Here is a 144,179-nt window from a genome sequence, read left to right on the forward strand (position 1 = left end):
GACTGGTGTTCCCATGCATTTATTTGATTTACTTTTAATAACTTAGCACATAAATCATTCAGACCCAGCTACTCAGATTTAATAGTGAGCTACAGTAGCAACTCTAAAGATTTTTTTTTTTTTACTAAGCAAGTGTTACTGAACACATATTCTGAGTTTACATTCTTTCTTCACTCAGGGATTGCTCACTTCAGAAATACTTTGAATTATGAATAGAAATTAGAGTACCTAGTACTATTTATTCTGCATAGTCATTCTTTAAAATGTGATTGTATTCCAAAGGGCAACCTGGTATAAATAAGGAAGATCTATGTTTTTGAGATTGTGATTAATTTTGCTTTAGATTTTAGAAGTAAAAGGGTTAAATCAGTTTTTACCACCTCTCAAAAAGGTCCATCTCCTTTTCCACTTCTCCCTTCCTCTTTCTCTCTTTGCCCTTTCCCTTTTCCCTTTCCCTTCCTCCTCTTGCTTAACCGTGTGGTTTTGGTTGCTTGGTTTATGTGGTGGATTGACCCTGAGCTGGACAACAAGTGCTGACCAAATGCGCTCTGTCACTCCCCTCCTCAGCAGGTCAGGGGAGAGAAAATATAAGGAAAAGCTCAGACTGAGGTGAAAGAGGGAAAATTTCCTTATTTAAGTAGAAAAATTGCAAGTAGCTGATTAGGAGGAACCCAAAATCTGATGTATTCCACACATTTGGGAAGAGCAGCTCTATGCTTTAGATAGAAGGTCTTTTGTTTTTGCACTGTATCAAACAGTATCACAGTCAAACCTGGAATTTGGGGACGTTTCCTTGATTTCCTGACTTACCTGTCAAAGAGAGAGGCAGTATAGCGAAGTAATACTGGGACTTGGTCCTATCTGAATATATACAAATTAAACTTACAGCAGGTTTTCTAATATCCCATAAGGACGCAGGGCAAGACTGTTTCCTAAAAGCCTTTCTTGCTTCCTGAAAGCATTACCATGCCTTGGAAAAATCCATTCAGTTGCATTTCTATCATCAAGCACAAACCAAGGCAGAGCTTCTAGATCCAGAGTCATGGAGCAGTCCTTCCTTGAATCCAGATTGCATCAGGATTAAAATTCTCCATTCCACATTTGTCTTGAAGAGAGCTGGCTGAAAGACTCCAAAGTGAAGCCAGAGAGTAAACTAAAAGCTATGTGGACAACCAGAAGGTCCAATACTCAACTGAGACTTCTGGTCCTCTTTTCCTAAGCAGTAAAGGTAAAGATAATGATTTGTTAAGCAGCAAAGGTATGCCTTTGATTCCTGTCCCAAGCTGCCAAGGAAAATGTGGATCCCTCTAAATATATACCTGACACTCCCTACAAAGGGAGACTCAAGTCTGGCTTTCTCCACTTGTGTTATTTTTAGCTAAGTGAAATTAGTCCATCTGTTTGTTTTACTAGGAATTTTTTAAGAAAAGCCTTTCTAAAAAAAAAAAGAAAAAAAAAAAGTGGTCTTTTCTCTTTTATTGTGAGCATACATTCACCCAGCCCATTTTTTTTCTTATTTAAAGCTAAAACTAATTACATACCTTTTCCATATAAAAAAGAAACATATGCATTTTATTATATTTTCATATGGTTGAGGCAGTCTTTCTTCACAAAATACTATGGGATGCAAAAAGAGAGCAGTGGATGCTCCTTAGAGCTGCAGCCATCTTTATGAACCCCTACTTATTAATTTCCTTTCCTTCTTTTCTCCAGGGAGCCTTGAAGGTGGCCAGGGTTATCACAGCAGACTGAAAACTGATTTGAAGCCTCAGAGGAGGTAATAATACTTTCTCATTCCTCCCTTGTTTAATCTTGACAAACTAGCTGTAGCTCTCTGCAGATTAGTAACATGCAATATGGCTTGGTAGGACAGACCAGGTTTCAATGTGTCCTTAAACTTCATTAAGGATTTCCCTTCCCATCTGATTAGAAAGATTTTTGTTTGGATCTGAGCTGCAGTAAAATCTGGGTTACTGGGGTAATGGACAATAAGAAACAATTAATTTAAAAATCTGTCAAGTGATGATAAGGATGTGGAATGGAGTTTAAGTCTGTAAGGATTTGGAGTATGCTGTTTTCTCTTTTTGTCTCTCGCTAAGGTAGAACACACTTTGCTCGTTCCAGTTTTGGAGACATTTTTACTCCCTAAATAACTAGCCATGCTTTCACTTGCCCACATTTTGTATTTTTTTAGCTGACTGTGTAAATCCTTTGGCTGCTCAGTGAGTTTTTGTGAGCATGAGCAGCAAACCTCCCTCCAAAAGTGAGTGGCCGATTTTATGAGTGTTGAATGGGTAACCAAAACAATAATGTTTCTCTTCCCCTTCACAAGAGGGAACAGAGGGTTTGCATTCAAGCCATTTTAATCATACCACTATCATACTGTGCCCTTTATCTAGAACTAAATATCAGCCAAAGTTTACTTGAAAATGATCCTGGGTTTTGCTCAAATAAGCTAATGAACCTTTGTGAACTTCCAAGACTGGGCTGAATTTCAACTTTGGAACAATACTTGAAGCCAGGTGAGTTTTACTGTAAATATTTCCACTGTGGTTCCAGCAACAATCTGAACTTGTTTAACTAGTTTAACTAAATGCTTTTGTAACAGTGAGGACTGGATGACAGACTTTTTGTTATGAAAAAACCTGAAAAGTAAGAGCAGTGATAATATGCTACTGATGAAACTATGTGCTGTATTTCTAAAAGTGCAGATTGAAATGTTAAATATAAATGTTCTTTTTCTTCATCTATACATATTCATATCTAGGTACCAATAAAAAAAAATATCCTCAAGTTAAGTTGCATACCTACAAAAATACTAAATGTGGTCTCTGTAGGTATCTAGATTTATAAAATCTAAGACAAAATGAATATTATTAGTTGCACCATTTCTAGTCTCTATAAACCCCCTTTTAAGGGGTTTGAACTTAAATATAACTCCTTACAGAAAGGAAAGAGAATAAATTGGGGGATTCAGTGCAAGAAGTATCACCTCAGAAGCAACAGCAAATTTTGCATACTTCTGATAAATAGACAAGTGCATAGAAATCTGTGTCCATCAATAAATCCCGCTCTGTCTCTGCCCTCCTACCCCAAAACATTACTTGGTTTCATAAGCAGATGGAGCTAGCAGGAAGATGCCTTCATACAGCAAAGCAATTGCTTCAAGATGGACCACAGTGCTTGATAAAAATAAATAATGAATAAATAACAGTATATGCTGGGCTCTTGACTAGCCTGAGACGTAGGGATTTATAGAGTGATCACCCACCATTTTTCTGAAAAGTATTTTTAGTTTGTTCCAAACAGTCAAAAATGCAGTAAAAACACATAGCCAGTTGCCTAATTTAAGGTCTGTGGGTATGGAAGCAAAGGAATGGAGCAGTACTGGGATAAGTACCCTCACACTGGTGCAAAACTGGTGTGACTTGATGAAGAAACAGGTAATTATTAGAGTAACATCCACTTGGAGCTCTTACTAGGTGGTGGTGTTGTGGTATTCCAAGGGTTAATGTTTTGTAAGCTTCTTTTAATTGCCGAGTAAAGATTGTGTAAAAGTTTTCCTTCTATAGCATTAATCTGTAGATTAATGTTTCCTGTGTTTTAATGACATGTTCCCCAGCTGCAGATGAGTGGTATAAAAAATGTTTAATTAGAGTCAGTCATAGCTGGCAAGCAGTGACCTTACCTTCAACCCAACATGCTGGATAAAGAACTTGCAGTCCTTTCTGTTCTCTTCTTGTCAGTTTCAAGCCTAAAAGGCATAAAGTGTATTATTTTGCATATTCTGCTGAATGTTGACCATAATAAGAGAACAGTAATATGTGTGTTTTCCAAGCAATTTTTTGTTATTTCCTGGTTGGAATTTACTGAGAGAGTTGTGTGTTTGTGGAAAGGGAGACAGAGACACAGAGGGCTGAAAGTTCAGCAGATTTTTCTGAGTTTTGGACTGCAGCTTCTGTTTTGTTGCCTGTACCTAAAAGCAAAGCATTAGCTAGTCTAGCCTGATTTTAATGTAACCACTGCACTTAAGGCTTCCACTCACCACTAACTATTCCCTGAGGTGTTTATTAGTTCAGGCATGTGTTCCATAAATTACGCAGAGGGCATGATACTGTTTCAGTTTATCATCTAGATATGTCTGTGTTTTTAATCTCTCTTGGACGATGGAAACAGGGGCTTTACTTCTTTTACCATGCACTCTCCTGTTTCCTAGTAAAAAATAAGCTTTCCTAGGAAAGCTTCTCGTGCTGCAGCACAGAAAGGAAGAAAATCTGTCTGCCATTATATGCTGATACAATTAAATACATGAGCTGGCTTGCATTGACATGGCTTGGCTGCAAGTCAAGAAGGTACCCATAAAAAAACCCTAAAATCTGTGTGTGCATGCATTCATGTGTGCCTGTGTACAAAAATAAAACTGGGACATGCCAATTATTTTTCTCCGGGTTTTAAAATGGACTCCACACTCTCATCACTGCTAAAATAAAACAAAATAATGCAAGTGTTTCTTTCGATCCGTCTTGCAGCCTTTATCAGCTTGGTAAACATGCACTGGGAAACCAAAGAGACACTATTGGTGTTCTTTAGCAGAAAGAGCGAACCAAAACCAGACTTTCTGAGAGTTTATGAGAGCATGTAAAAAGATCATTTCCTGCCAAAGTCCCTAGCTATAACTGGAAGATCAAAATGTCCTGATTGGGAAATTGTGTTAGTCACAAAATATGATATACACGTTGCATTTTGGAGCTATCATCTACTTAACACTTACTGTTGCTGGACTGGGAAAAAACAGCACATATGTTGCTACCTTATTGAGTGTAACAGTAATAATGAAAAGGGCAGAGGAGGTGGAGGGGAGAAGAAAGTTACTGCTGGAAGTAGCCAGGAATTGTGCTGAGAGGACAATGCTGGAGTGTGAGTGAAATTCCCTCCAGTTACCTCTGGATCAACTCAGCCCCACTACCTATGAACTTCTGGCTCACGGACAGAAAAACAAGCCATGCACCATTCTGCTTATGCAGAGTAAAACCAGCTCAGCCTGCCAGCACACGCTGTCTTACTCTACTGCCCTGGTACCTCTGATGCTTTTATTTTCCAGTTGCTAAACTTGGAAACAGGGTCTGCTGCAGCTCCTGAGTTATTTGCCAGCCTGTCAGAGCTGTCCTGCAGATGCTGAAGGTGCAGTTATGTATTTCAGTGCATGCATGATTAACCCAGGTATAATATCAGCTCCTCAGCACACATGGAAACGCTAAGTGTGTAATAATGAGTAGGACAGGTTGAAAGTTATTTATCAAAGCTGTTTTTAAATGTAAAACTGGTTCATTTCATGTTTTACTTGGAAATTCAATTATCTATGGAAAGAAACCCAAAAGGTGCCCCAATGAAAAATCTGTCTGGGAGTGTGACTATGATGACTAGTGAAAACTACATTGGGTTTTTTATGCGCCCCTGTTCCCCTGTGGGCTAGGGTTCAGACAGCTCTCATGAAGCACCAGGTTCAACAAGAGAAGGGATTGTAAAGCATCAAAAAAAGAAGTTGCTTGATCAAGAGCCCTAATCAAGAGATGATAATACAGTGACAAAAGGCATTTTTACCATGATTGTGCTAATATTGTCTCAATCATTTTTTTTAAACAAATGTCATACTTTTAATGCAATTTTTAATTAAATCAAAAGTTTGTCTAAGAAACATGGATTAAACCATCTGACATTTATAAAAAAATCCTGACTTAATAATAATCAACAAAGCAGAGCTTAATTTGTGTTAGAATTTTAACTGGAAATACTGTTATTTCTGCTCTGATGCATTTAAATGTGATGGACTCTTACTGTGAGGAAGACAAACTAGAGGGAGTAAGGGAGCTGCTACAATAAATCATCCCCATCCTTGTCCTTGCAGCTGCTGGTGTTTGGTGGTAGTCCACAAAGAAATGTGTAATACTAAGGAAGCTACATTGAGTGTGATGCTGATAAAAGCCAAGCATTTTTAACATTACCTTCAAATCTATTTTTTTTTTTATGTTCGTGCATCCTGCAATAACTTTTTATTATCAGGTTTTGTCTCCACATCTTCCTGTGGCACTAAGTTCTACAGCTACATCTTGATGGTAGAAACAGATTTCAGTTTGTTTTTGCTTTTTTATTTTCTTATTTTAGTTCCTGTCTTGAGTTGATCACACTTGTATTGCTGCTGATCTCATCCATCAGTGATTTGTGTGACAAGGTCTCAGGGGTCCTGTCCACCTTAGATGCCATTTCCTATATCTTTCTATGCATGTATTTGCAAGTAGGGTGGTAAAATCCTCCCTTCTTTCTGAAGGGAAGAGAGGGACTTGGCATTTAAAGGGCAGCTTAAAAGATTGCCAGCCCTACAGCAAGATGTGGCTGGCTGGCAAAGGCTGTGACAGCCTTCCTCAGCCAGCCCACCTTGTTCTGCTTTCAGACTGGGTTCACTTCCCATTTTGCTCGGAAGAGAGAAATGTGCTAAACTACAGGAGTCTTGAAAATCATTTTGTCAGAGATTCGTGCATGCAGGCTGCTCTCTCTGCTTGTAATATTGAGAGGACAATAGAAGTGCTGACATTGTAGAACCAGAGACTCATTTAAGTTGGAAAAGACCTTTAAGACCATCAAGTGCAACTGTTGTTATCTGCTTTACTGTTTTAACTGTTTAACCACTTTATCCTTGTGTAATCTCAGTCTTATATTTAAGGAAGGCCGCAGCATGAAGGAGCAGAACACAGGCTACAAAAGATTTGTTTCAACATAAACAACATCTTGAGAAATGTTCTTTGTAATCGATTGGTCACTCACAGTCACTCCAAGTGCATTTCTAAGTAGAGTTTATCTTCTTTATTCGGTAATGTACGTTTTTATGTCTTGTTCCCATTAATCCAACTGAGATGCCCATTAATCTGGTGTTCTTATTATCACCATACTTTGAAACAGACCAGATTTCCACCAGAAATCATGACATATATGCAAGTCTTCTCTCACTTAGGAACAGAAAAAACCCCAAACACTTTGGTGTCTACAGGCTAATTGTGTGTTCAATAAAACCTTGTGTAGTTGAGACAAGCGAAAAATATTTTCATCAATCCATTTAAAAGATAGTGGCTTTTTTATTCAATGTCCTTTTGATTCAAACCTATGACTTAATGCCTTTCTTGACGTTTTAGCACTGAGGAAGACAGTATATTTCTGTGAGAACTAAGGAGTGGCTGCAGACTATTTCAGATCATTTGGTTTCATCACTGAAACATCCACTTCTGCTTTCAGCAGGGGAAGAGAGGAGAATAACCTACTTAGGACAGTGTTTTTCTCCTCCTATGGCATTTCTTCATCATAGAAGGTACAGATTATGAGTGCTGTTTTTGGAGCTCTGTGAAGACACTACACATAATGGTCTGTGCTTCCCAGTTATCCTCCAGGACCCATACTGCTCCCTCTCTGCCAGCCCCCGTGGGACCCCAAGGTCAAGGTGGCTGTGCTGATGGCATTGCCACAGAGCACCTGTGCATTTCCTCTTGAGAGTAATGCTGCTCCCCAGGTTCTGGTCTGGATTTGCTCAAATTGAGCAAATGGAGTCTTGGGTGCTGGGTTTGCTCAAATTGTCTGCCAGAGTTGCAGGCCATAGAATCATTTGGCTGGGAAGGGACCTTAAATATCATCTTGTCCAACCTCCCTGCCATGGCCAGGGATAATTTTCCACTAGGTCAGGTTGTTTAAATCCCCATCTAGTCTGGTCTGGAATTTTTCCAGGGATGGCGCATCCACAACTTCTTTTGACAACCTGTTCCAGCATCTCACCACTCTCACAGTAAAGAATTTCTTACTGATATCTAACCTAAGTCTACCCTCTTTCAGCTTGAAGCCATTCCCTGTTGTCCTGTCAATCCTGGCCCCTGTAAATAGGGTCTTTCCATCTCTCTTGTAGGCTCCCTGGTCCTGGAAGGCTCTGATTAGGTTACCCTGAAGCCTTCACTTTTCCAGACTGAACAACCCCAATTCTCCCAGCCTTTCCTCACAGGAGAGGTGCTCCATCCCCCTAATTATCTTGGTGGTCTCCTCTGGACTTGCTCCAGCAGGTCAGCAGAGATGGGGTGTAGGCACACGGTTTGTGGTAATTGGAAGTGGCTAATGGGCTGCAGCTGTGAGCAGCAGGTGAGCAGCATTGACAGCAATGAGCCATGGAGTGCCCAGGGGCACTGACCAACCACCAAAGGGAGCAGAGGGCACACAGGTGCAGGGCATCAACATGAGGGGATAAAAGGCTGGGCTGAAGGACAAGAAGGGCAGATGCTTGAAGCTATCCGGAATGTTGTGTTGCTACTCTGTGTGGGTTGAAACCTGGAATTCTATGGTGATGCTCTGTGTGTTGTGGCTGTCTCAACTGCGATGTGTGCTGCGGGGTTTGCTGTGAGTAATTTTGTAAGAACTTTGTAATGATTTAATTAGAGCAAGGATTTTTTTTAAAAGCTGCAAAACATGTGACTAAATGCAGTGCAGAGTCTTCACACCTCTGAGTGGGAAATGGTTTTCCATGTCACACAAAAATGCTGCTGGCTGACAAAAGAAGTCTAATTCTCCACACAACCTGACATAAATTTGCAAGATGGCTTTTTGGAAGAGGAAGAGTGGCCACATTTCAGCAGGATGTTGCTGATATCGCAATAACGTTGGGGTCTGACAGTTGTGGCATTTCTGGTAGAGTCTGTATTTAGAATCTAGGGCCTTCAATATTGAGGTATTGTAGAGAGAAAAATGTTGTGATTCTTTGAAAAATAGCCAGTATTTTCTGGAAATATTTTATTCCTTTATATTTTGAAATGTCGAAAGTAATTTTGAAAATATATTGTGGTAGTCAATATTTTGGTGAGGCTTTTTCCAAATGACTGTGCGTTTCATTATTTTAAAATTGAGGGAGTTTTCAATTCGAAACAATTCCTAAATTTATTGAAACTTGGTTTTTTTATTTGCTTACTTCTTTGTTCACTATGTAACATGCTGACAGTTAACACTTGGCACTGCCAGGTGTCTCCGCTGGTATGATTATAGCTTTGGTGCACTTACCATGTAGAGAGAGAGTTACAAAGACACATTCAGAGTGTTCCTATTCAAAATGTCTTCCAGGCAATATGTTTTTCAGGTGATAATTCCAAAAGAAAATATGCCATCATACTAGAAAGGCATGAAAATAGTGTTATTGTCTATCAACAAAGAATGTGTTCAATCCAGATGCTTTAACTAGAGGAAGGTCTTTTCAAAGAGAAAGTGTTTGAGATGGAGCTGTTTCTTTTTGAGGGAAACTTCTCATTTTCCATTAGGTGATTGGAAACTAATGGCTATTATCATTATTTCTTTTATTTTATTCCCCAGCCATGACTGGGAGTCAGGAACCACACCTGCAGCAATGTGAGTGCTGAAATGTGTGTGTGCAAGTGATGTTTATGGCCAAAGCTTCCTTCACTAGAGCCCTTCAGCCTAAGAACTAGCCAGTCTGGTTGGCTGACAGATTGGACATCATCAAAACTATTAAAGTTCCTCTTCAGCCAGCCAAGTGAATGTGTATTCCCACTTCATCCACACCCCAAATTTCCCTGTCTCTTTCCCGGACATCAGAAACTGGTCTGTCAGCAGCACAGACCAGCCACATCTGCACATAACAACGATTCAGATTAATAATAAAACACACCTCAGCTGAGGTTTTCTTCCCTAGTATAGGATTTTCTAGCACAGTGTTTCTCTTTAGCAGCTCATTTGACACTGGTCGCCTGACCCCTGCTACCATAATAGCTGTTAATGGAAACTTCACCTCATGCAATGATAAGATGGATTTTTGGCAGCTGTGAGAGATTATGAAGAGTAAGAACAATCTTAGCTGGAATCAGAAGAAAAGAAAGCATCTGTACCTTGAGGAACACTCAGCTGGTTTTCATTACACACCAAGCCTATATTTATTACAAAGACTAGCCAAGAGACAGAAAATGATCGGTCTCTGCACTCGGGGCAGGAGACAGTGTCAGCTTGATAAATTCTTCCTTTCTTCTCGCTTGTGTGACTACAAGTGACCAGAGCTGTTCAAAACTACTGGCTTTCTGTCTCACAGGCCATCTTCTGAGGCTGCTCTTCAGAGTGTTCTTTCGGTTTTACCCCCTCATCTCCAGCTGAGATGTTTTTTTTTTTTCCTTCTAAAATGGAAAGCAAAGGAGGTGAGGAAAAACAAGGAGGGAAAAGTTACTTCTTTCTTTATACAGGAATTTTACTACATCAGACATCAAATAAACTAATAATTCCTTTAAGGTCTTTGTCACTAGAAACCTCGTTTCCTAAGCATGAGTATATAGTGAGAAACATCTCAGGCCACAGAAATCAATTAAAATTCAGAATTTGAAAGCTCAGTCATTAAAAGTGAAAAGCAGAAAACCTCTGTTGTAGAGAGCATTTGGTAAAAAAAGAAGGAAAAATGTCAGTGAATATAAGAAAAAAAGATATTTATTTTTCTGTCTTCTATCCAAGCCTGGAAAACACCAGATTGAGCTGAGCTGTCACTAAAGATTAGGAGACAACAGCTACCAACCACAAAACATTTGGATGTGTCACTAAAGGCACTGTAAAAGGAGCCAAGTGAGTAGAGTAAACAGAATGCTGTGGCAGAAAACTTTCATTTAGTTATAACTGGGTAAACATGGGGCTTAATTCTGTAAACAAGTGTGGAGTTTTGCCACAGACCCTTTACATCTGAAGTGAGAAGTAAGTTATACAAGGCAGAGGGGAAGGCCTTTCAGAATCCTTTTTTTTTTTCCCTGCTGAAATTAATTTGTAAATTATAAGGGTGGGAGACAGGAGTTGCCTTTTTTGCTCTTCCAAGAAGGATGAGAGTTAGAGGCTTCCACTACTTGTTTGATCTGTTGCAGCTGCTCCTGGAGAAGCTTGTTCCCTTGAGATGGTAGGAGATGCAGTAGTATTTTCTACATTCTTCTGCCAAAACCTGGAAAGAAAGCGCAGCACACAACATGCCCACCACCATCACAACCTTCTCCCTTTTTTTTTTTTTTTCTTTTTTGTTTTACTGTCTGCTGAAGTTTTTGCACAAGGACTCTCTAATACAATGAAATCTAGGTTGTGTAGAAATCAATACTGCTATCGTTGCCAGAGGTGGAGAAATTCAATTCAGAACTTCAGGGATGATTTAAAACCAGCCTGTTCTTTAAGTGCCAGATGATGGTGTTTTAGATATGGGACTTCATCCACAGCTTATGTATAAGGTAGATGTAAACTGGTGGCAGACAGGGACAGAATTTTCCCTTGTACAGCTGCAATTGAGTTTCTCTCTAGGCATATTTATGTATAGGAAATATTAACTCCTGAGATGAATTAATTCTACATGTCTTCTACCTGCTAAATGTCATGACCAGCTACCAAAGTTGAGAAATTTAGCCTTCTGATCATATACAAGAATTTAAACCTGAAAACTTCAGTTGATTAATGGTTACATGCTAAAAACATTGCAAATCACCAAACCTGATTTTAATGTACTGTTTTAGTCATGCTTCACAAGACATATTTTTGTAACATGAGCATTGAATGAAGTAAAAGGTGACTTGAAATATAATCAAGGTTATAGAATTGGAAAGGACTTTAAAAGTCACCTAGTTCCAAAAGCCCCCTGCCCTGGGCAGGGATGCCACTCACTAGGTCAGGTTACTGATCCAACCTGGCTTTGAACACTTCCAGAGAGTCTCCATATTCTCTGGACAAATTGACACTTTTCAAACCAGTGACAATATCTTTCATGTTTTCACGAGAAGTGGTTGCTAGAAACAATAACAATTTAGACACATATCAGCAAAAACACTCAATTCCTTTTAGGATATCTTACTCAATCTTACCCACCTATGTGGATCTGGACCCTTGTTTGTTGAGGTTTTCTGCTGACAACCTAGAAGGATTTTCCAGGCAGAGATATAAGGAGGAAGTTACATCTACTGGAACTGGAGCTACTTCAGAGAAGTAGCTGTGCAAGAGATGACTGCTGGCACTGCGCTTGAAATTGCTAAAAAGAAGGAAATTCTTTACAGACTTCAAAGATTTGTGTTTATTTAAAATGGGACTCCATTTTGCTCTTTTGCGCCCTTCTAAATTGCGGTTGGAATTTGAAGGGAGTACTTTTTGTTGTTTGGTCTGCAAAAGCAGTCAGTGTATTTTTAGAATACAAGATAAAAAGTTTTACTGGGGTTTTTAAAGAAGTATCTCCCACTGGATCAGGTGAGGAGGAAAAGTGTTGCCCTGCAATTAGTCTGAAATAATTTAGGGAACAGTAATTACTCTGTTGATAAAATGTGTGTCAAAGAATCTCTCCATTATAAAAATTCTACTGGAAATATTCAACAGTTATTTGCATGTCACAGTGTAAAGAATGGTGTAGTGTGATGTTATAGCATAAGAAAAAAGTCACCCAGGAAATCCTGAAATGTTTGTGTGTAAATGAGTTTTAAGAACTATATTTGATTCATAAGGATGGATTTTATCCCACGCATAGAGACCCAAAGTACTGCTTTAATTGGCGGTGCATTTCCCATGTTTTTATCCACCTAAATAGCTGCTTTATATAAGGTATTTATCAAATCTTACTTTTTACTCAAAGGCAAGAGACAGGCACATTGGAGGGACTGCACGGTCTTCATTCAGAAACCACTTTTCAAAGGGATGAACAGCCATTGGAGGTTCCTCTTCCAGTCTTGCATTCCCCTCAGCCTTTCCCAGAAACATCTAGACCTAGAAGCACTCAAAGATAAGCCCATCCTCAAACACAGAGGCAGTGAGGCTCAATTCTAACCTTTCTTGTGTGCAAGAGAATGAATGGAGCAAAATGAAAGAAACCCCACCCATCCATTTGCATGATGAATTCTTTGTCTCTGGACAAATTGCTTAAGAAGCTTTTATACACACCCAAGAATCTCTTGTGGCCTATGGGTTTAATTTTTGGTCTGACTTGAATAGCCAGCGTGTGAGACCAGACATAACGAAAGCTTTGGAGTGGTCCAATATTTGTTATTTTTGGCTGCTAGTGATGAAAATTTCTCTGAGCAGGTGTGTGTCATGATATGGCAATCCATGTGTCAGTGTCTCGAACAGAATCTAGGAACAAGACCAAACTCCTCTGTACCACAATTATTCCAGCATATATTGGTTTTTATTTTTAGTTTCAAATGCAGCTGCAAGTTTTTGTCCCAGCTAAGATCTGGCGAAAGCAAGAGATATTAAATTTAAAAAAACAACAGGATACTTTCCAAGGAGCAGAAGCAGAATCTCATTTGGATTATACAAATGAGACAATCCACTAAATGAAAGCAGGAGAAGTTTAAAATCCAACTTTCCATTTCGGAAGAGCAGTGTAAAAGTAGCTTTGGAAATTACTATAAACAGCTTTTGGAAAGGGGTGGTGGTGAGGGGGAGAGGACTGTCATTTGGCATGGGCAATCCTATTAATAAGAGAATTTCTAAAGTCTTTCTAAATTTTCCTGTTCCTGTCTTCTTTCTTGTTTTATTATATTTCATACTTGGGCAATAGAACTTGCAAGAAAAGTATAATTTTTCTCGAGCTTGAAGCTTTTCTTTTGCTACAGCTGAAGCTTATCAGTGGAAGGGAAAGATGTAGAGAAAGGTGAGAAGCTGTGACAGTCGGGATAAATGGGGTCTCCATAATTCCTTCTGTGTTCCATGAACACGATGGGTAAGAAACCTCTGTGTTACAGCAGTGAAGAAGCAGGGACAGCAGCCCTGACATTACTTGTGGGGTTATGCTCAAGCCCTGTGCTACACAAACGCAGGAATTTGTACTAACGTGTCTAGATCATCCTCCTTAGATATCTAATCTATAGTAAATATTTGTAGCTGCAATTTAAAGTTTACATTCTTTGAATATACAGCATGCTGCGTACTGTAAATATTAGATGCTAAGAGAAGAGCTTTGTAAACCTTGTAATATCACTTTGTATTTGAAGCCTTCTCAACTAGAAACAAGCACAGATCACCTTATGTATAATTTCCAAGATTTCTTAAATGTGTTCTTTGTACTCAGGTTTTTAATGCAAGTGTTTGATGTAACATAGGCCCATTGTTTAATGCTAAATAACATAAACCACCATTCACTTTGTGAAAGAGTTACATTCTAAACCAGCTGTTCAGCAGTTATGTGAATTTTAGCTGAATTTATAAAGTGGTGAGGGTTTTTTATTTTTCTGATCTATGTGGTGAGTCAAAGGGGAACAAATTATTTGAAGAACTGGTTATCAACCAGCACTGACTTTGATAAGCATGGGATTGTAAGGATAAAACCCCTACAACCATATTTTTTTTTTCTAAGAATGCCTCTGTATTGCAACAGAAAGTATATACAGAATGCAAGTAAACCAAACCTAGATTAGATTACTAGTTTAGTAATCTTCCCTAATAAAAATACAGGATTGGAAGAAGACTTAAGACAGACTACAATGACAAGTGCTAGAAACATGAGGGCATGAATTAATGATGCAGAATCAGCTGCTCACAGATAATAAATATCTAGTTTAGGAAAGAGAAAGCCACACAGACTTCTGATAACTAATGCCTATTGTAATACCCACCAAAATGTCCATCTGGCAGGGCTGTCTAAAGGCAAAGTAAGAATTGAGCTAAATCTGGAGTAAAATTTAAATGTGCCAAGTAAAAGAACAAGATCTTTTTATGAGTCTTGAAATGCTTTCACAATTTAAGTGATGGAGAACGTGTTGGGGAGAGAGGAGCCACAGAGAAGGCAGAGTGTCAGATGTGTGTGTAGACATGGCTCCCTGATGCTTCAGCAGATCTGCTTTCATTCATACCAGCTGAAAATTTGACCCCTGGCACTTCCAGGCTTCCTTGTGGAGCATTATTTGATTAGAAAACAGAATTAATGACTGTGAAGTGTTTGAAGAGAATGAGGGAAAAATTGTATTGCTAATAAATCTTGTGCATAATGCAGGGTTAGAGCAGCCCTGTTGTGACAGTGCTGCACATCAAGGATGATTCCCCCAGCCTCAGTGGAACTGAGTTACCTCAGGGTAAAAGAAAAAAGAAATACTGATACATTATGGATTTGAATTTTATTCAGCTATGTAAACAACACTAGTCCACTGGGCCATGCTATATTCATCCTTTTGGTTTCTATTTCCTTTCTTCTTAAATAGAATAAGAAAATCATTCTCCAAGTTGAGTAATTAGTTGCTTTGTGGAAGGCAGAAATTCTTTACTGTTGTCTCCATCACATTGTTGTTGTCAAAAAGGTTTCTGAGGATTTAAAACTTGTAAGCAGCTTTCAAAAATAAGTACAAATAGTGATTGAGAAGAGTGACAACCAAGTGAAAATTTGAAATACTGTCTTTGACCTTACAATGATTATTAAGATACATGCAAGATGGAGAAAAAATATCTTCCATTTTAACAACCAAATAAACCTAACATACTGAGAAAGATAATCTGAGACTTTATTTGCACTTGGTCTTCCAAAAAAGGACTTGTACAGTATTATTTCCAGTATAAGTCTCTACTCCAATTTCTGTGCTTTGATGACCTGCTGGAGAGAGCACTTCAGAGAAGGTGCTACATGTGTGTGGCTCTGAATACAGTCTTTTCCTTTAAAAGGCTAGTATAGATTTAACTGGAAAATGAAGCTCTGTTTTGTCTACTTTGGGGACATAATAGCATAATTACCTGAGCCTTGCAGCTGGCAGACTTTTCCCATGCAAATCTGGAGAACTCTTAAAGGGTTTAATGAAGATTTTGTGCTCTGATCAATTATCTGCAGGAAATAGCCACGCTGTAATTGGCAGCCTAAAAGGGAGTCAATTAGCACGATCTTTGTGGGACAGCAACCCTCCTTGGTGGGCAAAGCTAAGGCAACAGCAAGTTTTCTTTGGAAAGCACCATTACAGATCTGATTTAGCCTTGCACTGCTTTTATCATGAGGAAAAAAAAAAAAAAATAGGTACACCAAAGAAAAAGAACAAATTACCCATAGCCTCATTCCTAGCCTGAAAAATGCCTAATGGTTCCATGGTGTGAGGAGCAGACAGACCTATCCCACGGCAGAGCACAGAGAGGGCTGGATGTGACAGTGATAGGGATTACAAAAACTAAGAGCAAAAAGTGAGAGATGCGGTAGATTTTAATTTCATTGTAGTTTATTGGCTGCTGGGGTATCTCCCATGCAATTCTTCACTGAATGTAGTGTTTTACAAGGAGGTTTGATTTGTCTCTGTAGTAAAAGCCACTGTTTAAAAGCTTCAGTAATCTTTGACCACTGCAGAGCTTTGGATGATTGCTTGTTGCGTATGTGATGAAATGAAACAGAAAAGAAAAATAGTGCCAAAATGTGGCCTGTGTTCAGCTCAAACAAGTTATATTGAGAAATAAATAGGATTTAGTGTTAAAAGGCTGTTGTGGGTTTAATTTTCAGATTTCATGAGGGGTAAGTATTTGTACAAGTCTTTTGTTTCTGTAGTGAAGTATCAAATTGGCAGTTTTCCAGGCTGCTCTCCATAGCACACAAAATTGATTGTGCTGCTAAAGCACTCTAATTTGTAGAAAAGAGGAGCAATAAAAAGTCCACCTAAAAGTTGAAATGGGGGTGGGTGGTGGGAAGATACTTGTAATATAAATAAAATAACAAGCACTTTTTTTTTATTTCCTCTTCATTTTAGATGATGAAAAGATGCCCATTTTCTAGAATCCATCAGGAAATGTTGAATTACTGTATTTGTATTTACTTTGGAGAAGTAAAGCCAAAAGAAAGGAGATTAAATAAAAACTATAACACTGATCTTCAAAAGTAAATAGATAAAGAATCATCTAAAGAGTCTGGATAGCTGCTGGTTGTTATGTTAAAATCATAATTAGGTTAAATTAATGCAACAACATCAAATAGAAAGAAGTTTAATCATTATACCATAAACAAATTTTAAAAAATATCACAAAGCCACATGTAAGGAGATATCCCAGGGGCTTTGTAAGAGAGCTGTCCTTGTGGGCAGCACTGTGTAAAAGCACATGTAGTACAGTAAATAAAAAACATTTTTGCCTATGATGTGAAATGCAGTTCTGACACATTCTGGGCAGCTCTGATGTGAGGTTTCTTTGAAAGAAATGTTTGCTGTTTTGAAAAGTAGCTTGGATCTTACTGGATGGCTGAGAATACCTTATTTATTTCTCTCCCAGATGAATAACAGAGTTAGCATCTGAAGAGAAAGCAAAGGTGGCTAAGTATTTATAAGCCCCACTGCAAATATTCTCCAGGCAAAGCAATTGGCTTTGCTAAATTTTGGAGAGAATTTTTTAAGGGGTTTCTTTAGAAAGTAGATTTAAGTGTTTTTTTCTTTTAATTGGTTTGTGAAATCTTTTTTTGGAGAAAAGTGAAAAAAAAAGTTTATTTAATAGGTATTTACTAGTATAAAAATGAATAATAAGAAATAGTAAGATTTCTCGTTGTTTTAAAAGAGATGATAAACTTAGAAAGTTTTGGGTTTTGGGTTGAAGCTTAGCTTATTTAGTTTGTTATTACTCTGTTTGGCTTTGGAAATGTGGCCCAGGCCTGGCTTGGTGGGTTACAGCCACAAGTTGTTGGTCTTCATTTGAGTGCTCAGTCTAGAGGAGGTTTAAATAGATTTAAAGAAAAAGGGAAAAATATAGTCTAGGGACATTTTTGCTTTAGTTAACTAAAAATGAATTAAAAGTAAAGAAGAGTTCTGTCTTCTTGTCTGTTTGTACAGAACATAGTTTATGAGTGGGAATGTGGAAGAGTGAGTGTAGACTTTGAAAACAAATGTTGTGCTTCTTCTTCTCCCCCTTCTCTTTCAGTACCAATCCTAAAGGTGTGAAACTTATTTCTGGGCTAAGCAGACAAATGGGGACATGAGCATCATAAAGTGCCCCAGTGCAGTAATTCCAAGCTTCCTGTGCCAAAGGAACCTAGCAGCCCTGTACAGAGGTGCTTGGTGTGCGGGGTCTCATGGCAGGGAGAGCTCTCAGTGCAGGGATCAGCAGAGTGAGCTCTAGGGACAGCACAGCCAGACCTGAGGGCTGTGTCACTCCATCACATTGGTGGGATGCTCCAGAATTAGGCACAGATCCCTGTGGTTTCTCCTTTGGATCATGTGAAAATATTTCTGTTCTCCTTACACAGACCCTGAACCTTCTCCTTCAGGCTCAGGCACCTAGAACTCTGTCAAAAGTTAGAATTCTGTCAAATGTGCTTTTAGGTATTGATTTAACTTTTAAAGAGTGGAATCCCTGCTGGTGCCCTTGTTTTTGTTTGAGCAGAGCAGGGAATGCATCTGTGTGTACGTGCATCCAATGGGGATCATAGCTCTGTATCTTGGTGGTTGTGGAATCCTGTTTGGGAAAGTTATGTCCCTGCTCTACTGAAGCCTGTTTCTGGGTTTATCTGGTTTTAGACAAGGTACAAAATAGTCTTTGAGCTGATATCCCCCATCCCAGCTGTATTCCTTCCTTTTCTTGGTGATTTGCTGCATTAGGATAAATCCTGAACAAGAGTACTCAGAGATAGATAGCCCTTGGCATCCTTCTCCTTCATCCTTTCGCTCTCTCCTTTCCATCCTGAGCTTCCAATTGCACTGAAGATGTGGAGCATCCACCTCCCCAGGCCCTGGCATTGTACCTCTGGTGTGGCAGCATCAACAAGAAATTTTACTTGTGGACACTTGAATCTTGTTACACCATGAAAAATATCTTTTGGGTGGATACAGATCAACCCAAAGAGCTTGAGCAAATGTCAAGCTTATTTTGGTGCTTTCTGGTCAAATGTGGCTGGGAGAGGAGAATTTAGACATTTTCAGTGCTAGATGGCAGCCAAAGCAGTTTTGGGTTGTTGTTGATCTCAGTGTTTACATGCAGGTGGCCCAATTTTGCTTTAATGACTTGATTATTTTGCTGAGCATAACTGTAAATAATTCTGTCCATCTTCCCATAAAAAGAGTGACAGAAGCAGGAAATTGTTATCTCTGGGCTATAATTAAAGACAATTGAACAGCAGATGAGCAATCCCTTTTGAAAATCCTTCTTTTAGAATTCTTTTAGAAGGTTATTTTAGATAGAAGCTCACTTCCAATTTGGATTGCAAGGATGAAAATATTGTTTTAAAAAAATCTATTGGAAAACAAAGATGTAGTTGCCCAAAATTCTTAAAAAATTTTGGACATTTGGGGGGAAAATTGAATATTTCCTTTTGTCATATGTTTTTCTACTTCTTTCTATGTTCTTACTGAAAAGCAAGATGTGGGAAAATGACTCCATTCCTCTTAAGCTCAGAAGATTCCCTTTCAAAATTTCTAAAATAACTTAAAACCAAAGGCCTATATGATTTTAATTTTCCTTAACAGATTTTTTTTTCTGTGAGGGGAAAAAAAAAACCCACGGAAAACCTGACTTGAAAGTTTTGTATAACTATCCTATGTAATGTGAGACGTGGTCTTGGCCCAAAACAGATAATTGAAAGTGACTGTTCCATCTATCACTGAATTATTCTGTTAAAAGATGCTACATCCTAAAGCAAGAGGTAAGCATTTGCATCCTACAGAAGTCTTGGAACTCTAGGAATTTTAAATGGGTGGGCTTTTTTTTTTTTTTTTTTTTTTGGTCAAAGCAAGGTGAAACCTCCTGTGCACTCCTCTGTCCTACAGTATTTTGTCTGGAAGTGCCAAAGGCTGAAAGAGGAAAATGCCATTTGCTTGGTAACCATTGCCACCAGAGAGGAGTCCATTGGCTAAGGGAATAAAAAAACAATTACAAGAGAGGCAATAATGTTTTGTGTTCTGTCAGCCCAAGGTTGGGTCTGTAGTAATTCATTAATAGTCTGTTAATTGATTAGCTGAAAAGAATTACTGACAACATATTGGGAGCTGGGACCCACACAGTGAGTGACTTCCATGTCAAAGTCTAAAAGTCTAACCAGATTTGTCTCCTCATGCAGTGCTAAGTCAATCTTCAGTAGCTGAAATGTTTACAAATCTCTTCCTAAATTTAGTTCACTGATTCAGTGGCCAAAGCCAGACTTATTTTTCTAATCTATTCCCACCCCTTACTTTTATAAAGCATAGTATACCTTGCAGAAAAATATACTGGAAAATATTCTAATGCACTTAGACTCATTTCATGAGTTCTAAAGCTTAATCATACATGGAGTCATATCCTACAGCTGTGGTATAACTGGTGCTGCATCAAATAAGGATGAGCTAAATCAAAATGTAGACCAAAGCATGTGCTAAAATGTGGGTTGTGTTTTTTTTTTTCCCCTCACTGCAAGGATGATATGAGTTCTAAGGATTAAAAGGAAAAAAAGAGAAAAGAGAGAGACAGTATTTTTGCATTGGGTATAAATTGAGGGCTCAGGGAAACAAAGTTTATGATATGATGTTTCTGGAATCTATGTCTTCATCTATGACTTGGTTGGCAATTTCAGGAACATTTTGAAGTGGAAAAAAAATTTCATTCACTTTTTAATTAATAAAGAGAACAATCAGCGTGTAGGGAAAGGGGGAAAAATTAGGGGGGAAACCTAAAAATGGTGTGAAAAAAATGAGCTGAGGCTGGGGTCAAGGGCTGAAGAGTATTACACACAAATGCACAGTAAATCAGGGCTCATTTTTGGATTTACCTTATTATGGAAATGTGAACTTTCATTTTACAAGAAATTCCAATATTTATAGACATTTGCTTTTATAAGTTATCTTGGTCACACATGCCTGTGCATTTAACATACTTCGGAATTACTCTGCTGCACAATACCAAGGAACTTTTTTAAATTCCAGAGTTTCTTTTCATAGGCCAACCTGACCCCAGCAAGGAGAGTTAGCTGTCAAGCCATAAAAGTAAAAGTTAGTGTGATTTTTCCTACACATCATGCATTGCCCTATAAGAAAAAGCCTTTTCCCTTTCCTTTGGGTCCCTGTTGATGTTTGGTGCTGCCTCCCCTCATGTTCTCCTGGACCCTCCTCCCTCTTCCCTTGCTCCTGGCTTCCTTGTGCCTCCAGCAGCCATCAGGACCCTGTGTGCTGAGCTGATTTATGGCCTGTAAGTGGTGGGAGTGAAGGGGGAAGGGAAGAGAGTGTGGGAGTGGGGTGGAGGGGTGGGGAAGAGGGTCCTGTGGAGAAGGCTGAGAGGGAGGGAATCTACCATAGCTCTTGCCTGCTGCCTGGAGCCAGATGCTCTCTGCACATTTTCTGGGGGTTATCTCCGTACCGTTCTTCCAGGGGATGCTGGTTTATCCAAGGGTGGGTGATTTATGGAAAACTAGGTAATTCATCTTTTATCAGTTACAAGCAGTCCAAATACTTACTGCAGAAGATCAGGCTGGAAGATAATCATACTTCAGGTCATTCCAGTGTTAAAATCTATTATGTGTTGGGTTCGGTGCCTTTTTAGCTGCGAGATGATAATTTATAACATTTAGAAAACTCTCTTATGTTTTGCCATTTGCTGTCTGTGACCTTCAGCATATGTCAAGCATATGGTGAGTTTCTGAATGCCTAAACCCTATCAGCAAGGTGCTGTATTCCTATGTAATTGTTTTCAACTGCCAGCTGTGGCATGAGAGCCCTGTAGATGACTTGCTCTCTACTCATTTAGCTTATTAAGAAAAATAAATGTTCCCTTGTAGTTTTGTTGATGTATTCACTTTGCTTCTGGAGCATCAGCAATAGACCTGGTGAAAATAGTTGAAAACAGGTAAAATTGCTTTCTACTCAAACAAAGGACAGCCCCGCCAGATTTCTAAGTAATCTAGGTAATCTGGTATAACAATGCTCATAAAATACTTAGTTTACATATAGTGGAATTTTGTCAAGGTGAAAGTTTCAGATTATTATTTTTCACGCAGTGTTCTGGACTTAGATTCTTATTTCCCCATGTTTCCTCTAACATTGGGTACCATGCCTTGGGTGAGTGCTTGAGGCGTATCATACCTGGCTGTGACACAGCATTTTGTTTGGAACTGTAAATATTCAGCTCTGAGAGCAGGCTCTGGAAGACCCAAGGCAAGCATTCAGCAATGAGATGTAGGAAAGAAAAAAAGTAAAATTAAAAGAAAAATAAATTGACTTAATAGTTTCATGAGGATCAAACAAACAGTGTCCCTTTTGTCTTTTTTTTTTTCACATATACTTTTCCATTGATTCACCTAACCTAACTAGTCCTCATTAACTTTCTCCTTATGTTATGTGGCTGCAAAGAGGTTGATGACCTGCTAATTTACTCCTTGTGTTCTTTATGAATTTCATACCTTGCCAAAAATTGCCCTCAAATGAGGGTAGTCAAACAAGAGAGTTTTCACATCTCTCTTAAGCACCCTGCATGTGTTCTGCTTTAAAGAAAAAAAAAAAAAAACCTTGTATTTTATGAGGGTTTTTTCTAAAGTCACAGAGCTGTGAAGCTTACCATAATTTGCAGAAAGCTTTATGACTGGGGGTGGGTGGGAGGAGAAAGAAGGGGAAAAAAACAAGCCAAGGGAAGGTGAGAAGGTCTTTGAATTAAATAAATAAAAGGAGACTATGCCAATTCTTCCCTGATAATGCTTGGAAAAGGAGACAGAGAAGTGCTAACAACATGTTTCCAAGGTTTCACCAAATTAAAATTAGAAACAATCTTGGCAACAGGTAACCAGCAAAATTGCCATGTCTGTTCCCTTAAATTTGAATATTCATCTCTATAAATGAAATTCACACCTTTCATTTAATTAAGACATGAAAGTGAAAAATAAGTTTTTTGTCACGCGTTTTTGATAAAATCTTGACTAGAAAAGAAAAAATTAAAGGGATGTTAACTGGACCAAGAAATGTGTCTGGTGCAGAGAAATATGTGAAGTTTTTCTCAAAATTCACATAAATAAAGAAGTGTGAATAAATTTTGGCCTTTATTTTGAGATTGCTATGTCAAGAGTTATATTGGTTGTGCTTGGTTTATGGCAGTAAGATACTAGACTAGGATATTGTTATAATTTTTATGCTAATATGACTGTGAGAGAATTTAACCTGGCAGCTATCCTCTCAAATAAATGCAGCAATTACTTTTAAAAGTAATGGAAAGCCTAATAATCAGGACTAACACAGATTTACAGAAAATACATTTTTCCTCTAGGGAAAATTTTAGGGACTTTTGAAAAAAAAAATTGATTTGAAGTAATTTTTGTTGCACTGCACTTATAAAGGTGAATTGCCCTCATGGCTATGGGACCCAATGAACTGTCTGAGAGGCAAGGAAAAAAAAGTCAGTTGCTTCCAGTAGATTTTCATTTGTAATTAAGTTTTGCATCAATATTGATCACCTTATGCCTACAAGCAAGAGCTAAAAACTTCAGAGACCTTGTACCTTGTAATCTGCCCACGAGGCATCTAAAAATGAAAATATCTGAGTAATGGAGCAAAATAGGGATCTACAGCAATTCCAAGAGCTAGTGCCCTGCTATAGTATGTGGAAGTCTAAGGTATGGGGCATGGGTTTGCATGTTGTGTCCAAATGTGCCCCTAAATCAGGAGAATTCCTACCACCCTTTCTGGTGGCTAACAGGTTTGGGAGTAATTGCAGCCTTTCCTTCTGGAGGCACTTCATACAGAGAGGGATTTTTAGTGACTCCAGTGGAATCATTCCAGAGGTAGTGGAAATGAGATCACGGACTGGGCCTCCATTTATAGCTCTGGTGAGATACAAGATTGCTAAACTTACACAAGAGACTGTGCCAGCTCAAAAATCTGCCTTTTGCTTGTTTGTTTGTTTTCTCTTTTTTGTTTTTTTTGTTGGGTTGGTTGGTTGCTTGGTTTTTGCGGGTTTTTTTTCAACAAGAAGTTGTCCCCTTAAGGTTTGCTCATGCCAGGCCATAGACCTTCACCACAACAGCATGCTCAGAGGTCAGGTGTGGTTCTTTTGGCTGTAGGCACAGCAGTGGAGCATCCGTGTGCTGGGGACACAAAGAATGAAAGGAAAAATCAAGGATTTCTTTGGAGGAACCAAGAGTAGCTTCATCGGCTCACTGCTGGTTCACCACCATTCTCTGAACAGCCACGGCTGTTTTCTTTCCCAACAGGACACAATTTCTGCACGTTGTCTGTGGAGGTCTATATGTGCTTTTTTATGATTGGTAGAATATACTTCAAATTAATTTTGCACATTTTTGGACTGAAATGACATTTTAAAAGTATGTAATAAAATTGATGTGGGCTGGAGCTTTAGTTTATGGGGAAAGGAATTGCACTCTGGATGAAAATGGGAAAAACCTATGGGTGTTAAGTTCTGAAGCCACAAGCAAGGAGATTATTATTCATTGGGGGTCATTTTTTTCAACCCAGAAAGCACTAGTTTTCTTTATGAACTGAAAACGAGGGTGCATGGAATTTTATTGTTTTCTTAAAAAGGGCTCTTTTAGAAAAGAGCAGCACCTCTACATATCCATTGTGAGAACTTTTCTGTTAGATCAAAAGGGCCCGATTCTGTCCATGGGAAGGGTAGGGAATGAAATCAGTGGAACTCCTCATGAGGTGATTTACTCATGGCAGAAAGACAGACCTGGTCTCTGAGGTATGTGGCTACCAATAGCAGCAGTCATGGGACAGTTCCAGAAATAATAGAGGGAGCCATTTAAATAAGTGGAAAATTGTCCTCCATTTTTACAATTTCTGTCCCTCAGATGTCTGCATTTAATAATCACGTTCTAGTATTCTCATTATTACTCATGAAAATAGTACAACTTTCTGGTCTACTGAGAATGCAAGTGGGGCAATTACTTAGGTAAGAGACATCTTGACATTTTTTGCTGGGACAAACTGCCTTTTGATGGAACAGAAAGTGCAGGAAATTCTCACTTCTGAAAAACCCAAGAACCGCCTCTCCCATATTATATATAATTTTTTTTCTTCAGCCCTGCTGTAATTGACACCAAATGTTCCTGGCAGTGACTGCCTTCCAATTGCTTTCTGCATTTTTACCATGCAAATTGAACACTACACCTCTCTCGAACTCTGTTTTAGTATGAGGCAAGTAGTTTTGCAAACTTATTTTCTTAAAGGCATATCTTGATGTATATCATGCTTACTTGCAGTCATTTTATGAAGGCAAGATTTAGCTACAAAACCAAATATATCTTAAAAGATGGCTGAGGGGAAAAAACCTCCTATTTTAATCAACTGAATGTTACTAGAGCTCTTAACAATTCTTATTACAAGGAAGAGTAACCTGCAATGGAAAACATTATAAATACATAATTCCACCTTAAAAATACAATTGCCCCTGGGAATTAAAATCTTGACCTCTGCAATGGAACCACAGGGAATGTGCCTCAGTGAAAATTTAAGGACCTTGACATTTGTCTGGTATATAACCACATAATCTCCCAGAAATACTGAGCAGGCATGCCAATGTCAGATCACATATATCATATTAGGGTACTTTAATATGGCTGGTCTAGGCCTTGAAAAGAATGAAATAAATTGGTTAAAGATGAAAAATTTCAGTTATGCCTTTTTTTTTCCTTTGTTTTTGTTCATTACAATTCTTTTTAAAGGTGGGGGCAATATATTTAAAAAGCAAAATATTTCTCAAAGCTTGAAAGCTAAGTGTGCTATTTTGTCTGCACTTATTGATCACTTACTGATGGCTGGCTTTGGATATTTTTGTTATTTTGTTTGCTTCTCTTCATGTGAGAAAAATCGATGCAATACTGTTAAACTGAAAAAGGAAAACTTTATCTTTTTTTATTGTTGATTACTGTATACTTAGCTGGAATTTAAGGATATGGTACCTGATATGCTCCTGAGATCCCTGTGTCAGTTTCTTGGATAAACCTACACCTGTCCATACCTTCATTTCTGTCATCTGAACACTGCTGGAAACCAAGAGTTGGTAGCTGTATGTCTGCTTTTCTATATCTTTTCAGTCTTTCTCTCATCTCTTTTTTCTTCTCATTTCCTTTCCTCAGAATTTTTGAGGAATGTAAAATCGAACAGGCTTAGAGTTTGTTGAGTTAAATGGGCTAAATTAAGCTTTCAGAAATGCTTTATGTTGATAGAATGTTACCAGAAAAGTCTCTTTTTTTTTTCTTTTTTTTTCTTTTTTTTTTTTTTTTTGTTTTGACCTTGAGGGATTATCTTGTTGATATTTCTCCCGTGTGTCAAACTCAGAGTACAAAACCAAAGAAACCCCTTTTAAAAGCCTCATTGAGTGAGTTTTTGGGGGCCTTGCAGTCCTTCTTAGCTGTATCTGAACTGTGGGACTGGGTACTTCTCACAGAATCCTAGAACAGTTTGGGTTGGAAGGGACCTTGAAGACCATCTTCATGAAGACCATGTTCCAAAGCTCCTACCATTGGCAGGGACACCTTCCACTACCCCAGGTTTCTCAGAGCTCCATCCAACCTGGCCTTGAACACTTCCAGGGCTGGGACTGCCACAGCTTCTCTGGGCAACCTGTGCCAGGGCCTCAGCACCCTCACAACAAATAATTTCTTCCTAATATCCAATCTAAACCTACCCATTTTCAGTTTAAAGCCATTGCCCCATGTGCTTTGGCACCCTCTTGTCCTCTTATGACCACAGAGGGGAACAAAGCAATGTTAGCTTTTTTCATACTTCTCCATGCAAAGCAGAACATTCCTCAAAGCAGAAGAGTAGGCCTGGAGTGTGTTGGAAATTTGTGAGATTGGGATCTTAATACCATTTGTGTGCAGATTAGACAGATTAGGCATAGTCTTGTTGTGTCATTTTTTTAGGAGGTAAGAATATAGATCCTTTCTGATGGTTTCTTGCTGTTCATCATCTGACAATATTTTGCATTAGCAGATGTCTTCAGCAACACAGTACTGTCGATTATACAGAAATACTGTGACTGACAGAAAACAGCTGGAAGACATTTGAAATAACAAGGAATTCTGTGATCTGGATTTTCTTAAATTTGCTTAGCCCACGTGCACAATTCCTTGCCAGTGAGAACTCCTCTACTCCTCTACAAGACTCCCTGTACCAGGTTGAGGAGCTATATTGGAGGATGCTCCCAGCAAATGGGCACGAGGCACACACAGCAAATCCACTCTTACCTGAAGGAATCACCAGACCCAAGTGTCCCCAGGGTCCTTCCCACCTACCTGCTGCATCAAGTGCTGATCAGTAGGTGAAAGCATCCAGTCTTTCATTTGAACAAGATTCTCTTTCCCTGTGAACATTCTGTGAGACATCTCTGGACTTTTTCTCACTACTGGTTTGATTGAAACAGATACCTAACATCCTGCAGGAATTTTAGAGCTATGGGATTAGTGGTTAGACCATGTGTTGGTTAATTTTCTGCTTGGCTGAGTCCATTATTGAGCTAGATGCATCCCAGATTTTATTTGTGTCCTGTGATACTATAGGAAGTTGTTTTCCACAAGGAACTCTATAGTCTCTGTAGTAATTGTGGATAATGTGACCTGGTTATTGGATATTAAGGCCACAGCTGAACGAGGCTGGCTTTTGTTGCTTGACTAATTCATAGTTAAACTAATTAGGAATAGTTTCTCCTGTTGCTATCTAGCTGGTGATGAGCAAAAAGATAGGAAAAATGCTAAAAGAAATCCTCAACAAAAACTTTGAAGGCACCATGTTTCCTGATCTTCATCTTTGCTCCCACTGGCAAAGCACTCAAGCCCAACTCAGTCTTCTACTGTGTCCCGGAAATCTCCTGGCAATGGATATGGCTGTTATGGCTACTTGTTGTATTGTGGCCTTGAATTCTAAAGTGACATTGCAACAAGAAGGCTGAAAGGATTGCTGGTATCAAATCAGATAGTCAAGTATCTATTTTGCCTTTTTTTTTTCTTGTTGTTGTTTTTTAAACCTTGAAGCTTCAATTAGTTTTTCAACCAAATGCATTACAAATGTATGCTATTTGCACATATTCCTTTAGCTTCCTTTGGAAAATGTTAATCCTCATTTTTCCCAGCACCTTTGGGCACAATACACAGCAGGTTTTTAAAACGGCCTTCTGAAACAACAACATTTTTTCCTTCAGTATATCTCAGTTATGTCGAGTAAAAGGCAAAACACCAAGCAGAAGCCTTGAGGTCCTCAGGCACTTGTTTAGATTTCAAAACCTGTATTTAAAAGCTTGAACTTCAGTTTTTTAGCTTCTGTAATGCAGCACCAAGGAAAATTTATGGCTACCTTTCCATTATAAATGTTAAGATAATCTTTCTACCCCACCCCAGTGAAGACACTAGCAGCAAACTGTTTAACAGGCACTAGCAATGACACCCTTAAAGAGTCAATACAAATATTGAGTTCACTTATGTAACTCTCCCATAGTTACTGATGTTTTTATTCATTCAAGAAGCAGCTCTAGATTCATAACTTTGAAAAAATTACACTGACCTTTCCCCACCCCCATGTATAAAATTGTCTTTATCAGGTTTCCTGAAAAAACAGAGGCGATGTGGAGATGTCCCATATTTCGTGTTTCCTGAACCTTTTTGTGTTTCATTCTTAACAGCTCTTTTAAATATTGTGAGCTTCTCCAACACTTAAAGCTTCTCAAAACCATCCCTTCAACATTTTCCCATTTCTTTTTCCACAATAGCTATAAAAAAGCAAGTAAGTAAATAGCAACGGTTTTATGGCTGCAATTACTACCTACCAGGCTGTTTATAATAATTTTGTTGCTTTTATTGCTCCTTTCTTGTGCTTATTGAAGCCACCTTTTCTCCTGCTGTAAGTTCACTTTCTGGCACATGACAGAAGCTTTTCTGGCACATATTCAGAAGCCCAGAACTTTCTGTTTGTTTCTCATTTCAATGAAAAAAATAAATATTTTTAGGGATTTCTGCGAGTACAGATTTGGAAATTATTTCTTAGAAATTTAGTTTTGTTGGGTTTTTTTTTGTTTGTTTGTTTTGGGTTTTTTTGGGGTTTTTTTCCTGTGGAGGAAAGGTGTTCTTGGGTTTTGGTAGGTTTTAGGATTTTTTCCTGGCAGGAAACAGATGCCCCATCCCTAAAAACATTCAAAGTCAGGTTGGACAGGACTCCATGCAACCTGATCTAGGTGAAGGTGTCCCTGCTAGTGGCAGGGGGTTAGACCAGATATCCTTGAAAGGCCCTTTCCAACCCAAACCATTCTTTATTCTCTGATTACTGTTTCTCACTAGTTCTGCTCTATGGTATTTCAGTTGGTGTCAAGGCATCAACTGGGGTGCTCAAAATTCAGTATATATTTAAGTGTTCTGTTGGATTAGAACCCTGAGTTAACCACTAGAAATAAGTTCTTTTAGCTTTGTTAGAAAAATTAGCAGAACACATAAACCCATGAATTTATTAGGATGAAAATAATGTAAGGAGGTTAACAAGCACATTTGGTTCATTTCTTTCTGTTGTAATACTGTCATGGGCACAAGTGAAGGAGATATGGTCAAGTTTGCAATCTGGACAATAATGTGTTTAAAATACAATAACTAAACCCTCCAAACTCCAGGCTGATTTTATTAAAGGACTGCAGCAGGATGTAAAAATCAACACATTAAACTATTCTAGTTTCTGGTGGAAAAAATTATATTTTGTGGATACACAGCCAGAGTATTATTCTGGTTTGCATTATCCTATTTTACTGAAAGCAAGAGCATATCATTACACCCAGGTAACACTTTCTTAGTTAATCCATAGGCAGAGCTCTCCCTTGTAAGCTCCCTAGCCATAAAAAATTCAGAGCAGCCTTTCAGTATTGTGTATTTTGTGGTAAGTACACACCATCATATTCTACCAGCTGCAAGGAGATTCTCCTGAACAGGCTACATTTAAAAGCCTCTTATGCTGTTCAGAGTTGCACAACTCAGAAAAAGAGACCAAAAGAGCTCAAGAATGCAGAGACATTCCAGCATATTTATTCCCATTGTATATTATTTTTGTTAGGGTTTTTTTGTTGTTGTTGTTTGTTTTGGGGTTTTTTTTGGGGTCCTTTTAACTGTTACGGTGATCAAAGTCAATTCACCTACTAAATGGTTCAAGTACAAATTAAGTGTTGGCATGTCTTGTCAGGGTTGGTATTTCCAAACATAAAACAGCAGTGGTCCTTCAAGGGCAACTTTCATTGCCAATTACTGCAAGCATACCAGTTCTCTAGTCAGAGCACAGTGTTAGACAGATATAACAAGTACAAAATTACAGCAAGTGGGACTAAGGAAGGAGGAATTCCAGCAAGAAGCAAACTCGAGGTTCACATCCTATGCGCTGAAAGAGTTGATTTCGCACAAACTGGATGGAAGAAACTGGAAGGAGAAGTCAGAAGAGTGAGTTAGTAAGCCAGGAGAGTAAATGTGTGGGTTGGAGTTTCCCACTGTCAGCCAAGTCCTTGCTAAGTGAGACTTGTTAGTCCTTGGAACTGGCAGGACAATTCTTCTCCATCCAACAGAAAGCCCAGGGATAATGCTGAACATCACTTACTGATTTTTTTTTTGTTTGTTTGTTTTTGTTGTAGAGGAAGCTGAGGTAAATTGATATAGCTGCCTACAAGAGAGGGTGATCTGAAAGCCTTCCTGATAAGAATCAGTTTGCTCTGAAACTGGTGCCATCCTTTTAAAAATAGCCATTACAGCTCCCCTTGTTCTTCATGTGTTTATGACAGTCTGTTTAAAAAGCAGCATCCATATACAAAGTGTGGTTTTGCAGGGTTGGGGTCCTTGAACATTTTTAAGGCAGGTTTTGGGAGCTGGAGGCAGAGGCAAGCAGGAGAGCTGTTTTTCCTGGTTGTTTGTTCTGCAAACTGGGCTCAAAATGAATGTGAACTTTCCTGTCTCATGGCTTGCACAGTAGTAAGAGTCGCAAGGATCCAGTAAAAGGAGCTCAGTTAATAATTGTACAGCCCTGACATTGGTTCTGACTGACAAATGACACTGCTAAGGTGAAATTAAAGGTAGGTAATTGAAATTCATCCATCTCTGCTTTTTTACTCCTTTTGCAGTAGCAAGGAGAAGGAATTCTTGTCAGTTTTACTTTGTAGAACTGTAAATTGAAAGCCTTTGTTTCAGAAAGGTCATTTTTCTTAAACAAAAATTTCATGTTGTTTCACTTTTCACTATAAAAATCTTATCTGACTTGTCCCATGCTTCCTTTGGAATAGACCTAATATGTAATTTTTAGAGAAAACTGAAAACTTACATCTCAAAGCGTTTAAAAATATTTTAGAGATGGATCCACACTTAGTGTGCTAAATCAGAATATTTTTTAGACAATGAGAATAACTTTGTTCAGAATCAGTTTATTCAGATGCAGTTTTCTTTAACTATGTTGGCTCTCAGGGAAAATAGGTGTAAAAGTACGAAGATCTGCTCATGACTAATGTTAAAAGTAAATTTTAATAGAAGCATATATGAATACACACTCAGCCTGTTCAGCTAATAATGTTACAGGAAACTTTAGGGAAAACCTCAAGCTGACTGTCTCTGACCTGCCTGTGAGATCATCCAAAGATGTTTCTTTGGGGAAATCATTTTTTGAGGCAAGTGACACTGAAATCCTGCAGAGTGTGTGGATTTGCCACAAGTGTTTCATGAGCAGAACAATCCAGGGATATTGTCTATTTACAGATGTTACATGAAGGGGGCTGAGAATTCAGAGACACGTTTTAAGGTTCCAGGCAGGAGGAATAGGAATGTTTTGTGCTGGAACGTTTGGCTAGGGCATGTAATTGGGAATTTGGCAACACCTTGTTACACCTATGTGAGCAAACCACAGTCTGGGTGCTGTAGTGAATCAGTTCTCACATGAAATAGGAACTCATTTTAGCTTCCAACAAAATGGGCCTTTTTTCTAACCTTTAAGGTATATAAAGCTGCTTTGTTGTGTTTTGTTTTTTTTTTTTAAGGGTCTGCTATTTCTGTTTCTAAAAAAACAGATCAGAAATCTAAATGCTACTGTAGCATCAGAAGGGAAAAATTTTGGACATACTTCTAAGGCATAGACACACAGATAAAGGACACAGTGGAAATCTTACAAGGAAGGCCACTCCTGAGATTGAGTCCAGTTCTTCATTCTCAGGGTGATTACGTACTTTGGACAAGTCTAACATAAACATCCACTCACTGGAGTTGTTATTCAAACTAAAACTCTGAACATTTGTGTTTTTTTCATCATCAGATCTGCTCTTCTAGAAGTTTCCAACCCCATTAATTACAGCCAGACACGTTTTTTGCGTAGCACTTGATATAATGAGATATAATCCCCATCTGGGTACTTGCAAAGAGTAATTGCACCATTTGCAAGATACTGCAAGATTTATAGTAGCATCTCCTAATATCTCGCAACACGAATAACTCTATCTTACTGTGAGAGGTAAATTGGCACAATCACACAGTACAGCAAAGTTTTGCAAAATATCATATGTTATCTCACATGAAAACTATGAAATTATTGCCTGTCACATTTGTGTGTTTATTACTGATTATTTTGCAAGGCTGTATTTCAAATCTATTGCTTATGAATATGAACAAATCCAGATTTAACAGAGTACGGTTAGGAATGAAATATTGTGTTTGCTGAGATATCAGCATAGAGACCTCAGCAATTTTTTAAATGGGGAAATTGAATTATAGGTGTCAAGGGCTTAGAAGCCAGAAGTAAATGTAGTAATATAACCTACATCTTAAGAGGAAAAATGGTCTTGCTGAAGATAATGATGCCTCAGAATCTGAAAACTATGCACCTTTCAGCAAATATGAGTTTTCCTGTCCATTCTCATTTATGTCTTTGCCAGATGCTGAGGCTTCATGTATCTTCCAGGAATCCAATATGTCCATTAAATGTCTTTCAGTTGGTTCTAGAAGACTGCTACCATCTGTGTCCAATGGGAGAACCATGTCCATTGACCCTTCAGCCCTGTGAGACACCTGGTGAGCCCAAAAAAAAACAGTGCAAGGGTGGCTGGCTACAGCAGGAACACCACTGGGGTCAGCCAGCAGCCCATAGCAAGGTTAAACTATTATATATACACTGCTCTGGTTCACAGGGACAAGGGAAGCTGTCTGGTTACCCATGATACTCCACAGCCAGGAAACTCACATCTAGCCCATGCAGAAGAGGGCTATATTACTTTATCTTCCATGAGCCTCCATGTCTGTTGTTTTTTACTCCATCTTTGTGTTCAGTGATTGGGCCCAGTCTCATATCTTTATTGAAGACTGCTTTTATCCTATTTTCTTCCCAAAATTTCGTGCAAGAAGGAAAGGTTGGTCTCATTGCACATCTCATCCCTTCCCATGTGTGGGCCACAGCTCTTCCAGCACCTCTTGCCTCCTGTCTGGCTGCGTGCATCAAGGAAGCAGCCTGCATGCTGCAGACAAGGATCTGCTGCCCCTTCCCCACCACTTTCCCCCAGAGATGCCACTCTGCTTGAGAAGGATTTTGAAGCTATCACAGCTTGCTTATTAGGGAAAATAAGTCATCTGGCAGAATGAGAAAATTCATGCCCTCAGTGATATGGCTGTAAATAACCACACTTAAAATGGAATCAAAGACTGTATCTTGGGACAAGTATGCCAGCTTCCAGGAGAAGATGGAATTTTTTTCATGGCAGACTTATCACTGGTTTCCTAAATGCACCAAGATAAACAGAATAAACCCTTTGATGTGGTTGCTGTGATTAAAGCAAGGTCCTCAAGCTGGCAGCCTATAATGTGAGTGGGTTCAAAGTGGAAATGGGAGCTGGCTTTTTTCTTTCTTTCAGAAGATCCCGCTGCTGTTTGTACATAGTCCATCTTGGTGACGGGCATAGGCTGGAATACATGCCTCTGTGGGCTTGGAAATCTCATGGCAGTAATCAGGAGAGCTCTGGTCCTTATGGCAGGCATCAAATGGGCTACTGCCAGCTCTTTGAACTACAAAAATAAATAGAGAATAGAACTGCATTGTTTTGGCGAGGCCCAGTCGTCTGTCTTGGAGCATGCTCTGGTGAGAGTGTTTAACTTGGATTTTGTCCATCACATGTGGTAGCTGCAAGAGTGGAAGAATAGAACAATGTCAGACCATACATTTAATGGTATGCTGGCTTAGAGGACCTCAGGAAACTGTTACTCCCATTTTCTCTCCTAGGTCTCGGAGCTCCTCCCTCTCTGCTGAGCTTCTGTGTAAGTGGATGAGTTGTGAAGCAACATGGCAACTTCTATGTATGGCTATCTCTTCAGTAAAAGTTTGGATTTTTTGCCTTTTTTTTTTGTTTGTTTGTTTTGGTGCAATAGTTATTTGATATATAGACATGAGAAAAGTACTTAAGAAAGGATGCATTCCCTGGTACAACCAATTTGTTTTCTGCCACTTTGGGAACATAAAGCAGCTGTGAACTCAGTTCCTGACTGTTCCAAGTTATCAGAATGGCACAAACCACTGGAAAGGCTGCTTTGCATTCTGAATCTTTGGAAATTAATTCAAAGTAACTGTGTTCAAATTTGAGGTATATTTCCCGCATTTTTTTAAAATGATCAGGCCATGTTCTGAAATAGAATGATTGGTTTGAAAATTGACTTCTCAAGCAAACCCTTGGCCATATTAAAGACATTTCATTTAGCTTTAAAGCAGTGAAATTTAATTTGTCATGAAAATACATTTGTCATGAATGTCCAAAGCAGGACACAGCAGCATGCACATTCTTTCAGGCTCTAATTACAAAACAAAAAGGAGGATACTGTAGGCTTTGTTGAAAAAAATTAGGGTGGAGATGGGTAGCTCATGATGTTGCTTGCTTGGCATAGTGTCTGACTTCCCTGTACAATAAGTGATCCATATTTTGGTTACAAAAACATTTAATTAACATAGCAAAATGCAGGTCAATGCCAGAGATTGTGCCATTTAGTTATTGTTTCAGAGAGCTTTAAGTAGAAGTTGTAACTTTGTCTTTACTCAGCTCCATGGCATTGGGAAGAGCTTCAGACAGAGCTGATGCTATTTCCCATTTGCAATAACAGTTCACCGGGCTGGGTTTTTGCATTTAGCATTAAAAAAAAAGCATGTTGATCACATCTGATTAAAGTTACATTTACATAAATACTCACTGAAATGGAAGAAGTAACTCACCCTTGTTTATGCTCCAGATGCTTATTGTACTGCTGTGCTCTGCTTCTCTGCTATGGTTTACTTCTAAGGTACATGGCAAGAGAAATACATGGGAAAATACATTTTAAAAGCTATGTTTTTGTGATTTCTTTCCTAACTGAAACCAGGAAATACTAAAAATATCATGTGTATGAGGTGGTGTTGGAAAGCCTGATTCCTAGAAGAAATCACTGCAGATGTCTGCGGCTGTAGAGGGTAACTTTTGGGATTTCATCTTCAATTACTTACCCTTTACGCATAAATCAAAGTTACATGCATGGAGTGAAACTCCATGGGCTGGGAGGCAGAATGCTCATCCTCTGAACTTCTGTTGCTTTTTTTTTCTTGCTCTCTTTGTATATAACAGTTACAAAAGCCGTCTCCCTGCTTGAGTACATGAGGTGAAGGAGCAGAATACTTGACATGAGCCTTCAGGCTCATAAACAGATGTTGAATGACAAAACTTTAAATCCTTCCTTAAGGAGGTAGATTTATGTGGCTGGTATGATGCATAGCTCTGTTTCTGGCAGTTTTCTGTGATATTTAAATGATAAAAAGCAGTCTGCTGGTATAAGGCTGGGGCCTTGCTGATGAAATGCTCTGGCACACTTCTGTCTTTTTCTTCTCAAACTCCCTCAAATAAGCTGGTTTCTTCTAAAATCCAGAACATGATTTCTAAACTGAAATGTTTTTACCTCCTTCCAGAGTTTATAGTGTGCAGATGCAATATCCATCTCCATTGTTTTGATTTGCACACTATCTTCTCTTAACAACACTTTATCAAGCAGCACCAGGTTTTGATGTTAGTATTCATACCCAAAGAGTCTTTTTTATGAATCTGAGTGTTTTGTTTTGGCTCGTAGCTTTTTCAGGTAACGAGAAAATTTTTTACCTCCTGTATATTCCTTTTTCTACAGCTACAGAGATTTCTTCAGATATTTGAGTTTCCAAGTAACCCGTTGGTTAATTAATATTACTCAGCTGCACAGAAGGATTAATATTGAGTAATCACTTTGCCTGGCTAGAGGAAAATTGCGTGGCAGAAGATTTACCTTTGCTTGTGAGGGTGCAACGTCACTGTGTAGCATCTTTGGCAAATACAAATAAACGACATAAGTTTAAAAATCTTGATTCCATGTAAGAAAGGTTGAAGTGCCATGATTTAATTTTAAAGAGTAGGCCATTGTGTATTATCATAAGATGATCTGAGTTGCTTTATATTTTATATTTAATTCCCCTCAGTGTAAAGGATTGCAGTGAAGAAAGAGACTGGACTGGAATATTAGTATCCACCCTGTTCTTACTTCAGAGTAAGAACACTTACTTTAGAGTAGACTTGAAGAGAAAATGTAATTAAAATCTTCAAGAACTTATCTATTTTTTTTTCATAAAATGTCAAATATAGACATAAATGTTTGCAACAAATCACAAATCCACCCATCATAGTCTCTGCCTATATTTTCCTAGGAACCCATCTACTATATTATTAAATAACCCAAAATGTACTTGAAATTCATAGGAGGCTTGTTAGTTCAAAGACCACTACAGAGCCAACACACACACTTTGTTGTTTCATGGTTTTCAATCTTAGGAAATGAAAATTAATAACTGAGAATAAATTAAGTTACTAATCAATCTTCAAAGCATCTCCACTCTTCTGATTTTAATTATGTAATTGATAATCATGCAGATCAAAGATTCCCCTGGTACTGATGTAGTTTCTACACACGAGTGTTAAGCTAAGATATGCATTTGTGTAAAGAAGTAAAGATTTGTTAAAAAATGGATGCAAAAAAGATTTACATTACATTTTCAATCTCTTTCCTAAATCCTGTTATTGACAGTGGAGTGCAAATACTTGTAATTAAACATAATTTATTCTGCCAGCTACCTGCTGATGTTTTAATTCTTGAAGACAGTGATTTGTCATTTTTTAATACTCTGTAATTGGAACATTTGCTTGAGAAATTATGTTCCATTACCTCAATTTGGGATTAAGAAGTGTCCTTTACATAAGGTACATCTATGAAACTTTACCAGGCCACTAAAAGTCAGAGCTAACTAAAAAAGCAAGAGATACAAAAGGTAGTGAGGTTGAGAGAATTGTTTGCTCATGTTAGGAAGATGGAAGAAAAGAGACATTTAAAAGATTCAGATTTGCAGATGCAGTGACTGAGAGGGTTGTGTCACATACCAAACCTTTTTAACAGCACATGCAAGCCATAAACCATGTTGTTGTTTGAACATTTAACTTGATGTGCTGTAAAAAGAGAACACTTAGACATGTCAGATAAGTCCGGTATCTTAGGTCTTGCTTCACTTGGTTTCATTGTTGTTTAAAGAATTTAATGGATCTAGATGGCTCTCTCTCCAAATTATCGAACTTAGCAGTTGAGATTCATAGCTCTCACTGGTTTTGGGGTGCTTTGAAATTGATGTGGGGGTCTGGGAGATCCCATTGAAGAGTGCCCGTCATAGCGTAATGCCTTACATCCAAGAAAGAAATTGTTTGGAAACTGGGAGCAGAAATTATGTAACATTGAGTGCATAAACCCCTAAAGATCAGTTTACTTCGCATGGTGTATCTAAAGGGAGGGGAAAGAAAATTTAAGAGATAGGAAGGAGAATGATGTGAATTGCTCGAGCAGAAACCAGATTTGGAGCATGAAAGAGTGAAGCGCTGTGCCAAAGTAATTAGATGATATAAGCATAAGGCAGGAAAGTCAGCCAGCACTTATCTTCATTTATAAATAACGCTTCTGGACACTTCTTCCCATCCCTTTTGGAGATGAATATTCTGCTGTAAACCAGACCTGCTCTAAACATCAGAGTCTCACTTAGCCTGGATTAACCTGGTGGTTCTCAGCAGGATGTGACGAGGTCAGAGCAGCTCAGAATGTCTCTCTGTTTTGGATACATCAGGTGTCAGTTCTCTGGGGTTACACTTTTTGATAAAGTTTGAACAGAGAACAATAGGAAGACATGAATCCTGGTTAGTCCTCTTTCATGAAGGAAACTAATCCTGCTGAAGTGAACACAAAATCTGTTTTTACTCAACTGAGGCAGAAGAGACCCTCTAAAAATGAAACAGGAATTTGAACAAATACCCCTCATCAACTTTGAAATTTTCAAAGCTAACGTGGGGTCTGGATGCCTTAAAGCCCAATAATGGGAAGGGGTTATCTGTGGTCCTTATGAGGCTCTGGAAATGTCTTCTGCAGTGTTTAACTTGACAGAAATCACTTGAATTTGATGCAACATTTTCAGCATGTCTCAATACTTCATTTTGTAGACAAAGTAGCATTTTTTTCCTAAAGAATTAATACACAGACATGATTCTTTATTTTTCCGACAAAATAGTTTGGTGGTTGTTTTTTTTTTTGGTTTTTTTTTTTGGTTTTTGTTTTTTTTTTTTTTTTTGTGTTTGTTTGTTTGATTGATTGGGGTTTTCTTCCCAAAGAATTAATACCACAGCCATGATGTGGTTCAGAGATTCCCACATTGTGTTGAGATGACTGCTTGCTGGGGACTCAGCCTGCTAACCTGTGGAGAAATTGTCTGGAGCAGCAGGATTTTCTAGAATTCCCTTTTGATTGCAGTGACCCAGACTGTTGAAGTGACTCTTCCTGTTCTTTATCAGCTACCCCAGCTGACATCTTCCCTTTGCATTTGCCTTTGATTGACATTTCCATGGCAGACATAATCTTCTGTCTGAAGTACTATCGAATGTTTTATGCCTTTCATTTACTTTCATTCATTTAATATGCCATTATATTAGTTCAAAACTGGCAATAAGAAGGAATCCCATCATCTAGAAAAATTTCTTACTAATGGAATGTAGCTAAGGAAGCGTGAGGCCTCCGCAGCTTTTGTTTAATAAAGAAATTAATGGCTAAATCAGAAAAAAATACAGTCTTACAATTTGACACCCATTTTGTAGGCCCAAAGTGTGTGCATAATATTATTTTATTTGTACCTGCAATAATATTTCTGGCTTCCCTCAGAGCTATGAAGAGATATTCAATAAAGCAATGATCTTAAAGTTTTCCACTGTCACCAAGGCACATATATATGCTTAAAGTTCCTTATTATGTTAGGAGACACACTTTGTGTCTAGGCATTTTGATTTTCTGGTTTATTTTTTATTTCACTCTAGGAAGATTTTCTTATTCAGAATATGCACAAAGTACTGCAGCAGGGCATTTAATTTCTTATAATGAAATAAGAAATTCACAGGAATTCGTTGCTACTTGTGCCTTGGTTTTGATCTTCAAATTCACTCCAAATTCTGCAAAGTGCTCAAAATTCAGGCAGGGCATTTGTCTCAATGAACTGAATTTCACAGAAAAGGCAAACTGATAAGAGGACTATATATATAGATATCTATATATATATCCATATATAGAGAGATATATATAACATATATTTCTGCCGAAATGCATGTTTACTGAAAGACATAATTTTTAACCACTAAAGAAATTATCCCAATAATTAATTCTGCTAGGTAGAGAAGAATTTTCATCTCAGTTCAGAAGGGTGATGAGAAAGATATAGAATTGTAATATTAGGCTACTTTTCAAATAAATGGAAGACTTTTTTTTGTATCAGCCCTTTACCCTGTTTACTTCCATCTGATTTTAACCAGAGGGTTCTCCTGGTATGTAACAGCTTGAAGCCCATGAATTGGAAAGATGCAGGGATTTCCAAAAGGCCTTCTAAAGAAATACAAGTTGTCTGAATCACCATTAGAAAGCTCTTGGAGTGGCTTGTCTTCCAACGCAGGTGCTTAATCTGAGGTGGGAAAAAGTAGGGGTAGTCTGTGCAAACTTTATCTGATGATTTATAGAATTGCAGTCATGAGTCCTCAAACGATTTATTGTCATAGGATTACCAAAGTGTGTTATCCTGCAGATGCATAAAAAGAGTTGAAGCAATCACTGAGCAGTATATGACAAAATATCAGCTCCTTGCAACAGTCCTGGTCAGCCTTTACTTCCTTCATTCAACAATTAAGGACTATTCTGAGAATCTGACAGAATTTTTATTTAAACTAATGTTGATCTTTAAGCCACGATGAACTCTGCTCGGAGCAAAATAATTAGAAGATCAAGCTGAGAATCTCAGCAGCATTTCATTAAGAAAGGCCTAATGCAAAGAGTTGGGCTTTTAGAATGGCTATGACCAAACTATATTATATGCTTAAATACTTGGCTTGATTTCAGGAGTGGAAAGAAGCCAATACTGTTTCATGATAACAGCATTTATTTAGAATGTGACTTTGTAGGCAGATTCTGCTAAAAGTCTCAGTTGCAAATGTTATCCCTTTTTATTTTCTGGAGAAGATAGTTGTTGCTGTTTTCATTTTGACCTGTAGATGTTACCTTAATTGTCATAATTTCACATATTATTTAAAAGGAAGAGTAATTTCTAATGGTAAAGAAGTTTGATTTATTCTGTATCTCTTTGAAAGGAAACATATAACTTGAATTGTGTATCTCAGGCTGTTTTTCCTTACTTTTTTTCTCTACCAGTGTTCTTTTTGATTGCTTGGATACCATCTGGTACTCTAGCCCTTTTATCTTTTATATGACTATCACCTGCAGGCAGTTGCATCTGAGCTCCTGATCCCTGACCACAGCTTCTCCTAAACCTCTGTGAAGCATTGAAAAAATTTAACAAAAGGCCAGAGAAATGAATTATTTTTTTCTTTTATTGTTGTTGAAGGTTCTTAGTTGACTCTCCAGGTTATCACCCTGCTCATAAATGAAAAATGTATATATTGAGTTTTGTCTAGTCTCTTGGTCTTGTGCTCTTTAGACAGTAATAAATGTCCTCTGAATCAGACCACCGTGGTAGGCTTTCAGTTGGATATCATTGATTCCAGCAACTCTCTCAGGTTCCATAATCTCAGTTTAGCTGCAGTCATTTTCTTTATTTTGTTATATCCAGCAGCACATACTGTACCATGGTGCTTTGCAAGTTGAACTTGATGTGAACTCAGGGGTGATATCCTGCTTCTTTGTGGTGCAATTCTGTTTGAAATAGTGAAATTCTAGTAAATGTGAGCCATTAGTTATGTTGGGACTTCCACAACTAATTAATGTTCAGTAATTCCCCTGTGTTCTTCAGTCTTTAATGAAAGAGGGTGCAAGGGCTATCAATGGAACAATTTATTATGACTCCATAACTTTGACTATTTTTGGCCGACCACCTGGCACCTTTGCATTTATTGCCACTGAGCAAGTTTGTGTTGAAGTGGTATCTTAACAATGCTTGTTTTAACAAAAAATATCTAAGAACAGTGTAACAATCATGGTGTTTATTTCTCTTGTGCCTGTTGGATCCAGTTCCAAGCTCAGAACTCTTGCTCCCTAGCTGATGTTCAGGGGCAGTTCAGCAATGGCTTGATGTGATCAGAATTGTCTCTCACCTCCCTGGGGCAGTTCCCTGCCATCCCTGCTCTGCTGGCTGAATGGTCAGACCCTCAAAGCCCATACAATTGCAATTTTTGTAAATCTGGGATATGGACCAGCACATATGGGTCCATCTTTTTTTCCAGGTCCATCTCTTTTGAAATGTAATGACTAACAAATACTGGCAATTTAGGATGAGTGATGAAAGCATTACTTAGACCTGCCTATCCTGTTCAGGAGTTAGACCTATTTGAGCTGGTTGTCTATTTCAATCATAAGTGTGTAACTTCATCCAGTTTGTTTTGCCTCCAAATATTTGTCCTAATATGCACTACAAACTGCAGCAATTTGGGAATCTGCATGTCTGGCAGCTTAGACCAATGTGATGGAGTCAGGAATGAATTCTTGTTATCTGGGTCCCCACCTGGGTGCTCGGTCCTACTGTTGCTGGTTTTCATCTTCACCACCTAAGGCTACTTTGAGAATTATCATTTCAAGTGATAAATTTACGTGCAAACCCAGAGGTGGTTGCACTGAATGGAAAATTTTATGTTAATGAAAAATACGCTTCTAAAATGCTTTCCCATTGTATTTAATGTTGGAACGTTCAGCACCGGGGGAAAATGAAAATAGATGTATTATTCTTACCCTAATCCTTCCATATATTGCAAGGAATCTGTTGCTTTTTCCACTTGTTCTTGGACTATATTTATAAAACTATCATAGCAAGGTACCACAATAAAACACTCTCCAGCTGACAACAAAATCTTTCTCAGTATTATTGGAGATTTTCTCTGATATGTTGAACTTTGACAAGACTATAACTGAATAATACTGGTGACATTTCATTCCTCATCTACTAAAAGAAACAGAAGGGAAAGAGGGCCAAGTAATTATTTTATCTTGTGTATTGAAACAATACATATTTTTACATGAGAGGCTCTCTCGTGTGACTTTCTGCTTTGTATTATCAGAAGCATTGAATCATTTCCCTGGCTTTTCCTCTGCAAAGCATTCTTGTTTTCTTATTTAGACCATTCTCAGAACAGTCTCTCAGACTGGAGATTCGTCTTGGCTGGTATTAGTGCAGTTTTAGTGCTGTGTGTCAAGGCAAGTGTCCTGGCTTGTATGCTATAAACCCTTGAGCATGTCCTTGGCAGAGCAGGTATTTCAAGAAACCAAAACCCTCTCACGTTGCAAAGTTCTGTTTAGTTAATGACAATCCTCTCTTTGCTTTCTCTTCTGAAGCTTCACCAGACACTAAACATAAATAAAGCTCTTAACTGAAGTTTATAATGTGGTGGTGGCCAAAGATAAGAGAGGCAGCTTTGAGTCCATCCCGCGTGTGCCTGGTTATCTGAATCCAATGTGGAATGCATGCCGAAATGGAAGAGACTTCACAAAAATTATGTTACTTGTCCCACAAAAGGGTGGGAAAAAAAAATCCCTGAGTTTTTTTCTTCATCTGATTAAATGGGATAGTATCATGGTTATTTATTTGGTATTTCTAATACTGTACTTTTCCCCGAGAAATGCATGCCTAGACATTTACACTAGTGTTTTCTTTTTCAAATCACCCCTACTCCAGAGGATAAAAGACTGCTCCCTATTGAAGTTACTATCATAACTTGAAGTAGTTTGATTCCAAGTATTATGGGAAAAAAACCTTTCCCAGCCTAAAATTTGATTTTGTAAAATGGCTGCAGTCTTCATTTTAATGTCTGGAATAAACAGTCTTCACACACTTCAGGCCACAGTAATTCTTCCAGAAAACAAAAGTAAATGTACAACAGGACACATTATACTGTAATTGTTTACAGACATGAAAGAAAATAAAATCAAAATTGAACTTCACCTTTTGAAGGAGGCTCACTAAAGCTAATGCTGGAAAGTAATCACATAGGACAGTGTTAATGTGTCTATGTAGGCAATACTGTACATCTATCTGTCTGGATATATGATCAGGAGCTGGAGATTGTTTATTGTCAGAGGCTGAGTGGCTAATAAATGCTGGCAATGGCTTGGATTCACTGGAATGCTGCACAGCTGCAGCATTAGTCAGACTTTCCCTTTTCTGAATTCTGTAATCCCTTCAATATTGCATTAAATATGTTTTCAATATTTATCTGGATAAAAATGTGCTGAATATTGCAACTGTTTAATTCTGATGTTTGTCACGTAGAAAATCTATGTAAGGCAGAAGGTAACAAGGTTTTTATTGCTAAAACCTAATGCAGCTGCTTCTTGAGTCTTGCTCACTCAGAGCCTTGTGCTTGGGCTGTTTATGGTGCTTGGTAAACCTTTGCAATCCCTTGGAGGTGGAGGCATGTCAGAATTCCTGAAGCCAAATTCAGACCTTAGTGCTTGGCTGAACTCACAGAACTGACCCATCACCTACACAAGAATCAAGAGTTCCTATAGATTTCAGTGTGAGTAGAATTTAGCAGATGGATTTTGGATTTGTTGTAGCTTATAGACCAAACACTTGATGAGCCAGGAGTCTGAATGGTTTATTAATATGTCACTATTATTTTATTAGTTTTCCTAAGTGATTAGCCAGTCTATTGTTAGCTGATCTATTGTCTTTCTTCCAACTTTTTTTTGAAACAATTTTTATCTATGAACCAGATTATTTGGATAACAGTGATTGCAAATAATGATGTGGGAGCAGGGAAATATGCTCCCCTTATGTTGTGGGTTCAGAATTAAGACAGGGAATCCAAACCCATGCAGCTCAAGTTAACCACATGGCCTAATGCAGTCCTGGCGGTGCTGAAGCTCACTGTGTCCATGTGTTTCCACCAGCAATTACTTTCCCAGCTGCTGTTGGGGGGGGAAAAAAAAGGGAAACTCACCATGTGGAAAGGTTTGTAGGTACCAAAGATAACCCATTGCTGCTTGGGATGATTGCTTTAGACATTAGTCTGACCTGGAAGCAAGTGGGCTGAAGTGGGAATTAGGAATAGAGAAGGTCATTAAACCATCATATACATATTCAAACTAATTTTTCTACTTTTTTTTTTTTTTTTTCACCCAGCTGTGTCAGTAATTGCTTGGTCAGACTTAAGCAGAAGGCCTATTGAAAGCATTAGCTGTAGGTCACTGATTCAGACAGATTAACAGCAGCAGGAATGTGCACTAAGAGTGGGGTGAATCCCTGGTGTCTGTCTGGCTGCTCCTGGCTTTTGCCTGGCACTTAAAGCCGACACCAGTCACTTCTTGGCTGTCACAGTGGCACCACCGAGTGAGGGGGTCATGGAGACTAAACCATCCATTCATCCCAAAGTGCTCCCTTAAGGAAAAGGTGGGAGTATGTTGGGGAGGCTTGAAAGAAAGTTGCTTCCGTTCTATGGAAATGCAGGAAGCTTCAGGAAAAAGAAGTGCTAACACCATTTGGGACATAGAAAAAAGCCCATGTTTGACAGAATTATTGTAAGCAGACACAGCAAAAGAGTCCTAGTATGTTGAAATTCCTACATAATAATCTGCAACATAAACTTGCATTGCTTTGTTGCATTATCTCTTGATGATTAAGGTTTTTCTTCTAGTCTCTTGACAGTGACTCATTGGCGAAACATTTTATGTGATTCAAATAACCAGAAAAATTGAATACTAGTTTCTTTGTTCAAGAAGGAACCCACAAAAAAGACAGAAAGGACATAAACTTTGTTATCTGTGTTGACATTTTGGCTTTCCAGTATTTTCAAGCACAAAAAGCAATTTCTCATTGCATGCCACTTTACAAAATATTGATATACAGTGTGTTTTACCCACCCAGTCTTTGATCAGCGTGTCAATATCTGGTCTTTTTAGACAAACTTTTTTTGTTTTAGTAATTCCTCAAAAAGCAGGTAGAAGCAGGTGAAGCCCATTTCATTGCAGGCACTGCATATTCCTGCAGAGGAGAAGACTGGTGGCTGTAGGTCTGCTCTTGATAGCAAAAATGTACAGATATTTTATTCAATTCTTGCAGAATTGAAAATCGCAGCACAGTCAATCTAACGCTTTCCTTGTCTGGCAGAATAAATTGCATATCAGTGGTTTGGGGTTTTTTGTTTTGTTGTGGGTTTTTTTTTTTTTTGTTTGTGGGGGTTTTTTGTGATTTTTTTTTTTTTTGGTTATGTGATTTGATTGTTTGGGTTTGTTTTTTTTTTTTTTTCCATGATTGGTGTAAAGAGGAACAAAAAGAAATCCAGGGAATGGAGACTATTAGGTAAATATCAGGTGAGCATGGCTACATGTGCTGTTAACTTACCCTCATAGCAGGAGATGTGTCTGATCAACTGGAAATCTGAGAGATTTCATGAATAATTATAATAATTGTAAAAGGAAGATACACAGAATCTGAGGAATACAGATATTTCTCCCCATCCTTGGCAGGACCCCTGTGCTGTCGTCACAGCTGCAGCTCAGTGAGACAGTTGTACATCCCTGTCCCCTCTAGTAACGTCACAGACCCAAATCCACACGGACTCTTTTGCTGCCATGTCACATTTACTTAATTGGTTTTCGACTGTCACACCACAGCTGCTTTTGATATTGCCCAAGCAACTTTTTTCTCACTCAGCAAACATGTTTCACATTATGTTTGCTCCAGATCAACAGGCATTCATTTTTTCTATCAGATGGAACTTTCAGCCCCTAGTCTCAAGTGCTGTAGGCTCCTTTCTCTCAGCTCTTGCTTTCTGGCTGCATAATATTTTTCCAATCAAACATTGCTTCCGGCCTTTATTCAGAAGCTAAGTGCAAATCACTCTGAGATATGTGAAATGAAGTTTAGGTTATTACTGAGCATCATAGCTTTCCTTGAGGCATCTCTGCCCTTCCCCGTACGAATTTACATGTTAATATCGATCATTATCCTTTGTTTATGGTCAAGGAGACACTGACCTCCACTGGGTTTACAATCCTTGTCTCAAAGAGCCTGTTTAGTTTGGCAAGATTTGCTGTTTTTCTATCTGTGCTGCTATTGTATGGCTCTGTCAGCACGTAGCAGGGGCTGGGAGGGGGCTCCCTCTATCCCAGGATGATCCATGGACCTGGGAAGGAGCAGTCTGCACTCTCTGCCTTCCCAGCTTGGCCCTGAGGTGCCCCGTGGAGGCTCTGCTTAGGCAGACACTCATGGTTTGACCTCAGCTGAGGAGCCCATCAATTATTTATTTATGGAAAAATGTTGTGCAAGGATAACATGGAGGAATAGTGTGTCACAGAAATGCTGTTATTCAGAGATAGGTATCTGCAATGTTTTTGTTCAGTTTGAGGCCACTTTCACAGATACACAAAGCAGCTGGTCTGCACCTGGTTTGCATCTAAAAAACCCTTTGCTCATGAATAACTACACGACTAAAAATAACATTGCAGGTCTAATCTACTTACACTCATAAAACCTCAGCTTTTCTATGGGTACCCTGGAATAAGCAATGAAGCAATTTTGTCAAGTTTTAATGCAGAATAATTTTATATTTACATTATTAAAAGCAGAGAATAAGGCCAAGAATGTGTATAGCCAGACATTGTCTGAGGGGTTTGAAAACACAATTTCATGTTTATTTTTCTGTCTGGAAGGTGGTTGATAATCCTGACAATCACCACACAGTCTGGCTGTTGGGTTTGCAATGGTAGCTGTTCTTATTGCCAATCTGGATGTTCATTAGCTAGATTCAAGCTACAATTAAGAAAAAACAGGAGATGTCTAATAGCAGAAAGAGGGTTCCAGAAGAATAAAGCCATTAGGGTTGGATACCTCCTCACAGAGCTGGGTTTGTAGTGTCTTATTTTTGGGTTTGGGTGTTTTCTGCTTTTCCTGAAAGACAGAAGCAACAAGTTTGCAGTCACTCTACTCAGTAATGTAGTCTTTCAACAATTCTATTTGCTGTGACGGCAGTCAAAATTAAATGCCTTTTTATTGGAGTCCACCTGCTTTATTTAAACTACTGATAGCAATTTTGTTCTTTTTTTTGGTTTTATTTGCACAATCCTCAAAACCATCTCTTCCATCCTCGGTATGAGAAGGAAATCATGGACTTAAGCAGAGGTCTTTAATGGGAAAACTACATTTTACCTGAGAGAATAACATCATGTGGCAGGGCTATGGCAACAATAACACCTCTATTGCCAGAAAACACTTAACCTGGGTGGCTCAGATGGCCCCAGGTATTTAAGAGCATTTTTCTTATACTGTAAATTCCCTATGGTACATTATTTTCTACTGAGAGCTAATAACTACCCTGTCTGTAAAGCAACTGGTCTTAAGTTTATTAGCTTGCAAGACAGAAAAATAACAGACACATATCACTGACATTTAACAAAGATATCTTTCATGGGTTTCTGTATTTTTTCATATGCTCCACACATTTCTCTTTAGTTAGAAAAACACATTTTGAACCACATTCTGAGTAACTTCTTACCAAGCAAAGCACGTTTTCCAAAGAGTCCTTAAAGTTTCACCAAATACTGAGTCCCTTTCCAGAAAGTCCTGAGGGTTTTTGCAAAAGAAACAACATATCAGCTTCCCCTGGGAAAGCTGTTTCACCCTTGCCACAGCAGCCATACTCTTCCTTGGCATCGTGGGGAGGGCATCACCCTGCTACTGCGCTGAAGTGGAAATGGTTGAACAAACCACTTTTGTCTGAAAGTGACTTCTCCAGGCAGCATAAATCCCCATCCACACTTCTTTAAACGTATCCCCCTGTGATAACAGCAAGTCACGCCTGAACTTGCCCAGGTCACAGTAAAGTGCTGGTACCATGGAAAAAATGGAGAAAAAAGCATGGCACGTTTGGCAAAATTATTTCAATTTTAAACTGGCCTCTACAATTTTTGGAATGTGTATTTGAGCGTGCAAAGATTCAAGAAATTGCTTCTCCCCAGTGACTAAACTTTTGGGTAGAGCCATGTGGAACTTCAAAAGCTGAAGCTGAATGTTGAGAAAGTTCCCCTTGAGGGCCTGGCACCCTCCTGAAGTCATGGCAAATGTTTTCTTAGCTTGAATGAGAATGAGCCTGGGATTGTTCTTTTTTTAAAGTCCATGCAGAAGTCCAAATACCAGTTGCCCTGGCAAATAATAAGGAAAATCCAAAGGAGAACAATAGTTGTACATCCTGGAATGTCAAGATTAAAAGCATGGACTGCAGTCCCAAGCTCTCAATAAGATGGAAAGCAGAGGGTCTAATTTTCTTTTTATGTGACCCAAACACACACAAGGTTGCCCAAAAGTCTGACTGGGTGGTACCTTAGAGGACAAGCAACTGGGATAAAAAAATCCAGAAGATTATCCAAGCTTCAGACTAAAGGGAAGCTTTGACATGTCAAAATGTTAACTTTTTTTTTTTTTTCTGGATATGTGGCTGTTGCTAATTTGTAGAGGGATTATCTGGCTGCTATACTTGTGGAAAAAGCATAGAACATTGAGAAATGTTTGCAAAATGTGGATGGTACAACCTCGGGTTTTATTTGGAAAGTTTCCCAGGCATTCCAGAAATGAAAGCTTTTATATCTTGAATTTGAAATGAGATGGCTTTTAATGAGCTATTTCAAAGTGCCACATCTAGAATTTAGCATTCAGGGTGCTTAGGAAAATTTAATTGTCCCTTGCAGTCTGCCACTAGACCAAAGTTTCCAAACAGCAAAAAGGATTTCCTAAGATGTTGTGAATATTCAAGAAATGCAAAGTAGGGTTGCACGTAGAATTAACCCACTGAAGATGTTCTAGGCAGCCTTATAGGATATATCTACCATTCCCCATTCTTTAATTGCTGCCAGATAACACCGTAGACGCAGTATTTCCCTTCTTTTGGGTTGTTTTATGACTACAACAATTTCAGTTTTCTTGCATCACTTTAGAGTATCTTGCCTTGTAGGTTCTGTTTTATCTTGAAACCATCAAGGACTGTGGTGATGCAATCTATTGTAATGAAAAAACACTGTTGCAATTTCCAGTATTTTATCTCTGAATATGACACTTAAATTAAGAATTACTTACTCAGAGTAACTACTCAGAGTTATTCAGAGTAATTACTTCTGACTGAACCCAAGGACAAACATGTACATATTTATAAATTTCATGTAAGGGCATGTTGGATGTTGAAAGCTTTCGCATTGTTTTTCCACAGAGAAAAATAACAGCAACAAAATAGTGGTGCCTGCAGAACAGCGTGGATGTGTTCCCAGGTTCATGTGCATCTTGTCCCTATCCACTTTGCATTAGTTACTTCAATCAGGGAGGGTTTCTTTCTCTAGCACTGCGGACTCATTTCCATCCAGCTCCTGACTCTGTGGCAGACAATGACAGGAGGAGAAAAAGGATATTTGGGTGTATAATGTAAAAAGCCTCTGCCCTCCTTTCTTTCCAGTTTCTGAAGAATTTCTCTTTCTTGTGGTTTTTCATGGGCTTTCAACAATAATTTGGAAGGTCTATTGATTTAGAATTAAATGTAACTGGTCCTTTTTCCAGAGTGCTTTGAGTTTATGGTTCCAAGTTTCTTCTGCTTTATGTAGTCACTAAATGAACACAGAAAATTTTGCGTCCTTTGGCCCACTCAGGCAGCAGTAAGATCAACACAGCTGGGAAGGAGAAGGTGTCAAAAATAGCTTAAAAGATCTGGGGAGCTGGTTCTTTAGTATTGAGAGTTGATCTGCCCTTCCATCTCTTTGTGCACTTGTGTGGTTGACTGGAAAAAATTTACAGATCGTGGAGGTAAACTTGGGGCTTCCAGTCAGCCCTGGGTCTGTCTGCACATCCTGCTCACACGTGATTAATGTGTGCTCTATTAACTGTGGGTAAACAGTCCTGTATGTGTGGTTCACCAAACAGCTCTGCTTTAACCAGTACACATCCTAGGCCAATAAAAAAATAACTTAATACTGCCACCAAGCACAGTGGTTTCCTGTAAAAGCTTGAGAATGCAGTTCGTAATCTGAAACTGTTGTGCAAATGCAGACATGAATTTGTTGAAGGGGTTTCCCATATCATCTGAAGGGGAAGAAAATGCATTTTTTGGGATGTTTCCCTGTTTGTTTTAAAAGTCATGTCACAGTCTTACAGTCAAACCTCTGAACTTTAAAGAAAATACAATTCAGAGTTCATAAATATATTTCTGCTTTCATTTTTTAATTTGCTTCATTTATCCCTTTTCAAATGTAAATTGATCTTTGATAAAATGCCAGTTATGCTACATTTAGTGTATAAACATAGGGAATATGAGCTTGAGTTTCAAAATTCTGAAGTTTTAAATATTTATTCAGATGAGTCTCTTTAGCAGAACATATTTTTAATTAACTTTTTGAAATGCTAAAATATGGCAAAATCTACCTGTTGAAGGTCACCAATCTACTTCTAATCCTTTTTCACTCTCTGTGAAGATGAAAAGACATTTAAAAGACATTTAAACCGTTATTTAGATATATTTATGCCATTCCTGGCCTCTGAGATGGGCCAAACTTCATGCAGTCCTGAGTGAGTAATCTATATGGAAAAAAACCATGGAAGAAAGTCTCTGCATTTGAAAAAGGAAGAAAAAAGACCTAAAAATGTTAGCATTTCTGTCTTTTGGTGTCATTAAGCAGTAAGAATTTACACATAAAACCTTCCTGTGAGGAATCTTTTCAACTTTTAGCAAGACAAGGAAAAATGGTGTGGGCTACAGTAAAGTAATATTTACTTTACAGTCTGTATTTGATGGCAGTAAAAACATATCTGACTGCTTCTAAAGGAATCTGAGTTCCCTTAATTTTATCATTAGAGGAAAATAATTGTTTCCTAAAATTGGAAAAGCTTCAATATCCAAAGACTCCTGTCTTGACTCTACTTGCAGTAAAAAGATTTATAAAAATATGTGTCATAACAATTTTATTTTCCCGCAGAATTGTCCCATAAATGACATTATCACTATACTTGGAACTGTAATTTGCACATTATATCAGCTTGAAACAATTTGGGACATTAATTTTCCCTCACTATTGTAGTCTATAAATGAAGTGACACCATGAATGGAAGACCCTATAAATGACTATTAATTATTTGACCAGACTGAGTCAAAAGGAATGAGTTTTACTCATTTTACTTTAATTGATAACTTCACTTCTTAGCCAACAGAACCAAATAATTCATGATGACAGCAACAGTTAATAGTTGGGAAATTCACATTTTAAATGATACTTCCAGGGATTATAAATGTGATACAAATTTACAGTGTGATAAATCATTTCTAGGGTAAATTATTTCTTTAGGTTTTTGTTCTATTTTTATTTCACAGATTTCAGGAACAGCAAAAATAAGTGCATTATAGGACAAATGCTGCTGACAATAGGATAAATAACTTATGAATAAACTCTTTAGTCTCCAGTTAAATTGGACTGGGTTTGAATGTAATGGTACCTGTAATGGAATGCTATTATATATTTAAACTAAAAATGGAATAAACACGTCATAACCTGTACTTAAGCTGAAAAGTCATCTATAAATGTTACTCAATGCAGTTCAATTTGTTACTGATGTAAAAGTCAAGTTGCTAATTTGAAAAGAAGAAAAAAACATTGCACATTTTTTGGGTTTAATATGGTCTCAGGAACTGCAGGCCTCTTTATGATTTGTTTTCATCTGATAAAAAATAAAAGTATGAAATAGGATAAAAGTTTTTCATATAAAAGACTTCATTTAGAAGTCTTGTGCAGGCTGTACCAAGATGAACTTATAACTGAGCTTCTTCTGATGATCAGGAAGATGCAATATTTGAAAGGTTTAACATGAAAAGAGATGAGCAAAACAAACCTAACAGACCCCTCAACTTCTATGTTTCTTGTCTCCTGATTCACCAGTTCTGTCTGTTCTCATTTAGGTGGGCTTCATCCCAGGAAAAAAATCCCTCTCTCACCAGGGATTTTAGGATGCTTATGAGTGCTATCACCAGATGTACATGCAGGCAACACAAAATAATTGAGAGAAGAGCAATAACTTTCAAAAACTGATAGCAATTATTATTCCAGTAATAAAGTCACTTTATTTTAGGAGCCATTTAATACAGATATTTACAGTATAAAGATATTACGACTTGCAATGTATTACTGGTAAAAGCTGTTTATATTTTTTCTCAAGGAAGGGGTTCTCACAGTAAATAGAGATAAATATGTGTATATAAAGATATTTTGGAAGAATTGGAAGCTGGATAAAGTCTGTACCAGAGAAATTAGACTCTTCTTCCTGTCTAGGAATAATAGAGAAAATCCCTTGAGGCTTTGTTTGAACAAATTCATCTCGTGTAATGACTCTGAAAGTGAAATCTCATGAAGTATAGGAAAAACACCACAGACACCACTGAGCTCTTTAGTCCCTTCACTGTTAGTCCTTTCCTGATTTACTGCTGGACTAAACTCATTAACTACTGGCTCTGTAATAGTCCCCAGACCAAATTTTACAACTTCCATTTCTACTTCCATTCTTCAGCTCAGTGTGTGACCCACTGTCCTTGTTAAACCCTTACAGGAGTGCTGGCTTAATTTCAGGGGGAACGCTGGGCCTTTTGATCTGGGCGAGATGGGGTGAGTTTTGCAGTACTTTATGACCCTTACATCATCCACAAGCATTAAAGCAAAATCTTAGAAACAACAGATTGCTGGGAAAACAAGAGGAATCCTCTTCTGTCACATACCCAGCATTTAAATAGCCTGGTTTCTGACATTAGGCTAGTCTTATTCAAACACTGTAGCACCAGATTCCTTGGCAATCAGTCTCTCTTCCACCAACCAGTTTCTTTCATGCTTGCCTCCGCCTTTGCTGCCACACCAGTGCAAATTTTCATGACGATATTCTGTAAACTACATCTCAGAATGGCATTTGTAGCTTAGGAAATGGAAACCTAATGGGAAAATGTGTATGGTATACTTATACGAAAATGGTCTGCAAAATTAACTACAAGCAAAATCTTTGGATGTGGGTGACAGAATGATTTATACTCAATTTAATTTTCTTTGGTAAATGGATCCTTTGATATTTCCAACTAACTGAAAATATGTTATTTTGAAAGTTATGTGAAAGTTAGGAGCAGGTTTGCCTAACAAGTCCAGCTTTAGCACTAAAATGTAAAAATGCTTTGTTATTTGTATTTAAAATTTTGTTGTTAGTACTGAATAACAGGACTTTGATAATGGATTTGGCTTGTAGAAAATGATTGCAACTTTTGCTACAGAAACCGTGATACAAGATTACTTTGACCTGAATTATTGTCCAATTGTGGTTTCCTAATTAGGAAATAAAGACATGGTGTTTTATATCAAGTCGGCTATATACTAGAACTCCAAGGTAAAGACTTATATCTTAAAAATATCTTCACAGATTGTGACCAGAAGTGTCTTTTTTACTGGTAGAAGCATGGTACACAAAGGATAAACATAAGGGATGAGTAGAACACTCTTTTGTTTTATACATTATTATGTGTCAGTATTAGATGCTCATAGGTAGACCTAAGGAATATAGTTGAAAAATTACAAGAAAGAGAGCAAAAAGCAAAAACTATAGATGTAATCAATGTGTCTATCTGCATAAAGACAATTATTAACATTAAATAACCTTAAATATTTCTATTTCCATGCAGGAACAGCACAGGCTGACTCCCAGCCCCCCTGCACATGCACAGGGATGCTTTGTGTTAGAAAAACCTTTCCTCCCCTTGGGAACAGTCAGGGTCTAATTACAGTTTCATTATAGGATTGCAGGGTTTATGTCCTTTCAGTCCTAGGCCTAAGCATTTTGTGCAGCTGGTACCAAGTGAACTATTTGACTAGGAATTGTTACTGCTTTATGGATTTTTTTTCCCCCCACAAATGGATAAAACTGATTCCACGAAATTTACTAAATATTAAATAAGTAGTAAATAAGCTGGTCATTTGCAATGATGTTTATACAATACTTAATGATACCCAAATCTCTTCTAGCTAAGGTATTATAATTTCTAAGAAAAAAATGGGAACATTTATATATAAATAAAAACTTCTTACCAATCTCACCTTGACTATTCAGACAGAACTTTGAAGCAGAGTTCACTTTATTAACTTCAACATTTTGGGGACTTTTGTCACAGGTTGGTGAGGATAATAATCCTCAGCAATGTTTTTGGGTTTTTTTTTGCTTTTCAACAACAGCAAGGCCTCTGGGGATCTGTTATAGAAGTGAGGGTATTATACTGCATTTCAGTGTATATCCGTATCTGTGTCGTTAGCCTTGTTGTTCTTTAGTTTGTGACTCAACAGATTTAAACTTTTGAGAGCTCGAATTAGGGTTTTCTCTGGAAAAAGTTCTCACCAAAATATACAACTTGGCTCCTTTAGACCTTTGGTTGGTTTGGTAGAGATACAAGTAGAAGAAGAAGAGATCACCAAAGCTGAAAAATAGCCACCAGTCTTCTCAAAGCTCCTTCTTTAGAGAAGCAGGAAAAAGCTCTGAGAGTGGAAGATCAAATTGTTGTGTTTTTAGGTCTGTCTGCTCACTGGCAGTAGCTTAGGCCGCACAGAGTCCTGTAATACTTTCCAAACATCAATTTGTATGTCATCCACCCCACTCTTTGTCAAATAGTTGGTGGGGAAGTGGGTTCTACAGTCGATTTATATGATGGTCATTAAGAAACACATCTGTTAAATTATCATATTTTCAAGGAACCAAAGCATGTCTGTCCAAAAACATATGCAGACTATTTCATACAAAACCTGACCAAGAAAATATTATTCTTAAATTATGAATTGTAAAATGGAACAATGAACATTGTGTATGAAAAAAGATCATGTCCCAGGTAGAAAATGTTGTGGAGCTGGATATAGATATAATTTTTTGCTCCAGTTCTATACTGTCTCTATACCTACCACATCTCTCCTACCTATGTTTCAGTGGAATGCATTTATTTTATGTCCTAGACTTGGGTGGTTGTGTAACTCCCCCCTCCCCCATGATTCCTTGAGAAATTTACACTCCAAATGAAGCCACCATAGGACACGAAAAAAACAAATCGGAGGGTAGGAAATTAAGTACAGGAGGTAAAGTAAATAAAAATATAGAGCCAGAACTCCAGCTGCTAGAAATTAGCGTAGTCCTATAGAAGCCTATGCAATTACACTAACTGAGCAATTGCTTCATTATTTTTTACTCATTTTACCCTTTGTTCCCTCCCTTCGTTTGAGCTTTGAGTCAACTGAGCTGAATTAACATCAGCTGAGTGTGCACCCCCCTATCGGTCTGTGGGGAGAGGGAAGGGGCAGGGTAGGGAGCTTCTGAGGAAGCCTTTCAGGGAGAAGAGGCAGTGTGTACCAAGACTGTAGCTGTGCATGCTCTCAGGTTTGGTTTGTGTTTGTCTCCTTTTCACCTTTTCTCCTCTGCACAAGTTCTCTGAGAGGGAAGACTCATTGCTGGTGTGAGTAAGAGGGCACCACATCTTCAGGGCAGGCAAGGAAACCATCAAATAAGGTATTGGAATGAGCGATAGGGTCATAGCCACACTCCATAAAAACACAAAAATCAAGTGGTTTCCCCTTCCCTGTGGGTTTCTCAACTCTGCCTGCAGTGAGCCTCAGAGCGGGACTTGAATGTGCATCACTGTGTAGGGTGGGTAGGGGGTGGACCAGATCTGAACTGTGCCATCAGGACATCACCAAGAGGAAAAGGGAGATGAACCCAGAGGGAATGCATGTTGAGGGGTGGCAGCTGTGTAAATTATCAAAATAGTGGGGAAATAATGTCTGCAAAGTTACAGTTTGTAATAAATGGAGGTTTTGACTGAGTTGGTTAGAATGGGTTTAAGGTAATGGTGAGGTTTTTGGGTTTTTTTTTTAATAATGACTTTTCTAATTTTAACTTGAAAAGCAAAATTTATCCTTTTCATTGGAGCTCCATGAATAAATTGATGACTGTTTTGAAATTAATTTCCAGTACAAATGACATTCCTCATCCAGATTGTATTTCCTGTAGTTGTTACACAGTAAATCTCTCCTGAGTCAGACTTGATCCATTGCTCATTCAATGCTTAAATATATATAGGTTTGTACATCATTGCTCATAAATACATTAAAAGTACATTAATCTGTGAAGTTCTATGAAGCAAGGAGTGTTAACACTAAGTGGATTCGCAGTTCTAATTCATCTGCCTTTTGCATTAAGGCACAGTCTTTAATTATGTGTTCACACGTACTCCAGACAGTTTCCTACTTTCGTCTTTCTTTTCATTATTCACTGCAGAGTCCTTTCTGTCTTTAAGGCTGGAATTAAATGTGGAATTGTACATTTACTTTTAGCCTCATTTAGGACATCCATCAATGTACCAGCAAAGTACCTGGAGAATATTAAGGCATTTATCTCGTCTTGACATACAGGCCTGCTATTTCCATCTTACAGAGGGAGAACTTTAGGAGAGAAAGGAGAGGTGTTTCATGATATCAAGGTGGATTTAACAAATTAAAAAAAAAATAAAAAAAGAAAAAAAGAGAGGGAGAGAAGACGCTTAGAGGACAGAACAGCATCTATTTAGAGATGTGTGGTTTTGAGTAAAAAAAAAAAAAAAGCAACTCAGGCTAGACAAAATGCCGTTATCTGCAAATGTAACAATGTCACTATAAAACCCTGTGAGGGATTTGTCTGCAAAGAATTTTTACAAAGATGTTAACCGACTGATCTGTAAAGCTGCCCTTTCTAAAGCTCTGTCCCAGGGGATGTGGCTGTTGCTGAGATTGGCCGTGAGACCAAGGAGCTCATTGCCCTCCTGCTGATGAACACTAGAAATTGTGGACTTCCTGACTCAGGTCACAGCCCCACGAGCTCAGGGCTTTTTTTCATACACAAATGAAATTTCACAGTGGAGGGGAAAGACACTTTTGTGACCTGTTGACTCTCTCCATGCCAAAAATTGAAAGGATTACAGCAAACAATGAAGGTGTTGAGCTTGAAATAATTCTGTATGACATAAAGTATAGGACAACCCTGATATTAAGGTGCATTTTAACTACTGAAACACTTTTTCACTAAGTATGTCTGAAGCTAAGCATAATGTAATAGCCTTTATTTGTTATCAGATGCCTAATTCAAAATGCATTTTGTTATCAGGACAAAACAAGCAAAATGAAGTTTAATAAAGAATTCTAGGAAGTAAAGCAAGATACTATCAATCACTAGATTTTCTATATGACCTAATGGTCCTTTTTGACTCTTCAGGTATTTAATTAGGTAGGTAATAAGCAGGTATTTATTTTAAGCACCAAACATCTAAATTTGAAGGGAAAACCTGGATAAGCTGTTATAGTAAAAGGTGCTACTTGGTGAGGTTTCTTTACATACTGAAATATGAATTGCAAACATCCCTCTTTAAACATATTGTCTCAAGGCTTTCTGTTCTTAATGGTCTTCTTGTGCTACTCAACCTGCCATGCTTCTGTGAAGAGATTGGCATTGAAAAATCATGTCACTGGTAGAGGGTTCAGATTTTTCATCATTCCTTCTCAGTTAGTTAGAATTACAGGTGGAATTATCGCCAGGTACTTTTATTGCCTCCATGAAAGCGGAGAGATTTTTAGTAAATATGGTTTTCCTGTGATGTACATCTCTTGCAGAGAAATCCACCAACTTGATTTCCTGTATGATAATTTAATAGAATATACAACAAATAGTAGCTATCATGTGTGATGATAATCAACACAACCTGCCAGGAGCTGAGGAAAGAAAAGAGTGCCTTAATTCATGAAATAGGTAAGCAAAACATTGAGCTGTATGTTACATATGGATCCCATTCACATTATTTTCCCATTCTGTTGGAAACCATGATTATATCTGATGTGTACTAATGAGAAAGAAATGCATAATCTTACTGGAAAGCAGGTGGAGACATGAGTTTTTTACATGTGTGGCATAAAGTAGAGAGGAAAGCAGTGCAGTGGTAAAAATCATAGAATGACAAAATTGTTAAGGTTGGAAAAGACCTCTGAGATCATTGAGTCCAACTATAAGTCTGAGGCTTTGGTGAGGAATGGAGTGAGAGAAAGAGAAAAAAGATGAGGGAAAGGGCCCAGGAGGGAACTCAGGAAGGGAAAGTGAAAGATGTTATCAGATTTTTATTGGTATAAGTGTCCCTTTACTTCAAAGCCCTTTTTGAAGCTGGCAGTGATATTTCATGGGCCAGTGACTGCCGTCAGTGACAGCCTCGCGCTTCTGCAGGTGATTTTCTTTCGTGTGACCAAACACCCGGTGGGAAAGTGGTCCTGGAGAGTCAGGTGTCAGCTACAACAGGGCTCTGCTTTCATCCCACGTGGAGATCTGCAGCTCCCACTCCTTGCAGCCAGTCCGTGGGCTGCCCTAATTGCTAACATGCTCCGGTAGCTGCTTGCGGCGTGCCAGGAGTGAAACCCTACCTGGGATCCCGGAGAGATAAAGTGCAAGTGAGCAGATGCATGAAGTAAAGCTTCAGGAATTCTAGTAAAACCAGGTGAAAACTAAGAAAAGATGAAATGAGAACTGAAGCGAAATTGTGCCTAAACCTGAAACGTTGAGGCACATGAAAATGTTTCTGCTCTCTCAAAAGCAGAGGTATGTAGAAGAGTACTCTGAGTCCCTCCTCCTATTAGCTTTGTTATTTTCCAATCAGAATTACATGTAAGTGGTAGTCTTCCTGATTCAGCCTGGGATTTGGGAGAGTTGAACTTTGGTTCTTTGTGTAGAGTTATTTTAAAATCCCTAGAGGAATATGCAGCAAATCTGATGAGTGGGATTCAAGGAGCAGCTGCAGAAAAGCACACTGCACGCCTGCTGGGCCTGGTGTCCCCAGCACACATAAAATGCAGAACTCATTTCACACTTGGATCAGCAGTGTGGGTACCTGGTGCATCAATCTGGCCCGGATCAAATCCTGCCCATTGGCTTGTATCACTTGGAAAAGAAATATGCTGTAAAAGTCAATATTAGTTCTCATGTGAGACTAAGAGTTCCTTAATTCCCTGATGTGGTACGGGTTGGATCATGTCCTGAAACTTCTGGTTTCTTTTACAGCCCTAGCCAAATTTGGTTTTTTTTCTAATTCATTATTAAGGTGACTCTTGCTGTCTTTTAACTCTCCAGTCTTTTCTGGAATGCTCTTCAATTCTTAGTTTTGATGCTATCTGGCTGCAAATAAAGACTGTTTGTGCACTGCCTTAAGAAGTGTTTACTTTTGTCTGTAAAGCTACATCATATGGGCAGTCTAATAAAGTTCTGTCTCCAAAACAGTTTGATTTGAAAAAACCCCATAGTTATTGGGTTTTTGGTTGATTTTGCTCTTTTACGATCTGTAGGAAAATAGCTAAGAAAAAAGTTATGGAAGCACATAGGGGAATTGCTTAGGAAATTCTATACTATGGATCGTATTTTTAATGTATCAACCTCAAAACACAGTAAAAAACCCAGATTTATTGGTAGGTGTTGATATTTGCATCTCTAATTCCAGTTTGTTTCTTTGCTTGCCTCCTTCTGGGGCTCATGGTGGCCCAGAACACCATTTGTGAACCCTGTAGCTTCCCTGGGAAGGAATTGGAAGAGCAGAAGTTTGATTACCTCACTCCAGCTTATTGGGGAAAATGTATTTAAAATTTTTGTGTTTCATCTCAGAGCAGTATGGAAAGAAAAATCAGCTTTCCTTGGCCCCTCCTCACCTTTTCTGCCAGCATAGTGAAACATTGAAGTTACTTAGGGTTAAAATAGTAGTTATGTGGGAAAGGGACATGGCCTTTGTACATAAAATAAAGTTCAAATTATTGAAATCTTGCTTCTTCTTGAAAAAAAAAGTGTATGAACTGTTGAATAGCCCTCATATATTTTAAAGAATTAAACCTCTTGTAATTGTCCTCCAGAACATTAAGCTAGAGAATTATTTTTATAATTAAGTGGCAAACCCCATTTTTAATATAATTTTTATTAACTTTTTTTAAGTTAAAGATCAGATAGTCCTAAGGGTACTTGCCTAGGTCACAGTTAGGTTAATGCAATTGATACATGTACATTACTTTTAAAGCATAAAATTAAAATTCTGTTTCATTTAATAACGATGAAGAATTGTATGGCTTTTTCCAACTGATGCAGCTGGAGAAAAATTATAGGGAAGAAAAGAAAGAAGAGCACACCTCCAGATATCTTACCTGTATTGTGTTCTGAATTCCCCTAAATGCTCAGTTGCCCGAGATAGCTTTGTAACGCAGGCAGCTTTCATATTCACTCATATGATTGTAATCATCATCACTTAATTGAGATAGCTGCAGGATGAGTTGAGTCCTGAGGGAAATTGTCTGTGTGACAGATATCAGGGTTGTTCCTGTGGTGCAGAGTTAGTTGGGTATTAAAATATAGCATGTCTCTCGAGAAAGGCTTCTGCTAGTGTAGCTGGTTGCACGATACAACAATTTCAGAGCTGTATTTTTGGTATTAATGACACTTGAAAACAGTACATGCTCCAGAAGATTTTATATAGGGTAAAGTTTGGCTGGTGAGTTCTGCCTTTCTGTCTGATGTAAGCATATTTATCCCATGGATTAATTATTTATGGTCTGGCCTTTCTATAAAACTACTGTTGTATTTATATTTACTGGGTTTAAAACACTGTCTATGTGGGTGGGCAAAGTGATACTGCAGTGCTTACCTCCTGTGCCAGCTGGCCACCTAAATGTCTGTCTGTGTGTGTGTTCAACTTTGCTCAGTTGTCACATGACATGAAGCAGGGCTGTGACCCCGCTGATACTCCTGCTTGTAAATGTAAGCTCAGCCATAAAAATTGCTGTGATTTCGTCAACAGTAGGTTCCTCTGTGATGTTTTCTGAGCTCCTCTGTTTGCTGAGACTAGTGGAAATAAAGCTTTTTGCATCTAGAAAAATACAATGTAATTGGAAGGGGACCAAAAGTTGCCATGGTTAGACCTGGATGTGAAAATTTTTATGTCTTGCTCATAGTCTGCCTAAAGGGATTACAGCTATTGTAGGTGTGACTGGAGGCAACAGCTCACCCCACTGATTTCAGGGGATTGAGTCAAGGTGTTCAAGAGTAATTTATGCCACCTGAGGTGGTGCTTGTTCCCAGTTGGTGCAACAAACAAAGGATGCAAGTCACATGGTATTTATACATAGAATTACTGATCCTGCTCATAAAATGTGGTTTTTCCTTACATCACTACAGAATTCCTATTCTTGTTATCAATGTGGTTTTGTTCCTAGACTCAGCAGAGGACATTCTGTACTGATTTCTAAGAAGTCAGGGATGTACAATGCCCTACACAATAGGTATTCATATTTATATGTAGATATTTTTACATCTATTACATACATACTTTTAAAATGTGGGAAATCATCAGTGGTGAAAAAATGTTTCTGGGGAAGCCTTGATATTGGGGTGCCACTCTAACTCCTCTCTCAATGTCTGAATCTTCTTGTTGCTGTATAAATAAGAACATTAACTGAGGCATCTGTGTACTGATTTCTTTGCGCACTTGCATACCAATTCTACCAAGGCATGTAAAAATGTGTACAATATTAGGAAAGAAATGAAATTCCCATATTGAGGAGGCCCATTACTGTTTCCTTTTTCCAGGAGTAACTGTAGAGAAAACTTCCTGTCTTTAAGTAGTAATCAGTGTCTCAGGGTCAAGTAGGAAACCTTTTGAAGTATACTCAGGGAGGTTTTCCTCTCTTTTCTGTATCTTCTGGTGTTTGCTTGATTTTATTTGTGTTTTCTGTTTCTCTTTTTAGGGAAGGCAACCAGACCCATCCTGCCTAGGCAAGATGACTCTTCATCCTTACTCTGTGCCCTCCATCTCTCTTCCCTGCCCTTCCCAGCTCTCCTTGCACCCCAGGACAGGTTGCCATGCTTTTTGCAGTTTGGTTTATGTCAGCCCTGTGTCAGATCTGGGCAATCAGCGTGTGACATTCCGGCGGCGCCAGGGGATCGATGGCGGCTGCCCGATGCCGTCCTGATGCGTTTCTCATCTGTCAGTCTGTTCAGAGCCTTCTTCAGAGCTCAGGTCCTGATCCCAATTAGTCTCAGCAATCCTAAACACTCGGGGCTGGCTGATGATTGCTGCAGTACCGGAATTAGGGGTGGTGCTGGGGTTTTGTGGTGCTGCTGTGCGTGTCTTTAAACTCCTGTGGGACATTAGACATGGAACAGTGGGTGACTGCAACACAGCCAAAAAAACCCTAAAGCTCTATCCAGCTTCAGTGGATTTAGAGTCTCTGCCATGACTTTTAAATGCTGCTTGGCATTAGATGATTCTATACCCTTTTGGATCCATAGCTCCTTTCCCTGCCTGAAGTCTGCCTGTATTCAGTTGCTGAGTTTGATGTGAATTAATCCCTATTACCTAACTATTGAGAAGATTACTTTAGCTGCATTATTTCCAGTGTTGTCACTGGGTTGTTATTCCATTTTGATTTCTGAAACGCAAAGAGGCAACTGCCCAATCAGACTGCTGAGGAAATAAAAATATTCTAATTGAACATAGATTTCAGGAAAGCTTCTACTTGTATTTCTTGATGTGAGACCTTCCTCAGTGCTTAGCTTTACTGCACTCTGCTGCTGAGCAGTGATCAATCTTTTGTGGCTTTTAAAATGAATCTTTCCTATATGAGGCTTGAAAACAGCTTTGAAAGCTTTTGAGAGAAAAAAGCAGCAAGTAAGCAGGAATATATTCAGGCATTGGAAATTAACATAAAGGGGAGTTTAACCATGTGTTCACAAGAATAAAATGGGTAAATTAGAAAGTACTAAAGATTAATATAGCAGAAATGATAACAAAAGAAAAAAGAATATTTAGGGTCTTCTTAGATTATTAATGTGGCACTTGGTGTGAGCTGAAGGAGGTATGTTCTTAAAGAGATTATGGGAAATATACGTCCCACCAGAGATTGCGGAGAATTCAGCATTTCATTCTGGACCTCACAAGTTTCGTAAAATTACAGATTTAATAAACAAACCATTTTATGTCTCTGTAAGGAACTTAGAGGGGATTTGGAAAGTCAAACAGTGAAGACCCTTGCTTTGACTGTGGTGGTAAAAGTAACATCTGCCTCAGATATTTTAACAGCAGACTGTTCAGATCATTTTTTTCAGCTATGGTAGGAGACTTGACAGACATAAGCCATCCTACCCCTCTTTTCTGCACTTCTATCTCTCAGCTAAACTAAACATTACATCAAAGCACTCCTACCAAGGACATTCAGATTTAATTTTACCTTTCTCTTTCAGATGTCCAGTTCATTACAATAACTTTTGTGGTGTCCTAATTAAAACAATAACACAGAAATAAAAGGAAAACCATCATTCTTTTTGGTGGCATCTCTGGGATGCCACACAATCTTTTTGTTCTCCAAATCTGAGACAAAAGCCCTGTCAGAAATTCATGCCACAGTCATGCACATTTACCAGTACTGACCCAGGACCCTGTGAGATGTGGCTCTGAGTGGTACCCACAAGCAAATTATCCCAGTGATTCTGGTGTGTGTGTGCTGCCTCTTCTTGTGAAGACCCTCCAAATCATCAAGTAAAAAGTATTTACCCCCAGGATGGGTAGTCAACACGAGGCCATAGAAAAGTCTTTTTCTTTTAAAAATATGGGATTATATGTCCGTGATGACATAAGCCTGGGGTAAATGCAAACAAAGAGAGAAAGAACCAAGAATCTTCACTACTGCTTCAGCCAGTGAGGTTCCTTCTATTTCTTTGTCTCCTCTTGGGCATACAGCTCTGCCAGGTGTTAAACCAACAGCAGAGACCTGCCAATTCTTCCAGGTTTGCTGATGCCCTTGGTGCCAGGCATGTTTGTAGGATTCTTATGATTCCCAAAATGTTACAGGAGCATTAGCTTCTTGTCATCTTTCAGTTTAAAATTTTGTTAAAGGTTTCAAGTTCACAGTTGCAAGAGTTTTGTGAAAGCTCTACTCTACAAGATTTCCTGAGGAAAGTTAATAGGCAAGTCTCAGACAAGGCACTCAAAAAACAAAGCCAAACAAGGAAAAGACAGGAACAGCTTGAGGAGCATTGAAAACTGTGTTTTAGTATGAAGAGATAATAAACAATAGCTTTCAGGGTCTTATCATGATGTATTGTCTCTATTTCAACACATGGTCTTTGTAAAGTGGACAAAACTGGGTTTATTAAAACATCAGTGACAACAAGTAATGCATTTCCTCAAATCATCTCTTCCCTTTGTCAGAATTCATTGTGCCTAGCAGGTGTAGCCCATTTACTGCAACAAAAGGTGAAAGGCTACATGTTGTGATTGCAGAATCTTAGGGAGACAGCACTCAGCTGAGCACTCTTACTCTGTGAAAGTCTAAGAAAGTTTTCCTTGCAATCTGCTTCCCAGATTTTGCATCCACAGCTTTATTTAGCATTATGGTGGCTCATGACCCTGTTTCATGTGGAAAATATCTACTCCACCACAAAGAGGTGAAGTAAAGAGTTTCTTTACTGTGGGGTCCCTTGAAGTTCCAACCATGAGTGTATTTGTTTAGTAACTTTTAAACTTCGTGTTTGATCCAGAGATGCAGATGCCTATGCTGTGTCCATTTTAGTTTATTAGAGAGACAGGCATATACTCTGAAAAGGTCTCTAATCTTTGATGTAGTTGATGAAATATTTATCTTTGTACCCAAAGTTGTTAGTGATACTATTTCCAAGTTCCAGGGCATATATTTAGTGAAGCATCAAGAATTTGCTCCAAGAATATGATTAATTATGGTCCTAAAGTAGTGCATAAAAGCCACCATAGGAGTTAACTTTAACTGGGTTCACAAAAGCCCTTCTAGTGATCAGCAAGAGATTGCCTACAGAAAAAAGCGATTAGTAAGAATATTAAGAGGGTCATACTCTTAATATGATTCCACTCTGGAACTTAGGTTCCCTAAATTAGATCCCAAAAACATCTTCTGATATTAAACTTCTCTTTAAAACCTCAGCAGCTTATACACTCTTCCTGCTTAAGGCCATGAACTGGGTGATGCTGAGCTGGATGACCAGCAAATTGTTAGTGCATCCACCAGTCCTGGGCTGCTGAATTGAGCCTCATGGAAGGGCTTCACAGCTCCCTACCTCCCTGACCCAGTGGCACTGGGACAGCGGTGCTTTCCCTGTCCTTCTCTTCTTCTTCCCATCTCAGGCAGAATTTCAAGTACAGGTGGCTGCAGTATTTTATTTCTATTCCTCCACACTAGTTCAGCTCCCATAATTGTCATCATTTGTATTGTCTCCCCAGTTCTTGGAACGTTATGTTGTGCAGCCATCCATACTCAGGACATTGGAACTGATTCCCTTGTCTTCTCACCAGGCTCATGTCCAGCCTGATAAAAGAAAGGCAGGTGATCTGTGTGCCAGTTATTCAGGCTCCCAACACCTCCTGAGGTCCAGAGTGGAGTGAAAAGCATTCCTACAGTGATTCATAAAGTTTCCTTTTCCTCAGAATCACTGACTCTGGGGAAAACTAGGTATTATTTCAGACATCAACCAGGTCATTTTCTCCAAGTGATGCAAAGCCACAAAGAAAAGATTTTTTAGTGACTCAAGGAGGTTTGATGGTGACATAAGCCTGCTTTTGTTTTACAGCTGGCCATCCTGACAGTGGTTTCACTTGATACCACAGTTCTTCACATATATTCTTAGTGCTGGAGCGGGGGTCAGGACCAAATGACTCACACAGCAGAGAGGGGAGTTCAGCCTCAGAAAGGGTAAGGGGCTTTCTCTGCTGATGTGGCATTTTAAGCTTCATCCTATGCTTTTAGTTCTTTATTTCATGCTTTCACACTCTTTTGTTTCTGGCATATCCAGTGATCTTGGGACAATATTTTCTTTATGCAAATTTCCTTCTGTACGGAATATTAATCTCTGCCATTGGCACTGATGGACAAGAGTTAAAGTTTCATTTTAAACATAAAGCTCTGGCAGAGCACACTTAATTCTCTGCTGTGTTTATAAGATAGTTTTACTTAATGGCATTTAGCTGTAAAAGTTGCAAACTCTAGGCATGCTGGTCTCTTCCATGGTGTTGGCCTAAGAACAACCATGTAGGAATAGTAACCTTTCTTCCCAAAATACTTTAGTAGCAGATATTTTGCTGCAAAGTTGTTTTACCTTATTGGATTTCAACTTAAAAGTAGAGTCTGTTATTATCTCAGAAGAAAGCAGTTATTTGTTACCATAACCAAAATGAATCTCCTACAAACAGTAGCTGCCAGCTGGTACAGGGTTTTAAAACTCTTATAAATTGAGATTTCTAATTATTTTGGCAAAAGCCCAGGAGAGTCTTATTTTTTTATAGGCTACTCTGCCTGTGGGAATTCACAGGAACGCATTCCACCCCCAGTAGAATTTTACATTAGGTCACAGGTGTACAGCAGACACAAACAATTAAAAACAAATAAAAATCAAAGCGTCACAGCTTTCAGGCATTGTCCATTTCTCGTGGCTTTCAGTGCTGGCAGGGAGGGTGTGTTTTAGACCAGCATTGGGCAAGATGTCCCGTTCACTTTCAGAGGAAGAAGTGATCAGTTTTAGCTGATAAGCACAGATTATCTCTTCTCCAATTGCCTTGGAGGGAGGTGCTGCATCACTGCACAGGTTAAAAGGGCAGTGGGAGTCAACCCAACAGGCTCATCTCCAGCACCATCCAGCCAAGTCCCACGGAGAAATAAATCTCTGCACAAGAAGCAGATACAGGCTTGGCATTTCCTAAGATGCTGAGGCTGTGATTCCAGCTTGCCTTACCCCAGGAGAGGTCTGAGAACAATTTCTGCTAAAGGTTATGGCTATCTGAATGCTTCCTAGCTCCAGAGTTGAGATAGTGAAAAGGGCTCTCCACTCCCACTTTACTGTCTTGAGAGGAAGGGTGTTACCTTTGTGAATTTTTACTTTCTGCACTGCTCTTTCCTCCTCTCAGTTTCCACACCGAATACGGAAAGAGGGGCAGGCATTAGCTTTCGACAGCTTTATAAAAACAGGGCAGCATATATTATTTATAAATTGTTCAGTGAGAAGCTGTAAATTAGCCAGAATTTTAAAAAAGGAGATTGACAGGGTACCTAGATTTAGTGTTTGACTAAGTGCACAAAATTGGAATTAAAATTGCCCGTGAGTAGAAAAGAACCAACATTCACTTGACTGCCAGCTATTCAATGTTTGCTTTTTCCAAATTTCTTGTTTTCTTTAGGTTTCCACTAATTGCTTCGTTAATGTGAGCCACTTCCAAGGAAATAATTGGTCAAGAATGTCCCAACAAGGGCTTTCCAGGTTTTTGCAGGGTTTTGGGTTTTAACATGATTCATACTGTTTAGCAAATCACAGGAGAGAGAAGCATGGCTGCTTTCTCCCAGGAAATGCCACACCAGTAAATTAAGCAGGGCTCTAAAAGGAGCTGTGTTCTGTAAAAGAGTATTTCCATTACCCTTCATGGAAACCCCAGGCCTCAGCACCAGAGAGGCACAGTCTGTGAGTCATGGGGAGCTGCAAGGAGATTTTCATGCTGAAAATGCTCTCTCTCTCTAAGAAAAGTGTCCCTCCATCTCAGCAGGGTGGAGCCTGGGAACTGATAAGAGTAGCAAGGGAAAAAACAGCCTCCAGAATCTGGGGAGGAAAAGGGAAAGGAGGGGCAGGATTGGTAACTTTCACCTTTTGAAAAACAGCATGTCAAGATTGCATTGGACCTCTCTTTCTTTTCCCTCCTGTTGCAAATCCACACACAAAAGATTTTTTTCCCTTCTCTGAAGTTTACCCTCCTTCATTAGCATGATGAGGTGATCATTGTTCAATCTGTCAGGGACACAGAGCCAGATCTAAAACATTTGATAGTGGTCATCTTGTAAAATATGTGATTTATCAGCAGCTGTAGTGCTTCTACAACAAACATGTTAGCGTATCAGAGGCCTGTGACACAAGTTTTTTTAAACAAATTCAATAAAGTTATCATAGGAAACTGATGAAAGGGGGTCACCATTTTCTGGATAATAGTTACAATCCATAGGTAAGAGGACTGGGAAAGAAGAACCCTCTTTCATCCATGGCTTATCACATGGTTAACGTAGAAAGAAGAATTGTTGCAGGAGAAACTCTGATGTGATACACTAGTTTCGTCATTCAGACTGTGTGCTAAGACATGCATAGTGGTGTGGAATTTGGGACAAACACATGATGTTTAAGATTCTGATGGAAAGAAGCAAGGAGAATGATAAATGTATGTAACATGCATTCCAAAGGAAGAAGGGAACTTGTGAATAAAGAGCTTTGTGCTCTCAGACCTAAGATTATTTGATGTAGCTCCTCTGGCTCAAATGTGCAGAAGCATCAGGCAATTGAATTCAAGGTCTGAAACAAAGACAGCCCTGATGGCTCTGGACTGTGAAATGCTGTACTTTACTGTGCACACAAGTGGTGTAGATACCTTCAGCAGAAAAAAAGTCAATTTTGAGGAGAAGTAGTTCCGGTGCCAAATGTTAATTTAAAAAAGATACAGCACTGATGCCAACAGCAATAGAGACTGACATTAACTGTGGTGATTTTCTCCTCCTTTTCATATGTGCAGCCTTGTGCAGAAGTGTCGGGCCACGAGCGAGCAGCATACACACCCCATTATGCACCACATAGAATCTGGGAAGCCTAGGAACAATTTTAATGAAATTACAATAGTGTCTAAGCTACTAAAAGTACAAATTTTTGCTTCCCTAATGGAAGTGAGCTATAGGCTGGGACGTAGATGGCTCCGATTTTTTTCCGGGCTTCCGGTTCCTTCCATGTTTCCATGGCAAGATGGCACAAACTGTGCACATACCTTATTTTTGATTAGCAAAGTAAACAGGCACAGTTACTGCTCAGCCTCAGTGGGTATGTCTTACAAAGACAATCTCAGATGTGTCTAATTTAATGATAGCAAAGGTTAATTAGGGGATAGAAAAGCCCTGCTGGAATTTGATCTACCTATTATTCTGAGTTTAAATAATGCAAATTTAGTCAGCTGGAGTTAGGGAGATGGTATAATGAGCAGTGCCCCATGGTGACAGTAGAGGGGTTTGGACTGCAAATACATTTTTTTTGGTCTCCAGGCCTAGGGAAACTAGTGGTGGCCTCTCTGAAAATGACGGTGTCATTTTTAAGGAATACACAGAGAAAAAGTAGGACACAAACCTCATGTAGATTTCATCTTTGTTAACCCTTGTCTGCTGTATATTTTCATGAGTCTCCACATGGTTTTGATTTCAGACATTCAAAACATATTTTGAGTTCTTCCCCTGGCCTCCTTTGCAAGACTTTGTTATGCAAAACAGAAGATGTTTCCTGAGTTTAAGTCTTTGTCAGTAGCTTGAAGTGAGGAAGGTCCTTTTCAAAAAGCTCGGCACTCATAGGAAGAACAGTTCATTTCTGATTGTTTTCCATGACAGGGGGTCTCTTCTCTCTGCTTGGGGCTCAGAAAGTCTTACACTTCTGTCTGTGTTAATTGTTTTCCTTCTTTGCTCTGTTTCTTTGTTTAAACCCTTAACCAATGCTCAAGTTGCATCCATTAATAGAGGCCTTGTGTAGCCCATGCCAAAAGGCTTTGTGCAGAGCTGGGTTAGCGCTGTCACACACCTCAGGGATGAGGAGGACCTGCTCCCAAGCCTTCTTCTGGTCACTGGAAACCTGGCCACAAAGCAGAGCAGAAAAAAAATTTCCTGACTGAGGAAAATTGTCATTAAAGTGTCATAAAACTGATTTTATTTCTCTCGGCCTTCTCAGCCCTTGCGTGGCGGAGCAGGGAATGTGGTGGGAAACCAGAAATCTCCCAGGGCTTCTCCGTACGAGCTGTTCTTGGCTGTCAGAGCTGTCCCTGAGGCTGCCCTTGGTCAAGCTGAGGCATAAAGTAGTTCTTGAGTCACCCGGGGTTTGAGAAACAGCAAAGTTTGTGTAAAGCCCACCATTTCCCCTCTGTTCCACACTGAAAGTGGAATGGACCAGGAATATGTGCCAGGTTGGTTTTTTGGTGTGTCTCCATCAGATCTCCAAGCAAGCTATTGCAAAGTCAGACACCCAAAATTTATTGCTTTAGCACTCCTACACGACAACACACTTGGGGTAACTTTGCAGCCCCGTTTCAGTGTTGAAGAAAACCTGGAGGAGGCTGCAGTAATCTGAAAACTGCCCACGGGTGCGCTGCAGGGAGGAGAGGGGAAGCTAAGGTTTGGAAGAGAAAAAAAAAATGATGAAAGCAAACATGAGCCAAGACATAAAGTCTCATTTTGCTCCCATGTGCTAGTGCTTGAGCAGACTATTGTTCTGGACTCAGAGATTGGTTCTTAATTATGTTGAGCAGTGAATGGTTTAAATTACAGGCGCATAGTTTGGTGAGCACAGAGCTGTTAAGAATTTTGGCTGGAGAGCAGCTGCAGGGCTGCTCTGAGATCTCAGGAGGTGGCTGTAGCTGGAGGTGTTCTCCAGAGTTAGGAGGTCTGCACGCTGCCACCTGAAGTCCCATGCTTGAATGCTTTATCTAAATCTGCCCTTGTCTTTATTCTGCTATTTCAATCTAAAATAAAACATCTTGTATTTATTGTATCATCACATTTAGACACTACCATTTTGGAATCTCCTGTGGACATCATCAGATCCAGATGTTTGCAAATGTCATCATCCATACACTAAAATGATTACAAATGGAGATATATTTCTGTAAGCTGTTGCTGCTCAGTGAAGATTGCCAGTTTCCACTGGCTTGGAGGAGACTTTTCTTTTTAATGGGGTAAGGATGGCCCCAAGTTCAATATTGCAGATTTTTAAATTACACATATTGTTGCATGAAGCACAAGTGGTTGCAGTCTCTGTTCACTCATAAATTTGGACTGATTTCCTAAGAGGTTACTAATTTTAACATGTGGAGGATGATTTTAATATTGGGATTACAAAATCTGATTACCTGTCTTTATCTGTAAAGAGTGTGATGTGAGTTCATTATGCCCTCTGATCAAAGTATTAAAAATAAAATTAATTTCCAGAGAAGAACTGCTTTTCCTTCAACACCCTCCCTTTGCCCAAATTGTCTGACAACTGCACTCGTATTTATATGTACTGTACACAGCTCTGTCTGGCTTGTGAATGAATACTACTGCCCTCTACTGCAATGAATACACTCTCCAGTCTAAATGTACACTAAGAATGAGGAAATTATTTGTATGGAAGCCCAGACACAAGCAGAGACACACCCAACACCTCAGAAGGGGCAAGGGTTTGTGCTGACCTCTTGGTTATTGCTCTGGGTGTTAGGGCAAGATTGAAGTTTCTACAGGAGGGAAAATAAATCGTGTGCCATAACTTGCTCTTATTGTGCCCTAATTAGTAAAGTCAGGCTACATTTTAGATTTTCCTATCCTTTTACTTATTTAGGAACAACAGTAACAAGTCAGAGATTTAAAATTCATAGCTTTGGCCATGAGATTGATATCACAGAGCTAAAATTTTTGGTACTCTCTTTTGAAAATGGCAACTCTGTGTTAGGTAGCACAGCTTTCAGACACAATTAATAAAGTTAATTATGCACTCAAGAGTGAGATCTTAATCCAGGATTCTGTGGGGAAAGATTTCCTGGTTGGACTCTTGGGAACACAAACGAAATGGTGTTTCAAAACAACAGGAGAGCTCTGTCTTTCATAAAGCTTTGTGCTATGTGCAAATTGAATTGTGGGAAAACCCTTATATTTGCTAGGGAATTATAGTCCTGTAGTTTCCCTGGGAGGAATATAACTTGCTCTTGCTCCATTAAAAAAAAAAAAAAAAAAAAAAAAAAAAAAAAAAAAAAAAGATATAAAAGAAAAGAAAAAGTAAGTTTTTTTCAGGAAATAGAATGAGAAATGGTAATGTACATTAGACTTTGTTTTGGAATTTGAAGAAGTGGTGCTTCAATTCTATTGAGTGGAATGGAAGTTTGATTTGTGTTCTGGCTGATGTTAATAGTTTCAATACCTCAACATATGAATTTTTTTCAATGGCTGAAAACTGAAAGTCAAAATAGATCCAGATAAAGTTAATATGTAGTTCGATTTTTTTTTTTTTTTTACTAGCACATATTATGTACTATTTCCAGGGTATTTTCTTGTGGCTCTTGTGATGAATCTATGGCAAACTTGTGCAACTTCAGCAACTAAAAATCTCAGGGATATGAGGAGCTGCCAGATTCCAAAATCAACTGAGCCTTCTAAATTGGAAGAAATTGGAAATGGGGTGTAATTGTTATCACAATTATATGTGCCATAAAGATATTGTTTTCATGAGTAGTTACTGCCAGGTTGGCCAAACTACGCTCAATAAACCCTGGGCCCAGGGGACTCATGAAATTGTTCTTCATGAGTGGTCTTGGTGTTGTTATTGGACAAGGTATTAAAGCTCTTGGGGAGGAATGGCTGTTGACACTGAGGAAAAGATTTCTTTCAGCGTCATATGTATGCATCAAACAGTGCTGTGAGAAAAGAGTTTGTGTCAATATATTATTGAAGTAATACTGTGGATATATTGGAAATCATATTCAAGGTTAATTGCAATTAGGATGTTAAGAAACATCCCTTGCTGAATTAGACCTGAAGTAAGAGAAACAGAGGTTTTCTCTGGAATAATTGATTAAGTCATTTTTTGGGGAATATTCATCATGTGACAAAATGAAACTACCTGTCATGTCTTTGCTGGAGATTAGATTTCTTTCAGTTGGTCTTGCGTAGCAATGAATAACAAAAAAAAAAAAAAAAAAAAAAAGTTTGCTGAATCTCTTTGTAAACTCTCAAGCTTAAAGACTCAAGCTAAAACCTGACTTGGGTTTTCTGTTAATCCAGCACATGATTTATTTACTATAAACAATCCTGAAGCATGGGAAATGATTTCCAGAGAACAGAACACGAGTTTTCTGGACAACTTGAAAAATCTTTTTGTAATGAAACCTGTGGATTGAAATTGTTAAAGGATATTTTGTTTCCAATTTAGGTATCTGGCTTGACGGGATCAGTCGGTCCTCTCAATCCAGTCCAAAAACACGAACCACTGAGCAGACATACATTAATCAAAGCTTATGTGTTTAGTAGCTCATAAGGCTGTAAAAGGAACATTTCTTTCCTTTTTGGACACTGAAGCACAAGAAGTAGGCGAACTGTGGTTTCCTCTCACCATCCATGAGCTTCCTGTGTTCCAGCCATAGCGACGGTGAATTGGGTATTGCAAAATTCAGCAGCATCATTCTGGCTATACAGGTCAGGCAAGCTGTAGAATTTGGTAGGTGATTAAGGAAAAGAAAATTCAAATGCCTTTGATTCCCCTGCTTCCTTAGAAAAATGTCATCTGAACAAAGGGCATGAAGAATGCTCTAAAAAAGACTAGGATAACTTTCTTTTATAGTTACGCATTCAAGTTTTAACTGGGGAAGTAATTAATTTAACCAGCAGGCTTGATGACTAACAAAGAAATGGACATGGATATTTGGAAAATGATCATCTCAGTGACAATTAGATGGAGACATCACTTCCTGTGGCATTGAAAATTGTAGTAAAAGCCTTATTCTGCAAGCCACACTGGGATTGCACTCCTGGAGATGGTACAGTAGATTGTTAACATTGCTTTCAAGAATTAAACACTCAGTCTATGCTGATCAAAGTAAGATAAACAATGTAAAGTTTAATCATTTCTTTTTAGTGAAAATATCTTAATTGAACAACACTTTTTTAAGATCTAGAGCTCGGCTAGACAGTCTAAATAACCATCATAGCAAGGCAGTCTCAGTGGTTTCTGAATCAAATGATAACATTTTTAACATCTCTTCTGTTGAAACAATAGTATTGTTTCTCTGCTGTAGTATTATAACTGAAATTTTGCCAGATATGAATCAATGGTTTATTTTCATTATTAGGCAATGTAGAATTTTCAGTCTTCTCTCCTTTCTCTCTCCTTCAAGTGCTGCTCTCCCAGTTGTTTTGGACCATTTCTTGCACATAAATGCATGATTAGAAAAAGCATTCAAGAGTGTGTACTTGTCATAATCTGTTCAGTAGAATCATAATCCTCTTCTTTCCATTCTTGACCTGTCTTGCTTCATTTCTTTCTGGAAGTTCATTGCCTAGCTCTGAAGAGAGTAGTTAGAAATGTAGATGTAAAGTGAGTTTGATGCTTGGTGGACCTTTCTCTTTAAGCAACTACTCCCTTAGAATTTTGAAAAGATTTCAGCTTATCTGGCTAATGAATGTGTGAAACTGAGCTGGGAACACAGCACCAAAATTCACCAGTGATGTACTCACCTGTGTGAGTCAGTAAATGTGACACGCACGAAACAGAACATTGTGTATGACCTGCAAGGCATTTGGTACCTCAGGTGGCTTTTAGACAGCTCTAGGAAAAATGTGTGAACTTTGCACAGGTACATGTATGTGACTCTAAATAATTACCCAGACCTAAACTAGGTAGAAGAACTTGAGCTGTTCTGACAGTGGCATGGAGCAGAGAAGTCCTGGAAGTCCCACCACTTTGCACCTGCCCAAGGCAGTTGATGCTCACGGAGGATCAGTTCTGATTCAGCTCCTTTTGTGATGCCAACTGATGCACAAACGCTAAAACCCCCACGTAAGCATAGGGCATAAAAGTGATAGATTCAGTTTTGAATTAAGGCTGTAGGGAGATTTCAGCTTAATATTTAAGATGAAGTCAAGTATTTGTACAGGAAGCTGGCCATTTACCTTCCTATGTTTATCCCTCGTTACTGCCTGGTTGTGTGCAGCACACATGGAGTTGGCAAACTGAAGTTTTTCAGAATTTTTAAGTGAACTTACTTTGGCACTAAAATGCTATATTGCTTCATTTTGCATGCTTGAGTTGTACAATTCCTGGCGGTAAAAATTGCACTTTGGGTTTTTTTTTTTTTGTATTCATTCTACTTAAGAAACTGAAATCATAAGTGGTTATGTCTCGCCTGGAAAACTGTAAGCCAAGTGCCTGATTTTCTCTCTTTCATACACCACCAGAAGGTCTCCACTGACCTCCAATTTATAGGATTCTGTTGATGTAAAAGTGGTGCAAGAACGGATTGAATCTCAAATGTATTTGTGAGTTTCATTGAGATTCATCAGACTTGGGTCTAATGAACAAAAATAATTATGTGTACGTTTGGCACCATTTGTCTCCTGATTAATATTTTTATGTTGAGATGTTAGATTACTTACAGATGCTTTCTTTTTTGCTTGTTTAGCAGATTTCCATTTTTAAGTGATTTTGTGTAATTTTGCAAATATTTACTGAACATTACAGTACTGTGATTTTACAAGTGGGATAAAACTAAAATGGCTCACTTAAGTTAAAATCTTACTGCACTGTAAAGTGCATTCCTTCTCGTTGTTTTTAATTAGCATAATGTCCTTCAATTTAATGCAATTATGGATTTTCTTGCAGATAAATTGCACAAAAAAAGCACTGCTAAGTTCTTTGCTTCCATTAAAGTTTACAAGATTATTCCTAGTGCCGTAGGGTAAATATTTCAACTTTGTGTTCAGAAAAAATGAAATTGTAATCATCAGTAAATCTTATACAAATATTTGGATTTGTCCATTGTAATACCCTACGAAGTTTTACTAATGTCAGTGTATAAATGCAGGTTGTTAATTTATTAAGAACTGTGGCAGCCTGGTTGCTTAGCCGGTGGTTTTGTTAAAACATATTCTGTGTTTTTGAGTGATTAAACCAGCACTAAAATCACATCTCTCTCTATCAAGACTTTCAGGTTGAGAGCATTTGGGATTCATTCCCAACTCCACTGTGGTTTTTTCACTTGAGCTTTAACATGTCAGATAGGAAGAAAATAATTCACAGCCGTCTTGGGGCATGATTCACCCATCCCTGACATCAAATTTATGCCAGCGTAACTCCATTGAAAACCATGATATTACTCTGGTGCTACACTGGTTTAATAGAGTCACAAATCGGGCCTTAGGGGGGTTTCTTGGTTACTTCTAATTTTCTGATTAAAGCAGAGTTATTGAAACTCATAAAATCCATGGAACATTGTTGCTCCACTGTGGGCTATCTGCATCAGAAACCTCACTTCATTCCGGGCCTTAAGCAAATTCCCAGCTGGCCTCAGCTCAGTGAAGGTACATTCAGTCAAACGTTTCAGTAGGATTTTTATTTTTCAATTTGCATATTATTTCAACCACATTCCAGATCCTTGCAACCACAGAGGTTCAAAATATTCCATAGATTTTGGATTCTTAGGCAGATGTGAGGCACCATCTCCAAATTCATGCTTCTCTTCCCTACCTCATCATTCCTCTTCATATATTCCTCTTCGTTCTACAAACGAAACTGCAGATTGCTACCCAAAATATGTTCAGGATCAACCCTTTGGGCAGGAGAATTTCTTATTCATTCAGTGTCTGTGGTCTGTAGGGCTCAGCTTTCCAGCACAGCAAGAAGAGAAAGGAATGGAGAGAAACAGAAGTGGAGGAACGACGAGGGGAATGATCGCATGGTGTCATTTCACATTTCAAAGAAGGTGCAGTCTGGTCTGGTCTGACTGCCATGGTTTGCAGCCCTGTCTGAGCCATTTGGCAGAGGAAAGGGGTCTGAGGGCTCTGTTCTGCTTGCAGGCAGTTTGAAAGATGCTGATGGCCCCGAGTTTTGTAGATTAGTGTGGTGGCAGGACCCAAGGAAACGGCAGGAAGCTGAGTCAGGGGAGCTTTAGGTTCGATATCAAAAAAAGATTTTCACGCAGACGGTGGCTGGGCATTGGAAGAGGCTCCTCAGGGAAGTGGTCCCAGCACCAAGCCTGACAGAACTCAAGAAGTGTTTAGACAACGTTCTCGGGCACAGGGTGGTGCTGTGTAGGGCCAGGAGTTGGACTCAGTGGGTTGCTTCCCACTCAGGATATTCCGTTGCAACAGAAATGGTGAGAACTGCTACCTTTGCTGCAGGGGTGTAGACGTTGTCTGCTTCAGGAAAGTCAGTCTAAAAGAACCCTTGAATTGGGCAGTGTTTCAGGAATAATATCATGCATAACTAAAATGGGGTTTTTTTTGATTATGCTTTACTCAATACATACCATCCAAATGGCAATCAGAGAGGTCTTTTATTTCCTAAGAGGTTAAAATTTAGCAGTGCAGACACCAAGGAAATACAGAAAAAAGCCCCTCCAAACAAAACATTTAGGGGAGGAAAAAAAAAAAGAAGAAAGAAAAAAGCTTATTTAATTTCAGAATAGTTCTTGGTATTCTTAAAGCCCTGAATGAAGATTTATGTTGGTCTTTCTTGATCCAAACGGGTTACCTCTCTTTAATAACAAAGATTTCTTTGAGAATGTTTAATGCTTATTGCTGCTGCCAGATACAACCTCCTACTTTTTCAAGGTTTTGAAATATACTGGGCAGTTCCTAAGCTTTCTTTGGCATGTGAAGATAATTCATGTGCTGGACTACAAACCAACTGCTCACCCAAAAGCACAGGAGGCCCAGATGATGTAGATTAGGAATAAACAAAAGGAACTGGAAAATTCTGTAGAGGTAACATTTTAACAACTGTGCTTCCACATTATATGGTGGAAAATACCTTGTGAACATGAATGGTCTGCAGAGGATCCTCTGCCTTTAGCTATAAAACGTTTTGCTCTCTTGTCCCCTTACATGTGTACTCAACAGATAACACAGAAAATGCTCATCCCAGTTGTAGGCTGGTGAGAAGGGAAGAAAAGGAGCGAGACTAAAGTAATAAATCTGGATCACACACTCAAAGAGCGTTGGCACAGTGATGGCAGCAGATGCCCAGGAGAGAGGGTGTTCAATCTGTATTGTATCACACAGAAAATAGCACACATGGTGGGTTTTTCCAGAACTTAGCATTCCTTCTGGAGTGCCAGGGGCTGCAGTGTCCCAGAAATACCCTTTAAAAGCCCCAGGCATAATTGCTGCCCTCGAAACGCCGTGCCAGTGCTGATGTGAATGGAGGAGATTTCCATTGATACTCCATTTCCATGGAGTAGGTCAAAGAACAATGGAGCAGAAGACAGAATTTGGATGAAGCTACCCCCCTCAAGAAAGCTTTGGTTTCATTTGAAAACTGAGACAAAGTGTACATAAATGGATAACCTGAAATGGCTGTAAATAGCCTATGAAGACATTCTACAATAAAATAGCTTAGGACTCTTCTTCATAATCCCACTTCACATTCGAGGGGATGACTGGAAAAGAAGATCTTCTATTTTTTTAAGGAATCCACAGGCCTTAGAGCAAATGAGTGTGTTTTCCAGTTCAAATATTATGAGTATTCTTTAATGTTTGCACAGGCTTGGGATTTCTGAGCCCATGTAATAATCTGTAAAAAAGTCCCACATTTTTTGCTCTGCTGAGACTCCCACATGGCACGGAGTGGAAAACACTTTGCTGTGGCATGTTTAATAGGTTGCAGAGTAGGCAGTATGTGGTTCCTTGGAGCAACTGGGATGAGAGAAGATAAAATATGTCCTGCTTTCCCAAAGCAGATTGTATGGCTCTGTGGCTACCTGAAAGGAAAGACCACTTTCAGTTTAGCCACACAGACGTAATCCGTGTGTATTCTTAGATTTATGAGTGGCTGCATTACCCTGCAATTAGTCTGGATTACTGAAATGTGGGATAAGAAGGGGGAAAAAAGGTTTGCTTCTCATTATTTTTTCCTCTGAGCATTCATCTGCTTTACTCAGAGTTTCCTATACCTGATTCTTCGGTGTCTGTGGCCACCAACAGAGTTTCCCCCAGTCCTAGCAGTCTGGTTTAAATGTGTGTGCTGTACATTCTCCTTGTCCTGAGGGCTCTGCTAAAGGCATTTATCTGTTGAATGACGTGCAGACTGCCAGATTCAACAGATGACAGCTTAAGCACAGCACTAGTGACCACCAATGGTGTGGTTTTTATTTTGTGATCCTGCTTGTTCTTAAAAAAAATAAATGTTGCCATTACTGACTTTTTTTAAAATTCTTTTTTTTTCAAGCCGTTTCTTGTGTTTTGATGTATTCTTCTGCTCTGTCCCATATTAAGGACTGATCTTGATTTCATGTGCCCTAATTTTGTGCTGCCCCTCCTCTCGCCTTCAGCAGTTGCTTGTGGTTTGTGCAGGAGTTTGGGAACAGATGTGACCAAACAGGCACAGACACAAATGGATGATGCCAACTCCCTCCCTCCCTCCCTCTTTCTCACCTGTTGGCCATTTGCTGTCCTCTGATAAATTTAAGACATAAGGCAGTTTAGAAAAGACACAGATCATGACTTTTTTTTGTTTTTCTTGCCCTTTTTTTTCAAGTGGAGGTCTGTACAAAGGCAAGACAGGGGTGGCACAGGGGCATAAAACAGGCAGATGGAAAGCACAGTCCCTAGTACTCTAGCCTTGGTTAACTTTGCTATCAGCAGCAACCTCATCATCTGGGTCCTGCTCATGGGTGCACTGATCTGGGGCCTGCTTGTCAGCATTGTTTTGGGATGAATACTGTCCTGTATTGACGAAATGGAATAAAATGGAATAATAAAAGGTAATCTCTTCAGGGGTGTCACGCCATTCCTCTAGGAAGGGTTTAGAGACCCAGGAGATTAAAAAGTCAGATTGATCCCAATGGGTAGAGGGTAAATGCATCCTAATGCAATTCTGCATATCACTACAACAGTCCTTAACTGTGGGGATTTTCTTAGGAAACAACATATGCAAAGATAATAACCTCCCTGCTGGTACTGGCAGATATCTGCCTTTCTGGCGGACTCAGATCCATTCATATGCACAACGGGGGGGAAAGGATTATTTTAGCCTACTTATTTTCTTTCCTAGTTCACATCATTCCCTGAGTATGTACAAATAGGAAGGATGTCAATTTGTTTACAAGAAGATCAGCAATGATTTGAGCCAAAACTATCAGTCCAAGTGCCCTCAAACTGTAGGGATTTTCTGATGTGGCTATGACTCCAAAAGCTGTGACTCAGCTCCATCTCTGCACTGGAGTGAATGTCAAAATGAATATCTAAGCAAAAGCCCCATTCTAAGCTGTACTGAGAGCTCCCACTGAGTGCCAGACATGAGAAATCACCCTGACTCTGTCAGCATAAAACTTCCAAGACACAGGTAATGTACATCATAAATTTGAGCTGAGAAATTCTCTTTTAAGTGTTTTTCCTTTGAAAATCTTACCGAGCTCCTATCTCCTTCCCCTTCCAGACCACCCGCAGATACCACCCACAGACCAGTCACCCCACGGTCTTTAGAGGTCATCTGTCATTCTCACTATCTTAATCCTGAGAGCATAGGTGCTCAATCAGAAAAATAACTTTAAACAGGTGCTTAATGTCAAAAACACAGTTCATGTCATCAGAGTATTATTAGAATGAATATTGACATCTAAGTGTTTACTTCCTGCTAAGTGTTTGGATGTTAAATATGTGTGTAATAACAAAGGAATGACTCCAGAGAGGTATCAAGATTGGACATTTGAGAGGAGGAGTTCTTGCTGTAAAGAAATCAACAGGAGGTACAGCATCAGCTCTGAAACACCAGCGTGGTACCAGGAATGTTTATATAAAGCAGTCAGACCAGTATCATACTCCGAAATGATGCTGTGAATCAGGGTATATTGTAACAATATTTTCATTTCTTCTTGTTTTCTTTTTTTTTTTTTTAATCTTCCCTTCTGATATTATATTTGTCGTGGTTTGAGAATATTCTATTATATGTTGATTGAAACTGCAAAGTAGATGAGTGGCAAGGAAGAATTTTCCAATCAATCAAAATGAAAGAAAAGATTTTGACAATTTCTTGTTATATTCATCCTCAGTCTTACACTGCTGTATTTGCTTTGAAGCGCTCTCGGGTGTAATACCTCTGTGCTGAAAGAGCTGAGATGTTCACCTATGCTCTCATTGTCTCTGGCTTCTCTAATGCTCGTTCAGATACAGATGCCATAGGTGACCCTCCTTCCTCATCGCTGTGGTTAAGGCCACCTCCCCACTGCATCCACACATTGGATCATCGTTTGCAGCACTAGGGCAGCTTGCTGCTTGTCCTGTTTCAAAAGACAAATTCAAATTTACTTCTTCTTGATTGTTTGGTCATCTCTCACGCAATCGCTCTTTATTTTCATAACACCTTTGCTATGGAGCTGCTAAAATTTGGAGTTGTTATTTCTGTATTTTGTAGTGAGCATGATCTTTGAAGGGTTATTTTTCAACAGCCTTTCTAAAAACCTGCTTTCTCCTCATTTGACTCCATCTTTATGACTTAGCCCCTGTGCCTCTAGGTACCCAACTCTAAGAAGTGAAAATGATTTTTGATTCAGAATACATTGTATTTAATTTTTAAAATTTGAAATACAATGCAATGATGGTCACGATACACACGTGTCTGAGGTTGACTACACGACATTATTGCTGTTTATTGCTCCTGTCATCTTTGATTTCCTCTTCTGTTGCAGTTTTCACTTCTTGAAGCTTGTCTTAATTTCAGACCTGGATGCCACAAGTTACACATCTGCTTACCTTTAGTCATCTGCCTATTCCAATTGATTCCGCCGAGAATACACATGCACTTTAAATTAGGCACATGTGCAAGATTTTTGGAATTAAATCATGGGAAATGTAGTCTACTTGTTGTTATTTTTCCCAATTTCAACAGCTAGTGGCTTCTGCAGGTGGCCAGACCTGCAGAGATTTAAACACCATTGTTAGTAAAGAAAAGGCAGTAGGCCAGAAACTGTAAGATTTGAGAGAAGGTCTTGGTGATATTAAGAAGAGAATTTTTGTTTTTTCAGCAATAATAGTGGTGTGAGCTTTCATAGCAAGGGTTGCTCCATGACAGTAGAGCTGGGAAAGACCCAACATTTTATTCTTATTTCTTGAGGTGATGCTCAGATCAGAGACAGTTTTCATCAGACACAATTTTCCTCCTTTCCTTAAGTAAATCAATTTTCCTCCTTTCCTTAAATAAATCAGTGTCATCACATCATGGGGCAAGAGGGACAGGGGAAGTGGTAATTTGTAATTTTTATTGGGGAAACACCCCCAGTATAACTGATGTTGTGTTGTTTGGCAGTTGGGAATGACAGCAAAAAAAACAAACAAAAAAACCAAACCAAAACAAAAAAAAAAAAAAAAACAAAAAACCAAACACCAGAAGGACTACAGAAGTTTCTGGGAAAAAATAAGGAGTAAAACCAGACTGAAAGGCAATCTGTACTGTTAAGATTGACTACACTCTTACAATTTGGTTTTCTTATTTTGTTTATTTTCTTCATATTTAAACTATTGCAACAAGAGCTGAAAATAACTCATATTTCGGTCTGCATTAAGTAGTACTGAAAATGCAATTTCATTAAAAACAAGATAGAAAAGCTGTGGTGTTCTAAATCACGTGCCGTATGATATCTGAAATTATTAGAATGAATTTAAACCATTAAAATAATTCCATTTGTTTGAAAAAACATAAATTTTTACTTTTTCTCCCATTGATGATACAGACTAGTTGTGGCAGAGTAAAAATGAGAGAAAATGAAAACTGTAGGAAGACAATAAAACAACAGCTTAATTTTCATTTAACAATTCATTCCTCTAGAAATGCAACTTTCAAAACACTATTGAAGACCTATAGAAGCTCAATATGATCGTTTAACTCCAGCACACCTTAAACACAAGTCTAAAAATAGCATCATTCCCAAAAAGCAGAAATTCTGAGCTGCCACCATCTCTGCAGCTCTGTTGCCAATATCTGCATTGTTTATTTATCCTGGGAAGCCTCTGTGAAAGAGCAGGATCTCAGGGCAGCTCAGATGGAGCCAGATGGGAGGAGGTGGGAGGTCAAGCTTTGGCTCCAGCTCATCCCTCCTGGCTTTCCCAAGGAGGTTTCTCTCGTGATGGAAAGCCCCTGCAGCTCTGGATCCCTGCTGGGAATAGGAACCCAAAAGACAGAGAAAAAGTGAGATAAAGAGAAAAGCAGGCAGAGCAAAGAGCGTAACCTAGTGCTTCCTGGCATTGCCTCCTGAAAAGAGCCCTTCAGTCTCAATCTTCTGCTGCACAGGAGGGCATGAGGTGATCTCAGCTTTAGAAATCAAATAAATTAGATAAGCTAATTCATTTTTCTGCTGATTTAGAATAACTTTTGCTTATGTTTGATTTGCCAGTTTTATTCCTATAATCTATTGGTAACTTGATACCTTTATGTCTTAGGGAAAAAAAAATTCATCCCTTTCTACATTTCAGCTGTTAAATAAAAAAAAGCAGCAATTCATAAGGAGCACAAAATCCTACAGGGGTGAATGCACTGGAGATCCAGAGCAAAATTTTTTCACAGTCAAATTTTTGCCCTCTTCCTTGCTATCTTGCAGGCAGAGAAAAAGTGATTAGGATGATCTGTTCTTTCTTCAGAGTATATTTATGTTTCCTCTACAACAATACACATATTTTCATTATTCTTTGGATACAAAACTATCTGCAAACCAAGATTGTTCTCCCTGATGTGTGCTAAATATTGACAAAGAAACAAAGAAAATATGTGTGTTGAAGCAAGCTGACCTCGGGTACAAGCAGAGCAAACAAGTGAATGCTCTGGGATGTGTCTTTTATTATTGCTAATTTTTTTTTTTTTTAAACCACAAATCTCCTCTCAGTTTGGGAGACAAAGACCCCTACAGTGCTGCATTAGACTGGGGGCAGAATCAATAGCCATGTGCTTGTCCAGACTGATAAATCCATAAAGGGATGAGTCAGGCTAGCTGTGTTGATAGCAGCTCAGGTTTTACTGCAGCTGATGGCTTTGGAAGGGTTTTCATCTACCCTGCATCACTCACCCATATCATGTGTCAGGGAGGGATGGCTATGTACTCAGATATTAGGTAGTACCTGAAAGTATTCAGCTGGTTTGGATGATGTGCGCAACCTGCCTCTTCATAAAACTCATCTTCAACAAGGCCAAAGAATCCTCCTATGTAGTTTATCCAGAAACTGTCCATGAGCCAAGAAGTTCAGAACAGCCTACATCATGAAAATGCAATTAAAAGTCTGCATGGATGCTGTACAGGAGGAGGAATTGTGAGGCTTGACAGGAAAAAAATCATCTTGCCCCAAGTTAAGGGTATTTGGGAGGTTTGTTTGATCTTCATCCTATTTGCACAGAATTCCATGTTATTAGTTACAATGCCATTGAATCAAAATGTGAATTTGCCATGGCAACCCCGGATTCAAATGGGGCCTCTGTTGCTTCCCCAAATTGCAACACCTCCTCAAAAAGGAGTAAAGAAGATGCACTGAGTAATCCGAACTCTTGCAAAATCCTATAAGCAAAAGATGGCTTTAATAAACAAGACATCTTCTCCAATTCTTAGAGTGCGTTTTATAAGAAAAGATTGCAAGCCCAAAAAAAACCAAAAATTAAAAATATGTATCTATAAAATGAGCTATTTCAGCCTAATCAATTTTTCAGGAAAATATTAACACTGGGGATGTACTGGCAACAGTAAGACCAATGTGGGCCATTGACATGATGTATGTGAGGATTTCTGTGTCACTGCCTTGTTTTTAAACTGTAAGGAAAACAAAACAGTGACAAGCCATATGTTCATTCATGCATTTTACTCTTTCCATTTATTCAGCCCTTTTGCCAGAAAAATAATGAAGCATCCAGCAGATTACATAGTTGTACGTAAATAAATATTTATTCAAATCCCCTGCTTGCAGTCACTACCCACTAACAAAATACCAGAGTCAGCTGGACTTCTGGAAAGCAGAATGCATTCAGAGATTTTGCTTAAGTTATGCAAAATAATGCTTGTTCACTGCAATTTTGAGTCTCATGTGGTTGTAAATATTTGTGTGTGAGTAGCTGTGTATGTGTTGATGTTATGTGACAATCTTGGTGTATATATATATATATATATATATATATTTATATGTTCAAAATATATATTATATGTATTGTAGATAATATATATTATGTATTTTATATAATCATATAATATATAATTATATTATATATTAATTATAATTACATATCATAGTATATCTACATTATACGACTATACGACATATAGTGTATGTAATTATTTTTAATATGCATATAAAATATGATATCTTGGACTTTTCACATCCATTTCACTTTACTTCCTGTTATTTTCAGGTACATATTACTGACAAGATTTGCCCTAAGTACACCTGAGGTTTTCTGTTGTAGATATCAGTTTTATAGGACTGATGCACATCCTTTTTTTTTTTTTACCTAATCAGAGTTTGAAGAGGTTCAGCTGCATGTGTCTGGCCTGAGATAAAGACTGTATTTGTAGGGACAATCTTCTTACCTTCTTTACAAATTATTTCCTATGATTCAAGTGACAATCAAAATAAGGAAAAAACCAGCTTGTTGTTACTATTTGTTAAAGCAAGTCCAAAATCCAAGCCCTGTAGCTAACAAGGAGTACAACAGGTGACACAATTCATGTCTCTCTACACATTTCTACAGATATTTAGGAGTTTGTTTTCCTTAGGAGAAAAATGGGAGCTTGCTCTGCACCTAAAAGAAACAGCAGCCCCGAATCTCAATTTATTATTTTTTTTACATTTCTATACTACTTTCACAGCATAGGCACCATTAACTTATGGTGAACTCACCAGCCCTGCTGGATATCCACAGAGACTTTGGCTGATCCAAATCATTTGCTTTCAAGATTTTTGTTCCTTGTGGAGAGACTCCTGGAAATCTGCACACAGTATTCTTGCAGATAATTCCTATCTTTTCCACTTTATTGCTAGTTGTCTCTTTCAGGACCTTTCAGCCTTGAATATCAGCTTTCCATTTGCAATTCATGATACTAGCTGGAAATTTCCCAGGACAAAAGGAGATCCTATGGATTGGCTTAGTTCCACTATCCTTATTTTAGATTCTTGTGAATTAAGGAAAACCACAGCAGGTTTGAATTTTGTTTTGCTTTTTAATCTAAAGATACTGTTTGTTTTGGCTTAAAGGGAATTGTGAGAAATACCAATATATTTAAAGGGAACACATTTAAGTGCTTTCTGAGGACAGCAAGTGAACCTTAGCAGTGAAATCCTGCTGTATGTGAGGTTCTGAAATTGCAATGTGCAAATGCTTTACTGGGATGTAAGAGTGTCCAAATGTGTGTAGTCCAGGACGGTATCCAGTCAAAAATAGGTAATGCTTAAGCAAAAAGTTATTCTCAAAATTTAAAGGAATCAGTTTATACTCACATCCAAAATTTCTAGTGACCTCGCACACCACGAAACAATGAAATCTAGTAAAGCTGTTCACTTCAACTGAAGTTTTAAAATATATTTAGAAAGACTTCACCTCTGCTGCCTGATTTCAGCCTTGAAATCTTAAATCTGACAGTTGACCACTTCTCTTTTACTTCTTTTTCTACCACAGACCAGCATCTTGGTTTTGCCTTCCCAGCCTGCATCAGCCCTACCAGCACTCTGAAATGCTCCATATAGAGCATCCTCTGTATTCACTGGGAAATACTAGAAGTCTTGATGTAATTTCTCAATAAAATAATGAAATTAGATCCTAGTGAGCCAGGGACACTGGACATTTGATTTCAGAGCTCCACACCGCCTGGCTGCAGGCAGTATAATTTCATAGTTCTCGGAATATGTGTAACTCAGGAGTTACTCAGAAACATAAACTGCAATTCCTGGAGGTAATGTGAAATATCCATTAGTTGCATATATCCAGATTTGTCTACTCCAAAAGAATATACATTACAGACAGATACCCCTGATACCTGACATATGGTTTTCTTTTGGGGAATCAGTGCTGTGTAAGTATTAAAAAAACTGTTCCATTCTCAGCTTTATGCAAAGGCTGAGTCTGTTATTTGCCTTGGTCTTCACAGAGAAAATTCATTAGTTTGAATTGTGTTTTTATTAATGCTAAAAGTCAGGGAAAAGATAAAAAAAACAAGCTAGGGCTAAACTCCATGATGCCTTGTTGTACCACTTGGAAAAATTTGCTTGTCTGTACTTTAGGCTCCCTGTGACAAAGTCTGTCTTTCCAGTGGTTTCAGACTGTGTACAAGACAATAGAAACAATGTGGGAATATAACAAATTCTTAGCGATATTAACAGTGCCAGGGGATGCAGTTCCAGTCCATGGAATTGAAAAGTGTGTCCAGATGCTGCAAGGATGCATATCTTGTAAATGCTTATAATGATAAACAGATAATAAAGATTGAATTAAACAAGTCAATGGTTTTGGCCTTGCTGACTGCAAGTTCTGGAGTGCACATGAAATAAACCATCTCCACAATAAGCACTGGTTGACTCTCTACCAGCTCCAAGGACATTCAGGATACTGACTCTCCCTCCTGGGAATGGTGCCTCTGGGGCTGCTTTCCGAAGGACTGACAGGTTGGAGCAAGTTTAGTGCCCAAACCTTCTATGATTTGATAATTTCATCTTTAGTGGGTGGCAGCTCAGTCCTTTTTTATTTGAAATGTAGAGGAGAGAAGGGTTTGTTTGAATGGTATTGTCAGAAAATAATTGCAGAAGGATGGCCAGTTCCAACACAAACCCCAGGGGCAGCTCCCCTAGGTACCTAACAGGAGATATAGACCATCCTCCTAATCTATAATCAATGTGTTTACTTATTTCATGGTGTCCCACATCTCAGGCACTGCACAGACCAGCCTCTAAGACATCAACCCTGGAGAAAGTTTTTAAACCTTATTAAATTACAATTCATTTATAAAAGCCAGTTTAGCTGTAAGGAAAGGAATGCAAGGTAACTGCATGGTAGGAATTATCTTGGCTGTGCCAAAGGGTTTCCTGTCTGTTTCTAGACTCTCCATATTTCAAGTTTCTTCTGTAAGAAAATTTGTCTGTTGCTCTGAAACTATAGAGGACAGGGTTTCCTCTGAGGTGTATCACTACCTACATAATGTTAAAGATGACCATCAGTGTTTTGTGAGCATGTAATATACTTGATCATAAACGTTATTGGTGTTCCTAATGAGGTCCAAAGATCCTGTGATGGAAGGTGTGATGACATTTCAAGGTTTTAGTGATAATCACTTGGCAGTATTCCCAGTTTTCCTGGCATCTTTGAATTCCAACAAATGAAGGTCTATTTGAAATTAAATTCTGATATGGAAATGTGTCTTCCTAAGGCTGGGCATTGATGGGTGGGAATCTGTTACCATAAAGGGAGCTAGAAGGCAGCCGAATGAAACCTTAGACAAAAAGGAAGGGGTTTTTTTTGTGCTAAATGACTAAAACTAAGGCACTTTGCCAAGGCATGCATGCATCATAACCCACTACTTATTTGGATGAAGAAATGCCCCAGCATTTCCACTTCCAGCACACTGACAGCTCAGCCCTGAGCCATCATTTATCTACAGCAATGTGCCCAGGACTGGTGTTGCCACATGCACAGTAAAGCCCGCTGCCCACAGAGGCCCAGTTTTGGATCTGGATGCTGCTTTCTCCCAGAATTATGTATTTGGATGTGTGTAGCACAACAAACTGCATGGCAATGACTGCACGGTTCATAAATTGGCACCGATGCCTGCTCTTTTTCCAGAGTCAAGTGTAAAGTCTTAGGGCCCTATTGATGAAAAATCCATCTGATCTGGCTGGATCACAGAAAAATGAGGGCCCCAAATTATGAGCAGGATCTGTTCTAAAAGCCATGTGCTCATGTAAAAATGTGATGGAATATGGGCACGGAAAGTTCCGTGTGGATTTCGCTAGATGCACAGGGATTCCTGGTATGCACATAAATTTATATGTTGTATTCAGAGACATGATGCAAAGGGCCAGGAGGCTGTAAATATGCTTCCTTGCTGCATAAAGTAGGGTGATAAACAGTGACATGTCAAAAGCCCTGGAAAAAAAAAAAAAAGGCCAGGGTCAAGCATGATATCTAACAAGTCTCACTTTTCTTTACCCTGCCTACATGTTTTTATTTCTATAGCATGAAACCAGTAACTCATGTTTGACATAGCAACCATGTTCCCTGAACGACCTGGGAAAACTGTTAATGGCTCTACCTATCTGAGTATTTGACATAAGCTGCAAGAGTAGTCAGCACCTGTAATTTGTAGAAAAGACACTGAAACAGTCCTAAAATACAGGACTATAAAAGCATACTAGGAGTATGTTATAGTTCTCAGAAAAAAATAGTTGTTTTCAAATTATTGCATTGAGTTGAAATACCCACTTTTATTTCTTTTTACTGTTGTAATCAAAGTGTTCAGGAAAAGTTAAAACTAAAGAATTTTCCATCAGAAAATATCTCTGTATTATTACTATCTCCATCCTTAGCCAATTTATGCAAAGCAGACTCTATTCCTTTTTGCAATTTGTTTAATTTCCCATAGACTTGGATTAAAATAGTGATTTTTTTAAGTTTTGTGGGGTTTTGTTGTATTTTTTTTATGCAGGCTGCATTCATGCTGCTCACTTTCTGCAAGTTGTACTTGCAGTTTGACTGCCTTAGCTCCCTTTCTCTCACAGCTGCTTGTGTGCAAAGACTTTGCTCACCATTAATCCCAAGCGTGATGGGCTTTGTAAAAGTGGCTATGCAGAAGCCTTGAGAGGACTCTCTGGGAAGATTTGGCTTTTGTAAGGCTGCCTTCAGGCCAGTTCTCTCTCCTTAGGAAGTTCATCATCCTGTCAGGAAAGGCACGGAGAGGAGTGAGGCCAGCTCCTTTGGCAATTCTGGATTAAAGCTTTAATCTTTGGACTACTTGAATGTGCCCTAATTTATGCCATAACAAAGCTCCTAAATTATGTCTAAAGTAGCTCTATCCTCTTAGGTTCTCTTTGGTTTTAATGTTTCTCATTAAAAATGATGAAACACGAACCACTGTTACTGAACACTCATCTTTCTCACCAACAGAAAACCTCAACTCTTCTGGACATGAAACACTCAATGTGATGGCAGGTTTGGGCTTTTTCCAGCGTGAGCAGGGCATGGCTGATTCAAGCAAGGACATCCAGGATCTACACACATCTCCATCATTGCTCATGCTGCTTAGATTTTACAGGTGAGTATGAGGACAAATTTCAGAGGCAGAGCTTCACATTATGTCATGGCAACTCTGCAGCCAAATGCTGCTGGTAAAAATCAGTTTAACGTTATGGAATTACTTGTGTCCAAATATTTTCCTTCAACAAAGGAAAATGGTAAAAAAAGCGCCTTTGCTCAGATTTTGCTTCCATATTCCATATTCTTTCAACAGCATGTCTGAAGGAAAAATCTTGGGAGCTGAGAAATGTTGGGCAATATAAACAGTTGTCATAGTAATTCTCTTCCATATATATAGAGTTCATTAAGTGGCCCATTAATTGCTGGTGCTAGTATAACAGAAGCAAGAGAGTGAAAAACTGTCAGTCTGTCTGAAAGGGCAATCAAAGAGAAGGAAAATAAATACCTCCAAAGCATCACAAAATGCTCAGAAAAAGTAAGTTTCCAGGGGAGGAGAAGGTTTCAATAAAATTATGACTTTAGCTCTGGAAAATAATTCAGTTAGAGCACAAGTGGTTGTCATAAAAATTGTGTATATTAGGAAAAAGCACTGTTGTCTGTTTCAAAATAGGAATAATACCTTCTAAGCATCTCAAATGTCAGGTTTGATTTAATAAACTTGGGTAAGAAATACACTGTATAACCACATGATGTTTGTGGAATGTTACTATACATGTAAAAAATGCTGTAAACATAAGGGGCTTTGTGTGTGTGTTTCTCTGTGAGAAACCCACTCCATCCTCTGAGAAAGCTTATCATTGAAAAGACAAGATAGGTTACAACAGAATGACATAAATTCCAGTTCTGCAAGATGTCACAGAGCATTCTATCTTGCTGTCACAAGGACTGCAAATTCCCTGAAAGAGTCACTTAAGCACTTTGCAGGAGATAAGTGTTCCCCACATCCTTCACGTTTTTAGAAAAGAGAAATGAGCATGTATTTCCATGGACAAATGGCTCAGACAAAATAGCTAATGGTGTTTGGGGTTTGTGTGGGACAGCAGGATAGATGAGTTCCCTTCACAGAAAAGCTAGGAAAAATGTAAAATCAGTGAAGGGATCATCTTGAATAGGAGGTGCATAGGAGATAAGAGTGAGCAATTGATGACATCTGGGTTTTCTACTAAATGCAACTGCAGGCAGGCTGGAAAACTGCAGCTTTTTCATGTGCATTGAAGAACACACATATGCACATTTTTGTCTCAGTTACCAGGTAGGTGTTAACAAAACAGCTGAACCATGTACAGAATTGGTTTTGGTCTATTTTTAGTTCTGCCGTGCACAAGGTCTGCACATTCTGTTCTGCGCGCTGCCGATGTTTCAGCCACGGCTCTCGGTACAACTCACGCTTCTCTTCTGAAAGCTGCTCCAGTATTGTGCCATTGTTGCCAGAAGGTCCTAAATAGGAAACAAAACAAAACCAAACCAATGAATCAACTGTGATAAAACAACAACAACAACAACAACAACAACAACAACAAAACAAGCAAGAGCGCTCTGCTCTCTCCATCTTGCAAAACAAAATCCTTCAGGCATAATTTATTAGTAAAGCCAACTATGGACAGTTAATAATGTACATCTGGATATAATGAACAAATGACACAGCCAAAATATCCTCCTGTTTTGTTTGTTTTTTGGGTTTTTTTCCAGGGTTTAAGTGAAGTAATTCATCTGTACTTTAATAAAAGCTTTTATTTCCACATGAAGAGGTGGGCAGCCATTCAATCAGACATGACTGAGGTTGTTTCAGTCAGTTCAATTGTCCAATATTTTCACATTACCTTGAAAAAAAAAAATAGAGAAGGACATATGTGTGCTATTTGGACCTAAGAAAGTGCAAGTCTCTACTTACAAGATGTCTAATATCTATAAATTTATGGACAAATATTTATGATTCTACTATACACAGAGACAGTAATTCCTTTGCATTAACATGAAACATCACAATTAATTAGTATCAAAAATAATAGAAAGTGCATGTGAAACAAAAATTCTTGGAAATTCTTTACTCATCTCTGTAGCCTTCTGGGCAGAAAAATTCATTTTGAAAGCAGATGCCCCTGTCTACTGTAACAGAATTGAAGTTTTGCAGTGGGTGTTCACTGCTTTCAGCTGGCAGTGAGGGTTTTTAGCAATGCCTCCAATCCTGAAATGCCCAGATTGTGATCCATGAGCAAGTGTAGAAATGGGTGGACACATCCTTGAGGAAAAAGCTCAGTAAGACTTTCTCTCAAGCATGTGTACAACATTTCAGTACCCCTAAGTAATGCAGGCCAATAGAACTACTGGCACGTTTAAGAAAAACAGAACATGTGTGTGATTGCCTGGAGAACTGGAGTCCATGATTTTAATTCTGTTTAACAGTGGTTTAACTCTTAGTGTCATGCAGCTATCAGGCTGCTTTTCTTTTACTCCCGTTTTCTTATATTGGAAGCAGGTCTTGATCCTTTTAAAGGAGCTTTTGATTTAGTTTAACATCACTGCTAAGCAGCAGAGCAGAAAATCAAACACGGTTGTGGAGTTTTTCCAATTAATTTGGGATTTGCAGTTAAATACAGGTGTCACAACTTTACATATGAATAAATCATAAACCATCAAACAGCAATATTTCAGTGCAGGGGTTTCTTAAAAAAATAAGAAAAAGAGTCAAACATATGCCAAACATTAACAGGAATGTTAGCAGCAAGTGGCTGAAGGAAAGTTGAAAAACTGGAAATAAAGCAACTTAGCTGATGGGTTGTTTAAATTCTCAAATAGCAGCTGATGACGTCTTCCTATGCAGGGAGAGTTTACTGATGTAGTTACAGCTTCACAGTAATTTTTGTTTCTGAAAATCCCTTCCAACAGGCAAGCAATTATCTCTGAAGGAGATGGACTGAATCAGTAATTTTTTCTTGCTTTGGAACTTAAACTGACATACTTTTCCATGCAAGAAAGTCTGTTAGAGCTTGCAACTGTAGGGGGAAAATAAGACATATTTGTGTTGGTAATTGGCGTGACTCTTCTTGCATGTTATTAATTTTCTATAAAGTATAAATCTTTAGGTTAAGAAAAGCTAGTTAAAAGTCCTTTCATCATTTTAGTTAGCTTCCACACGTTGTGAAGTGACCAGATATGGCAACAATTGAAATTTAGAGAAGTGGCAACATAATGAAATATTTGTGTCCATCTGCATAAAAAGATAAATGGGTTAAATACTGACTTCACTGTCTTTATTCCTTCTACATTTTCCCCAGAGGTGACACACAAGACCAAGAATGATTCAGTGATCTGATAAGGGGAATTCTGCATGCCTCCAGCCAGTCTTCCTTTGTGAGCCAATAACTAAAATGGATTGCATTTGGGCACTATATTTAGTTTTGCCCATAATTTATTATCTGATCCTGGCTGGCACCCAAAATTTATTTTTTTTTGTTAACACACATTTTTTATGGTATATTGAAAAAGCCTGCAACCAAGCTTTCCCTGCCACCCAAAATGAAACTCAGCCTATGAGGAGTGTTTCAGAGGAGCTACTACCACTCAGATAACTCTGGCTGGAGAAGCCTTCCTTATTCCCAGACTGACATTGTCCAGGATTTCCTTAGGTTACATTTTACTTCCTTTATCATATAGCTCAGTAGCTGAGATGTGAATATCTCAGGTATATGAAATATCAGATCCACATCTTATTTGAAGCACATGAAGGTCCTCAAATGCTGTAATAGGTAGGATGTGGTAACTGCTTCTAGCCACTGCTCAGGCATCTGGTGATCATGAAATCATCCAGTGCTCTCATGGAAGTTCATTTATAATGAATGCCCTAAATTTTGTAACATACAATAGCTATACTTTATATTACTCTTTATTTAATAACCAGAAAGAAAAATATCAATGATTTTATAGATAAATGGACACTTTTTTATCTTTTTTTCTTAAAAAAAAAAAAAAAAAAGAATCTTTTACATCATTTTCAGTTTTGATTTCTTGGAGGGCTAAATTAAGCATGGCAGGTATTTTAGTGGGGGCTCAGCTAATGGTATATCTGGAGATGTAATGAAGCACTGAAGTATTCTTTCCCCTGGGAGGTGAGAGTTCTGGCTGTTACAATACCTCACTTCTCTCATGCTTGACAGTTGAATGCCTATTTTAAATAATGGCAGGAAGTCCAGAGCTTTTCTACATTCTCCTTTCCTTTCAGTGTGCCGGATGCCCTGGCACCAGAGAGCCTTTGAAACCTTCTCCTGTTTCTTCCACACCTGATGGTGATTGTTAGACTGGAGATTTATAGCTGGCCTGAAACTCAAGGCTTCCAAAGAGCCGAAGTTACAGAAGCTTGCAGTGGTGCTGGATTCCCTGGAGAGGTGGTGCTATCGTCATCTGATGGCTGCTGAGCAGTAAAATGAGATGGTAATTTCTGCATTCCAGTGGTTGAGAGCTTCTACCACCAAAACCACCAACAGGACTCAAAGAAAAAGCTGTTTAGAGATCTTATCTTCTGGACATGTTTTGCGTGTGCTTGGGCTCTAACCACATCAGTGGCATTGCTGGCATCAATGGAATATCTCCTCTGATAGTTTATCACAGGCATAAGAACTTCCAGGGTGGAGATTCAGTTACTTATTTCTGTGGGGAAGCCACCAAGAAACCATGATCAGGCAGGAAAAGCAAGTGACTTGCACACCTGCTCCCATCCCATCAACACTGAGAAGAACTAATAAGGCCGATAGGTTCATGGGGGCATTTCTAAAACATGTTTGTGGCCTGAGTAGTGTTTCCTTCCAAAGAATGTTAGAATCACAGAGTAGCTGAGGTTGTCTAGTCCGGTCTCTTGCTCAAGCAGAGCCAGCTAGAGCAGATTGCTGAGGACCTTGTCCACCTGGGTTTTGAATATCTCCAAGGATGGAGACCCTACCAACTCACTGGAAAATCTGTGCCACTGTTTGATCACCCTCACAGCAGGACAGATTTTTTTATGTTCAGAAGAAACCTTCTGTGTTTCAGTTTGCACCCGTTGCCTCTTGGCCTGTCACTGGGCACCAGAGAGAAGATCCTGGGTCTGTCTTCTTTGTTCCATTAGGTATTGATAAGGTCTCATGAGCCTTCTCTCCTCCAGGCTGATCAGTTCCAGCTCTCTCAGTCTCTCATGGGAAAGATGCTCCAGCCCCTTCATCATCTCTGTCCTTTGGAGGCTGTGGTTGCTCCTGCACTATGAAGGTCTTAAATCATACATAAAACTCTAATTTTCTGCCCCCTTGTTGCCTCCTCATCCACCCTTCTTAAGAAACGAGCAGTATGCGAGAGCCAAGAAAAAAATTGCAAGTTCTTTATAGGAATGCCTTCATATCCAACACTCAGAAATCGAAGGTTTTGTTCCTGCTTGCTCCTTCAGGACCACGACACAACATTTAAAGCGACACTGCAAAATTACAAAACAAGTGTTCCTGCCAATGTAAGTAAAAGGGGAGATAAAGTTGGAGATGATTGATGGCTGTGGGAAGGAGAAGCTACTAGAGATACCTGAAAGGAGAGCCATCAAGCTTTATTAACCAAGACATAAAAATATCTCGTCAGGGATAAAGCTCCCTGATGTAATAACAGTGAAAAAGAAAAATTTATTCCAGAGATGAAATTTGCTCAACATCTGAACAATATTTTCAAACTGTGGAATACTCCCTCAGCAGTGATTCTTCCCCTCATTAGCCTTTTGCTCGTTATTCTTTCTATTACTATCATCATCAGTGTCCCTGTTCAGAGGTAAACCTGTACCGATAGTAATTCTCAGACAAGTAAGAAAAGGATTTATGTGGAAAAGGGAGGAATTAGGAAAATCCTTTGGCAGCAAATGGCTTTTTTTTTTCTTAAAAAGGGAAGAAAAGGAGAACAGTGGAATTCCACTGTCAAACAACCAGCCCAAATCTGAGCAAAGATGGAGTATAATTTATTTTGTGAAAGGCTAATAAGTAATAAGCTGGGGGAAAAAGAGATTAGGAATGTCTTTGACAATATAAAATTTCATTATTAGGTATTATATGATGTCCTTGAAATTGTTAGGAACAGTACATATGCACAATAGCTTCTGGGTGCCTTACATCCTGGAAAAATAGAATGTTCTAGCATAGCTCTATACATAAAAGTTTTCTTGTTTGGTTTTTTTTTCACTAAGACACCCAACCCAAACCTTACAAATTATTTTCACTTTAAAGCATTTTTCAGTTTAGCAGATTGTACTGAAAGGAATTTTTTTACTGCTATTTTATGAGTCCCTAGAAGAGTTTTAGAAGACAATTTTGAACTAAAGCATCTTCAATAAAGTATAAAATAATGACTGTGCAGGATCAAAACTCTATAAATAATGGCTACTTCTACAATGGCTGTGAAAAAGCTTAATGTATCAATTGTGAACATAGACAGGCCAGTCAGTAAAAGAGGGAGCATTTTACTTTTTCATGCTCAAAAACTGTAAATGTTGATTTTTCATAGCTTTTGACTCTTGATTTCTCTCTTCACTCCTGTTTTAGGGGATAGAAGCTGCTTTATTAATTGCTCTTAGAAGAACAGAGCAGGGCTGTCATAATGACTCACTCAAAGATCTATTGAAACAATAATTTGTGACTAATAGATGCAATTATTTGCTCAGCTATAGGCAAGACAGTTCCAACCTCTTGTGTTGCCTAAAATTTATGACTTTAATAGCGCTACAGATTAAATTTAAATATTCATTTTAATACCAAGTCTATCTATTCTAGCAAAAAATGTCATTAGATCATAGCAGTAGAGAATTAAAAAGCAGATATATTTGCAAGAAAGTCCTATATATTTGCTTAAAATATTTTAAAAAATTAAAAAAATATATAAAAATATTTTAAAAATTAACCAAACAACAAATTACTTCTTTTATCTTCTTTTGGTGACCTTCATATAGAATGTAATAAGTTGCTGAATGTCTATGGTAAAATTCTGAAGAATGATTCAAAAAAAGTCACAGAAAAAAAAAAAAATCCACCATTATTACTATTTGCACATTTTGCAAGGATATCTATGAAACTCCAAAGACTTTTTCTCCATTACATTCTATAGAAACTTCTTGATAATGGATATTTGATTTGATACATATATCTGCATTTATTTATAGGTGTTTGTTCATACACATATTTGTGTGTTTATGTGTATTTATGCATTGTCTTGTGGATTTACACTGGAATGTGTTTGTTTTAAGAGATTAAATACTTATACAGTAGTCATGAAAGCCTTATCATGGACTCACTCACCATCTGTTCAGTGCAACTAACTTCCAAGAGAAAGCAGAGGGTAGCACAGGAAAGGTTTATTGCAAAGAAATATTGCATTTCATTAATCATATGAGCAGTATTCCTTTGTTTAGAGCTTTAGTGTAATACACAATATAAAGGATTAGTTGAGTAGAGAAGCTATTACTGAGCTACAAGATAAAATAGCTGGTTTTCTCACTTTGCTCTCTGTAGACAATTGCACTTTTTCATATTATTTGCTCAAAGAGGTACATTTTCCTCTGGCGTCCTGACATTATAGAAACTTCCTTCAAGCATGTGGAGCATTGTTTCCCCATTTCATCTCTCTGCTCCGTGAAAAAAGAGTATTTTTTCATTCCAAGGAGAATTTTTCCTTGGAGAAGGAAGTTTTCTGTCTGCTCATCTGAGCAGATAGAAAACTCACGATGCGAGAGATTTGTACGATAAACAGTATTCGGAATGAAAAATTTAATGAGCACAGATATTATCAGAGTTGTTCTTTAGCCCCAAGTGAAGATTAATGACATGTGTTTTGCATTTCACGATACACTTTTCGAGAACTCCTAATTAATGGAAAATACTTCCATTCTCAGAAATACGCAGTCCTTGCTATTGAGTAAGGTTTTGTGTAAAACTAAAGAGATTTGAATAATTATTTCTTGGCTGTCACTTTGCAGTTATTTAGATGACCTCAGCTGGTTACTTCATGCATTCAGTACTTATTTTTTCAAAGCTTTTCCTCTCTTCAGGCAGCCTTCCTTATCTAAGGACATCTTAAAAACAAGGTGAAAAGCAAGAAACATAAACAAACAGCAGTGCTTTGCTGTCAGTATCTAATAACCCTACTTTTATTGGATGTTGAGTTTAAAACAGCCTGTAATACTCTATTTGCTAAGTAAGCCCAAGATCATCAAATGGTCCTCTCAGTCATGCATTCCTTTAGGAACAGTTTGCTTTTGTTCACTGTTGGGTTGTTTTCCCCTTACAACCAGAGTCATGTTTTCATAGATCATATCTATTTTCTGAATAAGCACAACATTACCAAATGCTTCTCTTTATTATGGGTTCTCAGAACGTGTAGATTACAATAACAAAAAAAAGAGGGTTTTTAAACACAGCAACAGAGAGCGATGAAGGGATGGGATGAGTTGGAACAAATCTGTGCCACTGACAGCACAAATAAGGATGTGGGAGCTGAATTCAGGCAGACACTAAGAGCATGAGAGAACAAAGCTGTTATAAAGGCCCTCTCCTAATCAATGGATCACTTTGCTTTTGAATAAAATCTGCAAAAGAAATGGGAAAAAAAGCCCACAAACTACCACCTAGAAACATATTTTATGCCAAAACAACAGGATAAGATTCCATATTTTTTTCATGCTTGAAGAATGTGATTTTTCCTTAGTTACTTTCAACAGAGATCTTAAAATTGGTACTTTCATTTTAAATAAGATAGCTTCTATTGCTTTAATGTGACAAATCCATCTAGGATTAATCATAGTGATGCAGTTCATGGCATTAAATTAGGGTGTATCTGTTTCCCTGGTTATGCAGTACAACATTGTGAAGATCCACAAGCTTCTCCTTGTCTTGACTGGTGTTTTAGTTCATTCAACAAGCTCCACTAAAAAAGCTCATCTAACTCACTTCCTGAAGTCCCTCTTACTTGCCATCGGTGGTGAGGAAGTTCAGAAAAGTTACTCTAAAACATTCTTGCCTATTTCTAGGTTTTTCAAACTAATTTGGCAAAACATAACCGGAAGATATTGAGGCCAAGGTGACTCACATTAAACAGACCTTATTTCACAGTGGCTGACTCATTTTGAAAAGTCCTTCCACCACAAGGAACTCCAGGGAAGGGAAGTGCTTTGTCACAAATTATGTCTGCTTAAGATAGCTGCACCCCTGACTTTTGATAACAGGGGCATATCATCAGTCACTACCTGGATACCAGATAATTGGAGTTGTCCACAAATCCAAGGACAGCAAATTCAATTGGTGTGTGCGTGCACATGTGAACACACAAAAATGGGCAATAGTTCACCTCAAACAGTTTAAAAATTTTCTCCCTGGTTTACTTTCCATGCAAAATATGCTCCCATGTAAAAATCTCTCAGTTAAATTACCTATCTGTGGCTCCTGTATTTGGGCGAGTCACACTGCGCAAGCTGCCCAAAGAAAATAAGAAAATGCTAAGCATGTACAACATATTCCTTTATTTATTTTGTACAATATTATTTTATAGATGCATCAAACCCAGGCTTCAGTGAGAAAAGATGGTGTGAGTGAACACTACAGCTGTGGGGCATACAAAGTTTTCAGGCAGATTGTGTGGTGGCAGACTGTCATATCCCATAGTGGCCACAACTCCAAGTAAGTATGATAGACAAGTTGCCAATGTATATCTGCAGGAGAACCATGCTAAGTTTTATATTCTATTTCCAAGCAAATGCCTGAAAAATAGCAGCAGCGGCACAGAGAGCCATTGAACTACAGCAGTGTAACAAGAATTTCCTTCATGAACATGAAAGGGTGATGCTCTCTGTATCACTCATCAAGCAATAGCTTTCTGTAATCAATTATAATAGATACTCCCAGACTAGTAGAAGAAACAGAGGGTTGGAAAGCAAGATAGGATTGAAATGCCTTTATCCTCACATTTTCAGAAGGAAAATTTGGAGGTCTCTTAATACTCAAATGGAATTAAATTGATGCTTGAAAAACAGTGTTTCCTTGATACAGAAGTTCTTAGTTTCCTAACAATATACCTACTGGAAACTTAAGCTGGAAAAAAACCTCCTATATGTCAGCCTCCTCTTTGGTCCAAACAGAGAGGCAGCCAACCCGTGCCATGCATTGCCCCTTGGCATCCTGCTGGCTGGCTTTTCAGAGGCGCTTTTGGAAGAGACTGATTATTGCCTGGTGTCTGCCCTGGGGCTCTGCACTGCCTTAGGCTGCAGGTGGGGAATGAATCAGAGTTAAACAGGGTCTGGCAGGAGGCAGACCCCACCCGTGGAGCGGCTCTTGGCCACCAGTCACTGCAGTGTGACAGCGGGAGCAGAGGAAGCTTGGGAAGCTGTGAACGGCCCCTCTGAGACCCAAAACCACCTTAATAATAACCCTGGTTTTCTACCACCCCCCTGCTGTGCAGGCTAATGGAGGCTGCTCAAACAAACAGAAATATTTTTTATGGGCTGTGAAGTTAGACTTGTGCTACAAGGAGGAGAAAGGGGGGAATATTCGAGAAATTGGGAGGTTTCAAGAAGCTGCAGCTGATTATCTGTTCATTATCACATTTTCCAGCGGTTTCTCTCCATAAGTGTGAAAACGTCTGAAGTATTGAGGTTCTTCCAGCTCCTAGATACTGAAGCTCATGATAAACTGCGTGGCATCTCCCTCACTTTCCAAACTTTATTACCACATTTACACTAGCCAATTTGAGGGCCATTCCTTGTTTGCAGTAAAGACACTAAAGCTCCAGGTTATGTTTATGGAGTGCCGCCAGGAATGGAGAGGAAGGAAAGACAACAACATTCATGCCTGGGAGGGAGTTTTTGCTTTAAAAGTCTTGCACAGGCACATAAATTAAAGTATTGATAGATTTTCATTTTTTTTAAACATGCTGTAACCATACCAATGGCATTTTATCATCAAAACACAAAGATGTATGTTTCAGCAGTGGTAGAAAAATGCTGACATATGTAGAAGAAATGTAAGAAATCCGTTACTGTTTGAACCAATCCAAAAGTCAAAACTTTTTAAGTTGCTATGTGTTAATATTTAGAGTAGTTGAAATTCAACAGGTTCAGATACACCAGTGAAAATGCTGGGTGACTTCTCTTATACAATTTTAAAACTGATTATTGGAATATATATATATAACTAAGCTTCAAAGTATAGAATGTCTGAGCAGTTGGAGTACATAACACAGGGTATGTATATAAAATCTTTGGCTATATCATGACACCTTTTTGCAGTCTGAGATGACAGAAGGAAAAGATTCTGTAAAGCAACCACTGATGCAAAGTCTAAATTACCATTACTTGAAACACACACAAAAAATGAAGTTTTAAAAGTGATATGGAGGAGACGTTAACGGATATTTTTTTTCCCTAAACACAACTCTGAGGAATATCTTTGCTAATCAAAATTCCTTCTCACTCCTCTCACCCACAAAATTCCACTCCTGTAATCCTTAATTTGGGCCAGATTTGCATTAGATGAATGCAGAATTATCTCTTGAATTTTCTCAGAGACAGCAGAATTTGCTGATGGATTAAATCATCACGCAGTCTCACACCTCTGCACAGCAGATACTGCTGCAAGCTAGGAAATGTCCCTCAGGGTGTCCCTTGTGCAAGATGCTGTGCTAAAGGAGCTAAGGAATTAGCGCAGTGTGTGTTAGGCACTATATAGTTTGTGTAGCACACATTTTTCAAACTCTCAGTACTTTTCCCTGTAAGCCTCGTGCCACATTACCTGAGTGCTCCTGCTGAGACAGACAGGCTGTGGGATTTTTCCCTCCTCCACCCCCTACCTGTCAAGATATTCTTCGCTGAGTTTTGTGTCATGTGGCATTAGGAAAGCTTTGTTCTCAGAGCTTAATTCTCTTTCTCCAAGTCTGTAGCGGGGTGACATTTACAAACTAATGCACTTGCCCTTTAGGTAGCCCCTAACAGACATCTCGTGTCCAACAGGAATTACAGATCATTTTGCTCTGAGAAGGAGTTTCAGCTGTGCTCAAGGAAATTTAGCAATAAACATGCACCACAAGACTTAGTCCCTTTTTCAGGGACAGCTGAAATAAGGGACAGCTTAGTCTGTTTTTCAGCAACAGCTTTCTCCATGTATGCAACAGTTCACCTCTTCCTACTAATGTGTATGTTCAACACAGAATTTATGGCTTTTTTCAGTCTTCTAATTACAGATTGTGTTTAAAAATTTTTATCATAAAATTGATAATATACTTCTGTGTGTCAAGGCCAACATCAGCCTCATCCAACCAAGCTTCTTTAAAAAATATTTTAATTTATCTACTAACAACTATTCACTTTCCCCACCTGAGTTCTTTTGTACTTCTCTGAACAACATGGTTATGACATGCTACTGGTATTTATTTTCTTTGCCCTGGTATAACTTCCTATTTAAAACAAGAGCCTTTAAATAGCAGTAATTAATGAAAAAATTTCTCACACAAACTTTCAGTTGTGTATTCTGACCATATTACTTACATGTATGACATAATGCTTTGTGTCATTAGAAATTAAGAAATGAAAGGGTGAAGCATGTGCAATGCCATAGCCAGAGAGAAATTCTTAACACTGTTCCCTTCCACATTACGTCATTCCCATAACTAGAAAAACAAAAGAGAAAGAAGTGGGTTTTTTTTATTTTTAAATATACAGAAATAGGATAGAGGAGTGAATCATTGTACAAACAAATAGAAATGCTTCTTGGGAAATTAAACACTCTGGCTGCATTTGAAACCTGATTGTTTGAAAGAAGAAGCAAACTGTGTTTAACAAATGTTTATCCACAAATCCATGGTGAGTCTCCTCAAACATGATATTAAATAGCAGGACAGCGATTAGAGATTGATAAATTGTTGTAAGTACATTTTTTTCATTTGAGAGTTTGGATTTATTCCTCCTTGTAAATGTCTCCTAGAGAGCTCACTGTAGAATAAGTAGTTTATATCTGATTCTTATAACCCACAATGCAGAATGACGACTTGTGATTTTACTTACAAGTAACCTCCATATGGAAATCTTCCTTTTTCAGATTTCCACTGATCTTCAGTTTTCCACTGATTTTTTGCTGAAAAAGCAATTGGAAATTTTTTTTCCTCTTTTCTGCTGTTACAGTAGAAACTTGACAATAGGTAACTACTGAGATTTTTTCCTACTGTGCAAAAGGCACAACTTCAAAAGAAAATAACAGAGGTCTCATAAAAGTGGTCTGTTCAAATAAATCACTAGATCAATGCCCCCATAGCATTTCTAGGTCATTTGTGAATAGCAATGTTAATCAAGCAAAAAAGAAAAAAAAAAAAAAAGAAAAAAGAAAAAATTATTCAACTTAAAGTGAGCTTCCCCAAAGCCATCACCAGACTTGGAAACACTGGCCAGCAGAAAAGACCTGCTACTTCCAGAGTTGGTATGACATTAGAATCCCCTTCCATGATTTGTTGTAGCCACCTATGAGTTAAACTGCTGAGCCCTCTCCCGTGACAGATCACCAGTCTAAAGAGGCTCTCTGGCCATGCAATGATGGATGGCAGCTCACAGCCAGTCTCAGGTTTCATGAGCTGAAATGGGCAGCTCACAGCCAGTCTCAGGTTTCATGAGCTGAAATGGACAGCTCAGACGGAGGCACAGCTACCGTGGGAGGAGGACAGGGCTCAGCTGAGCTGCTGGCTAGGATTTAAACACCTAAAAGTTAGACCAGCACGTGTTTCAGGCGCCACATCAGCCTGAGTCTCCCTGAGGTTGGACTTGCTATTGCCATGCCTGGGAATGTTACTCTCGTTTGCTGAGACCAGCTCCTATGAGCAGAGAGGGAAGCAGTGAAGTGGGGATCCAGGACTGCTCAGTTTGGTTTATTTTTGTTGGTACCCCGACCTTCCTGAAGTTCTCCTTGCATCTGTTGTTGCTGCTGCATTTATAAGTTTGTCTAATGTTGCAGACTCAGTCAGGAGTGGGCTGCCCAGGGAAATGCTGAAATTGCCATCCCTGGAAGTGTTCAAAGGTCCTGTGGATGTGGCACTTCGAGACAGGGTTAGCAGTGAGCACACTGGTGATGGGTAAATGATTGCAGTCAATGATCATGGAGGTCTTTTCCAACCTTTGCAATTCAATGATTCTATATTTGTGCTTGCTTGGTTTTATAGAGGTGCATTTTTCAATGAAGGTAAGAACTTCTGGTGATGACACAGAGAGTTGTAAAAGTAGCATTAAAGATCTGCTCAGTGTTTACCTCCCAGTTCTGTCGCCTCCACTAAACTTGTAAATCTTTTTCTTCACTGCTGTGTCCAAATCTTTTTCTGGTGCACTCCTGGTGACTCCAATGGGAAAGACAACAGGGACAAAGTGAGAAAACCTTGTACCCTGACTCAGTTATTCTGATTCATGCTCTGTGAAAATGAGTAAGGGATGCAGAACCCTCAAAGGGTGTCATGATGCTTTTGGTGTGACTTTTGGAGAAAGAGGAGACGTAAGCCACAGTACTGACGTGAGTGCTATTTAATGTTGCAAGTATTAATTTTTGATCAGTTTTATTTATTTCTGTAAAGAAAAAAAACCCCAGTAACTTCTTAATAATTAGCATTCACTAATTATTTCCTCCATATAAATATACTGTCCTTCAGAAAGTCTCTGCTCCCACGCTTCAGATGAAGACTATTTTCCGCTCTGATAACGCTGCTTCCATTCTCTCATTCATTCATATGCACATGCCATTTGGTATCAGTTTTCCGTTTGATGGCACAATAAAAGTCACCTAATTAGGTAACAACAACTTAATGTATTAACTACATCCTTGTAAAACCACGAGAAATTTGTGGGACAGGTTTACTGCTGATGTTTTACTACTGTTTGCTCCCATTTCCTTCAGTTGTGTTTTGACCCTGAGCAGTATTAAAGGTGATATTCTGAACCTGAAATGAATTTAAGAGCCTTGGGATTTCTCATCCAGATCTCCACACGGCCATAACAGGAGTAGTTCTCATGAGAAAGCCTGGCTAAACCAGCCCTCCGTGGGCAGTAATATTTTACACACAGGATGTGTGGATACACTCCTCTTTTAAACAAATTTGGAAGAACAATAGCAGCCTAACTCAAGTACTTGGAATATGGGAAATGCCAGAAAGGAGATTCTCCATATAACTTCATTTCAGCCCCCTTGTGTGCTTTGGTAGTCAAACCTGTTGGTTCCTGGGATATTTTTGTTTTCCCTCAGACCTCAATGAATCACAGGAACTCTGACAGAATGGCAAGTCGTTCAGTATATCACTGTGTGGACTCCAATGTCCCTCCCATCTCTAATGCTATTTAAACACAGTTGAGAGAACTATTTATTTCCTCAGATATTATATCATGGCACTAGTCATTTTTTCAGTGTATTTATTCTCACACATTATTCTCATTTGCTCTCAGAAGCTAGACATGCAGAATTAAGAATGTCAGGGGTGATAATTTAAGGTGTAGGCTCTGAAATATCAAGACCCAAATATATTCCAAAATATCAAAGACCTGTTTTTTAGTGTTCAACACCACATGGCAAAAAAACCCAACAAAACAAAAACACCCAACCCAAACACAACCAAAACCAAAACAATACCCCCCCAAAAAAACCCCAAACAAACCAAAACAAAAAAAAAAACAAACCACCAACTCTCAATTAACAGGTTTAGTGACTTCTGAAGTGAATAGGGTCCCTGATAGTGTACATTATATAGCTGAGCTTAGTTGAAATAATTAATATCATACTAGAAGACAGTTAGTTAAAGTAGGATAGAGTTCAGCAGCTTCTGTGTTATTCTTAGTAAATTTTACAATCTGTCTTCTGAGTGAAGTGGCAGAAATGTAAGTTTTGTGCAAGCAGATCTGTAGAACCAGACACCTTGTAAATATGTCCTTAGAGAGACAGTAATTCTTTAAGAATGAAGCATCAGTATTAGAGAAAAACCCTCTCAAGAGTTCTCAGTAATTCTTGTGACTCATTATGTCTTCTTGTGGGAATGTTTTGACTCTCTAGAGTGCCTCTCTAGCAATTAGAATGTGTTTCCCTTACCCATGCATTTGTCAAGATGTTCCGCTTGATGAATATCAAACATGGCATTGGCTGGATGTGTGATGGATCTCTAAATGTTGGCAGTTCCTCCTCCAGCACACTGGGATGTGGAGATGGCAACAAAAGTGTTCCATTTGCCTTGGGAGAGGTCAGAGAGGTCAGCCAGGATGCTGATGGGGAAGGACAGTTCTGTGTGAGCTCAGTGTCCTGAGGATGCTCAGGCTTAAATATGCCTTTTGTGAAGATCCAAGAGCACTTCAGACACCTGCAATGGATACTCTAAGGTCCTAATGTAGGACCACAAGAAGAGATGGATTTGCTAAGGGGTATTGTCTATAAATATCTCTGATATTTCACATATAATGATTTATTTAACATTTAAATGTAAAGTTGTGGGATTTTTTTTTATTTTCTATAAACATTTCAGTGAAGTTTGAGAATGAAAGATCTACAGCAAGAACCGAAAATAAAACAAAGTGAACTTTACTAAAGTACTTTCCTGAGTACTAAAGCCAAGTGAATTACAGAGAATAAACATGTCATAAGTAGCATGAAGTAAATTAGATTATAATAGGATTACTGATATCATTTATGAACAAGAAAAGTTTTTGGGTTTTTTTAATGTTTACCAGAAATACAAGGGAAAGGAATGCAAGAATGAAGACCAAAACCCCGGTCACTGTACAAATACAGTTTAACATGCATTTAACTCCCACACAACTGGATGGTCCCTTGGTTTGCCATTTGGGTTCAGATCTTCAGCACATCTGAATGCTATTTAGTTGAATGCTGTTTAAGGGTGGGAAGGAGGAGGATTTCAAGGCACTTATAATGATCTTCATGTTAAATGAGTTCACTTAAGGGTAGATTGAGTGGGAACCTGAGTCGATTCCCACAGAAATGTCAGCCTACATCCCTCTGACATCAGTAGGAGCAGAGTGACCTGATAGCCATCCTGCAGAAGTCAAATACACGTACACCTTGGATCCTGTTCATCATAATCTCTTTTTGTTTTTGGTTACCAGCTCTCCATTTCCTCAGATCTGACATTCTCAGCAAGAAAGATGGCATCATAAGGCCTGAAGAGGCTGAAGACAGTAACCTTCCTCTAGCACAGATGCCTTCAACATGTTACTCCTTCAATTCACTGATAAATTCCGACTGAGTTTTCCCTGAACCTTGAATGTAGTCTGGCCACTCATTTCAGGCATCTGGGTAAAATAAATCTTAAATTGAAAGCTGACCTCATCAGCAAATGTCATTTATTTACATTGGATCCCATCCGTTCGAGTGGCCTCTCTGTACGTATTAGAGGATGAACAATTAAAGCCTTTGGTTCAGAGAAAGGAAGGGCATTGGAGGTCGCCAGCACTATGTATCAGATTTTAGCCAAGAAAACTTCTTTAAGCATGTTATTAAATCACAAAAATTACAGATTAATGCTCCACTAAGCAGGCAAAAACAAAAAATGCTGAGCTTGCTTCTGGACTGTTCTCTGATGCAGGGGAAGTGAGGCTGGAGACTGGAGACAATTAATCTTGGGACTGAAATTTAAGGGAAAATATTTATGTGAAGGACCCTTAAGACACATTTCTCTAGGTCTTTTTTTAACTTCTCCAGAAGTTCTTGCAATACTCAGAAAAGTCATTTAAATCATATTTCTTGTCTCATGCAGCTGTAAAATTATTTTGTTCCTCTTGGACTTCATAGAGGAAAAGTGTCTTCAGCATCAACAAGAATTTGACTACAGGGCTATTACATAAAATAGCCCTTCCCAAACTTTTTTTCCACTCAGTGAATTTTCTAATCATTGGGGAGAAAATAATGCAGATAATCTTACAAGGTACTTTTTCTGCTCAGTGGATGAGCTGCAGGATTGGAGTGGTGAATGACCAATGCATTCGACAAGACACTGAACATTTTTTCAAACTGTCATGAGTGAAGTTCCAAAAACCTTGGACAAGCCTTGGAACCATTAGGAACTGGCTCCCAACTAAGCCTACAGGTACTCAAACCACTGGATGGGAATAAATGTGTGCTTGCAGCATTTGGATTTTTATTTGCTGCTGACCACCGCTGAGGAGGCCACCTGTGGAGCTCCTGGAACACGCTGCTGTGGGAAGAAAATGTTAACTGAGCGTGGTGATGAGCATGGTTTCACAGTTCACTAGCATTCTGCATTATGAAAATGAAAGAAATTAACATCATACCAGTTAGAAGTCAAACTTCACAGGGAACAAGTGGGCATGCTGCCTCAGGACACGAGAGACTCTGCCATAAGACATATGTGATGTCTCTTGAGGACTGGAAAATGACCTTTACACATCAATGAGTTGTGCAAAGAAGACATGTCCTAAGGATAGGCTCGTTAGCAGAACAAGGAATTGAACCCAAGTCTGATTTGTCTCGCTCTTTGATGAGTTGCTACCCACAGAAAGCCAACAGAAAAACGAAGCTGGACAATTTAGCTGATTTTCAACCACAAAGATTATTCTTCAGCACTGTAATCATGGTAAATTTGGCCTCATGTGAATAGATTAAAACAGCTAAGTACTCACCTCTGAGCTGCCATAAGCTGTTTTGCTTTTGAGCCTCTTCCTCTCTGTCATATATAAGTCAGAGAGGTTGTTAAACTGCAGCAACTGGTAGCCTACAGGTAAAATAGATATATTTGGATAATCCTATCAAATAATATTGATAACACTATTTTTCCTCAAGGCCCTTCTGGTACTGGCATACTTTTGAAAGGCAATATAGTAATTTATTGTGTAGCTCTGTTAGTCCTTTTAGACACTGTGGCAGCAAACCAGCTTACTTTCAAACTTGAAAAAGTATGTTAAAAAAATGTTATACTCAGTAAAAATCAGATCACTCAGAACCTGAGTGCAGAGGCTGTGCCCTCAGTTTATGTAAGTCAGCAGCTGCTAAACCATTCTCTTCCCTGCCCAGATGTGTAAGGTCTTCAATAAATAATAACAACTTGCTCTTTGTTCTTCTTAGACTGCTAAAAAAGTTAAAAAAAAATCTTCCAGTCTTTATAAAATAGACAGGATGCTGGCAGAAATCCTGACTGTTTCTTATACTGAAGTCTGCTTCAGGAACTGAACTTAAAATGATAAAAAAATAGGAGGAAAAAAGGATTTAAAGTTTACTTTTTATCAACTCAAAACAAACAAACAAATCCTCATAACTGACTTCTAGACGAATATGTAAAGGACTCCTGTGCATGTGAACTAGATACAAAACTGCTGTCAGCACTAGAAAATCTCCTGGACTTTATACATGATGATGTAGATGTACATGAAAGCCACTTGAAAATCAAAAGAGTTTGAGAACTGTACAGTTTGTCCATATAAATGTAGCTGATGTGAAGCTAAAGCTGAGAATGTTCTCTTGGACTGAATCTGTGTTCAAGCTTTCGAAGGAAGCAAAAAAAGCAGCAAAGAGCTTCAGAGAATTATTGTAGCTGTTCAAGGCTTGAAGCCAACTAACTCATCTTTAAAGTAGCCTAAAACTTCTTCTGTCTCTCATGAGATCAGAGTTTTCAGAACTCTTCTGTGGCTTTGAGATAACACAAAGTCAACTTTTTTAACAGTGAAAGGAATTACAAGGAAGGTGTGCACATGCATTGTGCTGATTATGTCTCTAATTAGGACACAGCACATGCAGGTAACACACAGGATCTCTCTGTCCCAGCACAACCAATTGCATGCACTTAACTGAGCCCCAGTGTGTACCAAACCAAAGAGGAATACAGAATTTAGTGGCTGCAGATTTATCTGTCCACAACGTTTATATAATAGCCAGAATTAAGCAGCAAGTAACTACGGCATTATGTGCATTAAAGCTGCCACAGGCAGATCCTATTTCAGTTTAAGCACTGCTCACATCTCACATGAGCAGGTCTGAGTGTTCTGTGGAAAACTGAAGGTGTGGAGTCCTGGCCCCACAGACACACTGGGAAATTTGCCATTGCTTTAGTGGAGCCTTTATCTCACCCCCAGATCTTGAAAGCATTTGCTAGACGCTGCATTTCCCAATGTGTTCTTTGGGGCCAGGCAGCACACAAAACATTCCACAGCTTTAGCAGGAATAGCTCTTGTGGGGTAGCTGCTCCTTCAGACTCACTGGAACAGCCTGAAACTCCACCAGAATGGAGCTACAAATTGCTGCTCTGGTAATGGGCAAGATCCATTTTCTGGTGATAAAGATCCATTTTTACCAGGCAGAGGAATAGCCATACTTGTCATGTTTTTGCTGCTGTGAAGAGAACATGCATGATGATGCAGCTACATGGATGTAGCTTAAAGGAGGAATGAGTGAGGAATGCTACTTTCTCTTTCACAGAATCACAGGATGGTTTGGGTCAGAGGGACCTCAAAGATCATGCAGTTCCAAGCCCCCTGCCATGGGCAGGAACACCTGATACGTCTCTACTGGGATGTAGGAGAGCATTAACTTGGTTTTTCCCCTTTTACACCAAAGGTAGCAATTTATAAATCACAGTTCTTAGCTGAATAACTTATTTTCCTGAATTCTCATAAATAACATATAAATTGATATGAACAGATAAGTAAATAAAAAGGAGAGCACAAACCCTTACTTCCTCCTTGGCAATTTAGATTTTAAAGGTATTTTTAGTTAACTCTGTGAAGTTCCCTATTTTAACATTGACTGGCGTATCTCATTCATTATCAGAATTTTATTACAAACAACACAGGTGTCCCTGGATACCTGTGAAAACTTGTAATCTGTTTGTCCCTTCAGTTCTCCAGCATGAGCAAAAGTATACCAAACTCCTCCTATGCTCATGGTCGTGAGTCTTAGAGCAGCTGTTAAACAGCACTTAGTTAAAATAAAATACTAACTCTACTCATCCCCCAGCCCTCCATGCCCCTTTTCCCCCTTAGGAAAATTCAGTTAACAGGACAATCAGACACATGGCAAAACAGCCATGCAAAAGCAACTGCAGCTGCAGAAGGGAATTTAAGTGTGTCTTGCCTGTCAGTCCTGCAGTCTCAGACTCAATTTATGCACTGACCCTCTGAGAATTATCCAGAGAATCCTACTTTTTTTGGGCATCCAGCCTTGATTTCACTTGATTGACAGAATATAGATTTCCAAGATATTCCTGGATCCATGGAGGATCTGTGGCTGCAGCATATGCAGAGGGAGGGGAAGGTATGAGGTAATTAGAGACAGGGAAAGCCACTTTCTCCTTTCTCATGCGTGTGATGGGATCAGTGAGCACAGCAACGAGATGTTTCTTGTTTCTCCCTAAGCTTCAATTTCTCCCTCTGTGCACGGGTGTGCACCAGGATTTATGGGTGTCCATGGAGCTCTGCTCCTCTAGAGGAACATGAATTCCCTATTTTTTCTGTCTGCTCAATGTGCACATTTGGGAAGCTTGAGTTTTCTGAGCTGGTGGCTGAGAATGGAAGCACAGACCAAGGAAATAATGTTAGGAATTGGGCGTGGATTTAAGAAAGCACAGTCTTGATCTGCTGTGCTCCCATGTACCAGCAGTGAGAGAGAAATGTGAGAATTATTTGTTGAAAGGAGAAGAGCACTTCTTAAGTATAATTTCTTCATTTAAGTCTTATAGTTTTCTGGGTCGAGACACGTATCTTGAGGAAAGCAGGCAAGTTCACACATCTCATGGAACAATCTTCCAAAGTGCTGGACAATTCACTCCTGGGGGTTTCTGCAAGATAAACGTGGGGAAGTTACCAAATCCCTACCTGGAGACATTTTGAGCCAGAGCATCTCAAGACAAACCCATCATTCTTAAGGCGCGCACATGCTACCAGTGAATTCACTGCTGGAGAAAAGGTATTAACCCAAGGCTTTGTCCAACACTTACTCAGGATAACAAATGATTCCTTTGGAAAGGGAAATGCTTATCACAGAATGAAACTCACAGTGTTGTATGCCAGATTTACTGATCAGTCCTTCTACTCCCTCAGGTACAGAGGGAAAAGTGTGTGTATAAGTCTGTTTATAGCCAAACTTGGGAAAGGCAAGAGATACCGCAAGGAAAGTGCTTGATAATGAGATTCAATCTGATAATGAGGTTGTAAATTCAATATATATTTTCTTAATTCACACTTCATTCCAAAGGAGTCAACTGACCATTCAGAGTTAAAACAACAAACTAGGAAAAAAAAAATCCCATGATTTTTCATTCTGCATGGCTTAAGACTATTTGAGTTAAAATTTGTGATTTGGGCTGGGTTTTCGTTTCTTAATTTCCAACAGGAATCTGAAAACAACCTCACCCCAATATTGTTACTTTGGCTATGTAACAAACAAGGGATTTGAATTGCTCCACCTTGGTGCTAAAAAAATGGGTGTAGGCTCTGATGTTACCACAGGCACCATTTTCAATACTTGCAAAGAAAATAGATCTGGATTTTAGTTGAAACTTGGGTCAATCTGACAAAAGACAGGTAATCTTTGTGGCTTTAATGCATACCTTTGGCCTACATTTCAAACAAATATGAGGCAGCTCAAGGTTTGGATTTAAGTGGTTTCATATGTCTTTCCAGGGCAGGTCATTTTCCTTAAATTTCAGTTGAGAGTCTGAGTTTTCTCAATTCTAAAAGTCAAAGTTAAATTTAGGGGTGTGAACCCATCTGGACTAAAACTGAAGGAAATATTGGCACAAACCTCAGCAAAATGAAACTGCCAAAACTTGAAACATCTCTGATATATGTATATATATCTACTCAGAAAGAGTTTAAAAAAATTAAGTGGTGTGTCAGAATAATAATCAATTTAAACAGGTTTATTCAAATTTTGAGGCAAGGGAAGTAAATATAAGTTGCCTGTGGCTTTAGGAATACTTCAACAAATTTAAGGAAAGCAGAAATTTAAAAATTTAAATTTTTGCTAAGGTTTCCTACATGCTAATCAGCCTCAGATGAGGTCAGGAAAAATTAAGATGCATTTGCTCAGGGAATAGGAAGCAGAGAGAAGAGAGGAGAGGAAAGGAAAGGACAAAAGAGAGAGGAAAGAAGACAAGAAGCCTAACATTAAACAGACTTTAAAATCCGTTAAAATACAGGTCATGAATGTCTGAACTGGAAGAATTTTGAAGGGCATTGTTAAGTTTGAAGGAATTTTATGGCTTGCATAGGTTAATTTCTTTGTCATTTGAACTGTGAGCTCAACCCATAGAAAACATGAGATTGAACTGGGTTAATAATGTCAGGAATTCTTTCTATTTCGAATTTATTTGTAAGGGTTAGGGAGCGTTACCCATATTATAATAATGCATAAAGTAATACTATTTATCAACCACACAGTGGTTGATAAAATGCTCTAAATAACTGTTTAAAATAAAGTGGATTGCAGAGACTGAATAGAGTGTCTGATAAAGCAGTGTAGGTAACAAACAGCTCTAACTGAGCTTTTTTATAGAAAAAAAACCAAAACCCACCACCCTCCTTGCAGAAATGTCTGTGTTATAATGTGATCATTGTTTCTCTGGCTAATTACTGCTGTCTATGCCAGTGGGAAGCCTTGCTGTAAAGCAGCAGGAGCGTGCACCTCCCATCTGCACGGCCTTTTTAGAGATTGCAGAAGACAAAAAAAAAAAAAAAAGAGCAGGGGAAAAAAAAAACACCAAACCAACAAATGAAAACAGAGGTCTAAGTTTATTTTTCTAGGAGCAAAATCAGTGGAGTACATAAGACACTCTGTGTGTCTGTTGAGTTGCAGTGACACACGAGTCACCAATCACGGGCAGCAGTGCCCCTGTGATAATCAATGTGCCTGGTGCCACTCCAAACAGCCCCTCTGAACCTTGGACCATTTTCAGACTGGTCAAACACAAACATGTTTTAAGTCAGGCCATTTTCATTTTATGCTTTAAAAGCTTTGTTCCATTTCAGTGCTGAGCCAGTCTTATGGCCAGAAGTCTACAGATAGGTAGGGGAGAAAGTGAGCAAAACCTGAATGAAGTACAAAGAAAAAAATACATGTGGGGAAAAATTAAATTCACATCACTGGAAACAGGAATTTTTTAGAGATTTAAATGTGTTTGTTAGAACTTGGAAAGATATATCCACATAGTAACAGAAAGATCACACACTTCTTGTTCTTCAAGCAGCAGCAGAGCTTTCCAATTTTACCTTTGGTATATTTATGGTGTTTGCTCTCTACTGTAGCTCTACAATAGCACTGGCAAAATGGCAAAAATAACTCCTCAGAATGAGCATTTCCCTGAATAGGCTTCATTGCAGTTGGAATTTGAGAGAAACTTTCCATGGAAAAATAGGGGGTGAGACTGAATCCTTTTAAAATGTAAACCCCACAGAAGTGAAATAAAACAAGCTTTAAAGGCTTTAAAATGAAAATGACAGAAAAGCCTGATCATTGAAATATAAACCCTGTTTTTATGTTACTTGTATTCATTAAATTATGTATGAAATATAATTTTGAGGGAAAAACCAAGAAGTTAATAATATTACAAGACCATAGATTTTAAAAGCTGCCAATTAAGGGAGACACAAATCATCAGCTTTACCAATTTGTTTTGATCCCTTCCTGCTGACATCAACATAAATGTTGACATAAACTCTGCTGGGAAAAGGAATAGGACACACACAGAAGTACAGAAGTTTAGCAAAATTCCTGAAGACCACAGAACATATTTGTTTTAGAACTTAGCACATTTTTCTTGAGCATGCATTAAAAACATATTTTATACTTCATTATTAATTCAATCAGCTCACTATTTATTTTTGCAATGGAATCTTCTGCAGTGTTCTTTGTCATAAACTCCACAATTTTGCTGCTTTTTGATCCACAAGGAAAATGGTACTTTTGAAAAAGTACTGCAAGTTAATAACAACGGAAAAGTCTCTTCAAAGTTTCAAATAGCCGCTTCTAACCTGCTACAACTTTAAGCAAATCAAGTTTAGCAACCTAGATGATGTTGATAAGAGAAGATACAATGAGGGGGTGGTGGATTTGATTCTCAGAGGACCATCTTTGAAATCTCACTGTAGGTAAACTTAGAAAAAATTACCCCTTTTTTTTTTCATTACAATCCTCTAGCTAAAAGCTTAACATAAATTTTAATGAAATAATTTGAAGAGGCAGAGATAAAGATTAAATTTGTCCAATATACTCAGTAATTTGGGCCTTGGTATATTTTTTTTCTCCAAAAGTAAGCTGTCCTGATTTTATCCCAAGCAGTAAGAAGGAATAACCCTCACACACTATTTTTTTATGATTATCACAGCTGTGAAGAATTGTCATGAATATATTTCCTCTGATAAAAAGTTCACTTTACCAGAAGATTAGCAGCATTTTTTGAATTTAATGCCTGGTCACTCTGCACTAGCAGCATTTTTCAAGGCCAAAATATTTGTCCAGCAATAAAGGATAGTGTGCATGAGCCATACAAGAGGACATGTTCCCTGAATATAAATTCCCTGTTTGAGGCATGAATAAGAATGCAATCAATAAATCAGTTTCCTGAGTAGCTTGGTGAGGTTGGATTAACAAAAGAGAATTTTGAAAAGGTAATGGAAAGAACTGTAGTCCAATATTCTGTGCAGGAAGGAGTTTCTAAAACATAGCAGAATAAAAATGAGAATAAGAAGGATGGAGAGGAGATGAAATACATATTTATAGCAAAGTGACAAAGGAGATATGAGATAATTACCAAACAAGAGAAGAACTTGAGAGCCTTGAGAGGCAAGAGCAACAACAGGAAACCTGGAAAACTGTAGGAAAGAAAGAAGAAACTGAAATAATCAGAGTTGGGCTTTTTTTCACTGAAATGTAGAGTGAAAATTGCAGTCCACCTGAAGAGTCCTAAATGTAGCAATAATTCTGATAACAATGAATAAATACCACAGCCACAAGTGTAATTGTCTTTCAGACTCCTGCTGTTGTGCTTAGCCTAGGTTAGATGTCTCAGAAAACTCTTTAAAACCATGTGACAGTCTATTTGCAGTTAATATACTGATATAGATGTATGTTTATTTTTAACTGACCAAAAATGCCCTTAAAAATAAAAGTATCTTTTTAACCTCAGTGCCTGGTTGGCGATGGCAGTGTTACAGCTCATGGTGATGTCTGCCGGTTACTTTTTCTCCAGCACCAGCAGAAATTGTTTGAGAAGGAAAGGCTCTGATAGAGATCATGCAGTTCACAGCCTTTCTCCTCTGGCATAGCCCAGAATAATCTAAAGGCTCTAATCCAAACAGCCTGACCACAAAGCAAGTGTGCATTTCAGATCACACTCAAGGAATAGCAGAAATCTACCCATTCACTTCAGGAGGCTTTCAAACACTTTGGGCTGTCCCCCCGGCGATTCTGTAAATAAGCCTTTGAGCTGTGTTTTACGCGGAGAATATTATGGAGACTTCATTTTCACAAAAAAGAAAAGAAGCTGGACTCTATGGGGTCCTGTGGCAGTTGAATTTTACTGAAACACACACATGAATGAAGGTATGAAATCTAATAACCTTAAAACCTACTTTTTTCTTCCTCGGTATTTTACTTTCTGCATGTCTTCACAATGGGCAGAAATTATCACATCCCTAAAACTCTTGTTTGTTTGTGTACAAAAATATTTTAGGCCTATTCCAATAGTGTCTCAGCATATAAAACTGCAAATAAAATAATGTATGCCATTTAAATTTGATCAAAAGTAGGAACAGTGTGCTTGACGATGTGCTGAAAACATAAATCCACATATCCCTTCAGCTTTGCCATATTTCTTCTCATTTTTTTAACCATTCTGCCCATTTTCCATTTATGATTTTATAAACCATTATCTCAGATATATGATCAATTATGGAATTAATCCCAAATCCACTGATGTGCTCAGCAAAATTGTGCTGATTTGAATTAATTTTAAGTGATATTGGAACTCAGTAAGGGTGTAACTAATATTTGTGTCAATTTCTTTGGCTCCTGGTAATGTAAATCTTGTCATGTTTGTTAGTAGATTATGCTGTTGTATACACAAAAGGAATGGAAAATACAAATTTTCCTCAAGAAACACAAGTAAATCTCCTTATTTTTGTGTTTTGTCTTTCAAGGTGTTTCTTTAGATGGAAAACCAGTTCATGTTCTCAAACCACAATAAGAAAACTGAGGGGAAAATACATAAGTAAATAGGAATAAATTATTTTTAAGCAAGGTATCAAGTGTTTATGGCTGACATTCATACATCAAGACAAAAAAACCCTGCAATAACAACAAAATCAACCCAGACCAGTGGCAGATCTCAAATAAGCATTATGTATGAAGATTATAATGTATTTCTAGGTAAATTATCTTGCTTCACTGTGTTTTGTCCCATGTCCTCTAATCATTCAGGGAATCTAATACAAAGTTTTTTAGCCATCATATTGTTGACATAATCAGATGAAATTATGCTCAAAAATATTAGAGACCATTCCTTCTTTGATACAAAGAAGATGCTTTTAACAGTTGCCTAGGAAGGTGGAATAGCTGACTAATAATTGCTGAGAAATGAAATTGAAGAAATACAGAGTTTACAAATCTCCTGCTGAGCTCTCTCTGGGCATCCCTGGGCAGCCACTATAGTCACCCTTTAAACCATACTATTTAATGATATGCAGGAATTTTGGCTGATTTAACCAAGGTAGCTTATTCCATTTTATTTTCTTCTCTAATGTTGCTTTGTTATCCCACATGCAATGCGTATTTTTCTTCTCCTCCAGCATTTGATATTCCAGTTAAATTAAAAAGGAATTAATTCCCACTGTGCCTAATTTTCAAAATGAAACTGAAGAAAAGTGCTCCCATTCCACACCCCCATCACACTAATGGTGACTTTGGGGAATCACCGCAGGAAAAGTTGGGAAGTTTGTGTGGAAAACAACAAATCCCTTGCCAAGTGCGTGGGGTATGCAAAGAATGCTTGCTAGTGAGAAGAGCTGAGCAGAGATAACTACTAATTTTCTTTCTATTGCTGCTCCTTCACCAGGAGAGGATGATCAGCTTAGGTATGGGAAAGCAGCGAGTGGAAAAATACCTTCATGTAGCATTCAAACCTAGACATTTCCTCTTCTTCTCCATCTGTTCTTTTCCACAAGAGGATTTCATTCTCAATTATGAAAACCAGCAGAAACTCATCATCTCAATAGAACTCATTAATGCACAGATTTCTATCGGACACCCTGCTTTGTTTCCTCTTTCTCAGCAGAATTCCATTTCCACTGTTTCCTCTGAATTTCATTTATTTTGGTTAGAACCAAGTTACCTTACAAGACTTCCTTTTGTGGAAGACATTTTTGGGTTTGGTCATAGCTGTTATCTTCTTTAGGCCTTCTTGGCTTTAGTAGAGCATTTTTGACATAGGATTCCAGAGCCTGAAGTTTTAAACCTCAAATTAATTTTCTTAAATTAATTCATTTTAATTAATTAATTAATTAAAATTAATTTTCTTAAATTTAAATTTTCTTCCTATTTTGTTTTTTTTTTTCCTTTTCATAATTTAAAAAAATAATTATTTCCTCACATTTTCCTGTCAGAGAAAAAGTATAAAGGATATCTTTGAGCATCTGAGAACCTCTAGAAATTCAGCTTTTTATAGCAAGGTGACCTCCAAAAAAGCTTTACCCCTTCTATGTCTTCTTCCCTCATTTTTGTATTTACTGGTTTCAATGGATCAATTCTTTCTGCTACCACAACCAGGGAAAAATTTAGACATAAAGTGCCTTGTTTGGTTAAAATAGTTCTTCAGGTGTATCTGTTTTTCTGGAGACTGAGCCAAGTCACATGAAGCTAGCAGATTTTCTTCCTGACTTGTAGGATAATTCCATTTTAAGGAAGTTATGCAGGAAAATTCAGTTCATGTCTACTTTATCAATACAACAAAAGAGTTTCAGCTACAGCACTTGCTGGTTTCCTCCTTATCAGGATTAATTAAAGAAGGAGCTTTCCAAGTAGTTTCATTAGTTCCTCTATCAAGATACATCTGAAAAGAGACAGAAAAAAAGCATTAATTTTTCCCACGTTTTAAACTGATGATTTTTACTGCTGTGACTCTTAGCCACTGATCTGACAGCTGCTGATGACCAGCCTGTCAATAAACCATGCAAAAATTCAAGTTGATTCTGATCTAAATCACAAAATCACAGAAGGGATCAGGCTGGAAAGGAGCCCAGGATGCCACTGACCTTCCTGGCCACCAGGGCACTGCTGGCTCAAATCTGTTGGCTTCTGCCACACACCTAAAAATGATTGACTAAACCACATAGATGTTGAAAAGCAGCAACTTTTATATAGAAATAGAAATAATTTTTCTATAAGTAGAAAAATTAGAAAGGAAGTAATATGTAGTTTATTGCATTTTTTGGGTGGATTGGAATTTGGAATCCGGATCAGGGTAAAATTCAATCTGAGTTTCATTAGAGAAAAAGTTTCAAGAGCAAGAGACAGGATAAACATCTTATGGTTTTTGCTCATCCCTATGTAGTGAAAGATAAACAAAAAAACCAAAACAAAACAAAACAAAACAAACCCCCAAAAAACCCAAAAAAACAAAAAACCAAGACAGAAACAAACACAACAAGACAACAAGACAGAACCTCCAGGTCCCACTTTCAGTTGTCAGATTACCCATTCCACAGTTGCTGGCCCTGTCTGAATTGGTCCAGTTGCTTTTTAATGCATCATATTCAAAAGAAAGGAGAGAAAAATGCATCTCCCTGCCTTGATAAAGTCTCAAAGTCAGAGGCCATTTGTATGCTGAAAACTACTGAAGTGTATCTCATCAGGTTTAAATTCTTTTATTTTAATCCCCCCAGCTCAGCTTCACAAATTAATCTCTGCTTCTTTTATTCTAAACAAGGAATGAAGAAAAAATTAAGAATGAGGGGAAAAACAAGCTCAACAACAAAGAATCTCAACAATTCATCCCATATGGCTGTTTGTCAAAGCTTCTGTGTGCTGTAAGCTTATGTAAGAATGGTACACAGTTATCAATTCATGCTCCAGAAGAATAAAAAATTAAAAAAAAAAACCAAAAACCTTGGGAAGCTTTGGAAAAAGACATAATAAACTTAGGAAGCAGAGGGAAAAAACCCAACTCATGCTATATTAAGGGAATTAAAAATCTTTTACTTGATATGATAACTAAATCATGTTATAATTACTATCAGTTAAAGCCTCACATGACATTTTATCCTCCATGGAGAAAAGTATTCTTTTTAATTTTATGCTCTTCTTTTTTTTTTTTTTTCCTCTTATTTTAATCTCCAAACCATGATCAAAAGCTGTGTATCTGTCAACTTCAAACCATATCTATGAATTAGAGTAAGAGAATAGAAGTCATCACCCCTGGGAGTTTTTCAATGAGAAAGAGCAGATCAGAGAAGTAAGATGGGAATACATACACATACTTTCCAGGATCTCTGGCTTTAAATCTGCATGATAATTTGAATTATTAAATGCACAGAGAGTATTAAATCATGGTGGTTTACTTAGGAGTGTTTTTAACTTTGAATTCATGGGAATACAGGGCTTGATACCTTCGTTTATCTGCAGATGCTGATAATTCTCAAGATGTGCAAGTAAAATGGAAAATGGTTTGATTTTAAATGAATCTTTAGCAGTCCATCCTAGTAAATCAATTCTATGCAGTGAGAGGAAAAGAACAGCACTTGAATTTACTTCCCAAATATTCCATTCCAGTTTGGTATCTCAGAAGGGAGGATATTTCAGTGTGGCTTTGCAGATGTAAGTTACTCACATTTTTGATGTATACTTTGTTTGTGGTTAGAAACTTCCTTTCCTAGGAATGGCTAGAAAATGCCATAAAGAGTTTTCACTGGAAGTTAGATTTCCCTAATGTAGGTCTGTGGCTGTAAAGAGAACAGAACATTTTTCTTCACAAGTTGCCATGTAGATGAAAAGATTTTATGGCAGGTTTTGTTCTTTGGAAAGGTGTGACTGATTTTCAACCTTCCCTTAGGAGGTTCAGCACTGAGATTCAACACCCCCAGTTGATTCCCTGGGCAGATTAATTCTTCAGAGGGAAAAACTGCCTCTAGAAATGTTTTCTTCTTCTTTAAAACCAAATCCCAATTACACCTCAATTCTATCTTCCTGTTTATTGTAAGTTAAATTTACAAGATAAAGAAAATGACAGGGAATTTATCCTTTTTTTCTTTCAATTTACCCCTAATAAAAGCTAAAACCTCCTGAATTTTCACATCTTCTGAAGGAGCTTGAGTCAACAGACAGACTGCTATAAAATTATTTGAAACCAGTAATTCCTCCAAGTAACAGAGGATGTAACAGTAACAAAATAATTCAAAGCGATCTTTGAATTATTTTGGGTGGAAAGTTTGAGGCTTGACCATAGACACAGGCTGGTGGATGTTTTTTTCATGAAATGATAAAAAGTGAGATGCATAAGTATCAAAATGCTCCAACATCAGGTAACACTGGCATTATTTTGAAGAAACACAAAGAGGGTTAACAAGCATGTGGCCAAGATATGCATATTTTTAGAAAAATTTTTATAAAGAAATCTGGATAAAATACTCCAATTAATTTATTTATTTTTAATTTTTTTAATTAAAACAATGAATCTTTACAGACAACTGAATCAAACCATACCTTCCCAATGTAAAATATAAAATATAAATTCATGTTTCAGCAAATTCATCTCTACACTTGCATGTATTTTCTGTAGCAGATGTTGCCCATGTGACTAACCATGCTTTTGGGATTTGGCTGGAGTGAACATTCACAAAAGTGTCTTTGTGCCACGTCAGAAATGCCATACATGCACAGAGAGTTGCACATTTTGGGCTACTCAGAGTAGACAATCAGGGTAGAAGGCAGGAAAAAACCCTGCCCAGTAGTGACTGGGAGAGAAACATGGGGAATTAAAATGTGGTTATCACTGCAGAGGCTTCCAAATCAAGCATCTCAAATATGATCAGATGATGGCTTAGAATTTGCATTGGGTTCATGTTTGCCACCTTCCTTAGGTTGGTAGCTCATTCAGATCCCTGCCTCTTACAATGAATGCATAACTCCTTTTAAAATGATGCCTCATTTAGTGACAACAGGCTGTGGGCTCAGTAAAAGGCCAAGTGATAACAAGAGTCTCCTCAAAGCAGTGTCAGGGCAGAACCAAACTCTGGGTGATATCTGGACCAAATATCACTGACTTTGTAAAATAAAATGGCAGACAAGAAACCAAGTGTGTTGTTCTGAAGCGATGCAGTTGCCTGTAAAATAGTTACAAGCTTTCCATTATCACGCAGTCATCATCAAAATATGTGCCTTGGCTTGGAAAAGCAGCCCACCAGCAAAATAAATTTCAAAAAAAGGGGAAGGGGAGAAAAAAACCCCTCTCCATTCCTCAAATTCAGTGTCTTTGTGGTTGTGTCCCTGGCTGTCAACACTTTCCTTCCCTATTGAAAGGCTATTAGGAAAACAGTGCTCTGCCAGTGCCAGTGGCCTCAAGAGCCTCATTATATCATAAGGATCACCCCAGGGTGAGGAGAAAACCTAAACACAGAGTGGCCATTGAGTCCTTCGTAGCCAGGATATGCAGGATAGCCAGGATATGCACACATGCTCCAGCCAGGCTTACCAGCAGATGAAGCTTATGTAGCAGCACACAGGCAGAATTAAAAGAATAAGAAATTTGGCAGCTTTAATCAGTTTCTCCAGGAAAACAAAGCCGAGCGCAGGCAGCAGAAAGGATCCGGACTCAAATTCACTCCTTGTATTCCCTTTTTCCTCTGGAAGGGGGGAATTGAGACCCATGAGAGGTGAAAAAAGGGGATGAGGATGGACTCACTGGAAGCTTTCCTCATGAGATAATGAAAGGTCTTGTGGTCATATCTTAACCCCGTCCCTTTGGAGAAAAAAGCTTAGAATGCTTTTATGGTTTTTTGCTCTTGGACTAAAAGCCTACAGCTGTTTTGAAGCTTGACATAGTTCTAGCATATAATTAATACCATTTCCATTTAACTCACCAGCTAAATCTTAAACAGAATGCACAAGCTGTGACATATTACTGAAAAGAAGCAATGCACATTGGACAATTGACTTGGTGGTGGCCTTTAATGCTGTGCCCCGTTGGTGGGGTGTCTGTGGTTATCATTTTTCATTGGAGAAATGTCAAACAGTTCATAGGCCTGGCAAACATAACTATCACAGGCAGTCCTGCTTCTGCTGGCTTTCATCTTGTGAAGCAGTTGCATTTCCTGGCAGAGTATCCATGGATTTATAGGCATACATGCAACTTACACTCTGCATACATCCGTGTATATTTTTATAGAAATATACATTAGGATATAGATCAGATCTGGGATATCACAGAATCATGGAATGGTTGGCGTTGGAAGGGACCTTAAAGGGTCCATTCCAACTCCTCTGCCATAGGCAGGGACAGCTTCCCCTAGACCAGGCTGCTCAGAGCCCCATCCAACATCGGATGCTTCCAGGGATTTGTAGTTTATCTCTACTAGACAGCCAAGAAAGAGGTAAATTAGTGTGCTCCAAAACCAGTCAGTTTCACCTGCCTTGGCCACCTGCATTACTGGAAGTCACTCCTGTCGCTGCAGTGTTGCCTCACTCTACAAGTGACAGATTCATTGTGAGCACTGGTTCACAAATGTGCAACTTATGTCTTACATGAATCCATCTTTATTTGGCAAAATTGTTTCTGTGATCACTTCTATCTCTCTGGTTTTTTTTTTCTTTTGTGTGTGTATTAATGGCAGTCATGGAAAGAAAAACAAGCATAAGCAAAATGTTGAGTAAATAGTGCAACTTTTTGGGTTTGTTGTTTCCACAACTCTAGACAACCAAATTTACTGTATATTGCCCTACGTATTTGAATCAAAGTTAGGGTTTCTCCAGTGAAAGCTGCTCCTTGCAAAATTCCTGGTTGGTGCAGGTTAGAAATAACATTTAATGTCATTAATCAGTTCGCACTAACATTGAGCAAACAGCTGGCACAGCCTATGTCACTGGTAGGCAAATTTGTAACTCCTTTGCTGAAAGCAGCAGCAAACCAGAACCTCCCAGGCAAAACAGGAGGGATGAAAAATACATCAGCAATACCCTCCACCACAGGGAGGCTTTAAGAAACGTACTGAGGAAAGTTTGTTGATTCCCACTGTTTCTTTTGGCACTTTTTATTGTGAGTGTACTGTTTGAGAGAACTTTTCCTCTCTCCAAACCTTTGATGGGGATATGTCAGCGATTGGGTCTTGCCCAGAATGGAATCAGTGTGCAAGTACTGCTCTGAGCTATTGTAACCACATTATGCTCCCCTTATGTTCTTTCCATCAGCCTGCTATAATGTGGCTGCTTGGCTTTCAATTGGGATTATTAGTTTTGAAAGCCTTGAAGGTGTTGGGCCTGGCTGGGTTTTAGGCACAGGGTAACACAATACCTGCTCTTTCAAGAATCTGCTATCACTTCTGAAATTGGCAGGTGATGGTATTTATATCTGCGGGGGGCACTACAATCCCCCTAAAAACTGATTTTACTTATTCCCTTCTAACTTTTTAAAACCTACCTCTACATCTTTTCTTTAATTTCCAAAGGTGTTCTCAGATTGACTACTGTTGGCTCTATATTATTATTCCCCTCTCCAGTATTTTATTATTTTTCTTACTGGATCTCTTACACGGTTATTCATGTTTCTGTCTGGAGAACCTGGCATTATATTTTCCTTTTACTGTTTATAAATTTATACAATTTTTGCTCTGTTGCACAGTATCACGAAGGCTGAGCAAATGTGGTATGCTGAAAATAATGTTGGGATTGGGTAATTAGGGACTTTCCAATATTACCTTCTCTGTTGGGTTCCAGTATAAATCTATGTATTATTTCAAACATGAATTATTGAACTTATCCAGACACGAATCCATGCGTAGGGCTTGAGAATTGTCCCTCTTTACCTCTATGCTGCCACAGTCAGAAAATGCCTCCCTGAGCAACCCAGCCCACATAACTGCATTATTTTAAATGTTTATTGGTCTTTAGTGTGAGGCCAATACTGAAACAATGACAAATGTCCTTCAAACTGTTTATGCATGCCTGTTGCACACAATAGAGCTGGCACTGCTGGCTTCGTTTTTTTAAGTGGTCTAACTCCTGAACTCCAAATGGATGTTTTTGGTTGGTTCTGGGTGCAAGCTGGAGTAGGATTTGAAACAAATGGTTTCCCACAAAGAAATTAATTGAGAAAGGCAGTGTTTGTCAAGGAAGCCCCAACATCTGGGAAAATACACACTGGTTAGCTAGTTTTACTTGAAACGGGGAATACGTAGCTTTTGGGGCTTTTTTTTTCCCTTTGGCAGAAGGCCCAATCACAATTTTTGTGTTGAGAAGTTTCTTGTTACATGATAAAAATTTTCAAATTCAGCACAAAATTAATGAATTATAGAAATATTGCTCGGAAGGGACTTCTGGCCACCATCTACTCCAGCCTTCTCTCCTAAACAGGATTAAAACCAAACTTAAACTGAGTCAGTGGCGGCTTTGTCCAGAAAAGCCTTGTAAACCTCAGAGGAGAGGGTGTGTGTGAGCAGCCACAAGTGGGGACAGTAGGTATCACCCACAAAAAAAAAACCCCAAAAAACCAAAACCCAACTCAAAACCACCCAACAACTTATGGAACACTATCAGAAAATCAGCCCTTTGCTACAACCTTGTTCTCTCCACCCCCTCAGCCTCTGGGAAACGCTTTTTCTACTGAAAACCACAGATTTTTTCTTCTGGTGTGCCACCATTTTGCCGCCAAGAAAAGAATGCAGCAGCAGCACAAAGTGGCTACTACTGTTTTATTAAATAGAGGTCTTCATAAATTCCAGCTGCTGGCCATGTGTTCCATCTTTTTGTGCCCAAACTCACACTCATTTTAAGAAATTCTGAGCACTCATGTGAGTAAATGCTCTTGCAAGGCCCCAGGCTTTATATCTGCATTGCACATAAACCCTCAACGTGTGGCTTTAGCCTCAAAGATCTGTTTAGATCTGTTGAACATGCCCCTTCCACTTCATAATTGTTTTATCTTTTTTTTTTTTTTTCTCTGAAGAGGAATCTGACTTCAGAAACTGATCAGATGATCATTAGACTATTTTACTCGAGCTTTATCTAGCATAGATTATCTGTGGAGATAAAATGAGGAGCTAGAGATTTCAGCCAGTAATCATAGCAATTTGGAGGAGAAGGGATTTTGCCCTGACATCTGTGGCACTGCAGGATTGGAACTCAGAGGGAATGGTGGAGGGAAAGTAGGGCTTTGTTAAGAAAAGCCATCAAGCTTTTCACAGGGCTTGTGGAGTGATGGTGAAAACCCAGCAGGCACGGCATTAAACCTAATATCTAGCTAGTATTGCTTGTGAATGCTAACAACTGTTATCCCTCAGGAGGCACACAGGAATTTTTTTCCTAGTTAACTTCAGTGGAATTTGGAGGAGATATTTTGTAAGGGGATTTGATCCATTTATTAGTTTAACATTTCTAAATCCACCTAAAGTCACAAAATCCCATATTTGGATATTGCCTCCCCAATGAGATCAGGGAGAGAACTTTGGAAGTTGTGTTGTTTTGACTTCTGTATTAATATTAGGCTGTAGACAACTGTGATATCTTAAAGGCAACCTGGAGGAAGTGGCAGTGAATGACTGAGATATGAGACCCTCTGTCTGAGGAGCTGGACTGCAACTCACCAGAGCATCAGCCACAATGAGAGAAACTGTTCATTCAATTCCTCCACCTATTGCTTGGAAAGGAGAGCCTATTTCAATCTTATCCTTACACTCACTCAGTGAGGTCATGTGTGTTAGAGCACATCAAAGAAAGAAGGGAGACACTAAGATAGGGAATCATCTGCAGGCCTCCATGGCTGGAGCAAACACAGCCACAAGCAGCTCCAATGCCAAAATAAACTGCTGCTTTTAGTATCCCAAAGAATATAGAGGGAATATGAATGCGTATAAGGAAGGGAAAACACACGTTGCAGCACAAGTGTAATCCATTAAATTATTGCCTGCCAGCTTTCTAATTCAGTATCAAACAACCCATATGATCAGAACATGATTAAACCAGACACTCAGTACTAGCAGGGCTTCTAAAAGAAGGGACATAAAATTAGACTTCTCCTAGGAATAGACAAAAAATTTAGAAAGCAGGCTACATTCATATAAGTGACAACCTGACAGAGAGAATTTGCTGTTTGTCTCATTAAAATTATTTAAAAGTAAGGGCAGTATTCGTCTTGAAAGTTGCAATACTGGCATTGAGAAGTGTTGGTTAGTAAAATGCAGCAAATTTCTTTAGAAAGCTAATTAGAGATCTGTTCCTGTACTACTGATACCTTGTTTATATCCCAAAGAGCGAGGCATGGTGGTTAAATTGACCTCTGTGAAAGATATATTGAAATACTTCAGACTGCATAATTTTCAACAGGATTTATTTAGGATAAAGTGGAGTGTTGGTTCTTACAAGGAAAATATATTTCAAGAAGAAAAAAAGAGGGAGAGACACCCCTCTGATTAATACTAGTAGAACTGAAGCTAGGCCAAAGTTCTGTCATTCTGTGATAGTAGCAGGGTTAGAGAGGATTGAAATACAGTCTTTTCTGAGGAGAAAAACAAAACATTTATACAAAAGGCTCGTTTTGCTTTTCAGTCTTAGAGTGGGGTTTCAAGCAAGGGCACTGTCATCCTTTGCAGGATGATCCCGTTGGTTGCTGGACCACCAAGGGACAATGACAGTGCTGTGGAACCCAGTATATTTCTCATTTCTTGTGGAAAGATGTATCCACCAGCCCTTTTTTGACTCCTAACTGTGGTGGGACAAGGTCACAAGCACACAGGGAGTAGGAAAGCTGCATAAAATCCTGAAGGGAGTGGCTTAGGGCACATCCCAGCCACTCCATGGAGACCAGCTACACTGGGGATTCACCAGTCCTGCTCACTGTAGCCCAAAGTTCTAAGCAAACTTTGGTCTTAACACCTTTGAAGTATAAATATTTTAATAAAAATTTGAAGGAGTTATATATTCCTTCAATAATTAATTACTGTTTGAAGGAATAGGTAAGATCCCACATACTGACCAGTTTGGTGAGGTCAGCTTTGGATAAGAGGTAACAAAGTCCAGCCATTTAAAGCAGCTCCTTCTGCTCCATCGTGAATTATTGCTCTGTTCTGGAAAGGGAGGTGACTTTCTGGCTCTTCACAGTGGTGAGGTCAGAAGTACACAGAGAAGAAACCATATCTAACTGCAGTGTAAACTTTTGGCATGTAAACCAGAACTGAAATAATTTAGCGCGGATGCGATGCGAGGACTTTTCTTCTTCTCATTATTTGCCAGAGAGATTTGTAAAATCCGTGACTCTTTGTCTGCCAAAACCATGTGCATCTGTGACAGAAATCACATTATGTTGTGTCTTTCTTTTCACATGAACTCACAAATATAACCTTCCTCACTGCTTTTTCTATAACAAAAAAAAATTAAGTTGGTCGGTATTTTTTAAAAACCAGAGGCAGCACCATATCTGTTTTCATATTAAAAAAAAAATTGCAGACAGATGTTTTTTTTTTACAAATGTATTTTTTTTCTTCTCAATTATGTGTGATTTCACTAATTAGCTCTTATTTCTAAGAGAAGTGCAAAGGAAACCTGAATAACTTCTACACCTTTGCTGACTTTTAAGCGTGGTTATTTCTGTCCTTTAACTTATAAGAGGAGGTAAATATTTTTGTTTAAAAAGAAGAGAATCTTAGACAATTTCTAAAATTTTAAGTGTCAATTTCCTAGAGAAATCTAGGTCTGAAAAACATGTAACTCAACCAAATAATTATGTGGGTTTAAAAAAAAAAACAAACAACCAAACAAAGAAACAAAACTAATTTGGGGAGATTCCCTTTTCCATATTTTCTCCTTTCAAATATGGTTGGACAACAACATATTACTGTCCTACTTGGCTCATGTTAAACCAAATCAAGAGTTCAGGCTTGTTATCTGTTTGCTTTTATTTCTCTTAAAAACATGAAAGATTTCCACAACTTGCTTTGGAGACTGAGATGTCTTTTGCCTTAATTTTTCAATCTTGAAGCATTGTAAGCATGAGAACCACTGGTATTTGTTTGTCAGACTGAGCTCCCCTTGTACATTTGTGCAAACTTGTTTAGCCTTGAGATGGGACTGAGGAGTGCTAATTCTTTCTGCTTCCCTGATGTGTCCTGAAGAAGAGCCTGATTCATGAATCATTCCTTAGGTTTTCTGGAAGGGAAATCCCTCTAAAACAGATCATATCAGAAAACACAGCAAGAACTGCTGTTAACCCCCAGCAAATTCCCTGAGACTTGGCTGACATCCTCACATTCCAAAAATCTTTAAGAAATTTGCTCTCTCTTCCCCTGCAGAGTAGTAACTTGTTTAGGAGACCCCTCATATGAACCAGAAAAATAAAAACAATAGACAGATCTTTATTTACTGGAAAAACTGAAAAACACAGGAAAAGAGGTGCCAATATAAAAGAAAGCTTAGAAAATATGAAAAAAAAAAATGGAAAGAAATGTGCATCCTGTTAACCCTCCGTTGTTCTAGAATAACGTGATTTCCCTTTGCAGGAATTGTGCTGAAAAAGAAAAGGTCGATACAGCACAACTGGGCACTGCATATGGATGTGAAGGCTCAGGACACAGGATTTTTTTTAGCTGAACTTAGCACATGTAATTTCGAAACAGTGATCAATAAATAATATCAATAAAAACATAGCTTGCATGTGTGTGTTGTAACCAAGGCAGCTTCTAAAATTTTGGGGTTGTCACATATTCTGATTACTGAAGTAAACCCATCGAGTCCATAGATCTTTTTGTAAGAAATGACATCTCTGTACAGGTCTTGTTTTTCATCAAAGCTGCACTTTTGTTCTAATGGTAGAATTGACTTGAGAATTTCAGGAGACCTTGAAGTGAGGGTTCCTATCTTGCCTCAAAATGCAAATCTCACTCCAGTTACTGTGGTTTGGATTAAGGTTTTGATAAGAACAGCTGGACACCCAAAAGATGCAACAAAATGTGGCTTGACAAGAAAGAGGAAAAGTGTATAAAAACACACATGTGTAATTTATACTGGGAGAGGAAATATTCCTGTAGTGCACATAAGATATCTGATTGCATCTTTCAAACTTATTGCACCATCTTAATTTCCAAGATTCTAGCTTGGAGAAACTGGGAGAGGTATCATCATCCTTTTTATTTATTACTTCTTTAATTGGAAATCACTTCTCTGTTCCTTCTTTATAAGTGATTTAGTGCTAAAACGACAGCAGAGGCTAAGCGCAGTCTTGAAGAGAAAAGTACTGACAATCAGTTGTTGTTGGCATCATTCTTCCTGCTGTACAGGAGTTTAACTAATGAATCCAGTTCTCCTGCTCTTGGAATAACAAATTCAACATGAGAAATTGCTGGGGGAACTTACGAGCCAGAGTTACAACATACAAGGCAAAAGACTAAGAGGAATCTAAATGAAGATGGTAATCATTAAATGATCCCTTCTTTGAGGGTTTACATTGGAAAGCCTTAACTGACTCAGATATTTGAGCCAAGCTCCTTCAGCATTAAACTCTCTGGTGGCTGTGAGGAAGCTGCTGTTTTACCCTGGAGTCCCTTGAGAGAAAGTAGAATGTAAAGCAAAGTGTTTTTTGGGGTTTTTTTTTCAAATGTTCCTGAAGTAAGTTTCATAACAGACCTGAAGAGGTAGCAAAGTTATTGTTCCCATTTGGCAGATTTGGAACCTAAACCACTAAGCAATGAGATCATTTTTGTGAGATCAGGCTGCAAGTAATAGCCCTTGCCATCTTACCGTGGAGCCCTAGCAAACAACTTCAACCCCACAATTATTCTTCAAGGCAAGATGATATCATCTCCCACTTTATAGGTGGAGAACCCATGCCCAAAAGACTTAGCAGCTTGTTGGAGATAGTACAAAAGCTTTTTGACAGGTTTGGAAACTGAAACCAGATCTGCCAAGCCTCAGTCTGATACCTTAAACACCTGCCCATCCTGGTTCCTGTCCCTTTGTCTGTTACTTGGGCCAATTTTGCCTGATTTGACTTTAAAATATTGACATGCAGAACACAGTCTGCTCCTTGCATTCATATTAAGGTAAGGAGCAGTAATGTGGCTGGCTGGATAGCAGCAGCAAAGGCTGTGACAGTCCAGGGCACAGTCATGCAGGAAGAAGCAGAATTTTGGAAGAGGCGTGTCCTGTACCATCAAATTCCACCAGAGCTGCACACCAAAGGGTGTGCTATGTACAGCTTCTCCGATCAGACCGGCCTGATTGCTGCTGCAAAAGCGACAAGGACATTTCATGTCAAAGAAAATCTCTGTAACACACCTTGTAGATCTCATCCTGCAAGCAAACAAACAGCAAAATCCAACAAACCAACAAAAAGCCAGAAAGGGGATCTTGGGTTTGGTGTGTGTCCATCACAGTGAAACCAACATGCTGGAGGAAACAATCTCTTTTTCTCCCTCTGTCCACCCTGTCCTCACCCCAGCATCTCAAAGGTTTTCTGGGAACTTGCCTTCATAGCTCAGTAAACAAATGTAGAAAATCATAAAGATGTCTTAATTGAAAAAAAAATGAATTACTCACAGCCAGTCTGGGCCATCTCAGTCCAAGCAGCAAAGCAGTACAGTTTATTTAGGAAAGACAGATTAGTGGAGAAAATTGTTATCAAACTAGAAGATGACAAACTAGGGACATCCCTGCTAAGAGATTTACTTTCCTAACACAATGGCCCGCATTGTTTGTTCTGGTCTTTATGCTCACAGAGCAGTGTGAGAGAGGGTGTGCAAAGTTAGGGTAAGGCACTTAAATTCCTTTATAATTCTGGTGCCAGTCAAGTCATCCTTTGTGTATTGCCAGGGAGCTCTCTGCATATTCCCTGAGCCACTGCAGCACCCGGGCTGACTGGGGAGTCGGAATTCTCTGGGCACACTACCTCCTTTCCTGGTCACATTCTTGGTACTGTAGCAGTGATGAAAAACATCTGCTGAGGTTGTTTCCCTACGACCAGAAAAGACCCACTGAACCATGGCTGAGCTGGATGAATATACCCTGTTTGTGCAATTGTTTTATAAACTTTCAAAATCAGTGAAGGAATTTGTTTTGTTGTCTTGCTTTAAAATTGGCAAAACCTAAAGAAAACAAAACAAAAGGAACAAGAAGTGGGTACAAGTGGATGTAATCAGAAATCCCTCTGACTTTTTGGTGTGCACCTTCTCTTGCTTTCTGAGATCAATGAAAGGCTATTCTTCTGGAAAAAAAGAATACAGTCCCTGGAGGGATGGCTTTGGAACTCACTTTATTCTTTTACGGTTTCACATCTGGAATTTGGTGGCCAGCATTTCTTACCAATAAATGAAATGCAACTAATCTTATGAAATGCTGTGGAATTATCATTTTTATTTACTGAACAGTCTCAGTAAAATACTATGAATAACAAAATAAAATCTGGGGAAAATTATGTCATTTGAATAGAGCCTATATTGTAATCTGTGGTAAATTCACATCAAGCCTTAATCTAACTTGCAGATTCATTACCAGTTCATCATGCAAACATACCCCCAAACTCTGCAAAGATATGCTGTCCTTTTACTGCACTTCACAAAATGTGTGATGAAAAGCACAGGGTAAAAATATGTTTACGAAACTGCTCCACTTAATCCACATGAGCAACTAATACAAGTATCCATAAAAATGAAGGTCAGAAGAGAATTGTTTCCCAGAGTAATTTGTCTGGAATGAACTGACCCAGGACAACAGATGACTATTCAGTGTGCTGCTTCATGTAAAATTCAACTATTTCCCAAAACATAGGAGGAAAAAAAATAAATAAAAACAATATGAGGAAGCAATTGATATTATCATTCCCCCATTGTTCTCTACCCTGCAAACCAAAATAACTCCAAGGACAGTATGAAATCCCCTGATAAAATATCTAGAAGACACAAGCCTCCAAGAAGCATTTTGCTACAAAAAGATAAAAACTAGAAAACATCCAGAGTACCACTCAGTTTATTTTCCCAGAGATAAATCTGGCACTTAGGAGAATGTCTTGGGTGGCAAGTTCATACACTGGCCATATCAAAAACACACAGGCTAGAAGGAATTTCACTAAGCCCAGCTGGGCTCTGAACTTACATCAGGATGAGATTTGCCCACAAATATTTCTTCTTTGCCTGTGCCTTGCTTTCCCTGGGAAGGAAACCCAGGCATGCAGGAGGGAGGTGTGGAGCTGGGGTTAGACCTCCAGCATCAGGCAAGACCTCAGGACACCAAGGGACAGGTACCCAGCACGTGCTCCGAGTTTGGCACCAGCCTCTCAAAAACATTCACAGTTGATGAAAACAGAGGATTAGACTGTCTTGCTGTAGCACCTCCTTTGGCCCCCAGTTTACCCCTGGAAAAATGAACTTTTTGGTCTCTAAAGGGAAAATTAAACAGGTTCCAGGGCAGCTGGGGGAGAGCCAAACCTGAACCTTAAATAGGCACGTGTGATGCCCTCGATACAGCGAAGGGCGCGGATGCGCTATGGCCAAAACCACAGGGCTTGCATCCTGCCAGGGCAAGCAGGATTTCTGACAAGATTTATCATTTCTCTTGCTATGATCTAGTCCTGGAGGCATTTCATTTTAATACAAAGTAAGCACTTGTGATGATTAAGGGAAACGTAGAGTTGGATCGCTTTGTTGTTCGGTGGCCAGTCATAACACAAAATCTGCTGCTCACTGCAGAAATTCGGTGTTCCAGGCTATGTGTGGTTACTGTCTGCTCCAGCATCTGGGCTGATGCAGGGAGCTCTTTGACACAGACCAACAGAGCTGCTCTCTGCCTTCACCAGCTCCCTCCTTGCTGCTGCCACCAGCTCTGCACGTTTCTCTCACAGAAGGGGTTTATGTGCTTGAAGGAAACACAGGAGTTAATCGAGAAAGTTCACATGGGCCACTCCTGCCTGTTCAAGGCACAAGCCCCTTCAGATGCTGCAGGGGGATTTCACACCTGAGCTCTCTCCAATCTGACCCTAAAAAATCCTTGCTCCTGCCCTTTGGAGGCTGGTATCCATACGAGAAGGACTCTGTGCTGCTTGTTTACCCTTCCCCCTAGAGCCGAGGCAAGCTGCAGGACCTACAGTACCGACATCTGATTTAAATAAGTGTCCAGAAAGGAGGCTGGAAAACTGGCACAGCCATGCACACAACAGCGAGCTCCTCCTAGGCAGGAGACAGGCAATGTCAGTGGGTTTCAGCCTGTGCTGCCTAATCAAAACCAGGGAACGGGGAATGTGAGCAAGCGCTGCTCTGCTCTCTGTCCTCTGCACACCCTCTCTGCTCCTTTCTGAGCTGGTTCCAATGGCATGCCCTAACCCACTTAACCATTAACGCTGCCCTAAGCAGTGACATCGCAGTGACTTTTTTCGAGAACAAGGCACTTGGCCGACTTGTTTCACAACCTCATAATGACACATCAATGGCTCCTCTGGCTGTTTCCATTTGTGATGCAGCTGGCAAGAAAAGCCCAGCACAGCACTTGAACAGGGGAAGGGGACGATGCAAGGAAACATTTCCCCTTAGCCGGGTAATTAATACCTAATTGTATTCAGGGCTATCATTTCCCTTTGTATAGATGCAAACAAACAAACAAACAAACAAACAAACTTGGGAGCATGTAGATAGACAGAGGGGGAAAAAGAAAGATTTGAGAGGCTCTTAAAAAGTAACTTTTAACACTTCTGAGAATTCAAGCTGAAAAAACAATAGGAGGGATTCCTACAGCTCGCAGTTGACAAATGGATTTTTTTAGACTGAATTAATGCTCTGCTTTTCCATTCACTGTGTCCTCAGCCTCCAGGAAAAATACAAAAAGGACAGAACTCCAAATTCTGCTATGATAACCCAAACATGATTCTTCTGCTTTTCCCCTGCTTTCCCTTTTATATTTTTTTAAGTGCTTTTTCATTGTTATTGCTCTGATCTTCCTGCTCTTGGTTTGGATCCCACTCCGCAGTTCTTCCTCTTATTTCCCTTCCTGGCATTTTCAATGAAAACACGCTCGTCTCTCTGCTGCCACTTTAAAATCAGGAGAGCTGGATTGGGTAAGCCTGAAATACAGGTGCTCCTGGAAATACAGAATAAATTCCCCCTGAGATGTTTCAGTCCTTAATTTTGCTCCTACCTCCTGCTATCTTCTTCTAACAAGTATTCCTGGGAATGACAAAAAAACTCCTACAATACCTGGTAGTGGTGTAATGCAAAAAGACAATCCATTCCTCGGCTGCCCTGTGGCTGGGTGAAGGTGTTAGGTGCTATCCATGTGTAATAAATGTGAAGTAGTTTGGATAGATCAAATGTACACCATCTGATTTTCCTCTCTGTGGCTGGTAAAGTGATTTAAGCCTTATGTAACACCTTGTTTCATTGAAACAGGAGCTAACACTTTGAGATGGTGATAGATGATAACCTTATACATGGAAATGTACACTTAAAAATAAAACCCCAAACTGTGTGTTTTTATACCATTTCCCCCATGGGAAGAGTTTTCTCTCAGTAAAAGCTTTTCTGATTGAAAAAAAAAAATAAAATAGGTATTTGGAAAGCATTGGTAAGTACTCATTTTTACTTTAGAAATACCTGGCCAGTTTTGGTGTTGATGATGCCCAGGAGTTAAGAAGTATGTGTTAATATCACTGAACTTGCAAGATCCTGCAAGTTACTTTTGTGAGTAGGAGAGGAGTTCAGATTTAGGAAGCAGACAGCTCTGTGTGGACAGCACCTTGCAGAGATTCATGATGGCATGGCAGCACCAAGGAGCTCCCCTTTTCCCTTCCTAAGTGTGTCCAAATAAGCTGTTGGGCTTTGGTTCTCATCTGGCACTGTTAGGGATAGATTTATCCTTTCTTCTCATTCTTGAAAGCCAAGCTAACACAGACAGGCTGAAGAGATTTCCAGGTTCACTAATGACCTCACAGGAATTGAATAATGAAATCATATCTGCCTCTTTACTGAAGAGAGACAGCCCAAGCTTACACAGATCTAATTATTGTATTTCTTGAAGATAAATTGCAGCCTTGAAGGCGTCTTGCAATCAGTTATCAGGCAGAGCTCCATGGGCACCAACTTTCATTTTTCTCCAGTACAGTGATGTACTGCCAGTATTTAACAAGGGGCTCCCACCAAAATTTCCCTATTAATCTGTTCTATACCCTTGTGTCCCTGAGGCACACATTCTTGCAGGGAAAGAAAATAGTAACGAAGAAAATCTATTCATTTATTTTTACATTACTGTTTAAACATTTTCTGAGAGTCACAGCCAAGGAGGAAAATAAAACCACTTGGCAAACAAGCCTCTATTATATGTACTTTTGCAGGAAATGTTTATACTTCGCTTCATTCCTGTTAAAGGGAAAAAAAAAAAAAAGGAAAACAGGAAAAAAAAAAAGCTGGAGCACTTATAAAGTGGAGTTTGACTTGTGATATCAGAGTTGGTAGCAGCAAAGATATGGAGTTACCTTTCTGTGAAAAATTCGAGAACTCAGGAAAAGCACCCTTTTAAAAAGTCTGGAAAACAGCAAAACTGGTATTCTCAAGTGTGGCAAGAACAGCAATTGGCAGGGTGGAGGGGAAGAGGTTCTTCAGGCAACAAAGGGATCACCACCTGACTGTCCTGAGCAATTCCATCCATTCCAGTGGATACATACAACTAAGAAACAATAAAAGACTCTGGACCAGTCTGTATTTTTAAATGGAAATAATTCTGCTCTTGATTTTGTACAGGGGCTGGTCACTAGATAATATAGTTACGAGAGGATGAAAAGAAATAAACTGATTTAACAAGCACCTAAGGGGTGCCACAGCTGGAGTAGCGCTAGAAAACTGCCCCAACATTCCTTTCAGTTTGGCTGCAAAACCTTAACAAGGCTCTCAAGAAACACCGGGGATTTTCTCCGATGATGTTCACTTTTCTCCTGTTTTTGAACCAAATCTCACTGTGTTTTCAAATTGGCTAATCTTTTACTTGTATTTGCCTTAACAAGTGACTAGAGATATGTTTTTAGGTTTTAATAGATTGATTCCAAATGTGAAACAATTGCTATTTTATTGTTGGTGTAGCTGGTAGAAGTGTTAATGTCCTTATACAGATTATACAGGAAAAAGAAATTTTGATTCTTTTGTGATTAAAAAAGGGGTTTTTTCTTACTGTGAAGTGAAAAAATACTTGTTTCACTTGGAAGTTCAGAGCTTGCATGAACTTTCTTGTTTTTGTTCATGTCTTACTTGACTTTTTCAAAGAACTGATGTGAAAAATATTGGGATGACGTGACTACTCATCCCAATAATGAGCCCAGCTTCCCCACCCCAATAATTAACAAGTAGCCACCCGTTATTAAGCAGACCAAATATTTCAATAAAAGGTCCTGCTGAGTTGTGTCTGTTCTGAAACAGATTTCACTTGAAAATTGAAATAATGAGGTTCCCCATAACTGATAAGCAGCCCAATCAAGCCCACTGCTCTGCGTTCAGAAATCTTAAGCAGAATTTAATTACGAGCGGAGTTTTCCTGACAGAGCCAATAATGGGGCCTTTTCCTCTCGCCTGCTGACTAGTTGTGGTTCCCATGATTCTAGTAAATCTCTGTAGACCTGCCTGCAAGGAAAACAGTTTGAAATTCAGACATCACTTGAAAGGGAATTTGAGGGAGCTGCAAAAACAATGCCCTGATGATGATGGCTGTTGAACACTGGGGACAGACAGCTGAAGACAAAACACCCAAGCCAGTAATTAGCAAGACCAAATCGCTTCCAATTAGGCATCTCAACACCAATTTTATGTGGTCTCAGAGGGCCATTCCCTTTGGAAGAAGATCACCTCTAAAAATGTACCCTTCCCCTTCCCCAGAGGAAAATTTGAGCAAGTGGAAGGGTGGAGGAAGAGCAGACTGTGATAAGGTCTTTTCCAACCTAAACCATTCTATGATTCTGTGTTCTCCTCACCCCATCTGGGGATACTAAGAGCAAGATTTAGTATGTGAGAGAAAAAGTCATGCTGAAATAAATGGGATTAGCTAGTATTTCTTCTCAGCAAAATCATAACTCTGACTGAGTTGGCACTTCTGTATGACTGCTCAAACACAGCAGTGAATTGGCTTCAAAATTTTTGGACTAGAGAGACTGGTAACTGAAGCACTTTGTGGATCAGAAAAAAAGCCAGAAATCTAGAAATTCAAGTCAGACAACCACTCAATGGTGAGGTCTTTGCCTCTGTCTTCTCTGTTAAGTAGGAAATAATGTTGGATGTTGCTAAAATAAAGGTGTCTAACTGAAAAATCCTAGACATGCTATCACAGCCGAATCATTAAGTTGTCCCCATCTCTTCAAAGGGGAAAAAAACCCAAAAAGACAGGTTCTTCTAAAAGAATTCAGACCAAACAAACCCTTTAAATACACTTTACAGTGAGATACAGGAAAGGTTTTGCTCTTTTCTGTACTATCACCATGGTTTTAGAGCTACCAGAGTCTGGAAAACAAAGCTCAATGAAAGCAGTAGAAATACAGCTAAAGATATCTGAAGACTTTTGTACGTTTTACTGTGTATTAGGTTGAAGACTTAAAATTAATATGTGCCTCTTACAAAAACCAAATATGGCACATTCCATTTTAGCAGCCAGTGTATTAGATTTTAGCTGATTTATTGTTGTGCTGCATGGATTTGAGGGAAATCACTGTGCTGTGGTGTTACACAGATCAGGCAGGGCACAAGCCAAAATATTTGTTATGAAAGCAACCGTTTGCTAAATTTGCAAATCTTTATAGGCCCTTTGGTGGCAAAAAGCACATTCAGCCCTGCTGGAAACATTCCTGCTGTACACAGAGGGGCTGGAACACAAAGGTACACACTCTAAACGATGAGTCTTGAACCACAGACCTTCAGCACTCAAAGCTGGTCCATGTCTGACACATACCAAACTCATTTTGGGAACTCATGTTTTACTGGGTGGGATTCCAGTGAGCTCAAATGAGCCGTGAAAAAAAAAAAAAAAAGCAAATATTATGGAAAAGCTTCCAGTTTCATGAGGAATGTAAATTGTTTACATCTTCCCTTTCAGATCTCCTGACTACCTATTTGTTTAATAACCAAGCCTCCAATCCCAGCCTCTGTTTGTAGTCTCATAAGAATATGAGTCTCTTTCTTCGTGAAAGTGTTAGGACTCTTGTCAATAATTTGAGTATGAATAAGAACAGTGAGGATGCTGGGAAGAACTTCATGTCATGTGTGCGCTGCTGAGTCTCCACTTTGTGAGTTTTACAAAGCATTTTAGTTTCATTTTAATTTCCAAAAGCCATTTCCAGGTTTTTGCTGAATATGAGGAAAAAAGTTATTTTGTGTGTCCATTTCAGACTTTAAAAAGGTCCCTCCAATACTCACCAAGGTGTGCTATGTGCTTGTGCAACCTTCCTACCTTTCATTTTCATTTTAAGAGCAATTCCTAGACATGACCTCCCTGCCCCCGCCAGAGAAAAAAATCTCTTCAAGATATTTTGTATGGAATAAACATGAAATATGGAAGACAGGGTTTGTCTTTAATGGCTCTTGACAGTTGGCTAAAGGGGAGGCATATGTTTAATCCATCTACTCATACACCTTTCATCTCTAATGAGCCAAACAGAATTTTTACTAGCAACACCAAACCTTATTAGGATTTTTCCAAACCTTTTGTTGATGACACAATTAAAAAAAAAATTCATTGGAATTTACTGAATGTCCTCTCAGCAGTGGAAAAATCCTGATGTCTGTGATTTTTGTTGTGGCTGTGGATCTGCAAGGATATCTTTGTGCTTCCTGAAGACTAAATCTGCCTTTGGTTTGACGACTGTACTCAAGCCTGAAGCTCTCTGACTTTTGGTGAAAGATGAACATGTAAAGAAGTGGAACAGAGCATGAAGGACCCAGCTGTTGAAAAGAGGGTAAAAAAGGGTTGTGTTGGGCATGTTAAGAGAACATCCACAGTAAAACTCTGCCAACTTCATATTTAAATCCTCCCTTACGCACAGGAATGAAAGCATTGACCAATCTACCTTGTGCGATGTTTAACATAAAAATGAACTGCAGAAAAGGATCCAAACTCACTGGTGATTGCCATCTTAGACCACAGGCCAGAACATGAAGCAGCAGGGTCATATTCCAGCACTCCAGAATGGCATCTCTGGCTTTGCCTTCCCCAGAAACAGGCCACCAAGCTGCCCTCAGTCACACTCTCTGACAAGGCCGGTGTTTGCACACACACGCACTGCTGCCCCTCTGAGCGTAATGACAGAAGACAGGCGTAGCTGCTTAATGCCAGCAGATAACTTAGCTGTGCTCATTATTCTGATGTAGTGCTCCAAGTTGTGAAAAGCTCATGACCATCAAGAAGAAATCTCACTACATCAGGAAGAAATTTATGAAGTGAAATTAATTTCAGCACCTGAGCCAAGAAACCAAAATATTAAAACTCTGCACTAAGCAAAACTTTTTTTGTTTTCCCCTAAACAAAAGTATTTTTAGTGTAGCTGTAGATATTGCAAAAATAACTGAAAAGAACATTAAATAAATCTGGTATGTCATTTTCCAGTTCCTTTTAGTTTTGACTGCACAATCAAAAAAAATTCCTCTGTCACTTGCCCCATTACATTTTCATGATATCAGAGCCACCTTAAATCATACCTAACGCCTGAATTTCCCATAAAGTATAACACTTATATATGCAAAGGATTTCCTCATCTTTACTTAATTCTGGCCAGCTAGCCATGTTTTCTTCCAGGATGAAAATGTTTAATCTGTCACAGAGTCATCCAGTTGAATTATAAATGTTTTCTTAAATGGCAGTTCTGTCTTTTTCTTGCTGCTTTGCAAACCACAAATATTTGCAATATGATTCAGAAGCTTTATTTTTTAGTCAGCTTCTGCTACAGTATTCAACTTTGCTGTTTGCTTTTCAAAAACATTGTGCCATTATCAGCAGGTATTGGTATGTAAAGCCTCACTGCCATCCTGGCATAATGGAGAATAAAGAATAGACAATCTGATTAATCCAGGCTAAATTCTGTGCAGATTGCAGAAAGCAGTGGTGCAGTAGCTGGCATAAGTGGACATCAGTCTCAGAGGAGAATCTCCCCAAGTTGTGGTGCATCACTTAACAGGAGGGAACCTGAGACTCATTTGGCAGGAGAAAGCTTATCCCAACACTTTCCTACCCCTGAGCAGATGAAGGAAGACCTTGAGATGTTCACAGCACTGCTTGAGTTCACCTTATAAAGCAAACTCCTCAGGAACTGAGTCTGGAAATCGACACCCTCCTTCACAGGAGCTTTCCCAGAGCACAGAAAAGTGGTAATAAATTAAAGATGTAGCATTGTGTTAAAAGAGAGAGGGAGTTGTAGCTGACAAAGCACAGCATTTTGACCCTACAGCTTTGCCTACAGTCACTTGGCACACCGTTTGAGTGGGGCAGCACAGCGCTTAATTAAAAAAAAAAAAAAGAAAGAAAAAAAGCAAGGAGAGAGAGCCACAACCACAATTCTCCGTGCCTGGATGATAAAAATTATTTATATATTCTTCTGTGGAACCTGACATCCTCAGCCTGCAAAGAGAACACTTAACTGACTTGATTTGTTGAAACAGTGTAGTGTTAGTAGAGCATTACATAAATATGCAGTAAGTAGCTCCCCTAAACTTAGTGTATCTTGAAAGAGAGTATTAAACTGAGGATTGCCAATTCCCAGCTGAACTGCTAACCATTTCTCACTTCAGCTGAAGAAGTTCAGTTCCATTCCTTACTGTTTCAACCCAGCAGGAAAGAAATGTAATTTCAGACAATAGGGACAAATTCACTGTTGAGGAAAGCAAGTATGCAGCATCATGGATGTTCTGCTCTGCCTTTCTAAGTATCCACTAAGATTTGTAGTACCAAATACAGTGGAACAAATAAAGAGCCCTTCTTGCTTTCTGCCTTCTGAACAGTGGAAGGTCTGGCTTCCACATGTTCCTGTACCACACTCAACAGGGTAAAGTTGTAGGTTATTTTGTTTGTGGGTTGGGTTTTTGGTTTGTTTGGTTGGTTTTTTTGGTGGGACAAAAACTGTACTCCAAAAAGTCTGTTTTAGAAAGAGTTGACATCTCTCTCTGTTACAAAAAGGTCCAAAAGATGAAATAAAACTTCCATGAGGTGAGCAAGAATACCTTTTTATTACTGTTCTTGGCAAATTTGCTCTTCCAACCCAACTTGCTGTTTCAAGCATGGGTACTGCAGGCCCTTCCTGAGCTGTGAGCCTTCCCAGTGAGTGTGCTCCCTGCAGCTCTCTGGAAAGGAGGAGTCCACATAACTGAGAGGAAAAGGCTGTGCATGCCCAGCCTGCCATTTCACAGCACGTTTACTGAGCATGTTGGAAGCAGCCCCACAGAGGGAATCCCATTCCCATTGAGCAGGTGTAATCCTTCTCATTTCCCCCCCTCCTCTGATTATCCCTTTACTGCCCTGTATGCCTTCTCCAACCCCAAGCCCGTCTTCATTATTAAAACCACTCCTCTGATCCTCAGCAAGCTCTGTCATTACCAAGTCAGTCTTCCTAATCCAAAATAGTTGTCCCAAGCTCATTTTGTGTACCCATAGAATGCTTCCTGATCTCTGCAAAAAGCTGATTTAAAGAACACAGACAGAACAGAGGCATTTTTTAATGAGAAAATTTAGTCCATACTTCAAAACCTAAGAAGTTTGTTGCCTGACCTTAACCAAGGCTCCTTCCATTACTCACACAGGTGAGTTTGGTTTAACAATTCCCATGACTTTCTCAGTCAAAAGTATTTGATTTTGCCACAGCTGATCCTAAGGAGACCTTTGGTCTTTAATATCATAGCCTTTGGACTTTTCTAGGCCATCTCAGTGTTTTTTAGCAATTCTGAAGAAATCTGTCATCTGACCATACCTTTTTAGACAGCAATTTTATTTGCAGTGTTTCTTAATTTGCTTTATTTGCACCTCTGGTAACTTTATTTCAACTTCTGGACAATGATTTGTGTAACTTATTTGAGCATTAGAACTCACCCCTAAATAAAATAAAAATAGAAACATTGCAGGAAAGTAGTGCTGTACATGCTGTCTCCATATTAAAAAAAATAGTAGTATTAATTTTTAATTAAGTATTAATGATGAAGTATTAATTCTTCAAATAGATTTTGGAAGTCTTAAGAGCATTTAAGAAGTGCAGGGTTCTTAACTGCAGGAAGAATAATTTCAGTTTTATCTCTCCATTCTTTCTAAAGAAAATTAAGTTGCTATTTAATTTTAAAGCCTGGGATGCTGCCAAGCATTGGTACCCATTCATTTTGCTGAACTTCCTTTTATGCAGTGTATTCTTTCATTGGAGACTGTGTCAACAGATTTCTGTTGTCCTTATTTTATCCTGCAGAACAGGAAATACTTTTTTTTCTCCCTTTTGTATTATATTCTGAAGGTTTCAGCATTTTAAGCACAGCTTCAATATTGAATGTGCTGAACCAGTAACAAAGGAGAGATGTTAACATTTTAAATACTGCAG

The 144,179-nt window shown here is 38.7% G+C and overlaps 1 long non-coding RNA gene across 1 annotated transcript; it reads left to right on the forward strand.

Annotated features, from left to right (window-relative positions):
• The first annotated feature begins 2,223 nt into the window (after positions 1–2,223).
• On the forward strand, positions 2,224–91,970 carry LOC119700906. Its single transcript, XR_005256925.1, has 3 exons — positions 2,224–2,522; positions 90,384–90,531; positions 91,783–91,970. It is a non-coding gene; the product is annotated as an uncharacterized LOC119700906 (long non-coding RNA).
• Positions 91,971–144,179: the final 52,209 nt, after the last annotated feature.

The sequence above is a fragment of the Motacilla alba genome, chromosome 4 (assembly GCF_015832195.1).
Source record: "Motacilla alba alba isolate MOTALB_02 chromosome 4, Motacilla_alba_V1.0_pri, whole genome shotgun sequence".
Classification (NCBI taxonomy): Eukaryota; Metazoa; Chordata; class Aves; order Passeriformes; family Motacillidae; genus Motacilla; species Motacilla alba.